General features: G+C 47.2%; 2 protein-coding genes across 2 annotated transcripts; both read left to right on the top strand.

The window, feature by feature from the left end:
• Window positions 1-27430: 27430 nt before the first annotated feature.
• LOC137561995 (phospholipid scramblase 3-like) lies at window positions 27431-68408 on the top strand. Its single transcript, XM_068273338.1, has 8 exons — window positions 27431-27455; window positions 38600-38715; window positions 40480-40507; window positions 41249-41412; window positions 50997-51152; window positions 60577-60717; window positions 61678-61810; window positions 68374-68408. Exons 1-8 carry the CDS (start codon window positions 27446-27448, stop codon window positions 68406-68408), a joined length of 783 nt encoding a protein of 260 aa, XP_068129439.1. The 5' UTR covers window positions 27431-27445.
• A 291-nt stretch (window positions 68409-68699) lies between these two features.
• On the top strand, window positions 68700-107141 carry LOC137560896 (phospholipid scramblase 1-like). Its single transcript, XM_068272056.1, has 8 exons — window positions 68700-68790; window positions 78750-78789; window positions 84157-84266; window positions 91666-91693; window positions 93201-93367; window positions 95698-95853; window positions 99908-100048; window positions 106969-107141. The coding sequence occupies exons 2-8, from the start codon at window positions 78780-78782 to the stop codon at window positions 107137-107139; spliced, it is 783 nt and encodes a 260-aa protein (XP_068128157.1). The 5' UTR covers window positions 68700-68790; window positions 78750-78779; the 3' UTR covers window positions 107140-107141.
• The last annotated feature ends 37038 nt before the right edge of the window (window positions 107142-144179 follow it).

The following is a 144179-nucleotide window of genomic DNA, read 5'->3' as shown; positions in this document are numbered from 1 at the left end:
ACCGGAGTGCCTGAGGAAACCCACACAGACACGGGGAGAACATACAAACTCCTTGCAGATAGTTCCCTGGCTGGGATTCAAACCCAGTGCTGCAAGGCGAGAGTGCTAACCACCACGCTATCCTGCTGTCCAGTGCAACCTTGCTTGGAACAACTTGGGGACACCGGTACTTCCAGAGAGCTGTTTGGGTAAACAGCCTCATCAGCTGATAGCGGAGGATCTACGGGCCGCACAGAGGAACCGGAAGGCTATATACCAGTGATGGCTAACCTTGGCCCGCCAGCTGTGACAAAACTACGAATCCCATCATGCCTCTGCCTCCCCGAGTTATGTTTAGAGCTGTCAGAGTATTGCAATACCTCATGGGACAATCAGAATGGGCAATACTGAACGTATTTTCTGCAAAAACAGTAATTTACCGCACTAGTCGTTAATTTAACTTTTCAGTGAGGTAACCTCCCTAGTAAATTTACACATTGCTAACTGGCCAGTAATATCAGCTTTTTTTGCAATACCAAATGCAGACATGCATTGTGAATACAGGCCTGTGTGATGTCACGGCCATGGCCCTGACAGTGTGCTGTCTGTGAATCTCATTGCATTGTGGGAATCACTGCTTTTTCCAGCTGCCAAGCAAACAATATCTCCCTCTGTGCATAGAACTCTCAGTATCAAACATTCTGCACAGATCACCTGGCAGGACTAAAGATCAGGGAGAGGAAAGATTGTACAATGTGCAAACACTGACCAAAGGTGGCCACACACCATCCATTTTTATTTTAAATTTCTTTTCGGCTAGATTCACAGTAGGACGTTGCGGTTTGAAACGACGTTAAAGTCGCAACGCAAATTGCAACGCCCCAAAAAAGTCACAACGCAACTTCATGCCCCGTTCCGGTCGCATACAGTAGTTACATAGTTACATAGTTATTTTGGTTGAAAAAAGACATACGTCCATCGAGTTCAACCAGTATAAAGTACAACACCAGCCTGCTCCCTCACATATCCCTGTTGATCCAGAGGAAGGCGAAAAAACCCTTACAAGGCATGGTCCAATTAGCCCCTAAAGGGAAAAATTCCTTCCCGACTCCAGATGGCAATCAGATAAAATCCCTGGATCAACATCATTAGGCATTACCTAGTAATTGTAGCCATGGATGTCTTTCAATGCAAGGAAAGCATCTAAGCCCCCTTTAAATGCAGGTATAGAGTTTGCCATAACGACTTCCTGTGGCAATGCATTCCACATCTTAATTACTCTTACTGTAAAGAACCCTTTCCTAAATAAATGGCTAAAACGTTTTTCCTCCATGCGCAGCTCATGTCCTCTAGTCCTTTGAGAAGGCCTAGGGACAAAAAGCTCATCCGCCAAGGTATTATATTGCCCTCTGATGTATTTATACATGTTAATTAGATCCCCTCTAAGGCGTCTTTTCTCTAGAATAAATAAACCCAGTTTATCTAACCTTTCTTGATAAGGGAGACCAGAGCCGGCACAAGGTCCTCCAGTACCCTAGGCTGAGACCCCAAAGTGTGCCCCCGATCCCTCCCACCCCAGCCATCACACACTGATTGCTATTAGAGTAAGAGGCGCCCCAAGGCCCCCAACACCTTACTCTCTAGTTATCTGGTTTACAGCCACTGCCATGTATGCCCTTTTGTTATTTCTCTCTGCTTCAAACACTATAGGGGAATGATAGCTGAGTGTGTTGTGTGCCCCCTCCTACTCTGCGCCCTGAGGCTGGAGCCTCTCTCGCCTCTGCCTCGGCCCTGAGTGAGACCTTCCACCCCACGTATCAATTTTGTTGCTCGTCTCTGCACCTGCTCTAAGTAGTAGAGATGATCGGTCAGCACACCAGCTTCTCAATGAGCATAGTTTATTTCCAGATCACATGTCAACACAAAGTTAACAATTGTTTCGGGGCCACTCAGGGTCCCCTTCCTCAGAACAGTGCAGACAAAAGGATTTGTCTGCACTGTTCTGAGGAAGGGGACCCTGAGTGGCCCCGAAACAATTGTTAACTTTGTGTTGACATGTGATCTGGAAATAAACTATGCTCATTGAGAAGCTGGTGTGCTGACCGATCATCTCTACTACTTTGAATACGTTGGGGTGTTGCTTAGCACCCAAGGTCATGCACCCGGAGGACTACAAGGACAAGTGTGCCGCTCTGTACTCTTCTACTAAAATGCACCTGCTCTAAAACTGCAATATCTTTCCTGTAATGTGGTGCCCAGAACTGAATTCCATATTCCAGATGTGGCCTTACTAGAGAGTTAAACAGGGGCAATATTATGCTAGCATCTCGAGTTTTTATTTCCCTTTTAATGCATCCCAAAATTTTGTTAGCTTTAGCTGCAGCTGCTTGGCATTGAGTACGATTATTTAACTTGTTGTCGATGAGTACTCCTAAGTCCTTCTCCAAGTTTGATGTCCCCAACTGTATCCCATTTATTTTGTATTGTGCTAGACCATTGGTACGTCCAAAATGCATGACTTTACATTTGTCAACATTGAATTTCATCTGCCATGTATGTGCCCATATAGCCATCCTATCCAGATCCTGTTGCAATATGACACTATCTTCCTGAGAGTTGATGATTCTGCACATTTTTGTATCATCTGCAAAAATAGCAACATTGCTCACTACTGCATCTACTAGGTCATTAATAAATAAATTGAAGAGCACTGGACCCAGAACAGACCCCTGTGGGACCCCACTGCTAACAGTCTCCCCAGTGGCGTAGCTAAGGAACTGTGGGCCCCGGTGCAAGTTTTACATGGGGCCCCCCAAGCTCTCTATACATAACAATTGATACGGTGCACCAAAACCTGCCAATGGCAACTACAGTGTCAGAGGAGCAGGAAGGGGATGGGGAAAAGCTTGTTAATGATTACTGCTATTCAAAGCATCTATATAAGTGATTATAACCAGAACAGGACCAATAGAGAGGTAATATTGTGCTTGAGGGAGGGCCCCTCTGGCCCAAGGGCCCCGATGCGGTCGCTACCTCTGCACCCCCTATTGCTACGCCACTGAGTCTCCCATTTTGAGTACGATCCATTGACCACAACTCTTTGTTTTCTGTCCATTAGCCAGTTCCCTATCCATGAACACAGACTCTTTCCCAGTCCTTGCATCCTCAACTTTTGCACCAGACTTTTGTGGGGAACAGTGTCGAAGGCCTTTGCAAAGTCCAAGTATATCACATCTACAGCATTCCCAATATCCATATTAGCATTCACTACCTCATAAAAGCTGAGCATGTTAGTCAAACAGGACCTGTCTTTAGTAAACCCATGTTGATGCTGAGAAATAAGATTATTTTCTACTATGAAGTCATGTATAGTATCCCTCAAATAGTTTGCATACAACTGATGTTAAGCTTACAGGTCTATCATTTCCTGGATCTGATTTTTTGCCCTTCTTAAAGGGATACTGTAAGGGGGTCGGGGGAAAATGAGTTGAACTTACCCAAGGCTTCTAAAGGTCTCCCGCAGACATCCTGTGCCCGTGCAGCCACTCGCCGATGCCCCGGCCCCGCCTCCGGTTCACTTCTGGAATTTCAGACTTTAAAGTCTGAAAACCACTGCATCTGTGCGGCTGTGTCCTCGCTCCCAAAGACGTCACCAGGAGTGTACTGCGTAGGCCCAGTATGGTCTGTGTCTGCGCAGTATGCTCTTGGTGACATCAGTGGGATTGAGGACACGGCTGCACAGGCGCAGTGGTTTTCAGACTTTAAAGTCTGAAATTCCAGAATTGAACCGGAGGCGGGGCCGGAGCATCGGCGAGTGGCTGCGCGGGCACAGGATGTCTGTGGGGGACCGTTAGAAGCCCTGGGTAAGTTCAACTCATTTTCCCCCGACCCCCCTACAGTATCCCTTTAAATAATGGGAAAACGTGGGCTGTACGCCAATCCACTGGGACTCTGCCAGTTGCAAGAGAGTCACAAAAGATAAGATAAAGGGGTTTATCTATAACTGAACTTAATTCCCTTAGGACCCGAGGATGCATGCCATCCGGGCCAGGTGCCTTGTCTATTTTTAATTTATTTAGTCTTGCCTTCACTTCTTCCTGCGTTAAGTATTTAATATTACAGTTAGAAGATTGAAACTCTTCTGCCTCTGTAATTTAGCATACAGGCAATGAAAAGTATGTTTCCAAGTCATTACTGAGCATGTGCAAACAGTCTGACGCAGCTAATAACGTGTATAACGCACTGCATGCAGCACTTTCACTTAACGTGCAGCGTTAGACACCAACGCAACGTGTGCACTGTGAACAGGGCATTGATTTTTCATTGCAGTGAGTTATTCTGCGTTAAATGTTTTAACATGCGACTTTAACGTCCCACTGTGAACTTAGCCTCAGTTCAAGAATTAAAATCAATTTTTCCGATTGGTCAGATTTTTCATATGTTACAATGTAACACACACAGATAAACACGTGTTCAATTTTGCCCCGATTAGGAAATAAAAAAGATTGAAAACTTTGAAAAAATTGCTCTAATGTATATATCAAAGGACACCCGAGGTGAAAATAAACAATTGTATCTATCCTCCTCCTCCTAAAAATGACTTTTTAAGATATTCCAATTTTATATTTAAGTTTTTTTATTTCAGTTTTTATTGTTTTTTGCTCAATGACACATTCATTGAAGTATGCAAGAGCTAAAATCTATGAACTATTGACCCTTTTTATCACTTTCCTGCTCTCAGAAGCCATTTTCTGCTAGGAAAGTGTTTTAAAATAAGTTGTAATCTCTAATCAGTGGGGGTCACACTGTAGCCTGACCCAGTCCTGACTCAGGCCAGAAACCCACTAGGAGCGATTTTCTGAGCGCTTTGCGATTTGAAAGCTCTTGCTAATATAATGCTATGGGTGTGATCCCACTTGAGCGATGTGATTTTATAATAATCCCCATGGTAGCATTGCATTAGCAAGAGCTTTTTCAAATCACTAGCACTTAGAAATCGCTCCTAGTGGGTTTCTGGCCTCAGATAGGAACTGCCACTTACGTATCTAATATTTAACTCTTTCAGGCAGAGAAAGAAAAAAAAAGGAACACAGCATAGTTATTAGTGTGCTTGGCACTGTACATACACATCTCATCATGTCACATGTCACTTCGGGTATCCTTTAAGAAATTGACAATATACCCTTACACCATTAAATTTTCATAAAAATTGATCCGAAAAATTCGCCACTCATGTCCACTCCTGGTCGACTTATATTGGAAAAAAGTTGGAAATCCAATTGGATTTCTTGCTCAGGGGGCTACCTAATACTGTGGGGTACATCTGCTATCTATACTGGGGAGGGGGCTGTCTAATATTGGGGAGGGTACATCTGCTACCTATACTGGGGAGGGAGCTACCTAATACTGTGGCATACATCTGCTATCTATACTGGGGAGGGGGCTGTCTAATATTGGGGAGGGTACATCTGCTACCTATACTGGGGAGGGGGCTACCTAATACTGTGGGGTACATCTGCTATCTATACTGGGGAGGGGGCTGTCTAATATTGGGGAGGGTACATCTGCTACCTATACTGGGGAGGGGGCTACCTAATACTGTGGGGTACATCTGCTATCTATACTGTGGAGGGGGCAACCTAATACTGTGGGGTACATCTGCTATCTATACTGGGAAGGGGGCTGTCTAATATTGGGGAGGGTATGTGACGAACATTACGGAGGTCGTGCGCGTAAACGCCAGCGATTTTCGCAATAGTCGTGCGCAGTCCCTGTCAGTCTTGGGTAAATGCACAATAGATGTCAATTTCCCTCTCTCTTACTGAGTACAGTAACCTCCCCCACATCCTGTGTCAGGAAAGAATTTCACAAGTAGCCAGACCACCTGGGGAGCAGCATTTGGTACATAGCTCATCTTTCCCCAAAAGGAAAACCAGCTCAAACTGGTTGAGATTCAAAATTTCCCTCCAAGCGTATAGCTTCACACAAAGGGAACGTTAACTTATTAATAATTCAAAATAGGTTTGTCACAGCAAGACCAAAATTACATTTCCTGATACCTAGGAAACAGGTCTATAATTCACATGAATTATCCTTCTCTAGCTATCAGGAATCAATTGAGAAACCGCTTTATCCGGCATGCGTAGAGCAAATTCGTTAGACTAGGCGTGTATAGTCTCATTTAATACAGAGTCGCATGCTGCTTATGAATATGGTCTCGGATCTGCGATGCACCCATCTGGGGCGGAATTACACAAATTATTAATAATTGGTACATTCCTTGCTCCAAGTCTGTGGGTGGTAACCTGACTTGCCAGGAGGTAACCCTGCCTCCAACACACCTACTTTCCAGGTAGTGACCGCCCCAAAACTCTGGTCAGTAAAAAGCGTTTGCAAGGAACTCCACCCAGTTCTTCAATTTACATCGACTAGGGAAGTCCAGACATGTGCTCACGGAAGAACCGGGCGCATGTTGTGTACAAAGGACTTTTAAGCTGAATGCCTACGTTTAAACTGGACTATTTTCTTCATGATTCAAATGGACTGCTCAGCTAACTAAGTAAGAACTTTCTGTTTTATTCCTTTTATTTTTAAGCTCTGTGTTTTATATGTTAATAGGTGTATATAACTGTATGTAATGCATTTGTGTTATTAAACGTTTAAAAATCGTTTAGCGGTTATGACCTGTTGCTGAACATACACAATCGTACCTATTCTCCTGAACTCGCTACCCTGTGTTTAATAGAAGTATACATTTATAACCCGTATGCGAGAACCCGGCCCAGACATAACGATCTGGCCCAGATTCTTGCATACTGCTAGGGGTTACTAAAGTGTTCTCGAAGTCCTAGTAAAATTACAGTAGCGGGCTGTGTAACTCGCTTGGTGGCAGATCTTTGAATTGTATATGTGTGTGGAGTGATTCGGTTGGTATCAGAACGCTCCCTTCGCGAGTCAGTTCATCAAATTGCGAATGCGGGTTACCCTTCGTGATGAACAAATGACCGTGTAAGAGGATTTCTGACGCTGATCGATTTACCCCACCCGCAGACCGGCTCGCGGTCTGTGACAGTGTTTGGCAGCTTTTTGGGATTTGTGTATGTTCAGAACATCAACGGCAACGTTATTTGATTAACCTGCTAGAACAGATCAAAAATCTGTGGTCGATAACCGGTGCATTACCATTTATATAGACTAAACGTGTAGCACAGAGTTCCCCCCCAATCTCTTTTCCTATCCTATCTTTTATTTGGCAAAAATGGCTGTAGCAAGATACAAGAAAATGTCAGTGGCAGACCTAGCAAACTTGTGTGAGGAAAAAGGCATTATGACGTATAGAAAAAAGAAAGCGCAATTGATTGACGACTTATTGCGACTGGATACCCAGCCAGAGCAGATGCTGGGAGAGCACACTCCTGGTTCAGACGGTGCTGTAACTGGGGCAGAGGAAAGTGAGCGGTTGGAGCAAAGCAACCCACTTCCAGACCCAGAGGAAAACGGGACCGCGTCTGAACCGGTCGCTGTAACTGCTGAGGAGCATGGTGGCCGGCAGGAGCCCGCCCATGCCAACCTGTTCTGTGTTCCTGATGCTGGAATGCAACCTGGATTACAAAGGCTGTTGGAGACAAATCCTGAGCTGTACATGCAGATTGTCAGAGAAAACGCTGACAGAGCAGAACGAGACGCTGACCGTTTAGAACGCCAGGCTGAACGGGAATCTTCAGAACGCCGGTGGCGAGCTGAGCAAGTAGCGGAAAGAGAGGAGAGAGAAGCCGCACGCAGACATGACCTTGAAATGGCCAAACTGCGAGCGCAAGGCCAAAATTCCTCACAAAGTGCTCCGGAACTCCGGCCCACAGCAGGTCCGTTTGGGACTCCAAAGTTTAAATTCCCAGAAATGGAGAAGGGAACCGACCCGGACACTTATTTACACTCCTTTGAAAAGACTTGTCGTCAGCATCATCTGCCCCAGGAGCAGTGGGCGAGATATCTGACACCCAACTTGCGGGACAAAGCGCTTGAGGCGTTTGTGGACTTACCCGCTGAGAAAGACAATGACTATGCTGCGATAAAAGCTGCAATTATCGCCAAATACCAGTTGACCCCAGAGGTCTATCGCAAAAAGTTTCGCTCCCTGCAGAAAGGCCACACCGACTCTTACACCGACCTGGAGAGTCGCCTGCTGACTGTGTTCAGGCAGTGGTCACGGGGCCTCAAAAAAGACTCTCACCAAGGTCTGGAGGACCTCATCGTACAGGAGCAGTTGCTGAACTGCTGCACTCCAGATGTCCGGCAGTTTGTCTTGGAGCGGAAGCCTGAATCCGCCAAAGCTGCCGCAGAACTTGCAGACACTTTTGTGGCCACCCGTGTTCCGGACAGCCGCAGACCTCCAGCCCAGAGCTGGAAAGGGGGGAGACCTATGCAACCCAGCTCTCCTCCCCCTGCTAACCGTGGGAATCGGGTCCCACAGCCACAGAGGCCGGATGCTGCACCTGCAACTCATCCGCCTGATGCCACATATGTTCCGAAGTGTTACCACTGTGGACAGCGAGGACACCTCAAGTCTGCCTGCCCCGAGGTGAGGACGCCGTCTCCAGAGCCTAGCGCAGAAGTGGCTAGCGCATCCTCTACTGCACACGCCTACCTCGTCATGGGAGCAGCAAATCCTCGACTTTCCGGAAATCATCAAGTCGTGGAAGTTAACGACCAGATCGCTGTTGGTTTCCGCGACACAGGCGCAGAGCTTACCTTGGTTCGCTCTCATCTTGTAGCCAGGGAGAATTTCCTGCCTAATGAGCGTGTCACACTTTTGGGAGTTGGTGGCACACACGCACGCATCGCCAAAGCTCGTGTTGTTCTCGATTGGGGAAGGGGCCGCCAGTCAAAAGTTGTGGGGGTGACAGATGACATCCCAGTGCCTGTGCTGTTGGGCACCGATCTTGGCACCCTACGATCCTTTTATGAGCCTGTGATCAACACCCCGGATTGCCAGTCTGGACCCACTCAGGTACTGTACAAGCTTGGGGTGGGACAGAGGGAGGCAGCCAGGGTAATGGTACCTAGCCCTCCTAGGGAAGGAGGGAAGGAAGCGGTACCTGTTTCTAATGGACAGCTGTCTAGTCACGGTTTGTCTGACTCTAAACCTGTCACTGTTGTTCCAGATACCTGTGTACATGTGAAAAATGAACGTAACTGTGATGTTAATGTTGTACCAGATGTTGCTAATAGCTTTCATGCTGAATCTCACAGTGCTAAAAATGATGTATGTTTAAATGTGACAGTCTCTAATCTAAGAGGTAACAGTCTTGTTTTGCCTGGGTCATATCCGTCCAGGGCAGTGGAAGCAGGCCAGGTGTCAGAGCAGGCAGCTGGGGGCCTAGACCTCCCCTCCTGCTATGACAGCCAGAGTGCTCCACCATTGTCTGCTGTTAACAAACAGCTGGTGGAGACAGGCCGTTCCTTCCCTGTCTCACCCTTGCAGGTCTTCCCCTTGCAGAAGCAACCCAGTGCAAAACTGCCCACAGGTCCACCCTCTATCCTTCCTGGAGAAGGGGCAAGCCTCGCCACCCAGGTAAAGGCTAATTCGTTTTTTAAAATGTACTCTAATGTCCACCTAGGTTGTGCTGACCAAAATGTTGTGCCAAGGTGTAGTCAGTTAGAGCAGGGGTATGCCACGCTGCTTCCAGATTCGCAGGCTGACACCCGAGAGTCAGGAAGTGACCCGGATGTCAGCCAGCGACTCTCTCCCTTACAGGAAGCGCTACGCAAACCCAGCCAGGCCTTTAGCGGTAAGCCTGTTGGTGTGCATCGCACCGTCCGCAAAGCGGACACTGGGACACACCGGACCATGAGGCCTTACGCTTCTGGTGAGTTGTCTAACGGGCAGTCAGATAAGAAGTCGAGAACCCGGTCAGTAGCTAAGCGCCGCGTAGAGCGGGTCATGCAGACCCACTCTGTGCGTCCGGCTGGTAGGAGGGAGATGTGACGAACATTACGGAGGTCGTGCGCGTAAACGCCAGCGATTTTCGCAATAGTCGTGCGCAGTCCCTGTCAGTCTTGGGTAAATGCACAATAGATGTCAATTTCCCTCTCTCTTACTGAGTACAGTAACCTCCCCCACATCCTGTGTCAGGAAAGAATTTCACAAGTAGCCAGACCACCTGGGGAGCAGCATTTGGTACATAGCTCATCTTTCCCCAAAAGGAAAACCAGCTCAAACTGGTTGAGATTCAAAATTTCCCTCCAAGCGTATAGCTTCACACAAAGGGAACGTTAACTTATTAATAATTCAAAATAGGTTTGTCACAGCAAGACCAAAATTACATTTCCTGATACCTAGGAAACAGGTCTATAATTCACATGAATTATCCTTCTCTAGCTATCAGGAATCAATTGAGAAACCGCTTTATCCGGCATGCGTAGAGCAAATTCGTTAGACTAGGCGTGTATAGTCTCATTTAATACAGAGTCGCATGCTGCTTATGAATATGGTCTCGGATCTGCGATGCACCCATCTGGGGCGGAATTACACAAATTATTAATAATTGGTACATTCCTTGCTCCAAGTCTGTGGGTGGTAACCTGACTTGCCAGGAGGTAACCCTGCCTCCAACACACCTACTTTCCAGGTAGTGACCGCCCCAAAACTCTGGTCAGTAAAAAGCGTTTGCAAGGAACTCCACCCAGTTCTTCAATTTACATCGACTAGGGAAGTCCAGACATGTGCTCACGGAAGAACCGGGCGCATGTTGTGTACAAAGGACTTTTAAGCTGAATGCCTACGTTTAAACTGGACTATTTTCTTCATGATTCAAATGGACTGCTCAGCTAACTAAGTAAGAACTTTCTGTTTTATTCCTTTTATTTTTAAGCTCTGTGTTTTATATGTTAATAGGTGTATATAACTGTATGTAATGCATTTGTGTTATTAAACGTTTAAAAATCGTTTAGCGGTTATGACCTGTTGCTGAACATACACAATCGTACCTATTCTCCTGAACTCGCTACCCTGTGTTTAATAGAAGTATACATTTATAACCCGTATGCGAGAACCCGGCCCAGACATAACGATCTGGCCCAGATTCTTGCATACTGCTAGGGGTTACTAAAGTGTTCTCGAAGTCCTAGTAAAATTACAGTAGCGGGCTGTGTAACTCGCTTGGTGGCAGATCTTTGAATTGTATATGTGTGTGGAGTGATTCGGTTGGTATCAGAACGCTCCCTTCGCGAGTCAGTTCATCAAATTGCGAATGCGGGTTACCCTTCGTGATGAACAAATGACCGTGTAAGAGGATTTCTGACGCTGATCGATTTACCCCACCCGCAGACCGGCTCGCGGTCTGTGACAGGGTACATCTGCTACCTATACTGGGGAGGGGGCTACCTAATACTGAGGGGTACATCTACTACCTATACTGTGGAGGGGGCTACCTAATACTGAGGGGTACATCTGCTATCTATACTGGGGAGGGGGCTGTCTAATATTGGGGAGGGTACATCTGCTACCTATACTGGGGAGGGGGCTACCTAATACTGAGGGGTACATCTGCTATCTATACTGGGGAGGGGGCTACCTAATACTGAGGGGTACATCTGCTATCTATACTGGGGAGGGGGCTGCCTAATACTGTGGCATACATCTGCTATCTATACTGTGGAGAGGGCTACCTAATACTGTGGGGTACATCTGCTATCTATACTGGGGAGGGGGGCTGTCTAATATTGGGGGGGGGGGGGTACATCTGCTACCTATACTGAGGAGGGGGCTACCTAATACTGAGGGGGTACATCTGTTATCTATACTGGGGAGGGGGCTGCCTAATACTGAGGGATACATCTGCTATCTATACTGGGGAGGGGGCTGCCTAGTACTGCGGCATACATCTGCTATCTATACTGTGGAGAGGGCTACCTAATACTGAGGGGTACATCTGCTACCTATACTGGGGAGGGGGCAGCCTAATACTGTGGCATACATCTGCTATCTATACTGTGGATAGGGCTGCCTAATACTGAGGGGTACATCTGCTATCTATACTGGGGAGGGGGCTGCCTAATACTGAGGGGTACATCTGCTATCTATACTGGGGAGGGGGCAGCCTAATACTGTGGCATACATCTGCTATCTATACTGTGGAGAGGGCTACCTAATACTGAGGGGTACATCTGCTATCTATACTGGGGAGGGGGCTGCCTAATACTGTGGCATACATCTGCTATCTATCCTGTGGAGAGGGCTACCTAATACTGTGGGGTACATCTGCTATCTATACTGGGGAGGGGGGCTGTCTAATATTGGGGAGGGTACATCTGCTACCTATACTGGGGAGGGGGCTACCTAATACTGAGGGGTACATCTGCTATCTATACTGGGGAGGGGGCTGCCTAATACTGAGGGGTACATCTGCTATCTATACTGGGGAGGGGGCTGCCTAGTACTGCGGCATACATCTGCTATCTATACTGTGGAGAGGGCTACCTAATACTGAGGGGTACATCTGCTATCTATACTGGGGAGGGGGCAGCCTAATACTGTGGCATACGTCTGCTATCTATACTGTGGAGAGGGCTGCCTAATACTGAGGGGTACATCTGCTATCTATACTGGGGAGGGAGCTGCCTAATACTGTGGGGTACATCTGCTATCTATACTGGGGAGGGGGCTGTCTAATATTGGGGAGGGTACATCTGCTATCTATACTGTGGAGGGGGCTACCTAATACTGTGGGGTACATCTGCTATCTATACTGGGAAGGGGGCTGTCTAATATTGGGGAGGGTACATCTGCTACCTATACTGGGGAGGGGGCTACCTAATACTGTGGGGTACATCTGCTATCTATACTGGGGAGGGGGCTACCTAATACTGAGGGGTACATCTGCTATCTATACTGGGGAGGGGGCTGTCTAATATTGGGGAGGGTACATCTGCTACCTGTACTGGGGAGGGGGCTACCTAATACTGAGGGGTACATCTGCTACCTATACTGTGGAGGGGGCTACCTAATACTGAGGGGTACATCTGCTATCTATACTGGGGAGGGGGCTGTCTAATATTGGGGAGGGTACATCTGCTACCTATACTGGGGAGGGGGCTACCTAATACTGAGGGGTACATCTGCTATCTATACTGGGGAGGGGGCTGCCTAATACTGTGGCATACATCTGCTATCTATACTGTGGAAAGAGCTACCTAATACTGAGGGGTACATCTGCTACCTATACTGTGGAGGGGGCTACCTAATACTGAGGGGTACATCTGCTATCTATACTGGGGAGGGGGCTGTCTAATATTGGGGAGGGTACATCTGCTACCTATACTGGGGAGGGGGCTACCTAATACTGAGGGGTACATCTGCTATCTATACTGGGGAGGGGGCTACCTAATACTGTGGCATACATCTGCTATCTATACTGTGGAGAGAGCTACCTAATACTGAGGGGTACATCTGCTATCTATACTGGGGAGGGGGGCTGTCTAATATTGGGGAGGGTACATCTGCTACCTATACTGGGGAGGGGGCTACCTAATACTGAGGGGTACATCTGCTATCTATACTGGGGAGGGGGCTGCCTAATACTGAGGGGTACATCTGCTATCTATACTGGGGAGGGGGCTGCCTAATACTGTGGCATACATCTGCTATCTATACTGTGGAGAGGGCTACCTAATACTGAGGGGTACATCTGCTATCTATACTGGGGAGGGGGCAGCCTAATACTGTGGCATACATCTGCTATCTATACTGTGGAGAGGGCTGCCTAATACTGAGGGGTACATCTGCTATCTATACTGGGGAGGGGGCTGCCTAATACTGTGGGGTACATCTGCTACCTATACTGGGGAGGGGGCTGTCTAATATTGGGGAGGGTACATCTGCTACCTATACTGGGGAGGGGGCTACCTAATACTGAGGGGTACATCTGCTACCTATACTGGGGAGGGGGCTACCTAATACTGAGGGGTACATCTGCTATCTATACTGGGGAGGGGGCAGCCTAATACTGTGGCATACATCTGCTATCTATACTGTGGAGAGGGCTGCCTAATACTGAGGGGTACATCTGCTATCTATACTGGGGAGGGGGCTGCCTAATACTGTGGGGTACATCTGCTATCTATACTGGGGAGGGGGCTGTCTAATATTGGGGAGGGTACATCTGCTACCTATACTGGGGAGGGGGCTACCTAATACTGAGGGGTACATCTGCTACCTATACTGGGGAGGGGGCTGCCTAATACTGAGGGGTACATCTGCTATCTATACTGGGAAGGGGGCTGCCTAATACTGAGGGGTACATCTGCTATCTATACTGGGGAGGGGGCTGCCTAATACTGAGGGGTACATCTGCTATCTATACTGGGGAGGGGGCTACCTAATACTGAGGGGTACATCTTCTATCTATACTGGGGAGGGGGCTGCCTAATACTGTGGCATACATCTGCTATCTATACTGTGGAGAGGGCTACCTAATACTGTGGGGTACATCTGCTATCTATACTGGGGAGGGGGGCTGTCTAATATTGGGGAGGGTACATCTGCTACCTATACTGGGGAGGGGGCTACCTAATACTGCGGGGTACATCTGCTATCTATACTGGGGAGGGGGCTGCCTAATACTGAGGGGTACATCTGCTATCTATACTGGGGAGGGGGCAGCCTAATACTGTGGTAACAGTAAATTCGGGCGCCTGAGGCAAGTGGACAAATCGGGCGCCGCCATTCACTCCCATAATAAATATCGTTTAATGGGCGCCCGACAGGAAAAAAGGGCGCCGGAGAAAAATAACGTTTTATAAGCAGCGCCCGGAGAATTTTACTGTTTTATAACTGCTTCTCATGATTACACATTATTTTATGATTTATAATTTTTTAAACATTATTTTTAAACGAAAAACAGTACAATCTTTTTTAAAACATTATTTTTAAACGAAAAACAGCACAATATTTTTTTCACACGTTATTAATGCTTATCACAGGGGAGTCTTAGGATTAGGCACCATCAGGGGAGTCTTAGGTTTAGGCACCACCAGGGGGGTCTTAGGTTTAGGCACCAACACGGGGGTCTAGGGGTTAGGGGTAGGTACAGGGAGGGTTACTTACTATTTTTTTTTTTAAACGTTATTATACGTTTCACTTTTAAACGGAAGATTAACGTTTTCACAATTGCCAATTTCATGCACATTATTTAATGATTTATAACTTTCTAAAACATTATTTTTAAACGAAATATAGTACATTATATTTTTAAACGTTATCCATGTTTATCGTTTAAAACCCGGCGCCCTTTTTTCCCAGCGCCCCTTTTTAACGTACGCTAATACTGTGGCATACATCTGCTATCTATACTGTGGAGAGGGCTGCCTAATACTGAGGGGTACATCTGCTATCTATACTGTGGAGGGGGCAGCCTAATACTGTGGCATACATCTGCTATCTATACTGGGGAGGGGGCTGTCTAATATTGGGGAGGGTACATCTGCTATCTATACTGGGGAGGGGGCTGTCTAATATTGGGGAGGGTACATCTGCTATCTATACTGGGGAGGGGGCAGCCTAATACTGTGGCATACATCTGCTATCTATACTGGGGAGGGGGCTACCTAATACTGAGGGGTACATCTGCTATCTATACTGGGGAGGGGGCAGCCTAATACTGTGGCATACATCTGCTATCTATACTGTGGAGAGGGCTGCCTAATACTGAGGGGTACATCTGCTATCTATACTGGGGAGGGGGCTGCCTAATACTGTGGGGTACATCTGCTATCTATACTGGGGAGGGGGCTGTCTAATATTGGGGAGGGTACATCTGCTACCTATACTGGGGAGGGGGCTACCTAATACTGAGGGGTACATCTGCTACCTATACTGGGGAGGGGGCTGCCTAATACTGAGGGGTACATCTGCTATCTATACTGGGAAGGGGGCTGCCTAATACTGAGGGGTACATCTGCTATCTATACTGGGGAGGGGGCTGCCTAATACTGAGGGGTACATCTGCTATCTATACTGGGGAGGGGGCTACCTAATACTGAGGGGTACATCTTCTATCTATACTGGGGAGGGGGCTGCCTAATACTGTGGCATACATCTGCTATCTATACTGTGGAGAGGGCTACCTAATACTGTGGGGTACATCTGCTATCTATACTGGGGAGGGGGGCTGTCTAATATTGGGGAGGGTACATCTGCTACCTATACTGGGGAGGGGGCTACCTAATACTGCGGGGTACATCTGCTATCTATACTGGGGAGGGGGCTGCCTAATACTGAGGGTTACATCTGCTATCTATACTGGGGAGGGGGCAGCCTAATACTGTGGCATACATCTGCTATCTATACTGTGGAGAGGGCTACCTAATACTGAGGGGTACATCTGCTATCTATACTGGGGAGGGGGCTGCCTATTACTGTGGCATACATCTGCTATCTATACTGTGGAGAGGGCTACCTAATACTGTGGTGTACATCTGCTATCTATACTGGGGAGGGGGGCTGTCTAATATTGGGGAGGGTACATCTGCTACCTATACTGGGGAGGGGGCTACCTAATACTGAGGGGTACATCTGCTATCTATACTGGGGAGGGGGCTGCCTAATACTGAGGGGTACATCTGCTATCTATACTGGGGAGGGGGCAGCCTAATACTGTGGCATACATCTGCTATCTATACTGTGGAGAGGGCTACCTAATACTGAGGGGTACATCTGCTATCTATACTGGGGAGGGGGCTGCCTAATACTGTGGCATACACCTGCTATCTATACTGTGGAGAGGGCTACCTAATACTGTGGAGTACATCTGCTATCTATACTGGGGAGGGGGCTGCCTAATACTGAGGGGTACATCTGCTTTCTATACTGGGGAGGGGGCTGCCTAGTACTGCGGCATACATCTGCTATCTATACTGGGGAGGGGGCTACCTAATACTGAGGGGTACATCTGCTATCTATACTGGGGAGGGGGCAGCCTAATACTGTGGCATACATCTGCTATCTATACTGTGGAGAGGGCTGCCTAATACTGAGGGGTACATCTGCTATCTATACTGGGGAGGGGGCTGCCTAATACTGAGGGGTACATCTGCTATCTATACTGGGGAGGGGGCAGCCTAATACTGTGGCATACATCTGCTATCTATACTGTGGAGAGGGCTACCTAATACTGAGGGGTACATCTGCTATCTATACTGGGGAGGGGGCTGCCTAATACTGTGGGGTACATCTGCTATCTATACTGGGGAGGGGGGCTGTCTAATATTGGGGAGGGTACATCTGCTACCTATACTGGGGAGGGGGCTACCTAATACTGAGGGGTACATCTGCTACCTATACTGGGGAGGGGGCTGCCTAATACTGAAGGGTACATCTGCTATCTATACTGGGAAGGGGGCTGCCTAATACTGAGGGGTACATCTGCTATCTATACTGGGGAGGGGGCTGTCTAATATTGGGGAGGGTACATCTGCTACCTATACTGGGGAGGGGGCTACCTAATACTGAGGGGTACATCTGCTACCTATACTGGGGAGGGGGCTGCCTAATACTGAGGGGTACATCTGCTATCTATACTGGGAAGGGGGCTGCCTAATACTGAGGGGTACATCTGCTATCTATACTGGGGAGGGGGCTGCCTAATACTGAGGGGTACATCTGCTATCTATACTGGGGAGGGGGCTACCTAATACTGAGGGGTACATCTTCTATCTATACTGGGGAGGGGGCTGCCTAATACTGTGGCATACATCTGCTATCTATACTGTGGAGAGGGCTACCTAATACTGTGGGGTACATCTGCTATCTATACTGGGGAGGGGGGCTGTCTAATATTGGGGAGGGTACATCTGCTACCTATACTGGGGAGGGGGCTACCTAATACTGCGGGGTACATCTGCTATCTATACTGGGGAGGGGGCTGCCTAATACTGAGGGGTACATCTGCTATCTATACTGGGGAGGGGGCTGCCTAATACTGTGGGGTACATCTGCTATCTATACTGGGGAGGGGGCTGTCTAATATTGGGGAGGGTACATCTGCTACCTATACTGGGGAGGGGGCTACCTAATACTGAGGGGTACATCTGCTATCTATACTGGGGAGGGGGCAGCCTAATACTGTGGCATACATCTGCTATCTATACTGTGGAGAGGGCTGCCTAATACTGAGGGGTACATCTGCTATCTATACTGGGGAGGGGGCTGCCTAATACTGTGGGGTACATCTGCTATCTATACTGGGGAGGGGGCTGTCTAATATTGGGGAGGGTACATCTGCTACCTATACTGGGGAGGGGGCTACCTAATACTGAGGGGTACATCTGCTACCTATACTGGGGAGGGGGCTGCCTAATACTGAGGGGTACATCTGCTATCTATACTGGGAAGGGGGCTGCCTAATACTGAGGGGTACATCTGCTATCTATACTGGGGAGGAGGCTGCCTAATACTGAGGGGTACATCTGCTATCTATACTGGGGAGGGGGCTACCTAATACTGAGGGGTACATCTTCTATCTATACTGGGGAGGGGGCTGCCTAATACTGTGGCATACATCTGCTATCTATACTGTGGAGAGGGCTACCTAATACTGTGGGGTACATCTGCTATCTATACTGGGGAGGGGGGCTGTCTAATATTGGGGAGGGTACATCTGCTACCTATACTGGGGAGGGGGCTACCTAATACTGCGGGGTACATCTGCTATCTATACTGGGGAGGGGGCTGCCTAATACTGAGGGGTACATCTGCTATCTATACTGGGGAGGGGGCAGCCTAATACTGTGGCATACATCTGCTATCTATACTGTGGAGAGGGCTACCTAATACTGAGGGGTACATCTGCTATCTATACTGGGGAGGGGGCTGCCTATTACTGTGGCATACATCTGCTATCTATACTGTGGAGAGGGCTACCTAATACTGTGGTGTACATCTGCTATCTATACTGGGGAGGGGGGCTGTCTAATATTGGGGAGGGTACATCTGCTACCTATACTGGGGAGGGGGCTACCTAATACTGAGGGGTACATCTGCTATCTATACTGGGGAGGGGGCTGCCTAATACTGAGGGGTACATCTGCTATCTATACTGGGGAGGGGGCAGCCTAATACTGTGGCATACATCTGCTATCTATACTGTGGAGAGGGCTACCTAATACTGAGGGGTACATCTGCTATCTATACTGGGGAGGGGGCTGCCTAATACTGTGGCATACATCTGCTATCTATACTGTGGAGAGGGCTACCTAATACTGTGGAGTACATCTGCTATCTATACTGGGGAGGGGGCTACCTAATACTGAGGGGTACATCTGCTATCTATACTGGGGAGGGGGCTGCCTAATACTGAGGGGTACATCTGCTTTCTATACTGGGGAGGGGGCTGCCTAGTACTGCGGCATACATCTGCTATCTATACTGGGGAGGGGGCTACCTAATACTGAGGGGTACATCTGCTATCTATACTGGGGAGGGGGCAGCCTAATACTGTGGCATACATCTGCTATCTATACTGTGGAGAGGGCTGCCTAATACTGAGGGGTACATCTGCTATATATACTGGGGAGGGGGCTGCCTAATACTGAGGGGTACATCTGCTATCTATACTGGGGAGGGGGCAGCCTAATACTGTGGCATACATCTGCTATCTATACTGTGGAGAGGGCTACCTAATACTGAGGGGTACATCTGCTATCTATACTGGGGAGGGGGCTGCCTAATACTGTGGGGTACATCTGCTATCTATACTGGGGAGGGGGGCTGTCTAATATTGGGGATAGTACATCTGCTACCTATACTGGGGAGGGGGCTACCTAATACTGAGGGGTACATCTGCTATCTATACTGGGGAGGGGGCTGCCTAATACTGTGGGGTACATCTGCTATCTATACTGGGGAGGGGGGCTGTCTAATATTGGGGAGGGTACATCTGCTATCTATACTGTAGAGGGGGCTACCTAATACTGTGGGGTACATCTGCTATCTATACTGGGGAGGGGGGCTGTCTAATATTGGGGAGGGTACATCTGCTACCTATACTGGGGAGGGGGCTACCTAATACTGAGGGGTACATCTGCTATCTATACTGGGGAGGGGGCTGCCTAATACTGAGGGGTACATCTGCTATCTATACTGGGGAGGGGGCTGCCTAGTACTGCGGCATACATCTGCTATCTATACTGTGGAGAGGGCTACCTAATACTGAGGGGTACATCTGCTATCTATACTGGGGAGGGGGCAGCCTAATACTGTGGCATACGTCTGCTATCTATACTGTGGAGAGGGCTGCCTAATACTGAGGGGTACATCTGCTATCTATACTGGGGAGGGGGCTGCCTAATACTGTGGGGTACATCTGCTATCTATACTGGGGAGGGGGCTGTCTAATATTGGGGAGGGTACATCTGCTACCTATACTGGGGAGGGGGCTACCTAATACTGTGGGGTACATCTGCTATCTATACTGGGGAGGGGGCTGTCTAATATTGGGGAGGGTACATCTGCTACCTATACTGGGGAGGGGGCTACCTAATACTGTGGCGTACATCTGCTATTTATACTGGGGGGGGGGCTGTCTAATATTGGGGAGGGTACATCTGCTACCTATACTGGGGAGGGGGCTACCTAATACTGTGGGGTACATCTGCTATCTATACTGGGGAGGGGGCTGTCTAATATTGGGGAGGGTACATCTGCTACCTATACTGGGGAGCGGGCTACCTAATACTGAGGGGTACATCTGCTATCTATACTGGGGAGGGGGCTGTCTAATATTGGGGAGGGTACATCTGCTACCTATACTGGGGAGGGGGCTACCTAATACTGTGGGGTACATCTGCTATCTATACTGGGTAGGGGGCTGTCTAATATTGGGGAGGGTACATCTGCTATCTATACTGTGGAGGGGGCTACCTAATACTGTGGGGTACATCTGCTATCTATACTGGGAAGGGGGCTGTCTAATATTGGGGAGGGTACATCTGCTACCTATACTGGGGAGGGGGCTACCTAATACTGTGGGGTACATCTGCTATCTATACTGGGGAGGGGGCTGTCTAATATTGGGGAGGGTACATCTGCTATCTATACTGTGGAGGGGGCTACCTAATACTGTGGGGTACATCTGCTATCTATACTGGGAAGGGGGCTGTCTAATATTGGGGAGGGTACATCTGCTACCTATGCTGGGGAGGGGGCTACCTAATACTGAGGGGTACATCTGCTACCTATACTGTGGAGGGGGCTACCTAATACTGAGGGGTACATCTGCTATCTATACTGGGGAGGGGGCTGTCTAATATTGGGGAAGGTACATCTGCTACCTATACTGGGGAGGGGGCTACCTAATACTGAGGGGTACATCTTCTATCTATACTGGGGAGGGGGCTGCCTAATACTGTGGCATACATCTGCTATCTATACTGTGGAGAGAGCTACCTAATACTGAGGGGTACATCTGCTACCTATACTGTGGAGGGGGCTACCTAATACTGAGGGGTACATCTGCTATCTATACTGGGGAGGGGGCTGTCTAATATTGGGGAGGGTACATCTGCTACCTACACTGGGGAGGGGGCTACCTAATACTGAGGGGTACATCTGCTATCTATACTGGGGAGGGGGCTGCCTAATACTGTGGCATACATCTGCTATCTATACTGTGGAGAGAGCTACCTAATACTGAGGGGTACATCTGCTATCTATACTGGGGAGGGGGCTGCCTAATACTGTGGCATACATCTGCTATCTATACTGTGGAGAGGGCTACCTAATACTGTGGGGTACATCTGCTATCTATACTGGGGAGGGGGGCTGTCTAATATTGGGGAGGGTACATCTTTAGATTGTAAGCCTCTGGCAGGGTCCTCCACTCCCTAGTGTAATCTACAGGATCATGTGCTCCTGTCCTATGACAGCCTGTACTTGTATTACTGGGCCTACCTAACCAGCCCATATTGCATGATCATGTATTTTGTACAATTTGTATGTATAACTTTGTTCTATGTGTATAACCCTATGTATGTCATCCTTGTATCATTGTATATATTTATTGACCAGCGCTGCGTAATATGTTGGCGCTTTATAAATACAATAAATAATAATAATAATAATCTTATACCTATACTGGGGAGGGGGCTACCTAATACTGAGGGGCACATCTGCTATCTATCCTGGGGAGGGGGCTGCCTAATACTGAGGGGTACATCTGCTATCTATACTGGGGAGGGGGCTGCCTAATACTGTGGCATACATCTGCTATATATACTGTGGAGAGGGCTACCTAATACTGAGGGGTACATCTGCTATCTATACTGGGGAGGGGGCAGCCTAATACTGTGGCATACATCTGCTTTTTATACTGTGGAGAGGGCTGCCTAATACTGAGGGGTACATCTGCTATCTATACTGGGGAGGGGGCTGCCTAATACTGTGGGGTACATCTGCTATCTATACTGGGGAGGGGGCTGTCTAATATTGGGGAGGGTACATCTGCTACCTATACTGGGGAGGGGGCTACCTAATACTGAGGGGTACATCTGCTATCTATACTGGGGAGGGGGCTACCTAATACTGAGGGGTACATCTGCTACCTATACTGGGGAGGGGGCTACCTAATACTGAGGGGTACATCTGCTATCTATACTGGGGAGGGGGCAGCCTAATACTGTGGCATACATCTGCTATCTATACTGTGGAGAGGGCTGCCTAATACTGAGGGGTACATCTGCTATCTATACTGGGGAGGGGGCTGCCTAATACTGTGGGGTACATCTGCTATCTATACTGGGGAGGGGGCTGTCTAATATTGGGGAGGGTACATCTGCTACCTATACTGGGGAGGGGGCTACCTAATACTGAGGGGTACATCTGCTATCTATACTGGGGAGGGGGCTGCCTAATACTGAGGGGTACATCTGCTATCTATACTGGGGAGGGGGCTGCCTAATACTGTGGCATACATCTGCTATCTATACTGTGGAGAGGGCTACCTAATACTGAGGGGTACATCTGCTATCTATACTGGGGAGGGGGCAGCCTAATACTGTGGCATACATCTGCTTTTTATACTGTGGAGAGGGCTGCCTAATACTGAGGGGTACATCTGCTATCTATACTGGGGAGGGGGCTGCCTAATACTGTGGGGTACATCTGCTATCTATACTGGGGAGGGGGCTGTCTAATATTGGGGAGGGTACATCTGCTACCTATACTGGGGAGGGGGCTACCTAATACTGAGGGGTACATCTGCTACCTATACTGGGGAGGGGGCTACCTAATACTGAGGGGTACATCTGCTATCTATACTGGGGAGGGGGCAGCCTAATACTGTGGCATACATCTGCTATCTATACTGTGGAGAGGGCTGCCTAATACTGAGGGGTACATCTGCTATCTATACTGGGGAGGGGGCTGCCTAATACTGTGGGGTACATCTGCTATCTATACTGGGGAGGGGGCTGTCTAATATTGGGGAGGGTACATCTGCTACCTATACTGGGGAGGGGGCTACCTAATACTGAGGGGTAGATCTGCTACCTATACTGGGGAGGAGGCTGCCTAATACTGAGGGGTACATCTGCTATCTATACTGGGAAGGGGGCTGCCTAATACTGAGGGGTACATCTGCTATCTATACTGGGGAGGGGGGCTGCCTAATACTGAGGGGTACATCTGCTATCTATACTGGGGAGGGGGCTACCTAATACTGAGGGGTACATCTGCTATCTATACTGGGGAGGGGCTACCTAATACTGAGGGGTACATCTGCTATCTATACTGGGGAGGGGCTACCTAATACTGTGGCATACATCTGCTACCTATACTGTGGAGAGGGCTACCTAATACTGTGGCATACATCTGCTATCTATACTGTGGAGAGGGCTACCTAATACTGAGGGGTACATCTGCTACCTATACTGTGGAGAGGGCTACCTAATACTGTGGGGTACATCTGCTATCTATACTGGGGAGGGGGCTGCCTAATACTGAGGGGTACATCTGCTACCTATACTGTGTAGAGGGCTACCTAATACTGTGGGGTACATCTGCTATCTATACTGAGGAGGGGGGTACCTAATACTGAGGGGTACATCTGCTATCTATACTGGGGAGGGGGGCTGCCTAATACTGAGGGGTACATCTGCTATCTATACTGGGGAGGGGGGCTGTCTAATATTGGGGAGGGTACATCTGCTACCTATACTGCGGAGGGGGCTACCTAATACTGAGGGGTACATCTGCTATCTATACTGTGGAGGGGGCTACCTAATACTGAGGGGTACATCTGCTATCTATACTGGGGAGGGGGCTGCCTAATACTGTGGCATACATCTGCTATCTATACTGGGGAGGGGGCTGTCTAATATTGGGGAGGGTACATCTGCTATCTATACTGTGGAGAGGGCTACCTAATACTGTGGGGTACATCTGCTATCTATACTGGGGAGGGAGCAGGGCCGGATTTACCATAAGGCACTGTAGGCACGTGCCTACAGGAGCCTGATGATGGAAAGGCAGGTTACCTAATACTGGGGGCACATCTGCTGCTTATACTGGGGAAGTGACTGCTTAACTGTTTTAGGTTTTAGGATGTAGATTCTACGTCCTAAATGAGTCCCCCTGTGTGTTCCAGGACATAGAATCTACGTCCTACATTAAATACCGCTGCCTGCTGCCGCCATGCACGTGACCATGCCCGGTCACGTCAATGGTTCTGTGAATGATTGTTGCTGTTAGCTAGCAACAATCATTCAATAAAGTTAGAAAAAAATTGTAAAAGTAAAAAAAAAAAAAAAAAAATTGAAAGTGACATGGACCCAATAAAATAAGTATTTTTTTTTTCATTCACCATTAATGTTTAACCCAAACTTAGCCTATTACCCTATTATTAACCCCGGCAATACCTAAGCCTGTTTATAAACCTTTAATGACTGCCGCCAGTAGCGATTGGAGCAATCGCTATGGCGAAATTTTCAGGCCCCAACGCTCTACAGATGTAACGCTCTGCCATTGCCTAGTGATGCATCTGCACAGCACTCTGGCCCCCTGAACAGTCGCCCTAGCGAACGCATTAGATCACCACAGACGCGCAGATTGGGGATAACTGTCCGCCACATGCTCAGCTAGAAGTAGAATGTGGCATATGGGGTATCATTTTAATTGGGAAGGGCCAAATAATTTATATGTAAATGTTTTATAACTGTGGGATGTGCGATGTGAAAATCAGGGAGGGGGAAAAATGAAAAAAAAAATGTTTTCTGCATTTACACCTAATTTTTCCTCAAAAATGGACTATAAAACAAAACAGTTTTGGGAGAAAAAATTACCCAAAGAAAGCCCAGATTGTACTGAAAAAAAAAATAAGACTTGTATCGCTAAGATGGCATAGACACTTAAAAAGTTACAGCTGTTTCAAAACAACACAGCTAAAGTGTCAACAATGTCAGGAACTTTAAAGAGAACCTGAACTGAAAATAAAATGTCAAAATACACATACACACGTCCTACTCACCTCCTGTGTAGTCTACTCCTCAATCTCTTTCTCTTCTCCTGTGTCCCATTTGTCCACTGTGATCAATGGAATTCTCCGTCCGCCATTTTAAAAATGGCCATTACCCCATAACCGCTTCCTGGTCAGCACACTGCTAAACTGTAATATCACCCACTTAGGTGAAACATGGACATTACATAGGGAAACATGGACATTACCTTGCTCATTCAGTTGTAACTGACAGCTGCTGATATATAACTGACAGCAACTGGTATATTTCAGTTCTGACGAAATATTGTCAGAACTGGAAGGGATCACTGTAAGAAGAAAATGGTGAGCTTCTGAGAGGAACTGACGGTGAGGTTAGTATGTAATATTCATTTGCAGGTACGTCATGTGTTTATTTTAAATAATTGTACTCGCTTCAGGTTCCCTTTAAGGTGTAAAAACGGTGGAACGTGAAAGGGTTAATACTGGGGGCACATCTGCTATCTGCGACCATTATAAGTCAGGTCTTGCTTGGTTATGAGGAGATACCCTGTTTCTCTCCTTGCAATAGTAAGATACAAACATAGGTAGGTAGTAATGGTAAGTATGTAAACGTGACAATGACTGATGCATACGTATCAAGCCAAAAATAAGAATTATTGAGATAATCCAGCCTTTGTGAGAAACGTGTCTTCATAACCTGAGGAGCCAGCAGCAGACAATAGAACCTGTTGTGCAACTGATGCAATTCACCATTATAGCAACTATCTTGTCAGAGTCACAGTTCCTGCATCACATCAGGGATTATAGATGACAAGGGGCGGTCACTGACATGCAAATCATTCCAAGGTGATTATGCAAATGCTGCATGCAATTTTAATCCGCTTGAAAATGAACCAATCAAAAACTACCTTGGTGAGAATTGATTGGTCCATTTTCAGGCTGTATACATTTGCATACACAACTTGCATAATCCTATCCTAAGACCTATTTGCATGTTATTGACAAGAGGCATTGTAGTGACATATTGCAAAATGCCTGTAAGTTATTCAGGATACCCACTTTTATGGTAATTTTCAGCATCAGGAACGCTTCCTGTATATTAAATGTAGCCCAGTGATGTTTAGCCATGGCCATACATGTCATACTCCGGCCCGGGGGCCAAATCTGGCCCTCAGAGCCATCAAATTTTGCCCCCAAGTGGTTTCCCCACTTTGCATTATGTCTTGCTTACTTTAGACCACCAGGAAAGCTATACTAAAGGTGAAGCCCTAGATCACCAGGGAAGCCATATGGTGGAGGGAGGGGAAAGCTCTAGACACCAGGAAACTATGTAGGGGAGGGAGGCCACTAGACACCAGGAAACTGTATAGGGGAGGGAAGAGGACCACTAGACACCTGTGAAATGTATAAGGGTTGGAGGGGGCCATTAGACAGGAGGCAACTTTATAAGGGAGGACAGTGACTACTAGACATTGAGGTTGGCCCCCAACTTGGTCCCAGTGTTCAATTTCGGCCCACTTTGTAATTGAGTTTGACACCCCTGACTAGGCCAAGGCCAATTAGCTATGCAGAGCTCTCCAAACAGCCGTTATTGCCCACAATGCAATGAGGTTGACAAGCAGGAAATTGTCAGGACCATAGTCATGACATCACACGGTGGGAGGGGTTTCCCCACATACAAACCCCCGATGATCTATTTAAGAAAAGGTAAAGGTTTCTCATGGGAAAGGGGGTATCAGCTATTGATTGGAATTAAGTTCAATTAAGTTCAATTCTTGGTTACAGTTCTTCTTTTAAACCAGGTGGCCATTTGGGCCAAAGAACTTGGAATGTGTACTGGTGTTTCCTGTGGTTGCTTGGAAATCTAAAACACTTATACTAGATATAAAAATACATAAATGTAAATCTATTTTTTTTTTTTTTACTATTATCTTTCCCTATTTCCATTACAGATTTAGCCTGAGTTCTGTCTGCAGATCAGCATGTCTTCAGGTAAGAGCAATCTCAGTGTACAAATGTTAAAGGGCATCCAAGGCGAAAATAAACTAATGAAATAAACAATTGTATCTATCTTCCTTCTCCTTAACATGACTTTTTAAGGTATTCCACAGTTTTATTTTATGTTTAAATCTACTTTTTAAGTTTTTTAATTGTTTTATTGTTTTTGTTCAATGACGCATTCATTGAAGCATGCCGAAACTAAAATCTATGAACTATTGAACCCTTTTTTGTATCCCTTTCCTGCTCTCAAAAGCCATTTTCTGCTAGGAAAGTGTTTTATAGTTGGAATTTCTTATCGGTGAGGGTCACACTGTAGTCACTGCCTGTCTGCTTCAGGACTGAGTTAGCCTACTGGATCCATCTGGAAATGGCGCCTGCGAATAATGGCGCACGGTGTTGCCGCTAATCCGTTTGTGGCTTATCGCTATTTAACGTTAAAGCCTTCTCGTTATTTAGCTCTGTTTATTTTATTGAAAATTAGTGTTCACACAGAACCCTCTCTGTACATAACCCTAACCCCTAGACCCCCCCCCCTCCCTGGTGGTGCCTCACCATAACCACTTCCCTGGTGGTGCCTAACCCTAACCACCCCCCTGGTGGTGCTTAACCCTAACCAACCCCCCCCCTGGTGGTGCCTAACCCTAACCCCTCCCCCTGGTGGTGCCTAACCCTAACCACCCCCCCTGGTGGTGCCTCACCCTAACCACTTCCCTGGTGGTGCCTAACCCTAACCACCCCCCCTGGTGGTGCCTAACCCTAACCACCCCCCCTGGTGGTGCCTAACCCTAACCACCCTCCCTGGTGGTGCCTAACCCTAACCACCCCCCCCCTGGTGGTGCCTAACCCTAATCACCCCCCCCTGGTGGTGCCTAACTCTAATCACCCCCCCTGGTGGTGCCTAACCCTAATCACCCCCCCCTGGTGGTGCCTAACCCTAATCACCCCCCCTGGTGGTGCCTAACTCTAATCACCCCCCCTGGTGGTGCCTAACCCTAATCACCCCCCCTGGTGGTGCCTAACTCTAATCACCCCCCCTGGTGGTGCCTAACTCTAATCACCCCCCCTGGTGGTGCCTAACCCTAATCACCCCCCCTGGTGGTGCCTAACTCTAATCACCCCCCCTGGTGGTGCCTAACCCTAATCACCCCCCCTGGTGGTGCCTAACTCTAATCACCCCCCCTGGTGGTGCCTAACTCTAATCACCCCCCCTGGTGGTGCCTAACCCTAATCACCCCCCCCTGGTGGTGCCTAACCCTAATCACCCCCCCTGGTGGTGCCTAACTCTAATCACCCCCCCTGGTGGTGCCTAACCCTAATCACCCCCCCCTGGTGGTGCCTAACTCTAATCACCCCCCCTGGTGGTGCCTAACCCTAATCACCCCCCCTGGTGGTGCCTAACTCTAATCACCCCCCCTGGTGGTGCCTAACCTTGACAGTGTTACATTAAATTCATTCACCGTTTTGCAGTTAAATAACGTTTGCTGTTTGGCATATGAGCGCTATTGATAAATAACATTACTGTGGGCCGTTTTTCTTCTTTTTTCCCTGTGCGCCATTATTATGCAGTACTAACGATAAATAGTGATAAGCGTATCTTTTTAATGCGGCGCCATTTTTATGCATAGGCGCTGTGCGCTATTATTCACTGATCCAAGCCTACCTACATACCTGATATTTAACTCTTTCAGGCAGAAAGAAAAAAAAAAAAGGAACACAGCACAGTTATTTGTGTGCTAGGAACTGTACATACCCATGTCTATCTCATCATGTCGCATGTCACCACGGGTATCCTTTAAGGCCCTAAATGACCGCCTCCCCCTGGGATCTTATTGTAAGTAAAGCTGGATAGTGGACTTTGTAAAATGCTGCAGTGCTGACCACAAAACAACAATCTCTTAGCAGCAGCAGCAGCAGGTGGTGGGAGGGGCCAGATGATCGTTGCTTAGTTTCCATATACCAACTCAACCGCAAAATCAGATCTGCACATGACCCTGTTTTGTCATGTGCAGATCTGCAAAATCTTGTATACAAGATTTCTCACATGCCTCAGCCCTCTTCTAGAATGCCTCTCCATGACACATCCGCCACTCTCCAACCTTTGAAATCTTTAACTACCTAAATACCGCCTCACGCCAATTGGGGTGAATGCAGCAGCTCCCCCAGGGCCGCGTAACGCCAATTGGCGTTAAGTTCTGGGGGCAGAAATTGCAGGGGATCGTGCGCGCCGATCCCCCGTTTGAAGGATGGAGTTCCGCTCCATCATCAGTGTCCTAGCGGCAATCTATGAATAATCCACAATTATGTCCAACCGAAGCCTCCCACCTGAGTGCTGCTAAAATTATGCAATTCCTGCTAGATTTGATACGGCAGACAAAGGGTGTATACCATTGCACCTAATTGGCCGGCGTCTGCTGATCAGATACAAGGTAGGAATGTGCTAGCTGGGAGTGTGCATTTGCTTTTCATGTGTTTTGCAGTCAGCATTCTGATTAGAGGCACTAGCAGTGAGGATGATTCTTCTGGTGGTGATAGGTCCAGGGTTCACCTGTATCTCCCTCTAGTTATCGCATGGTAGTTTAGGGGTCCCGGTGTGTGGCAGATTCCGCGACCCCTGACTGTCGTGTGAACCTGTGTTTTGTGGTTTTAAATTTCTCTTTTTGCAGCTTGCAGGATGTGGTTGATAGGTGAGTGGTTAGGGAGGGGATCAAGTGTGTGTGTGGGGGGGAGGGTTACCTGCACGCGGTGTCCCTGCTAAGTGACATTATCTATGATTACATTCGACTGAAGCCTCCGCCTGAATGCTGCTAAATTTATGCAATTCCTGCTAGATTTGATATGGCAGACAAAGGGTGCCTACCATTGCACCTGATTTGCTGGCAGGCGTCTGCTGATCAGATAAAGGTAGGAATGGGCTATCCCTATTGCTGCTCATATATCTTTTGCCATTGATGGCTCTTGCAATCTTCACCGGAAATCTGGCTAGTCGTGCTCTTCTACGCACCCACTCCCTCTTCATGCTCCGGCAGCCAGGGAGTGTTCTGTGCCTGCGCAGTAGTACTGCACAGGGGCAGTGCGCTCCCGGACATGGGAGTGTGCATGGCCGCGCATGTGCAGAAACACTACTGGCCAGATTACCGTGGAAGATTGCAAGAGAACGGAGGGGCCGGAGAGGACGGCGAGGCGGCCCACGTGCCTCATGGGGCTGGAGGAAGCCCCATGTAAGTATAAATTAGGGATGGGACGAATCCACAATTTCTTCGAATCCGAATCCGGATCCGAATCTAAAAAGGTTCTCGAATATCTCGAACCTTTCGAATCCCGAATCTAACGAATCCTGCACATAAGAATTGTGTGATCCGTGGTATAGTTGCCCGCAGTATAGGTACCCAGGCATAGGTGCCCGCAGTATAGGTAGCTAGGTATGGGTGCCTTCAATATTGGTAGCTTTCAGTATAGGTAGCAAGGTATAGGGGCCTGCAGTATAGGTAGCAAGGTATATGGGCCTTCAGTATAGGTAGCAGGGTATATGGGCCTTCAGTATAGGTAGCAGGGTATATGGGCCTTCAGTATAGGTAGGTAGCTAGGTATAGGGGCCTTCAGTATAGGTAGTAAGGTACATGTGGCTTCAGTATAGGTAGGTCGGTAGGTAGGTAGGTAAAGGGACCTTCAGTATAGGTAGCAGGGTATAGTGCCTTAAGTATAGGTAGGTATGTAGGTAGGTAGGTAGGTATAGGGGCCTTTAGGTAGGTATAGGGGCCTTTAGGTAGGTAGATAAAGGGACCTTCAGTATAGGTAGCAGGGTATAGGGCCTTAAGTATAGGTAGGTTTGTAGGTAGGTAGGTATAGGGGCCTTTAGGTAGGTATAGGGGCCTTTAGGTAGGTAGATAAAGGGACCTTCAGTATAGATAGCAGGGTATAGGGCCTTAAGTATAGGTAGGTATGTAGGTAGGTATAGGGGCATTTAGGTAGGTAGGTAAAGGGACCTTCAGTATAGGTAGCAGGGTATAGGGCCTTAAGTATAGGTAGGTATGTAGGTAGGTATGTAGGTAGGTAGGTATAGGGGCCTTTAGGTAGGTAGGTACGTATAGGGGGGCCTTTAGGTAGGTGGGTAGGTAGGTAGAGGGACCTTTAGTATAGGTAGCAGGGTATAGGGCCTTATGTATAGGTAGGTATGTAGGTAGGTAGAGGGGCCTTTAGGTAGGTAGTCTAGTGCCCCCCAGCAGCATAGGTAGGTAGTCTAGTGCCCCCCAGCATAGGTAGGTAGTCTAGTGCCCCCCAGCATAGGTAGGTAATCTAGTGCCCCCCAGCATAGGTAGGTAATCTAGTGCCCCCCAGCATAGGTAGGTAATCTAGTGCCCCCCAGGATAGTTAGTTTAGTGGCCCCCCCACCTGCATAGGTAGTTTAGTGCCCCCCAGCAGCATAGGTAGTTTAGTGCCCCCCAGCATAGGTAGTTTAGTGGCGCATAGGTAGTTCAGTGCCTATGCCCCCCCTGCCCCCATACTGTACCTGTCTGTTGTTCTCTCTCCCTCAGTCCGTCCGTCCGTCTTCAGTCTCAGCCAGGTCTTCTACGCGAGAGCGACGTCCACACCGTCCACACCTCGGGCCTTCACTGAGCTATAGGCGGAGCGGCGTCAACGTCATCACGCGGTGATGGAACGCGAGGTTGTCAGTGGTCGTGATGACGTGGCGGCGCATCACACTGCGATGGAACGCGAGGTCGGCGGAGGTCGCGATGACGTCACAAGCGGCGCAGGTAATGTATACACAGCGATCGCGGCGGCGAAACGTTGCGGCGGATGCGGCGGATTCGTCGGATTCGTATGCCCTAAAATGGCATGGGGATTTGAATCCACGAATCTCGAATCTTTCTTAAGATTCGAGGGATTCGTGGATTCGCCAGATTCGAGGTCCCATCCCTAGTATAAATACACCCATTAATCACACCTCAGGGAACACTTTAACCACTTAAGGACCGCAGTCTTTTCACCCTTAAGGACCAGAGCCTTTTTTCCATTCAGACCACTGCAGCTTAAATGGTTTATTGCTCAGTCATACAAGCTACCATCTAAATGAATTTTACCTCCTTTTCTTGTCACTAATACAGCTTTCTTTTGGTGCTATTTGATTGGTGCTGCGATTTTTACTTTTTATTCTATTCATCAAAAAAGACATGAATTTTGGCAAAAAAATGATTTTTTTAACTTTCTGTGCTGACATTTTTCAAATAAAGTAAAATTTCTGTATACATGCAGCGCGAAAAATGTGGACAAACATGTTTTTGATTAAAAAAAACCCATTCAGTGTATATTTATTGGTTTGGGTAAAAGTTATAGCGTTTACAAACTATGGTGCAAAAATTGAATTTTCCCATTTTGAAGCATCTCTCTCATTTCTGAGCACCTGTCAGGTTTCATGAGGTGCTAGAATTCCAGGATAGTATAAATACCCCCCAAATGACCCCATTTTGGAAAGAAGACACCCCAAAGTATTCACTAAGAGGCATGGTGAGTTCATAGAAGATTTTATCTTTTGTCACAAGTTAGCGGAAAATGACACTTTGTGACAAAAAAAATAAATAAAAAAAAGTTTCCATTTCTGCTATCTGGTGACAAAAAAAAATGAAATCTGCCACGGACTCACCATGCCCCTCTCTGAATACCTTGAAGTGTCTAGTTTCCAAAATGGGGTCATTTGTGGGGTGTGTTTATTGTCCTGGCATTTTGGGGGGTGCTAAATTGTAAGCACCCCTGTAAAGCCTAAAGGTGCTCATAGGACTTTGGGCCCCTTAGCGCACCTAGGCTGCAAAAGAAATGTCACACATGTGGTATCGCCTTACTCAGGAGAAATAGTATAATGTGTTTTGGGGTGTATTTTTACACATACCCATGATGGGTGGGAGAAATATCTCTGTAAATGAGATTTCTTTTGATTTTTTTACACACAATTGTCCATTTACAGAGATATTTCTCCCACCCAGCATGGGTATGTGTAAAAATACACCCCAAAACACATTATACTACTTCTCCTGAGTACGGCGATACCACATGTGTGACACTTTTTTGCACCCTAACTGCGCTAAGGGGCCCAAAGTCCTATGAGTACCTTTAGGATTTCACAGGTCATTTTGAGGCATTTATTTTCTAGACTACTCCTCACGGTTTAGGGCCCCTAAAATGCCAGGACAGTATAGGAACCCTACAAGTGACCCCATTTTAGAAAGAAGACACCCCAAGGTATTCCGTTAGTAGTATGGGGAGTTCATAGAAGATTTCATTTTTTTTTCACAAGTTAGCGGAAATTGATTTTTATTGTTTTTTTCACAAAGTGTCATTTTCCACTAACTTGTGACAAAAAATAAAATCTTCTATGAATTCCCCATACACCTAATTGAATACCTTGGGGTGTCTTTTTTCTAAAATGGGGTCACTTGTGGGGTTCCTATAATGCCCTGGCATTTTAGGGGCCCTAAACCGTGAGGAGTAGTCTAGAAACCAAATGCCTCAAAATGACCTGTGAAATTCTAAAGGTACTCATAGGACGTTGGGCCTCTTAGCGCACCTAGGTTGCAAAAAAGTGTCACACATGTGGTATCGCCGTACTCAGGAGAAGTAGTATAATGTGTTTTGGGGTGTATTTTTACACATACCCATGCTGGGTGGGAGAAATATCTCTGTAAATTAAAATGTTTTGATTTTTTTTACACACAATTGTCCCTTTACAGAGAGATTTCTCCCACCCAGCATGGGTATGTGTAAAAATACACCCCAAAACACATTATACTACTTCTCCTGAGTACGGCGATATCACATGTGTGACACTTTTTTGCAGCCTAGGTGCGCTATGGGGCCCAACGTCCTATTCACAGGTAATTTTGAGGCATTTGGTTTCTAGACTACTCCTCACGGTTTAGGGCCCCTAAAATGCCAGGGCAGTATAGAAACCCCACAAGTGACCCCATTTTAGAAAGAAGACACCCCAAGGTATTCCGTTAGGTGTATGGTGAGTTCATAGAAGATTTTATTTTTTGTCACAAGTTAGTGGAAAATGACACTTTGTGAAAAAAAACAATACAAATCAATTTCCGCTAACTTTTGACAAAAATAAAATCTTCTATGAACTCGTCATACACCTAACGGAATACCTTGGGGTGTCTTCTTTCTAAAATGGGGTCACTTGTGGGGTTCCTATACTGCCCTGGCATTTTAGGGGCCCAAAACCACGAGGAGTAGTCTGGAAACCAAATGCCTCAAAATGACTGTTCAGGGGTATAAGAATCTGCAAATTTTGATGACAGGTGGTCTATGAGGGGCCGAATTTTGTGGAACCGGTCATAAGCAGGGTGGCTTCTTAGATGACAGGTTGTATTGGCACTGAAGTGCAGGAATGTTCTCAAATCATGACCTGGACATGGCAATTAAGTCGTACCAGCAGTGATCAGAAAAAAAATTTCTGTCACTGCGGTGGGGCGGGTGAGGGTTTGGCCGGGTGATCAGAAGCCCGCAGGGGGCATATTAGGGCCTGATCTGATGGGTAGCAGTGACAGGTGGTGACAGGGGGTGACGGGGTGGTTGATAGGTGATCAGTAGGTGATTACAGAGGAGAATATATGCAAGCAATGCACTGGCGAGTTGATCAGAGGGGGTCTGGGGGGCTAATTTAGGGTGTGGGCAGGTGATTGGGTGCCCGCAAGGGGCAGATTAGTGTCTGATCTGATGGGTAGCAGTGACAGGTGGTGACGGGGTGATTGATGGGTGATCAGTGGATGATTAGAGGGGAGAACAGATGTAAACAATGCACTTTCAGAGGTGATCTGAGGGTGGGTCTGCACGCAATCTGAGGGTGTGGGTGGGTGATCAGGTGCCCACAAAAGGCAGGTTAGGGTCTGATCTGATGGGTGGCAGTGACAGGTGGTGACAGGGGGTGATTGATGGGTGATTGACAGGTGATCAGTGGGTGATTATAGGGAAGAATAGATGTATACAGTACACAGGGGGGAGGGTCTAGGGAGGATCTAAGGGTGTGGGGGGGTGTGTTCAGGAGCCCCCAGGGGGCAGTTTAGGACCTAATCTAAAAAATAGCGTTGAGATAGTGACAGGGAGTGATTAATGGGTGATTAGGGGGGTGATTGGGTGCAAACAGGTGTCCCAGGGGTGGGCAGGGGGGGTCTGATGGGTGCAGTGGGCGATCAGGGGGCAGGATCAGTGTGCTTGGGTACTTACTAGGAGGGCTGCAACCTGCCCTGGTGGTCCCTCAATCACTGGGACCACCAGGGCAGGAGGCAGCCTGTATAATACGCTTTGTATACATTACAAAGCGTATTATCCGCTTTACATGCGGAAGATCGGGGGTTAACAACCCGCCGCCGCTGCTAATTGGCTGGCGGGTTGACGTCGCGGGTGGGCACATCCAGCGTGCGATCCCCGGCAGCTAGTCCGCAACGAGCCGCCGCCGATCGGCGTATTGCGCGGTCGTTGCGGGCTCCACTTTGCCGCCGCCCCTAGGTAGGGGCGGCCGGCAAGTGTTTAAAATCACAATCCAGTAATATATATATATATATATATATATATATATATATATATATCTATATATAGATCTATCTATATATAGATCTATCTATATATAGATCTATCTATATATAGATCTATATATATATAGATCTATATATATATAGATCTATATATATATAGATCTATATATATATATAGATCTATATATATATATATATAGATCTATATATATATATAGATCTATATATATATAGATCTATATATATATATAGATCTATATATATATAGATCTATATATCTATATATATATAGATCTATATATATATAGATCTATATATATATAGATCTATATATATATAGATCTATATATATAGATCTATATATATATAGATCTATATATATATAGATCTATATATATATAGATCTATATATATATATATATATATAGATCTATATATATATATATATAGATCTATATATAGGTGGTTGGGAGGGGATCAAGGGATACATGGGGGGGGGAGAGCTGGAAAAAAGTTTATTTTTACACTAAAATCGCACAGCCTGTCACGGCTGCAGGCTGTGCGTCTCTCCCTGTCACACAAGATCCACAGTGACAGGGAGAGGGAGGCGGAGAGGGAGGCGGAACGGCAACTATGTTGCCTTTCGGAGGGTGATCGCTGTGATTGGCTCACAGCGATCACACGGCAGGGAGCCAATCAGTGACGGCTCCTGCCGATACCCGGAAGCCTTAGCTGTCATAAGACAGCTAAGTGCAGCCGGTTCGGTGCGCGCGATCGCGGCGGGGAGCGGCGGCGCCGGTGATAGAGATCTACGCCTTGCCAGCCAGGAGCCCATCAAAACAGGGCGTAGATCTCTATCACTGCGGTCCGGAAATGGTTAAGTTGCCCAAATACAACCCGGTGCTGCCTATTTTAGGTAACTGCAATTACTTTTGCAGCCAGATCAGGCAAGATGGCCGACCACTGCTAATACAAAGAGGACATGGATGATGTCGTGGAAAAGCAGAACCTCTAAGATTTTTGAAGAGGGCCAAAGCTCAATACTTTGAAATAATGGACTCTGTTCGCAAAACTTCCCATAAATGACTCATTTATCACTTAATTGATATAAATAACCTTTCAGCCCATTTACAAACAATCACTCAAAGTAAGTTGTTCCTGATTAACTTCATTTCAATGTTAGACATGTCACGAACACAGAATTTTCTGTTCGCGAATGCGAACTTCTAAAAACTGTTCGTGAACAGGCAAATCTTTTGTTTCTGGCCACAAAAGTGATGAAAGGTTGTTTGAAGGGACCTGGACTGTGGCATGCCAGAGGGGGATCCATGCCAAAAGTCTCACCAAAAATTACAGAGTAGACGCAAAGTTAGGTTTTAATCCCTAAAGGGCAGGAATCGCATGATGCACAGCTCTGGGTGTCAGTGGGCTGTGGAGTGTCACACACAGACAGATACAATAGTATTATCCGAATACAGTGAAATAATAATGCACAGGAGTGGTTCTGTGCCTGCAACAATGAGGCAACAGCAGTTTTGTGCACACAGCTCTGGGTGTCAGGTGGCTGTGGAGTGTCACACACAAAAAAACACAGGGGACCGATCTGCTAGCCCTCAATAAGGCTGTTTGGGATGCTTTCACAGCAAGTGAGGAACAAGAACACAGGCCTAGCTAATGCTTTCCCTACCTATCTGCAGCAAGTCTGACCCTGCTCTCACTAACAGTCAGCAGCCAGCAAAGGAGGAATGCAATATGGCCACCGCAACTGCTTTTTCATAGGGGAGTGGGGGGTCCAGGAGGGGGTGCTAGCTGATTGGCTGCCATGTGTCTGCTGACTGTGAGGTAAAGGGTCAAAGTTTAGCTCAATGATAACATATAGGGGGCAAAATGGTACATGCCAAATGTTCGCCGTGAATGCGAAAACAGCCGATGTTCACAGAATACTGCTCGCCGGCGTACTGTTCGGACCATCTCTATCCAATATTACTTTTCTTACCTTAAAGGAGTCATCAAGCTAATTAACCTACCCCCGATCTACTTACTTGGGGCTTCCTCCAGCCCCTTGCAACCGACACGTCCCACGCCGCAGCTCGACTCTCACCCACTGGCCCGGGGTCCCCGACGGTGTCTCACCAGGCCGCCCTCTACTGCGTCTGCGCGAGTGCTGCTGTCAATTAAGTCCATGTTCTCCGGACTGTACTGCGCAGGTGCAGTAATTCAGTGCCTGCGCAGTACACTGCAGACAATGTGGACTTGATTGACAGTGACGCAGGCACAGTAGAGGACGACCTTGAGGTCCCCCTCTGCAGCGGCGGGAACCCCGGGCTGGCGGCTGAGAGCAGAGCTGAAGCGTGGGACATGTCAGGAAACCCCAGGTAAGTAGATAAGGGGGGTTGGTTAATTAGCTTGATGACTTGTTTAATTACATTATATTCCTGCTCTTTGGAAGCTTAAAGTAACATAGATAAGGTGAAAAAGCTTTGTGAATCATGTCCAATGATTGGTTTTGGAAGGTAATCTAATACTTGGTGTGGTTTTTCAGTAGAGGAGCTATTGGATTGTTTTCCTACTTGTTTAACACATTTTTATATTTCATCTTTTTTGTAGGCGACCCAGCCCCCGTCCAGACACAGCCGCAGTGGGCGATTGGCAGCACCATATACCATAGCCAGTTGTCCAAACCCACCCCGGTGGTGCCTCCAGGTCTGGAGTCTCTTGTAGAGGTTAGTATAACTCAGGGGTAAGGGAACCTATGGCTCGGGAGCCAGATGTGACTCTTTTGATGGCTACATCTGCCTCACCAGCCTTGCTCAAATCACGAATTCGGGTGAAGTCCGATTAGGTGTTATTTAGGTTTCATCCACTTAATTGCAGCAGCTGTGCGGGTGGCAGAGGAGGGGGGGTTAACCTTACCCATCAGACATCTTCTTTGCTCGTCCCTCTGCGCCTCCCACGCTGCTTTCAAATCCGGCGTCACGTGACTATACACTTCCTCCATCAACCCGGAAGGAGGAAGTGTATGTAATCACTTGACACCGGATTGGAACACAGCGTGGGAGGCGCCGAGGGACGAGCAAAGAAGACGTCTGAAGGATAAGGTTAACCCCCCCCCTCCTCGGCCACCCGCACAGCTGCTGCAATTAAGTGGATGAAATCCGAATAACACCTAATAGGATTTCATCCGAACTCGTGATTTGAGTATCCCTGTGGCTCGCAGACAAATCAGTAAAGGCTGATTCATTAAGCTACATTGCTCAAGCAGCGCAGCTTAGTGTGGCAGCGCAAGTAACTTTTTTTCAAAGTAGGCACGCTACTGCTGTAGCATGCACTACTAACTTACGCGCGTTCCCCCAAAACTAACGGCCACTCCAATGGCATTTGTATTTAGTTTGAAACCTATTTTATGGCTCTCACGGAATGACATATTAAAAATGTGTTCATGGCTCTCTCAGACACCAAGGTTCCTGACCTCTGGGATAACTGATTATAGGGGAAACGGCCTGCCTCCTTGGTCCTTTTGTATTTTTTATCTCCCCCCCCCCCCTCAATGATGCCTCTTGTGCATTGTCTTGTTATCTTTTGGGAGACGCCTGTCGGGAGCACGAGACGGCTGCTTAACTTGAAATTGTAGACACCAAAATCGAATCCACTCCCCAATCAACATAAAAGTCCAATCTTTATTGTAGAACTCGGACGATGGACAATCCGCAATACAACAAACAGCCCATGCATATCAGCGCAAACATGTCTTTATATGTATTGTCTCTTTAAAGGGAATCTAAACTGAGAGGGATATGGATGTTTTCTTTTAATCAATACCAGTTGCCTGGCAGTCCTGATCCCTTTGGCTGCAGTAGTGTCTGAATCACACACCTGAAACAAGCATGCAGCTAATCCAGTCTGACTTCAGTCAGAGCACCTGATCTGCATGCTTGTTCAGGGGCTGTGGCTGAAAGTATTACAGACACAGGATCAGCAGGAGAGTCAGGCAACTGGTATTATGTTAAAAGGAAAAATCCACATCCTCCTCAGTTTAGGTTCCCTTTAAAGGAAAACTAAAGTGAGAGGTATATGGAGGCTGCCATATTTATTTCCATGTAAACAATACAAGTTGCCTGTGAGGTGGAGCACACCTGCCCTATAAATTAGCATTGAGCACACTTTGTTTTTCGCTATGACTAAGGTACATGTTTGCTCCGATATGCATGAGCTGTTGTATTGCTGATTGTCCATTGTCCAAGTTCTACAATAAAGATTGGACATTTATGCTGATTGGTGAGCAGGCAATGTGCATTGTTTAAAAGGAAATAAATATGGCAGCGTCCACATCCCTCTCAGGTCAGTTGTCCTTTAATCAGACGCACTGTCCGCATACTTGCTTTGCCTGTAATCGCTCTTCTATAATATCTGTACAATTAGAGAATGACACACAAAAATGAATCATAAAGTGAATGCATTGTCCTATGACCTATTTCTGTTTATTTCAGGAGGAAGAAGTTATATTTAAGGATAAAGGTGAGTGCATCCTCTGTGTTATCAGCCAATAAACCTGCTAAACCGGTGAAGATTAGACACTTTTTATTTTTATTTTTTTTTACTGGTAACCTGAGCATAACTATTTAGTAAGATCAGGGCCGGATTTAGGCCAAGGCCACGGCCTAGGGCACCACAGTAGCAAGGGCACCAAAGCAGTAGGCTAAACTGGTGCATCATTTGCAAGCTTGCAAATGCTGCAATGAAGGGAGATCAGGCGAGCACCTGACCGCGGTACTCTGCTGCTAGCCGCCTGTGCAGCAGCCACCTAGCTCTCTGTGCACATTTGCATTGTGGCCGGCTGCTCTGGACTTGGGCAGCATTGGAGACGGAAAGTAAAAGGAAGATTCTGCACTGGAGACGAGCATATAAATGAGTGACACTGATGGCTGCTGCGGTGTGAAGGCCAGCTGGCTGCCTATACTGAAAGGGGGAGTGGGAAAAAGAGGGATTATGAGTCGTCTGGCTACCTATACTGGAGGAAAAGGGGGAGGGATCATCTGGCTACCTATAATGGGGGGGGGTATAGTTATCAGGATACCTATACTGGGGGGAGGGGTAATCTCGCTACCTTTACTGAAGGGGGCGGCTGGTGACAGACAGTGGACTTGGGTGGTAAAAAGTACAAATCCGGCCCTGAGTAAGATAGACTTGTGAAGCTTTTCTGCAGTCTGTGCTCCAGCCAGCAGAGGGCGCTGTGATTAACCGATTCACCCTGTTCAGCTTTTCAGAACAAAGATGGACACACACTGTTCTCTGTACGTCAGGAGTCGGAATGCTGCGGACCATCACTCAGCCTGCGCCTCCAAGACCCTCATAAGAGGGATGTGGTCTCCCTGCGCCTGGACTCCAGTGGTTGCTGCTGCGGAGGAGGAGGGGAGTCCCGTGTAAGTCTTTTTTCCTTACTGTACAACTGTCTACCATTAGTAATGGCCCGAACTGTTTGCCGTACTAGGCAGAGTAGGGAGAGCTGTGCTGCTGACAGGCATAGCTTCAGGGACGTAGCAATAGGGGGTGCAGAGGTTGCGACCGCATCGGGGCCCTTGAGCCAGAGGGGCCCCAAAGGGCTCTCCCTCAACTACAGTATTAGCTCTCTATTGGTCCTGTGCTCATAATAATCACTTCTATAGATGGTTTGAATGGGGTCCGTTAAAAATGGCGCCAGTTATCGTAGTTAAAAAACGGCGCCCCATAGAGAACCACTATCGCTAGTTATTTTTCGTTTTTGACAGCTAAAAAACGGCGCCGGCTTTAAAAACGATATTTATCGTTTATATTTGTATTGCTCCCAAACGATAATTTTCGTTTTAACCCTTGCTTTGCTGCCGTTTTGAAAATATCTGCCCGCCGGCTTTAATGTTTAATAGCAAAGCCCCCTTAAAAGCTAAAAACACCAAATTTGCAGGGAATGTTAAGAAGAAAATTGTGAACAAGAGGAAAATTTTTTTTTTCAAAAAGACCTTATAGTTTTTGAGAAAATCGATTTTGAATATTCTTCTTCTGACCGTGGGAAAATGAAACGCCCGCCGACTTTAGCGGTTAATAGCAAAGCCCCTTTAAATGCCAGAAACACCAAAACGTGTAGGGAATGTTAAGAAAAATAGTGGGAACACGAAGAAAAAAAAAATGTTCAAAAAGACCTTATAGTTTTTGAGAAAATAGATTTTAAATCTTCAAAGGAAATGTAACTATTTAAATCGCGTACTGACATTCCCGTGGAAACTTTTTCCGCCGACTTTAGCAGTTAATAGCAAAGTCCCCTTAAATCCTAGCAACACCAAATTTGCAGGATATGTTAAAAAGATACTGGGAAACAATATTTTTAAAAAAAAATTGAAAAATTTTTTTTTTTTTTTTTTTAAATTAAAATTTTTGGGTTATGTTCAGAGTGTGGGAAAAGTTTTGAAAAAAATGACGTGGGGTCCCCCCTCCCGAGCCTCTGTAACCCCTTGTCTCCCATGCAGGCTGGGATAGCCAGAATGCGGAGCCCCGGCCGACTGGGGCTTCGCACCCTGAGCTATACCAGCCCGCATGGTCCATGGTATGGGGGGGCTTCGGGGGGGAGGGGCGGCCAAGCCTTCCCCTCCCCCCCGGAGCCCTTGTCCAATCCATGGACAAGGGGCTCTTCCCCACTTCCGGTGCCCTAGGAGGAGGTGGGGGCGACGACTCCCTGGGGGGGGGGGGGGTTCATGGTGGCATCTGGGAGTCCCCTTTAAGAAGGGGAACCCAGATGCCTGCCCCCCTCCCAGGAGAAATGAGTATAGGGCTACTTTGTACCCCTTACCCATTTCCACAAAGGGTTAAATGAAATAAAAACACAACAACGAGAAAAGTCTTTTAATGTTCAAAATTAACCAGAAATACTTACCTGTACCTTTAAGAAAAAAATCCCACGTCAATTAGGTCCCACGACAGTATCCTCCATCTTGCGACCTTCAGTTACATGTTGATTGAAGATCTCCGCCGCCCCGACGCCACACACGCCGCCTCCGCCGCACTCACTGCTCTTAGCTATACTTAGTATAGCTAAGAGCAAAAAGCATCTTTAAATTTTAGCTCCAATGGTCCCCATTGGTTCCTTAACAGACCAATGGGGATCAGGAGGATCCCCATTGGTCGATAAGGAACCAATGGGGAGCCTTGGAGCCAAAATTTAAAGATGCTTTTTGTTCTCAGCTATACTTAGTATAGCTGAGAGGTGCGTCTATGCATCTATATAGACGCATTAGCGCTAGCTGCCGCTGCCCTCCCTGCCTCCCCCCACCTGTCACCCTCACCCATGCTGGCACCCATGGGTGCATTGGGTGCCAGCATGGGTGAGGGTGACAGGTGGGGGGAGGCAGGGAGGGCAGCGGCAGCTAGCGCTAATGCGTCTATATAGACGCATAGACGCAACTCTCAGCTATACTAAGTATAGCTGAGAGCAGTGCGGCGGAGGCGGCGTGTGTGGCGTCGGGGCGGCGGAGATCTTCAATCAACATGTATCAGAAGATCGCAAGATGGAGGATACTGTCGTGGGACCTGATTGGCGTGGGATTTTTTTCTTAAAGGTACAGGTAAGTATTTCTGGTTAATTTAGAACATTAAAGGACTTTTCTCGTGGTTGTGTTTTTATTTCATTTAACCCTTTATGGAAATGGGTAAGGGGTACTCCTGCACCCCTATACTCATTTCTCCTGGGAGGGGGGTGGGCATCTGGGGGTCCCCTTCTTAAAGGGGACTCCCAGATGCCACCATGAACCCCCCCCGGGAGTCGTCGCCCCCGCCTCCACCTGGGGCAAGGGAGGCGGGGAAGAGCCCCTTGTCCATGGATTGGACAAGGGGCTCCGGGGGGGAGGGGGAGGCTTGGCCGCCCCTCCCCCCCGGAGCCCCCCCATACCATGGACCATGCGGGCTGGTATAGCTCAGGGTGCGAAGCCCCAGTCGGCCGGGGCTCCGCATTCTGGCTATCCCAGCCTGCATGGGAGACAAGGGGTTACAGAGGCTCGGGAGGGGGGACCCCACGTCATTTTTAAAAAAAAAAATTGCTATCAATTTTTTTTTAATCTTCTGAGTGTGGGAAATAAATTTTAAAAAAAAACGACGTGGGGTCCCCCCCTCCCGAGCCTCTGTAACCCCTTGTCTCCCATGCAGGCTGGGATAGCCAGAATGCGGAGCCCCGGCCGACTGGGGCTTCGCACCCTGAGCTATACCAGCCCGCATGGTCCATGGTATGGGGGGGCTCTGGGGGGGAGGGGCGGCCAAGCCTCCCCCTCCCCCCCGGAGCCCTTGTCCAATCCATGGACAAGGGGCTCTTCCCGACCTCCAGTGCCCCAGGAGGAGGTGGGGGCGACGACTCCCTGGGGGGGGGGGGGTTCATGGTGGCATCTGGGAGTCCCCTTTAAGAAGGGGACCCCCAGATGCCCACCCCCCTCCCAGGAGAAATGAGTATAGGGGTGCAGGAGTACCCCTTACCCATTTCCATAAAGGGTTAAATGAAATAAAAACACAACCACGAGAAAAGTATTTTAATAATCTTAATTAACCACAAATACTTACCTGTACCTTTAAAAAAATGTTCCCACGACAATATATCCTCGGAAATGATCCAACGAATAACAATATCCTCTTATCTTGCGATCTTCAATTAACTTGATTGAAGATCTCCCACGCCAATTAAAATACTATACCTTACAATGCGTCCTGCGTAGGGACGCATAGCACGGCTCCCGCTGTCCTCCCCGCCTCCTCACCTGTCACCCTCACCTAGCCTGGCACCTGGTGCACCCATGGGTGCACCGGGTGCCACCCTAGGTGAGGGTGACAGGTGCAGGCAGGTGGGGAGAGATCGCGGGAGCCAGCGCTATACGTCCTGCACAGGACGCATCCTAAGGTATAGTAACCGGCTCATAAATGAGCCGGTTCTTTTTGTATTGAATCAAATGAATCGATTCATTTGATTCAATCCATGGACAAGGGGCTCTTCCCCGCCTCCCTTGCCCCAGGTGGAGGCGGGGGCGACGACTCCCGGGGGGGGGGGGGGGGGTTCATGGTGGCATCTGGGAGTCCCCTTTAAGAAGGGGACCCCCAGATGCCCACCCCCCTCCCAGGAGAAATGAGTATAGGGGTGCAGGAGTACCCCTTACCCATTTCCATAAAGGGTTAAATGAAATAAAAACACAACCACGAGAAAAGTCCTTTAATGTTCTAAATTAACCAGAAATACTTACCTGTACCTTTAAGAAAAAAATCCCACGCCAATCAGGTCCCACGACAGTATCCTCCATCTTGCGATCTTCTGATACATGTTGATTGAAGATCTCCGCCGCCCCGACGCCACACACGCCGCCTCCGCCGCACTGCTCTCAGCTATACTTAGTATAGCTGAAAGTGCATCTATATAGACGCATTAGCGCTAGCTGCCGCTGCCCTCCCTGCCTCCCCCCACCTGTCACCCTCACCCATGCTGGCACCCAATGCACCCATGGGTGCCAGCATGGGTGAGGGTGACAGGTGGGGGGAGGCAGGGAGGGCAGCGGCAGCTAGCGCTAATGCGTCTATATAGATGCATAGACGCACCTCTCAGCTATACTAAGTATAGCTGAGAACAAAAAGCATCTTTAAATTTTGGCTCCAAGGCTCCCCATTGGTTCCTTATCGACCAATGGGGATCCTCCTGATCCCCATTGGTCTGTTAAGGAACCAATGGGGACCATTGGAGCTAAAATTTAAAGATGCTTTTTGCTCTTAGCTATACTAAGTATAGCTAAGAGCAGTGAGTGCGGCGGAGGCGGCGTGTGTGGCGTCGGGGCGGCGGAGATCTTCAATCAACATGTAACAGAAGGTCGCAAGATGGAGGATACTGTCGTGGGACCTAATTGACGTGGGATTTTTTTCTTAAAGGTACAGGTAAGTATTTCTGGTTAATTTTGAACATTAAAGGACTTTTCTCGTTGTTGTGTTTTTATTTCATTTAACCCTTTGTGGAAATGGGTAAGGGGTACAAAGTAGCCCTATACTCATTTCTCCTGGGAGGGGGGCAGGCATCTGGGTTCCCCTTCTTAAAGGGGACTCCCAGATGCCACCATGAACCCCCCCCCCCCCAGGGAGTCGTCGCCCCCACCTCCTCCTGGGGCACCGGAGGTGGGGAAGAGCCCCTTGTCCATGGATTGGACAAGGGCTCCGGGGGGGGAGGGGAAGGCTTGGCCGCCCCTCCCCCCCGAAGCCCCCCCATACCATGGACCATGCGGGCTGGTATAGCTCAGGGTGCGAAGCCTGAGTCGGCCGGGGCTCCGCATTCTGGCTATCCCAGCCTGCATGGGAGACAAGGGGTTACAGAGGCTCGGGAGGGGGGACCCCACGTCATTTTTTTCAAAACTTTTCCCACACTCTGAACATAACCCAAAAATTTTAATTTAAAAAAAAAAAAAAAAAAATGTTTCAATTTTTTTTAAAAAAATATTGTTTCCCAGTATCTTTTTAACATATCCTGCAAATTTGGTGTTGCTAGGATTTAAGGGGACTTTGCTATTAACTGCTAAAGTCGGCGGAAAAAGTTTCCACGGGAATGTCAGTACGCGATTTAAATAGTTACATTTCCTTTGAAGATTTAAAATCTATTTTCTCAAAAACTATAAGGTCTTTTTGAACAATTTTTTGTTCTTCGTGTTCCCACTATTTTTCTTAACATTCCCTACACATTTTGGTGTTTGTGGCATTTAAAGGGGCTTTGCTATTAACCGCTAAAGTCGGCGGGCGTTTCATTTTCCCACGGTCAGAAGAAGAATATTCAAAATCGATTTTCTCAAAAACTATAAGGTCTTTTTGAAAAAAAATTTTTTCCTCTTGTTCACAATTTTCTTCTTAACATTCCCTGCAAATTTGGTGTTTTTAGCTTTTAAGGGGGCTTTGCTATTAAACATTAAAGCCGGCGGGCAGATATTTTCAAAACGGCAGCAAAGCAGGGGTTAAAACGATAAATATCGTTCAGGCAGGACCAAAAAAAAAAAAAAAAAACAGTTTTAAATTTCGTTCTGCACTATTTTAACCTTTAAAACGATAAATATCGTTTTAAACATATATCGGGCAGAAGGGGGCGCCATTTTTTTGCCGGCGCCATTTTTCACTAGACGCGGTTTGAATAGTGGTAATCATTAACAAACTGCTCCCCATCCCCTTCTTGTACCTCTGACACTGTAGTTGCCATTGGCAGATTTTGGTGAGCCGTATCAATTGTTATGTATAGAGTGCTTGGGGGGCCCTAATGTAAAACTTGCATCGGGGCCCACAGCTCCTTAGCTACGTCACTGCATAGCTTTATTAACCACTTAACCTCCCTGGCGGCAGGATTATTTCCAGATTTTAGGAACATTTCAGACCCTAAAATCAGGAAACAATCATACTGCCAGGAAGCCAGCAGCAGCCCCTGCACTCACTCACCTGCAATTTTCCCTCCATCCACCGGGTGGCGCTGTAACACTTTGGTGAGATCAGTGACAGTGATCTCACCAGAGTAACTCAGAGCCTTCGAGGATAGGAAGAACGGCTACAGATGTCTGGATTGCAGAGGGAGGTATGTGGTGGCTGGATAGTGTAATGGTTAAGGGCTCTGCCTTTGACACAAGAGACCGGGGTTTAATCACTTAACGACCGCCTAACGACGATAGGCGTTGGCAGGTCGCAAGTGGTTTTGCATGGAAACAGCTGCTCGTTCGAGCGGCCTTTCCATGTCAGCTCACGGAGGGTGTCTCCGTGAGCAACCTGCGAGCTGCCGATCGCTGCTCGCAGGCGAAATGTAAACACGCGGGGAAAAAAATCCCCGCTGTTTACATCATACGGCTCTGCTGCGGAGCAGCGCCGCAAAGCAGATCGGCAATCCCCGGCCTCTAATTGGCCGGGGATCGCTGCAGTCTGATAGGCAGAAGCCTATCCTAGGCGGCGCAGGACGGATCGCCGTCCTTTGCCGCCCACAGCAAGGAGGGGAGTGAGGGAAAGGGAGCGAGGGCGAAAAACGTTGCGGAGGGGGGCTTTGAGGAGCCCCCGCAAGGCAGAGATAGCCGGCGGTGATCAGACCCCCCCAGCAGGACATCCCCCTAGTGGGGAAAAAAGGTTGAGGAAGTCTAATCGCCCTGGCTGAAATACGATCTGTGCTGTGGGCTGGAGAGCCCACGCAGCACAGATCTAAGGAAAATAGGCTGGTCCTAATCTCGGCTCTGCCTGTTCAGTAAGCCAGCACCTATTTAGTAGGAGACCTTGGGCAAGTTTCCCTAACACTGCTACTGCCTATAGAGTGTACCATAGTGGCTTCAGCTCTAGTGCTTTGAGTCCGCCAGGAGAAAAGCGCAATATAAATGTTATTTGTCTTGTCTTTGTCTAAAAGCTCCAATTGCGGAAATCGCGGAAATTCCACCCCGACTTTAACATCGATTTTCTCAAAAACTATAAGGTCTTTTTGAAAACTTTTTTTTGCATCTTGTTCAGAAGATTCTGTTTAATAAACCCTGAAATTTGGTGTTTCTAGGACTTACGGGGGCTTTGCTATTAACCACTAAAGTCGGCGGATTTTTACTGTAATGTAAAATGCAGAAAATAGGCAGATGCAGATTTCTGCATTTTACATTACAGTAAAAATCTGCCGACTTTAGCGGTTAATAGCAAAGCCCCCTTAAGTCCTAGAAACACCAAATTTGCAGGGCTTATTAAACTGAATCTTGTGAACATGATGCAAAAAATGTTTTCAAAAAGATCTTATAGTTTTTGAGAAAATTGATGTTAAAGTCAGGTGGAATTTCCGCGATTTCTGGCGGAAATCCGCCTACCGCACTTGCATTACCGATTTCCGCATTTCGATGCGGAAGTGCAATTTCCGATCGGAATTTCGGAAATTGCATTTCCGCGGAATCCGAATGAGCATCCCTAATCAAACTTGTGAAAGTTTTAGCAAAACTACAAGAGACATGTGGTAACATTTTAGTTGTGATAAGTAGTAGAAAAGAGAGAGATTTAGGGTTGTGGCCCATATTGTGTGTTTTTTTTTTTTTTTGCTTGTTTGTTTGTTTTTGTCACAAACTGAATTGAAAGCAATTACATTTTCAAATATTTTGTATCAAAATAAAAGACTTGTAAAATGGCAACAAAGTGACAGAATATAAAAGAACATATATGGAAACAAAGTGACAGAATATAAAAGAACATATATGGAAACAAAGTGACAGAATATAAAAGAACATATACAGTACATTGGGGTTGATTCACTAAGCTGCGCTGCTACATCAGTGCAACTTGATGACAGCAGCGAGTGGTAATAATTCTCAGCTAGTCAGCCATAGCGTGTGCAGCTAAATTACGCTTTGCTCCAGTCAGGGCCGGCGCTACCATAGAGGCAAAGGGGGCAATTGCCCCAGAGCCTGTAGGGGCCCCCAAGGTGTCTCCCCCCAAATTAACTGTTGTTCCCTGGTGCCCCTGTAGAGTTATTAGCTGAGCCAGGTGGTGTCAGCCCCTGCCTCCAGGGCCTTGGGTGGCAATTTGGCTACAACAAAGGGTCCCTACTGCCGATTTTTGGTTGGGGGGTGTCTATTAAGGGTCCCCGGGGTTAATTTTGCCCGGGGCCCCATTGTTACTACAACGGCCCTGGCTCCAGTATTTTAGAGAGGAACTCCAGTGAAAATAATATAATAAAAAAGTGCTTCATTTATACAATAATTATGTATAAATGATTTAGTCAGTGTTTGCCCATTGTAAAATCTTTTAAATCCCTGATTCACAATTTGACATTTATCACATCATGGTGACATTTTTACTGTTGGCAGGTGATGTCAGTAGATGTAGCTGTTGCATACTTTTTTTGGCAGTTGGAAACCGCTGTAAACCGCTATTTCCCACAATGCAACAGGGTTCACAGACAGGAAACTGCCAGGAGTACCACGGTCCTCAGAGTTTCTTGTGGGAGGGGTTTCACCACAATATCAGTCATACAGCGCCCCCTGATGGTCTGTTTGTGAAAAGGAATAGATTTCTCATGTAAAAGGGGGTATCCGCTACTGATTGGGATGAAGTTCAAATCTTGGTCATTGTTTCTCTTTAATGAGCGCTTCATTAAACTCCACTGAACCTGCCTGGAGCCCCAGTGGGTCCAGTGGCTTAAAAGAACAAAATTCTCTCGTTCTTTAAAACCTCTGGACCCACTGGAGCTCCAGGCAGGTTCAGTGGAGCACTCGTTAAGTGTAACTAAGCGCTCGTTAGACTATCAGAGCAGAATGTAATTTAGCAGCGCACACTATGGCTGCATAGCATGCGCTGAGAATTATTACCACTTGCTGCTGTAATTAAGCTGCATTGCTGTAGCAGCGCAGCTTAGTGAATAAACCCCATTGTTAACTTAGGAACTTTTTTTTCCAATATGTATGCCATGGGGGTATATTACTATTATTTTTGCAAATAAGGTCTTGCAATCTTCAATAGTGTGCAATGAGAAAGCAAAAACAGAAACCGGACACCGTTATTTCTAAATACAATATTGTCACTGTGCATTGTACTAGGAACATTATCTAAATGTTGTAATAACCAGGATGGATAAGCACATAAAGTTTGTTGGTTTAACTTATAGTCAGCACTGTTTATTATACAGCTATAATGGATGTAAATTGAGAAATAGAGTGATTCCCCTCACCCCCCCCCCCCTTATTTTCCCTTCAAAATGCATAGAAAATAAGGTAATTACTAAACAAAATGATCACACACTAAAAGCCTAGTTTGTCTTGGGGAAAAAAAAGAATTGGGTGTGATAAGTAGTAATAAAGTTATTGGCTAATGATTGTTAATAGCGCTGATATGTGAACATTGTTCTCATCCTGAAGTGGTTTAATATTAATCTTTACATTGCTAACAGTTTAAACCTTTTCATTATTGTTAGAAATCAATAAATATTATTATAATAGCAATATTTGTAATACAGGTAATTTGTATGGTAATGCTGTGTCTTTGCCCTCCACAGCTAATGGTCCAAGCTCCGTCCGTTAGCCACATTGGGTTCGTTGAAGTCACCCGCTCTTCCACCTGCCTACACGTCACCATCGAGATGGGGGACAGGAAGCCGGTGTTTTGCGCCATTGTGCCTGTAAACAGGACTGCCCATAGCAGCATCATTCATGTGAGTCACTCCTCTTACCAGCTGCTGAACTTTTGTGCCGGTCCTATGTCCTCGGCAATGTCACACATGGGACACCTGATCTGCCCATTACCTTTCATACTTAAGCAGCTCCCGATCGCCTCGGTGGCAGGAGCGTGGCTCTCCTGGGACCGGTGCGTAGTGCAGGGTCTTGCAAGAGGCGAAATTAGCAGGGAACCAGGGGCATAACAATAAGGGATGTAACCCCTGCACCCACGGGGGGCCCGCTCAGGGCCATTTCGGGAGGAAGGAGAGGTCACAGCATGAGGGGAGAGCTTGGCCACACATCGGCCCCCTCACCTCAGGCTCTCCCCTCTGCACTCACCTCCAGCATCTATCAGCAGTAGCAGGCAGTGGGCAGGAACACATACCTGCCTGCATTCCAATGCCGAAGCTTCCTCTCTCTAAGTGTCTGACGCTACTTCCTGTTTAAACAGGAAGTAGCGTGAGGCACTTAGTGATCGGACCTCGGTGGTGGAACACGGTGTTATGTGTTCGTGCCCACTCGCCTGCTGCCATTAATTAATGCTGGAGGGGAGCGCTGAGGGTTGAGCCCGAGGTGAAGGGGGGACTGTCCCCCTCCCTCCCTCCTGATGTGTGGCTAAGCCCTCCCCTCATGCTGTGACCCCCTCCAGCCCCCAAAACGGCCCTGAGGAGGTGTGTGTGGGGGGGGGGGGGAGGGGAGCCCCTCCAAATTTCTGCAGGGGGACTTTGTGATCTCTAGTTACGCCCCTGCAGGGAACAAGCATTTGCATGTGCACGTGTTCCCTGCACAACGCAGAGGGGGTCGCTGTGACAGCCTGCCAGCCAGTGAGCTGCAGTCTAGCACAGCGCTGTACAAAGAGAGCCCCTATCACTTAAGGTGGACAGTGTAATGGTTAACCTCCTGGGCGATAATCGGGGTATATCGCGCAGGAGGATTTCTCAGGCCCTGGTGGGCCGATTTGCATAATTTTTTTTTAGTTACACGAAGCTAGCACTTTGCTAGCTGCGTGTAACTTCCGATTGCCGCCGCTCGCCGCCGATCCGCCGCTACCCACCGTGCTGCGCAGCCCTCCCCCCAGACCCCTTGCGCAGCCTGGCCAATCAGTGCCAGGCAGCGCTGAGGGGTGGATCGTGACTCCCTCTGACAAATTGTAATCTGATCTCTTCCCTGTGTCACATGACTGCCATGGCAGACATTGCAGATAATCCCATTTGAAAGCACTGGATGTTACCAATATGTCTGCTTCCATGATTCAGGAAGTAGACACACTGCAGGTTTATTTTAGGATTTGGATCGGCTGTAACAAATGTTTTTTTTGTTTTGTTTAAAGGTTATCATGCTGTTGTGTAGCTTTTACAGCAGAGAGGAGTTCTGAGTTCAGGTCCACTTTAACTGTCCCTAGTAACAGCTCACAATCTAATCCCTATCATAGGCTGATGCCTATGTATGTGTAGTGTAGCGTATGGATCGCAGTCTAGGGCCAATTTAAGGGGGAAGGGAGGGATTAAAAGAAATAGGGTGTGTTTTGTTTTGTTTTCAAAAAGAGATCCTCCTTTAGTGGGAAGAAAAGATTCCTTTGGGTGCTAAGTTGTATGACTGAGCAATAAACCATTAAAGCTGCACAGTGCAGGAATTGTAAAAAATCGCCTGGCCACCAGGGGGGTATAAACCTGTGGTCCTCAAGAGGTTAATGCATATGGCGCAACAAAAGTACTTAAAGAGAACCAGAGACGTTGGGAAAAAGCTTTTATACATACCTGGGGCTTCCTCCAGCTCCATAAGCACGCATCGTTCCCACGCCGCCATCCTCCGCTGCCTGGATCCGCCGGTACCGGGTCCCGTACTTTCGGCCAGTCGACGCAAGCGCAGTGCGTCACTGCCGGCGGACGCGGCCAATTTTCCGCATGCACAGGGGCTCCCTCCATATTCTTACACATGTGCCTCCATACTGCGCAGGCGCATGCGTAAGGATATGGAGGGAGCCCCTGTGCATGCGGAAAATTGGCCGCGTCCGCCGGAAGTGACGGGACCCGGCAGCGGTGATAGAGGCAGCGGAGGATGGCGGCGTGGAAGCGATCCAGGCTTGAGGAAGCCCCAGGTATGTATAAAATCTTTTTCATTTTTTTTCATTAGCTTCGTCTCAGGTTCCCTTTAAATTGCTGCAAGTCAAGAGTGAGTTACCGCATGATCTGTGCCTTCCGCAATGCAAGTCTATGTCGACACAGTAAGTGTAAACAACGGAGTGTGACGCATACGGGGATCGACGGGAATCCCAGTGACATACTTCCTGTCCAGCAGGGAGTACGTCACTGAGCGGGGGGCGGGCCTATGCATATAACCCTGTTGGCGAGAATCTCCTGCGGCAGCCTCTCCCACTTTGGGAGAATTACAATGCACAACTAAAACCAGCCTAAAGTATACATGAAGCTAGGCAAAAACGAAACAATAAATATTTGCCTTGCTAGAGGCTTCCTGAAACATCCTGTGGCCCACCATTCCAGCACAGGGTCCTCAACGTATTCGACGAGGGATTGTCGACTGTGTGGAAAGCTGCAGACTTTTATGCACGGCCAGGCATTCACTCAGCTGCAAACAAACTGAAGTTTGTGTACAGGTAAATGCTATGTAACACGGTGTCCACAAGAACCTGAACATACACTAAAGTAAGAAATTTAAAGGGACTCCGAGCAGTGCAGAAACTATGGAAAGATGCATATCATTTTAAAGCGCTCTTTCTCCTCTTTCCAATGATATATAAACCACCACCCTACGTCTTTTAGTTTTCGCTATTTTCGCGATTGAAATTGCCGCGGCCGCGATTTCGATCGCGAAAATAGAGAAAACTAAAAGGCGTAGGGCAACGATTTAGGTGTCGTCAGAAAGAGAGCTTTAAAATGATATCCATCAAGCCATAGTTATATTGTATTACACAGGACGACACTTTCCCCAGTGTCAGCAGCTCCATTTTGCTGAATGCAGCTGCTGACTTTGACAAAAAGTCGCCCTGTGTAATACAATATAACTATGGCTTGATGGATATCATTTTAAAGCTCTCTTTCTTCTCTTTCTGACGACACCTAAATCGTTGCCCTACGCCTTTTAGGGTGGTAGTTAGAGGAACTCCAGTGAAAATAACGTAATTAAAAAAGTGCTTCATTTTTGCAATAATTACCGTATGTATAAATGATTTAGTCAGTGTTTGCCCATTGTAAAATATATTAAATCCCTGATTTATATTCTGACATTGATCACATGGTGACATTTTTACTGCTGGCAGGTGATGTAGCTGCTGCATGCTGTTTTGGCAGTTGGAAACAGCTGTAAACAGCTATTTCCCACAATGCAACAGGGTACACAGACAGGAAACTGACAGGAGTACGTACTCTTGTGGGAAGGGTTTCACCACAATATCAGCCATACAGCGCCCCCTGATGGTCTGTTTGCAAAAAGAAATAGATTTCTCATGTAAAAGGGGGTATCAGCTACTGATTGGGATAAAGTTCAATTCGTGGTCGGAGTTTCTCTTTAAGTCACCCGTATAACATAGATTATCAGTATTTGTTTGTCTATTTGTCTGCCTAACGCTGTATAGGTAGTCCATGTCAAGGCTTAGTGCAACATGTATAAAGGATCTTAGGTGTATAGTCCAGAAGAGCTCTTTGCTGATCCCCGCCACACACACACACTAGCGGAGGGGTGTAGCTATTTATCTGGTAGCAGGAAAAAAGGGCGCCGGCTGAGGGTGGCCGAAAAGGGCGCCATCATAGACTCTAATGCAATTAAAGTTTATACAGTGGAAAAAGCAGCAAAAAGGGCGCCGCGATAAATATCGTTAACATTAGAACATTACCGTTTTTGAAGTATGTTATCGTTTTGGAAGCTTGCAACATTATAGTTTTTGTCCTATTTCGTTTGTATGTACAGGTTTTACGTTATTCAAGATATTATGGTTTCTATGTGTAAAAGGGTGTTTCTGCAGAGGGAGTGGTTTAGGCAACACCGGAGGGTGGTAGTTAGGGTTAGGCACCACCTAGGGGGTGGTTAGGGTTAGGCAGCACCTGGGGGGTGGTTAGGGTTAGGCACCAGCTGGGGGTGGTTAGGGTTAGGCAGCACCTGGGGGTGGTTAGGGTTAGGCACCACCTGGGGGGTGGTTAGGGTTAGGCACCACCTGGGGGGTGGTTAGGGTTAGGCACCACCAGGAGGTGGTTAGGGTTATCCACCACCATGCGGGTGGTTAGGGTTAGGCACCACCAGGGGGGTGGTTAGGGTTAGGCACCACCAGGAGGTGGTTAGGGTTATCCACCACCATGCGGGTGGTTAGGGTTAAGTACCACTAGGGGGTGGTTAGGGTTATCCACCACCATGTGGGTGGTTAGGGTTAGGCACCACCAGGGGGGTGGTTAGGGTTAGGCACCACCAGGGGGGTGGTTAGGGTTAGGCACCACCATGTGGGTGGTTAGGATTAGGCACCACCAGGGGGGTGGTTAGGGTTAGGCACCACCAGGGGGGCGGTTAGGGTTAGGCACCACCAGGGGAGTGGTTAGGGTTAGGCACCACCAGGGGGGTGGTTAGGGTTAGGCACCACCTGGGGGGTGGTTAGGGTTAGGCACCACCTGGGGGGTGGTTAGGGTTAGGCACCACCAGGGGGGTGGTTAGGGTTAGGCACCACCTGGGGGGTGGTTAGGGTTAGGCACCACCAGGGGAGTGGTTAGGGTTAGGCACCACCAGGGGGGTGGTTAGGGTTAGGCACCACCAGGAGGGTGGTTAGGGTTAGGCACCACCTGGGGGGTGGTTAGGGTTAGCTTTAGGCATCACCAGGGGTGGATTCTTTGTGAGAGTAGGTTTGGATTAATTTGTTGAATTACGTAACGATTTTTAACATTCATGTTTTCGGTATTATTTATTATTATTTCCCGTCTGTTTTTACAACATTATTTATCGTTAACCAAGTTTGAGAACTAGGTTTATCGTTCTCAGATTTTGTTATCCTCCAACACCATTTTATTATCCAACCGGACCCTTTTTTCACTGCGCCTTTTGTCATGCACACATTCATTTGGACAATCCTTTACAAGTGTTTTGTCCTTTAAAGTGACACTGAAGCAAAAAAAACTCCCAAAAAACAAAACCTCATGATATAATGAATTGTATGCATAGTATGGCTAATTACAGTATAGTCTCACTATAGTAAACTCCAAGGGACCAGGAAAAGTGGTTTATTACATAAGAGTTTACTATATCAGAAATTGTCCTAGAAATATCCCAGCCTGCCCTGGTACATTCTCTGCTGCACAGGACCAGCTCTGTCCTCCCATTGGAGATACAGTACAAGCACTTGTCCTAGAAATATCCCAGCATGCCCTGGTACATTCTCTGCTGCACAGGAGCAGCTCTGTCCTCCTATTGGAGGTACAGTACAAGCACTTGTCCTAGAAATGGCCCAGCATGCCCTGGTACATTCCCTGCTGCACAGGAGCAGGTCTGTCCTCCCATTGGAGGTACAGTACAAGCACTTGTCCTAGAGATGGCCCAGCATGCCCTGGTACATTCTCTGCTGCATAGCCATAGTTATATTGTATTACACAGGACGACACTTTCCCCAGTGTCAGCAGCTCCATTTTGCTGAATGCAGCTGCTGACTTTGACAAAAAGTCGCCCTGTGTAATACAATATAACTATGGCTTGATGGATATCATTTTAAAGCTCTCTTTCTTCTCTTTCTGACGACACCTAAATCGTTGCCCTACGCCTTTTAGTTTTCTCTATTTTTGCGATCGAAATCGCGGCCGCAGCAATTTCAATCGCGAAAATAGCGAAAACTAAAAGGCGTAGGGTGGCGGTTTATATATCGTTGGAAAGAGGAGAAAGAGAGCTTTAAAATGATGTGCATCTTTCCATAGTTTCTGCACTGCTCGGAGTCCCTTTAAAGAGGAACTCCAGTGAAAATAACGTAATTAAAAAAGTGCTTCATTTTTGCAATAATTACCGTATGTATAAATGATTTAGTCAGTGTTTGCCCATTGTAAAATATATTAAATCCCTGATTTATATTCTGACATTGATCACATGGTGACATTTTTACTGCTGGCAGGTGATGTAGCTGCTGCATGCTGTTTTGGCAGTTGGAAACAGCTGTAAACAGCTATTTCCCACAATGCAACAGGGTACACAGACAGGAAACTGACAGGAGTACGTACTCTTGTGGGAAGGGTTTCACCACAATATCAGCCATACAGCGCCCCCTGATGGTCTGTTTGCAAAAAGAAATAGATTTCTCATGTAAAAGGGGGTATCAGCTACTGATTGGGATAAAGTTCAATTCGTGGTCGGAGTTTCTCTTTAAGTCACCCGTATAACATAGATTATCAGTATTTGTTTGTCTATTTGTCTGCCTAACGCTGTATAGGTAGTCCATGTCAAGGCTTAGTGCAACATGTATAAAGGATCTTAGGTGTATAGTCCAGAAGAGCTCTTTGCTGATCCCCGCCACACACACACACTAGCGGAGGGGTGTAGCTATTTATCTGGTAGCAGGAAAAAAGGGCGCCGGCTGAGGGTGGCCGAAAAGGGCGCCATCATAGACTCTAATGCAATTAAAGTTTATACAGTGGAAAAAGCAGCAAAAAGGGCGCCGCGATAAATATCGTTAACATTAGAACATTACCGTTTTTGAAGTATGTTATCGTTTTGGAAGCTTGCAACATTATAGTTTTTGTCCTATTTCGTTTGTATGTACAGGTTTTACGTTATTCAAGATATTATGGTTTCTATGTGTAAAAGGGTGTTTCTGCAGAGGGAGTGGTTTAGGCAACACCGGAGGGTGGTAGTTAGGGTTAGGCACCACCTAGGGGGTGGTTAGGGTTAGGCAGCACCTGGGGGGTGGTTAGGGTTAGGCACCAGCTGGGGGTGGTTAAGGTTAGGCAGCACCTGGGGGTGGTTAGGGTTAGGCACCACCTGGGGGGTGGTTAGGGTTAGGCACCAACAGAGGGGATTGGTTAGGGTTAGGCACCACCTGGGGGGTGGTTAGGGTTAGGCACCACCTGGGGGGTGGTTAGGCAACACCGGAGGGTGGTAGTTAGGGTTAGGCACCACCTGGGGGGTGGTAAGAGTTAGGCACCACCAGGGGGGTGGTTAGGGTTAGGCACCACCAGGGGGGTGGTTAGGGTTAGGCACCACCAGGAGGTGGTTAGGGTTATCCACCACCATGCGGGTGGTTAGGGTTAAGTACCACTAGGGGGTGGTTAGGGTTATCCACCACCATGTGGGTGGTTAGGGTTAGGCACCACCAGGGGGGTGGTTAGGGTTAGGCACCACCAGGGGGGTGGTTAGGGTTAGGCACCACCATGTGGGTGGTTAGGATTAGGCACCACCAGGGGGGTGGTTAGGGTTAGGCACCACCAGGGGGGCGGTTAGGGTTAGGCACCACCAGGGGAGTGGTTAGGGTTAGGCACCACCAGGGGGGTGGTTAGGGTTAGGCACCACCTGGGGGGTGGTTAGGGTTAGGCACCACCTGGGGGGTGGTTAGGGTTAGGCACCACCAGGGGGGTGGTTAGGGTTAGGCACCACCTGGGGGGTGGTTAGGGTTAGGCACCACCAGGGGAGTGGTTAGGGTTAGGCACCACCAGGGGGGTGGTTAGGGTTAGGCACCACCAGGAGGGTGGTTAGGGTTAGGCACCACCTGGGGGGTGGTTAGGGTTAGCTTTAGGCATCACCAGGGGTGGATTCTTTGTGAGAGTAGGTTTGGATTAATTTGTTGAATTACGTAACGATTTTTAACATTCATGTTTTCGGTATTATTTATTATTATTTCCCGTCTGTTTTTACAACATTATTTATCGTTAACCAAGTTTGAGAACTAGGTTTATCGTTCTCAGATTTTGTTATCCTCCAACACCATTTTATTATCCAACCGGACCCTTTTTTCACTGCGCCTTTTGTCATGCACACATTCATTTGGACAATCCTTTACAAGTGTTTTGTCCTTTAAAGTGACACTGAAGCAAAAAAAACTCCCAAAAAAACAAAACCTCATGATATAATGAATTGTATGCATAGTATGGATAATTACAGTATAGTCTTACTATAGTAAACTCCAAGGGACCAGGAAAAGTGGTTTATTACATAAGAGTTTACTATATCAGAAATTGTCCTAGAAATATCCCAGCCTGCCCTGGTACATTCTCTGCTGCACAGGACCAGCTCTGTCCTCCCATTGGAGATACAGTACAAGCACTTGTCCTAGAAATATCCCAGCATGCCCTGGTACATTCTCTGCTGCACAGGAGCAGCTCTGTCCTCCTATTGGAGGTACAGTACAAGCACTTGTCCTAGAAATGGCCCAGCATGCCCTGGTACATTCCCTGCTGCACAGGAGCAGGTCTGTCCTCCCATTGGAGGTACAGTACAAGCACTTGTCCTAGAGATGGCCCAGCATGCCCTGGTTCATCCTCTGCTGCACAGGAGCAGCTCTGTCCTCCCATTGGAGGTACAGTGCAAAGCACTTGTCCTAGAAATGGCCCAGCATGCCCTGGTACATTCTCTGCTGCACAGGAGCAGCTCTGTCCTCCCATTGGAGGTACAGTACAAACACTTGTCCTAGAAATGGTCCAGCATGCCCTGGTTCATCCTCTGCTGCACAGGAGCAGCTCTGTCCTCCCATTGGAGGTACAGTGCAAAGCACTTGTCCTAGAAATGGTCCAGCATGCCCTGGTACATTCTCTGCAGCAAAAGACCAACTCTATCCTCCCATTGGAGGTACAGGACAAGCACTTGCACATTTAGTGGACTACAAGGTTAAGTATACCTTAGGGCTGCATAGCCAATCTGGGCAAATTGCTGGTTCAGTACAGCTGTCACTGAATAGAGGCAGCCAGTAGCTTCCTGTGAGTGGCTCTGATACCACTTGAGCCAATCATGAAGCCTCTCTTCAAAATGCAGCCAATCATGGATCTCTATTGCAAGTGGCTCCAAAACCTTTGCAGGCGGGACTTGGCACTCTCCTCTCTCCTTAGTTTTGCAGGGAGTATGCCTGTTCTGATCTGCGACAACAAGGGGGAAGCTGATACTGTGTCTCTGCTGGATCTCATAGATAAATATGGCCGTATGCTGCAGACGACGCTACGGCATCTGCGCACCTCCGCCACTTGTTGGTGGATTTTTGGGGGTACCAGCGGTGGATCAGGGCTACACAGGAGAACGGGGGAAGCCTCAGTAGGATACAGAGCCTTCTTCCTCCTGAGGTAAGTACCCCACAGGGGCCATCTTTTTTCCTTGCCGGTTCTCCTTACATGACATTTAGTACAGGACAATGTCAGCCTTCAAATTATATCACCTCGCTTAGGTGTCATTTATGCAACAATTGACTGTATTTTGAGATCTCCTGTTCTATGGAATAATGGAATGTTCTGTCACCCCTCTCAGATCCTCAGCATAGACGGGTCCCACCCTGTGGCTTCCATCACTAAGGAGAAGGTAGAGAAGTCTTCCCAAGTCATCTTCCGCTTCCCGATGGACATGGCGGCCACTCTGAAAACCGTCATCCTGGCTGCCTTCCTCTTTATGGTGAGTGGGGAGTAACTGAGGTTATAGGTCACCAGCCTAGAACAGTGAAACTTTTGAGCAACCAGTGCCACCTGGTGGTAAGCTGGAAACATAACATGCAGGTACAGATGCCTTCAAATAATGTTTTTTTAATTACACTGTAGATAAGCGTGGGGTCACCTTAAGACAAATGCTTACTAATCTTGTCCCCAATATCACATGACTACAGAGGGCGACGGGTGACCAATGGGAGTAGCTCAGTGAGGCAGGAAGAGGCAGCATGGTTTACGACTCAAGCCTGAGTCTCAATCCAAACAGCATATGAAAAGGATACTTTAAAAGGACAGCTGAACTGAGAGGAATATGAAGGCTGCCATATTTATTTCCTTTTAAACAATGTCAGTTACCCGACTGTCCTGCTGATCATTCTGGCATCAGCAGTGTCTGAATTGCCCACCTGAAACAAGCATGGAGGTAATCTTGTCGATATTTGTCAGAAATATTTGATCTGCATGCTTGTTTGGGCAAATGACTGAGAGTATTAGAGGCAGAGGATCGGCATGACTGCCAGACAACCGGTATTGTTTAAAATTCATATTTCCATATCTCTATCACTTCAGGTTCCATTGCAAAAACAAACAAAAAGTAACAATGAACTGAGACATGGTTTGAAAAAGGGCAAGAGTCTGAAACATTGTAGCTGCCAGACATTTTTTGGGGTCTTTTTTAAGCTTTTTTTGTGGGGGGGGGGGGGGGGGGGATCATCAATAAAGCAGTTGAGATATCATGGAAGTGGTGCAGATTTCAAAATCTGTCATTGCACTGTGAAGATCCTATCTGGGAGGGGCTCTCTGCACACCCCACCTGATCAAGGGTTTAGCCAAAGCGTGTGGCTCCACAATCCACTTTATTGTTTGAAAACAAAGCATGAGTAAGCCAACATTCAGCTGACCCTAGTTGTGTATTTCTTTACTTTTATAGACTTACTGGATGCAGCAAGTATCGACCAGCAACCGTTCCAGCGATGATGGCTGGGCCTTGTCAGGAGTTCACTGGGGAGGAGGCGGAGATTTTGGTGGAGGAGGAGATGGTGGTTGGGAAGGAGGAGATGGAGGTTGGGGAGGAGGAGATGGTGGAGGAGGACATGGTGGTGGAGGACATGGTGGTGGTGGAGGAGATGGTGGAGGAGGACATGGTGGTTGTGGAGGAGACGGTGGTTGTGGAGCAGGACACTAATTTTACCACACTGATCCTTAAGTTTTGGTCTGTATATCTCTTTCTCTCATTTTCTGAAGTTCCGTTCTCTTCAGTGATTTTAATTCATAATGTCTTGGAATTTGTTAAACATTTTATTCATCATTATTTTTGTTACTGTAATTAGCAATTTCGTACCAATTCTGTATTTTGTATATTGGTGTATACCATTGTCTGTATTATTACGTGCCCCGTGTTTGCTTCTTACTTTGTACAGCGTCCTTCCCCTCCCTGCTTCCTCCTCTCCTCCCTCCCCCTCTTTGCTTCCTTCTCTCCTCCCTCTCTGCTCCCTCCTATTCCCCCTCTCTGCTCCCCCCCTCTCCTCCCTCTCTGCTCCCTCCTATTCCCCCTCTCTGCTCCCCCCCTCTCCTCCCTCTCTGTTCCCTCCCTCTTTCTTTCTGCTTCCTCCCTCCCCCTCTAACCTCCCTCTCTGCTTCCTCCTTTCCTCCCTCTCTGCTTCCTCCCCTCCTCCCTCTCTGCTTCCTCCTTTCCTCCCTCTTTGCTTCCTCCCTCCCCCTCTAACCTCCCTCTCTGCCTCCTCCCCTCTTCCCTCTCTGCTTCCTCCTTTCCTCCCTCTCTGCCTCCTCCCCTCCTCCCTCTCTGCTTCCTCCTTTCGCTCCCTCTCTGCTTCCTCCTTTCCTCCCTCTCTGCTCCTCTTTTCCTCCCTCTTTGCTTCCTCCCTCTTCCTCTCTGCTTCCTTCGCATCCCCCCTCTCTGCTTCCTACTCTTCTTCCTCTCTGCTTTTTCCCTCCTTCTCCTCTTGCCCCCCCCCCCCCCCCCCCTTCTTTTTCTCTCCTTCTGCCCACACTCACTCCCCTTTCCTACTTTGTCTCTTCAATTGTTTTTCCACCATTTTAACAGCTTTTAGATGGAATATTTTTCTACATATTTACATATACGTAACTCTCTATATACAAATTTGCTTTTTGTAAAAATATTTTGGTATAAAAAGAAATAATTAAAAAATTTAATGTGTGTGTGTTTATATATTAGAGTGCATGTGTGTGTGTGTATATATATATATATTAGGGTGTGGATGGTGTATGTGTGTATTGGGTGTGTGTGTGTGGTATAGGGATGTGTGTATGCGTGTTGGGGGGTTACTATACAGGTTTTTTTTCCAGAGATGAAAGTTCAAATATTGTTTTAGAATTGTTATACCTCGGGATACACTCTGTGTGTCCAATCTGTTTTATTATTGGCAGCATTGACAGGTACTCTCCCTCCTCAAACCTGCAGTCCGTTGTGCAGAACTAACCAAGCGGATCCGTTTCGAATGTAGCAATGTGATGGGATCCATTGGTTAACATTGGATCCGTTTGCATCTGTAAGGATTCGTTCAGGTACAGTCCTCTAAAACCAGAGGACTTCCCCAACCCTGTCCTCAAGACCCACCAACACTACATGTTTTGCAGAAAACCACAAACATGCACAGGTGAGGTAATTAGTATCTCAGCAGAGCTGATGATCTACCTCTGTGGATTTCCACAAAACATGCACTGTAGGTGGGCCTTGAGGACAGGGTTGGGGAACACTAGGACTGTTTTAACTGCCAATGTGAACCAGGCCTTATGGTGCAAGTATGTATGGGTTCTCTGTGTACTATTGTAAGTAAGGCCTTGTTCACATCATAAATTGCCGGCGCTTTTTCAAGTGCTGAGCAATTTTTTTTTTATTTTTTTTTTCACTTCCTGACGTCAGTCAGGAAGTGAAATCTTGTACCCGGAAATGAATAAATACAATGTATTTATTCATTAAAGCACTTGGGAAATCACTATGCAAAGTGCTTTTTCAAGCGTTTTGCGATTTCCCTATACCGGCCATTATAGGCAAATCGCCCAGTAAATGATACAGGCAGCGCTTTGGTGAGTGGATCTGAATTGAATCCTTCAGATGTCAACATTCTCATAGGGAATCATTGCACAAGGGCTTTTAAGGCGATTTCTGAAATCGCCTGCTCTTAAAAAAACACGAAAACACCCTAGGGGCTTGATTCACAAAGCGGTGCAAAGTGTTTGCACGCCAGTGAAAAGCCCCTTATCACGCCTAAACTCACTTTAGGCATGATAAGAAGCAACTCGCGCGAATTTTCCGCGCGCAAAGTTTTGCGCGCAGCAACCGCGCACCGCGCAGCGTCCCCGCTTCGCGCGAAGCTCCCATTAAGCCCTATGGGACTTTGCGCGCGCACGTACGCACGTACGCGCGGAAACTTCGCGCGAGTTAGAGCAAAAATCGGTGATAACTCAGTGGTGCAAAGGTTATCACGCCTAAAGTCTTTTAGGCGTGATAACTGAGTTATCACCGCTTTGTGAATCAAGCCCTTGGTGTGAACAAGCCCTTAAAGTACATTTAAACTAGGAGAAGTATGCTGCCTTACCTCTCCTGTAGAACAGAAGAAACCAGATAAACTGGAAAGTATTTTTATTAATGGCACACACACAAAAAATGTTTTTCGGGTTTTTGCCTGCTTCCTCGGGTCTGTTCCAAAACAGTGCCTGTGAGTCTGTGGCCAGCAAATGTGAGCACTTCTATGTGCCTAGAGCACTGTTTTTGTGCAGACCTGATGAAGCGGACAGAGACCTGCAAAACGCGTTGTCCTTTTAGTGCTATTAATAAAATTACTTTCCACTTAACCTGGTTTCTTCCATTCTTCAGGAGATGTAAGACAGCATACCTGTCCTATTATAAATGTACTTTTACACATACAATTTATTGAGTGCCTCTGAACTAGCTAGTTTCATGTAATCTGCATGCTCACTCCTATGTGGCTGGGTAGTGTACTGGTTAAGGGCTCTGCCTTTGAGATGGGAGCTCAGGGTTTAAATCCTGGCTATGGTCAGTACCTATTCAGTAAGGAGTTCAAGGCAAGACTCCCTAACATTGCAAGGTGGCCTCTTGAGCATGTCCCAGTGGCTGCAGCTCTTGAGCACTTTCAGTCTGACAGGAGAAAAGCGCGATATACCGTATTTTTCGGACTATAAGACGCTCCTGACCAATAAGGCGCAAATAGGTTTAGAGTACAAAAACCAGGGGAAAAAAAATGTACTAAACCGGGTGCATCCATAGTGAAGGGGCATCTTGTGGATTATGCCCTCTTTGTACTTCGTGCCCTCTTGTACCTCTTGTCTCACGGTGTCCTCCTCTCTCCTACTTGTGTACTCCTCTATTCCTCTTTTGTGTCCCCCTTGTACCTCTTGTGTCCCCCTCTATGCCCCTTTGCTTCCCCTGTGTCCTCAGTTTGTCCCCCTGTCCTCCTCTGCATGGGCACAGAACAGGGAGTCCCTGACATTGCGGCGGGTTGGAGGTTCGTGGCAAGCGTTCACAAGTCAGGAACTCTCTGCATTTGGATTATAGGATGCAGTGACTTTCTTCCCCTACTTTTGGTGGAGAAAAAGTGAGCCTTATAGTCCAAAAAATACAGTAAATGTTCGGATCAGATTATACTATTAGAGGCGGAGCATCAGCACAGAAGTTGGACAGCTGGCATTGCCTATTAGAGGATAAACATGGCAGCCTCCATATTCCACTCACTTCAGGCTCCCTTTAAGAGATCCTAACAGTTTTCTACACAGACGAAATTGCTTTCATTTATTGCTGCATTTGTCTTTGTTTGAGATAGTAATGGTTAATGAGATACTAATAACTTTGTTTATACAAATTTTATGGTAATTTATGCAAAGAAATGCAGCCTGGAAATGGACCTAACCACCAGTATTGTGAAAATCATAAAATGTAAAATACATGTAAGCACACACAAATAAGAAGTACGTTTCCTCCAGAGTAAAATGAGCTGTACATTACTTTTCTCCTATGTTGCTGTCACTTACACTAAACATCTGACAGAATCAGCAACCACCGACTCCGACAGATACCCAAAATTGCTCCAACTCCTTAACTCTGACTCCGCAGCCCTTACAGGACTATGAAGTGGGTACAAACCTCATCCGATGACTCAGCTTATGAAAACTCCGACTCCAGGTACCCAAAATTTGCTTTGACTCTGACTCCGACTCCACAGCCCTGATGCCTTGTTGATGGCAAGACAACAGGAATAATCACCTATTATTTATTATTATCTTTTATTGTGTTATTATAAAGCGTCAATCTATTGCACAGCAATGCACAATACAGTAGATAAATGGGGTTAATACACAAGGTAGGAACAAGATACAAGATCATACGGCGGGGGTAAATCTTAGGTTACAACAGATCAAGTCCATTCTAGCCCGTGAGAGAGATACCCGACAATGAGGGTGCTTGATCAAGCTGGAAACACTGGGGGGAGGGCTCTGCCACAGAGGCTTACAATCTAAAGGATGGGAGTAGAGTCCCATTTGGTGCATCTGTAGAGCAGAACATATTATGGTACAGAATGGGGGGGGGGGGCAAGCTAAGCATGAAGAGGTGAGTTTTGAGGGCTTGTTTGAAGGAATAATTGGAGGGGACGAGTCTGATGACTGGTGGGAGTGATTTCCAGAGAGTGGAAGCAGCCCTAGTTAAGTCCTGCAGTTGCGTGTGGGCTGACGTGCACAGGTTGTTGGAGGATCAGAGGGGGTGGGCTGGTATGTGCCTGAGAAGGAGATCAGAAATGTAGGTCGGGCAGGTCATGTACAAATCGGTATTTGTAGGCCAAGCACAGAAGGATATATGATATGGAAAGACAGTGAAGTTGCATGTGAGGAGTCTTAAAGGACAACTGAAGTGAGGAGAATATGGAGGCTGCCATATTTATTTCCTGTTAAACAATTCCAGTTGCCTGGCAGCCCTATAGATCTATTTGGCCAAGGTAGTGTCTGAATCACACCAGAAACAAGCATGCAGCTAATCTAGTCAGGTCTGACAATGATGTCAGGAACACCTGATTATTATTAGTGATTTATAAAGCTCCAACATATTCCGTGGCGCTGTACAAAGTAAGAAACTAACATGGGGTACATAATAGTACAGACAATGGTGTACACTAATATACATAATTAGTGACAAAACAGCCAGGCAACTGGTATTGCTTATAAGAAAATAAATATGGCAGCCTCCACATACCTTTCACTTCAGTTGTCCTTTAATGTTATTCCTTTCTGCTGCCACTCGCATTCCTTCCATGGGCATCTAAGTTCTTCTAGTCTTCTGATGGTTCCCCTCAATGGGCATGTGCGTGCTCCAAGGCAACCAGGCTATAGGTAGCTGCTGAGGAAATCAAAGGGCGTGGTATGTGTGGTGGGTGTGGCCTGAGAGCACTCAGGGGAGGGCAGGAGGTAGGGCCAGCTCGGACTTCAGCTATGGCAATTCTGTGGCATCAGCACTCAGGGACAAGGGCCATATTTTGAATTTTTAAAATTTAAAATATGTACAAATACATACAAATAAGAAGTACGTTTCTTCCAGAGTAAAATAAGCCATCAATTACTTTTTCTCCTATGTGGCTGTCACTTACAGTAGGTAGTAGAAATCTGACAGAAGTGACAGGTTTTGGACTAGTCCATTTCTTCATAGGGGATTCTCAGCAAGGCTTTAATTCTTTATAAAGATATTCCCTAAAAGGCATTTAAACTATGATGCTGGACAGTGGCGTAGCTAAGGAGCTGTGGGCCCGGATGCAAGTTTTAAATTGTGGCCCCCCCAAGCACTCTATACATAACAATTGATGCGGCGCACCAAAACCTGCCAATGGCAACTACAGTGTCAGAGGTGCAAGAAGGGGATGGGGAACAGCGTGTTACTGATTACCACTATTCAAAGTCTCTATAAAATGATTATTATGAGCACAGGACCAATAGAGAGCTAATACTGTGGTTGAGGGAGGGCCCCCCGATGCGGTCGCTACCTCTACACCCCCTATTGCTACGCCCCTGATGCTGGATAGCTACCCTGCTTTCTACACAGGTTTTGGCAGTTGGACAGAGCAACTGCCATTCACTAAGTGCTTTTGAAAATAAATAAATCCCTGAGAATCCCCCCCCCATGAAGAAATGGACTAGTCCAAAACCTGTCACTTCTGTCAGATTTCTACTACCTACTGTAAGTGACAGCACACAAAGTGATTTATGGCTCATTTTACTCTGGAAAAAACATACTTCTTATTTGTGTATGTTTGCACATATTTTAAATGTTACAATTTTTCACCATAGTGCCCCTTTAAATAAAATGCATAGAAAACGCGAAAGCGTACAACGCACGCAATACGCATGAAAAACGCATCCTATCACAAACACACCTGCGTAAAACGCCAGGAAAAACGTTGTTATATGTGAACCTAGCCTATACGTTTTTTGCTTGTACATCAAGATGTTGTCTGTATTGCAAAGCACTCTCAGACCAAATTACTGTATGTGTATATATATATATATATATATATATATACACACACACACCTATACTGTATATTATCCCTCTGCCTTGTGTCCTGTAACCTTCTTTCTTCTGTAGGTATGATCTGGTCCATTCTTGAAGCTGCGATGTAATCAGGCCCATAGGGTGAGAATAATGTTATGACAACAAATATAGAGGGACACAGCCTCAGAGCTGTTTAGGAAACAGGTCATTCTGCTGCAGTCGCACTTCCTCTTTAAATGCCACACCTCTGTCTGGCATCTGCCTGTGCTGGATTGTCCCCCATACCCGATGCTGGCATCATACAGGTCCTCTTGTCAGGATGACGTCACCTCTTGCTGCAGAGGAGGGGAGGAGATGAAAGGGTTACTGATATGGGGAGTGGTCAGAGGAGAAGAGAGAAAACGCAGAGGAGAGGAGATCACAGTCATTTTCCATCTCTCCTCCTGTGTGTGTGCAGACTGACCGCTGAGACCCAGGAGCTGACACTCTACAGGCCAGCACGTCATACAGGTATGTCTCTCCAGCTTTGATTGATGGCAGTGCTCTGACAATCTACATACACATGCTTCAATTTGGCCAAGGCGGCCAATAACGCATACATGTCATGTAAAAACGGCGCCACAAATTTGGGCGCAGGATGAAGACGATAAACGACTCACCCTGCTGCTGCAAAAGTCCCGGTGGTGCTAATCACTATTCCCCCTCCAGGCCACCATGAATAGAGGGGGAAAGACGTAATTCGGCTGCCAGCTATTGCTGGAGGACAAATTACAGTGTTTTTAAAGGACCACAAAAAGTAGGCAGTTAACATCAGACAGAACTGACAGGTTTTGGGCCAGTCCATCTCCTCATGTGGGATTCTCAGGGTTTTCTTTGTTTTCAACAGCATTTCCTGAACAGCAGCTTAACTGCCAAAATAGTAAGATAGCAGCCAGCCTCCCTACTCACTTGCACACTATTTTGTCAGATATATACTTTGCAACTGCTGTTCAGGAAATGCTCTTGAAATCAAATAAAACTCTGAGAGTCCCCCATGAGGAGATGGATTGGCCCAAAACCTGTCGGTTCTGTCAGACTTTAAAGGGACACTTAAGTCAAACAAAAAAAAAATGAGTTTTACTCACCTAGGGCTTCCAATAGCCCCCTGCAGCTGTCCGGTACCCTCGCCGTCTCCCTCCGATCCTCCTGGCCCCGCCGGCAGCCACGGCAGCCACTTCCTGTTTTGGTGACAGGAGCTGACAGGCTGGGGACGCGAGTGATTCTTCGCGTTCCTGGCCACAATAGCGCCATCTATGCTGCTATAGCATATATCATATACCATATAGCAGCATAGAGGGTGCTAATGTGTCTGGGAACGCGAAGAATCACTCGCGTCCCCAGCCTGTCAGCTCCTGTCACCGAAACAGGAAGTGGCTGCCGGCGGGGCCAGGAGGATCGGAGGGAGACGGCGAGGGTACCAGACAGCTGCAGGGGGCTATTGGAAGCCCCAGGTGAGTAAAACTCATTTTTTTTGTTTGACTTAAGTGTCCCTTTAACTGCTTACTTTATTGACGATAGTGGTCCTTTAAGTAATTTGAGCCCGTCTTTTTTTACCGGCACACAAATTAGCTTCTGAGTGCTGCTATGGCCATAATACACATTATGGCCTATGGAGGCACATGGTGCGCCCAGGTGTGCAGGTGCCTATCTCTTCTGCTTCGCCAATACCTACCCCTCTGCCGAGAGTTTATAGTGTGTGTACGGCAGGGCCTCGATATGCTGAGGGCATTAATCCACCCATCTTACTCTGCCCCCCCCCCCCAATGTGATGTTCCTCATGTGCTGCTACATCACCCTCACCTACCCCGTATAGTAACAGATCATGTCCCTAGCAATGTATCTATGCAGCTTCGATCCTGCACTGTTACCCAGGATCAGGACCCGACCCCAGCCATGCGACTTACCTCATATGTGTACATTGCGGCTTCATACTGCACCATAGGATGATACGATCGGGTACGGTTATTTCCGCCTTACGCCTGAGCTGGATCCCGGCAAGGTAAATAAATCAGCGCTTGTCGGGGGAGGATTGTGGGACGCTTCGGGGGAGCCAGCGCTGGATTGCCTGCAGCTATTGGGATGGGCGGTGCCTCATTGGGACCCTGTGGCTTCCCCCTCCCAAGGTAAGTACCCCCAGGGATGTTTTTTTTTAGTACAGGTTTTCTTTAAAGCGGAACTCTGAGCAAAACTGTTTTCTTATTAAGTTTTGTTTTCCTTTTAGATAGATTAAATCCATAACCTAGCTTCAGAACATTGTTTCAAGTATGATTGATGTCTGGACACTTCATATTTCACACAGTATCAGCCTCCCTTTCCTGCGAAAACCTGGATAGTTTTTATCACTTATTACTTTATTACTGTAAGTGACGGCGACCAGTGGCCTAGTAATAGGGGATGCAGAGGTTGGGACCGCACTAAAGAGGGCCCCACTAAGTGCCCTTCTTCATCCATCTTATTAGCTTTGCATTGGTGCTATCCTGATAATGAACACCCTCTATGGGCTTGTTCACCTCTAAGGGGCCTGTACACACTGCTGCGCTTGCGCTGCATTTTTAAAATCGCAAAGTCTTTTGAAAAAGAATGAAAATCATGATGACTTGTACACACTGGTGTGATGCGTTTTTAGAAAAACGCAATCGCAGTGCCTGCTGTGCTTTTTTAAGCACAGCGATTGAAAAAACTCATTCAAAGCGCATGCGCTTGCGTTTTTGCCTGCGCTTTTCAGAAGTCAGTATCAAAGAAGTCTCTGCAATTTCCTGATTCCTGTTGAAGTGTAAACTAGAAAAAAAAAACAAAGGATTCTTTAGCCAATCAGCAATTACAAGAAAAACGCAAACGCATCAAAAACGCAGGCAAAAGCGCATGCGTTTTTAAAAATGCATATGATGCATTTTTAAAACTACATGCACTTGCGATTTTAAAAACTACATGCGCTTGCGATTTTGCTTGCGTTTTTCAGTGTGTACAGGCCCTAGGGCATTTTTTTTTTTTAAACACCAGCGATTTTCAAAATCGCCCTAAAAGCGCTTGTGGAATGATTCCCTATGAGAGAGTTCACATCTGAGCGGTTCGTTTCCGATACGCTCAGAAAAGCAGTGCCTGGGTCATTTTTAAATCGATTTGCCTCAATGTAAGATATAGGGATAATGCAAAGAGCTTGAAAAAACGCTTTGTAGCGATTTCATGTATAAATACATTGTATTTATTCATTTCCAGCTGAAAGAGTTCACTGACTGATGTCAGGAAGTGGAAAAAAAAAAAGAATCGCTCTGCAAAATTGCTTAGAAAAGCTCTTTATAAAAATCGCAGCGCGTAAGTAAGCAAAAAAATATTGCACAAAAAATCTAGAAATGCTGGTGTTTTAGATGTGAGCAATGCCTCTATGTGCATTGAATGGTGATAATCCTGTTTTATTATTTAATGTTTTATAGTAGTGGTCTTTAATCACTGTACTTAACGACCACATCACGCCAACGAGCGTGACCGCGGCGGCAGCCCCAGGACCGCCTAACGCCGATTGGCGTCAAGTCCTGATGGAGCTGCAGTTTAGCAGGGAACGTGCATGCGCGATCATTCCCTGCCGGATCATGGAGGTCGATTCACGCGACCACGGCTGAGCCGACAGGCGAAAGAAATCCCCTGTGTTTACAATTGTACAGCGTTGCTATCTCCTGCAGCGCTGTACGAGGGACACTCGGCTGTCCCTCATAGCGGCTCTAATTTGTGTCCCTCTCATAGGCTGATGCACAGAGGGGAGGGGGGAGGGAGGGGGCGGGAGGGAGGGAAAATCCTCCCTCTTGTTTATATATATATATATATATATATATATATATATATATATATATATATATATATACTAGCCGTCCCGCGTCTTAGCATACGCCGCATCTTCTATCTATCTAATAGAGTACGTGCCTCAACCTTGAAGCAAGAAGAATAAAGGTGGGTACACACATCAGATAAAAGTCTTTGGAAAAATGAAAGATCACAGACCAATTTTACCCCCTTCCATGTAGTATCAGAGCCACACCTACGCAGTCTATTCTATTGAGCTGCACTCCCCATTAGATAGAAATCTTTGCAAGATGCTGCACACAAAGTTGCTGTACACATTCAAAAGATCATTATCTGCAAAAGATCCGTTCCTGCAAAAGATCAGTACCTACAAAATACATTCATAGTCTATATTTCCATGCGGATTATTGTGGACATTTTTCCGCATAAGGGCATAAGCATCCGCATACAATGAATTTTCGATGCTGGTCGAAAACACAAATATTTCTGAAGATTTTCGTGAAAATTCGCCAAAAAACGAAAACAGGATTTTCGATGCGAAAATGACTTAGGCGAAAATTCGCAAGCAACACTGCTACATGCTACATTAGCACTATCCAGGAGCGCCACAGGGAGGATTCCCAATGCCCCCTTTTTATACAACCGGAGGGACTGCGGGAACCACAGCGGCACCCCGGAGGGGGAGGCTAGGTGCCGCAGGCGACCCCCCCCCCCCCCCAAGCGTGGCCAGCGCCAGGGAGAGCCGTCTGCACCCACCTCCCAATATTAAAAACAGGCACTTACCTTAACGTCCATTGCGTTCTGCTACATGCGCATTAATTTTCTCATGGAAAGTATTTTTTGCAGTTTGTATCCTTTGGAGGCAGGTGGTGGATGGCTTGCTCCGGTGGTGTGAGCCCTGGAGTGAGTTGTCTGCACCTGTCCCCCCCCCCCCCCTCTGGAGTGCTGTATGTGAGCCAGCCCTGAGCTCTAAAGCTCGGGGTGACCCATGCTTCACTCCTTTCTCATGTGGTGCCCCCAAGTTAATGCGCATGTAGCAGAACGCAATGGACGTTAAGGTAAATGCCTGTTTTTAATATTGGGAGGTGGGTGTGGACGGCTCTCCCCGACGCTGGCCACGCTTGGGGGGGGGGGTCGCCTGCGCCTCCCCCTCCGGGGTGTCGCTGTGGTTCCCAGGCAGTGAGAGAGCCTGGGACCCTGTGGTCCCCCCGGTTGTATTAAAGGGGGGCATTGGGAATCCTCCCCGTGGCGCTCCTGGATAGTGCTAATGTAGCATGTAGCAGTGTTGCTTGCGAATTTTCGCCTCAAAAATCCCGTTTTCGTTTTTTGGCGAATTTTCACGAAAATCTTCAGAAATATTTGCGTTTTCGACCAGCATCGAAAATTCATTGTATGCGGATGCTTATGCCCTTATGCGGAAAAATGTCCACAATAATCCGCATGGAAATTCAATCTATGCGGACGTTTATACGGAAAAATGCCCGCAATAATGCGCAAGAAACTTCTTTGAATGCGGGCGCTAATGCCCTTATGTGGAAAATGTCCGCAATCATACGCAAGTAATGCGAAAATGACTGGCCTTAGGCGAAAATTAACGTGAAAAAAGATTTGCAAAGCTAGACTTGCTAGGGTAGGCCTCTTTTCCACGGACAGTTGATAGGCAGTAACATGCCTCTCAAACTCTTACAACTGCTCACTACTGCCTGGAAACTGCTTGTTGCTGCCTGGTATCTGCTCACTGCTGCCTGGTAACTGCTTGCTGCTGCCTGGTAACTGCTTGCTGCTGCCTGGTAACTGCTTGCTGCTGCCTGGTAACTGCTTGCTGCTGCCTGGTAACTGCTTGCTGCTGCCTGGTAACTGCTTACTGCTGCCTGGTAACTGCTTGCTGAGCACACAGCTCAACAGTCCGTGGAAAAGAAGCCTAAAACTTGGTGATTGAGCACGCATTCATTTTCTCATGCAAAGTACTTCTTCTTCTTGCTCGAAGGTTGAGGCACTTACTCTATTATATATATAGATATATAAAGATTGCAGCAGCGATCATAGACTTCCGTCCGACAGAGTGTCCTATTAAGGACACTAAAAGGAGGTGAAAATAATTTGTGTGTTGAGTTGTAGGGCGGTGCAGCACCGTAACAAAGCTGCACAGCCCTGTGCAGGGCCGTTTCTACCACCGTGCGGGCAGTGCGACTGCACTGAGCGCAGGCCAGCAGGTGAAGGAAGGTGGGCGCAGGATGGAGGACACTGCTAGGGAGCCGCTCAGTTTTTACGCTATTTTCTGTGCACACGTGTGTACAGCAGATATAAGCAGCCAGGTCCCCGGCGGCTGCACTGTGTGAGAAGCATAAGGCTTCTTTTTTTTCTCCCTTCCCTCCCGCCCTCCAATCACTAACTCTCATTTTTGAGCTGGTGCCTTTCTCCAGCCAATGAGAGTAAGGCAGCCAGCCGACCGAGCCCGCCCCTCTGTCTCCGTTAAGAAGACCAGGCAGAAGCAGCAACAGGACAAAAAGCTGCGTTCTGCTCTGTCCAGGATGTCCGCATTATTTTTCTTTTCAAGCCAGCCAGCCAGGTATAAATCTCCAGTGTAATCCTGTGAGACTGTGTCGTCTGCTCCGGAGGTATATGACCTCTGCAGCCAGGAGCAGATGGCACAGAATTCCTCTGCTTACTGTGTGTGACATTATGCAGAGCCCTGACAGCCAAGGCAGGGATGCATGTCTCACACAAACAATGCTGTACACAATAATGGATGGAAATCTTACCTAAAGTAATGCTCTGCAATTTAGTGTATTGTCTAGCATTGCACACAAAACTTTTGTTTCATTGTGAGCTGCATGTATTTTCTATTTAAGTTTCATAAATTATGTCAGTCATGCTGGTTTCTCAGTGAATTGAATAATATAAATCTGGAGGACCTGTATGGGCCATTTGGGGGATTCTAAGGTGGCTGTGACACAATTACTTGGGGGGTTCTCTCTGGCTGAGGGGGTTTGGGAGGACTTGCATGTGCCACTGGGGGTGGGGTGCTTACCAACTAAGGTAGGTTTGTTGTCCTGTCAGTGCCAACCCAAGACCTCCATTATGTGGGGGTGGGGGACACCTACCTATCTATCTAACCTATATTGGGAGTACCTACCTATATAATCTATACTAGGGGCAGCTACCTATCTAACCTGTACTGGGGGCACCTACCTATCTAGCTTATACTGGGGGCACCTACCTATCTAGCTTATACTGGGGGCACCTACCTATGTAACCTATACTGGGGGCACCTATCTATCTAACCTGTACTGGGGGCTTCTACCTATCTAAGCTTTACTGGGGGCACCTACCTATCTAACCTGTACTGGGGGCACCTACCTATCTAGCTTATACTGGGGGCACCTACCTATCTAGCTTATACTGGGGCACCTACCTATGTAACCTACACTGGGGGCAGCTACCTATCTAGCCTATACTGGGGCACCTACCTATCTAACCTGTACTGGAGGCTCCTACCTATCTAGCCTATACTGGGGGCACCTACCTATCTAACCTATACCTGGGGCTTCTACCTATCTAGCTTATACTGGGGTCACCTACTCATCTAACCTATACTGGGGCACCTACCCATCTAACCTATACTGGGGGCACCTACCTATGTAACCTATGCTGCGGGCAACTATACTTGCTACCTATACTGGAGGCACCTACCTGGCTAACCTATACTGGGGCACCTATGCGAGGCTACCTATACCAGGGGGACCTATAGCTGGCTACCTATACTGAGTGCAACTGAACCTGGCTAACCTATATTGCGGGCACCTATACCTGGCTCCGCGTGGGGGCGCAATTTTTACATCCTCGCCCTGGGTGCATTTTAGCCTAGAAACTGCCCTGGCCCTGTGTAATGAAAAATGGCCTGGTCACTAGGGGGGTGTAAGCCTGCCTTAGGTCCTGAAGTGGTTAAAGGACACCAGAAGTCAGAGGGATGTGGACACCATATGTCATTCCATAGACTGCTCAATCTATGCTACGTTTAGTTTTTTCCGTAAATCTCAGCTCGTCTGTTACATAATTTTTGACCTTGTTGTGTAATATTTGATGCATAATTTTGTTTTAAAATAATAATAATAATAATCCGAACATTTGTATAGCACTTTTCTCCTGTCGGACTCAAAGCTCTCAAGAGCTGCAGCCACTGGGACGTGCTCAGGAGGCCACCCTGCAGTGTTAGGGAGTCTTGCCTTGAACTCTCTACTGAATAGGTACTTGACCTAGCCAGGATTCAAACCCTGGTCTCCCATGTCAAAGGCAGAGCCCTTAACCAGTACACTATCCAGCCACGTAAACAATTATAGTTTCACTCTAGCGTTTGTTCTGAATATCCTCTGCAGAGAATCCTGCCTTTCAGATAGTGTTACCATAATTGTTTTATTATTATATTGTTATGCCCAGTTAGGTTGTTGAAATAACCTTTTTCCTACAGAACTAGCTAGAATTAGAATCACATCTTCTCACGATCTTGAGAAGTGGTGGCAGCTTACCCGATCTCTGAACGAGATTGTAGATTGTATTGATTGTACATACAATCAAAATCGCCAACCAGTATAAAAGGTTACTTTGCACTCTACTCACAAAACTTCTCATAAATAACTTATTTGTCACCTATTTGATAAAAATAACCTTTCAGCGCATTCACAAGCAAAATAATCACTCAAAGTAAGTTGTTCCTGATTAACCTCATTTCAATATTACTTTTCTTACCTTAATTATATTATATTTTTGCTCATTGGAAGCTTAAAAAAATAACATAGACAAAGTGAAAACAGAGGAAAACAGGTAAAAAAGCTTTGTGAATGATGCCCTTTGTCTGCAGTGCTGAATGCCTTCAGAATCAAATCAAAGATAGCTTTATTGGCATGACCAAGATTCATTACAGGTATTGCCAAAGCAAGGGGAAATAGGGGACATGGGAGGGGGTGGGGTAGGGGGACAATGGCTAAGCAGTCTGTGGACATGTTTTAGGTTTACATTTCCGTTATGCTCCTCTCACTCTGTGGCATGCTGTGACAAGTGTGCAGCGATTGTCACTGTGGATTCCTCTTCTCCCAGTAAGATATATGTTTTTCTCTCATCTTCCAATGTAAGAAAGTCTGGGAAAAGTTCCAACAATTTCTTAAAGTAAGTGTCCCTGGTTGCAGTATATTTAGGGCAGTGCAGCAGGAAGTGGCTTTCATCCTCAAGGGTCTTCTGGTCACAGTATTGGCATAGTCTCTCCTCCCTGGGTTTGTACGTCTGTCTGTGTCTCCTAGACTCTATTTCGAGGTTGTGAGCACTCAATCTGTAGACACTCAGGATTTTCCTCTCTTGAGAGTTTTGCAGCTCCTCAGTAAGAGCTCGTTCACACGAAAGGCGGTTTTCTAATTTTTTAAGTGCTGGTGATTTTTCAAAACAAAATCGCCCTGAAAGCGCTTACACTATGATTCTCTTTGAGACAGTTCAAATCTGAGTGGTTCGTTTCCGATCCGCTCAGAAAAGCGGTGCATGGGCCATTTTTGAGGCGATTTTGCCTCAATTGAAGGTATAGGAAAAACGCAAATGCTCACAAAATGGCTTTGTGCAGAGATTGCGTTTTAATTTTTAAGAATAAATACATTGTATTTATTATTTTCCGGATCAAGGAGTTCACTTCCTGACTAACGTCAGGAAGTGAAAAAATGCAATCGCGCGACAAATCCGCTTAGAAAAGCGGTTCACAAAAAAAACCAGCATGCAGGTAATCGCCGGGAATCAGAAAGAAAAATTACTTCAAAAAACGCCCAACGTGGAAGGAACGCAATGTGAACAAGGTCTCACTGAGGTGCTGAATAGCTAGCTGTGTCAAAGGAAACAGGAATTGAAGGGTGAGGTCACACTTCCCATATATGTAATTCAGCAAACGCTACCTCCAAAAATATGAAATGCAGCAAACATTACCCCAGATATGAAATGCAGCAAACCACGCCTCCCAGATATGAAATGCAGAAAACGTTACCCCAGATATGAAATGCAGCAAATGTCTCCCAAATAAGGAATGCAGCAAACATTACCTCCACATATGAAATGCAACAAATGGCACCTCAGCATATGAAATGCAGCAAATTTTACCCCAGAAATGAAATGTAGCAGTCAATACCTCCCAGACATGAAATACAGAAAACATTACCCCACATATGAAACGCAGCAGTCATTACCCCAGACATAAAATGCAGAAAATGTTAACCCACACATGAAATGCAACAAATGTGGTCCCTACACATGCAATGCAGCAAACAGCACCCCACACACATGAAATGCATCAAACATTAGCACCTTGTGGAGTGAATATTTACATTTTATTCGCACCAGTACTGTATATCGATGTCGATCTGCAGCAGTAGTCTGATCAGGATCACCAACTGCAAAAGCTCCTCCTTGGCCAGGCCATGTGGCTGGGGACACACCTGAGTCTATAAAATGTGGAGGATTCAGCTGTAGAATGTTACTGAAGGCCACCTCTCCTATTTACCAGAAAGCGTTAAATACAGTTAACAAAAAAAAACACATATTTTATAATAAGTTCACATTTAAATATTTTATTACATTTTTTACTGTTATCCCTATTTCCATTACAGATGTAGCCTGAGTCCTGTCTGCAGATCAGCATGTCTTCAGGTAAGGACCGGGTTATTAAGTATCCATCACAGTGAACTAATGTTAAAACTCTGGCTCACCCTCCAGAGTTCTTATTATAAGTAGAGATGTAGCGAACGGTTCCAGGCGAACTTTGGTGGTTCGCGTTCGCCTACACCAGGCGAACTTTTGCGGAAGTTCGATTCACCCCATAATGCACTATGAGGGTCAACTTTGACCCTCTGCATCACAGTCAGCAGGCACATTGTAGCCAGTCAGGCTACACTGAGCTCTGGAGCCCCACCCCCCTTATATAAGGCAGCCTCGGGCGGCCATTACACTCACTCGTCTGCCTGCTATTAGACAGACTAGGGCGAGCTGCTGCAGATTGTTCTCCTAGGGACAAATTAGTTAGGTTCTTGACTGCTTAGCTTGCTCCTGGCTGATTATTATTGCTTTTATAGCACCCCTTTTTAGAGCTAATCCTGTACTTTTTATTTTTTTCTGTGTGTCAAACTGACACTTTTGTTGCATGCACAGCCTTGCTAATTCATAGTGTGTGTGCCACTGCCAGCAGCCCAGCACATTCAGTGACTACCTGTGTTTGTGACAGGGAGCTGCACATTGTACTACCCAGCCAGTACTGCATATACCCAGTACCTGTTGTGTTTACTTAACCCACCTCATCACTGCATATACCTAGCTTTCTGTTGAGTGAACCCAGGTCACTGCATCTAACTACCTGTTGTGTTGAGTGAACCCAGGTCACAAACCAGGTAGAGGAAGAGGTAGAGGCAGACCCAGAGTAAGGCCACCTGGCACCGGCAGGTCTGTGCATGGTGATGGTGGTGAAATCACTGATTCACAGCCACTACTGCAACAACAAGAAGAAGGCGCAGGTACACCACCTCATACGTCTGAGTTAGGTGGCGATAGTATGGACGTAACGTGTGAGGAGGGGGATGATGAACCACCTGATGTTGGTGCAGTTGTGGAGGTGTCTGAGGAAAGCGAAGCTGCGCAGGAGGATTATGATGCCGATTATATGGATGTGACGTATGTTCCCAATAGAGGAGATGACCAAGGGGCATAGTTCAGAGGGGGAGACAGAGAGGAGTAGGAGGAGACGAGTCCATGATAGAAGCAGAGGGAGCTCGTCCTCCGAAATAGCTGGGGGCAGTGTCCGGCGCCATGTAACGCCAGCTATGGACACCCAGCCAACATACTCTTCAACGTCAGCTGCTGATGCCACCATAGCGCCATCACCCCAGGGGGGCTCAGCGGTTTGGAAATTTTTTAACATGTGTGTCTCAGATCGGAGGAAAACCATCTGTTGTCTCTGCCAGCAAAAATTGAGTCGTGGAAAGGCCAACTCTCACGTAGGGGCAAGTGCCTTACGAAGGCACCTGGAGAAAAGGCACAAACAGCTATGGCAAGAACACCTGAGGAAAAGCAGCACCCAAAAGAAAAGCCACCCTCCTTCTCCTTTTCCTCCTTCAGGTGCATTGTCTTCATCCACTTTCTCCCTTGCACCTTCACAGTCACCCTCCTCCACACCGACTCTGCCCTTGAGCGGTTCCTTCTCCTCCGCCCACAGCAGTAGCCAGCTGTCCGTAAAGGAAGTATTTGAGCGTAATAAGCAAATGTCTGCCAGTCACCCTCTTGCCCGGCGTCTGACAGCTGGCGTGGCGGAACTATTAGCTCGCCAGCAATTACCATACAAGCTGGTGGAGTCAGAGGCTTTACATAAATTTGTGGCCATTGGGACACCGCAGCGGAAGATACCAGGCCGCAATTATTTTCACAAAAGGCCATACCCAAACTGTACCGTGCAGTTGAGAGGCAAGTGGTGTCATCTATTGCAAAGAGCGTTGGGTCAAGGCTCCACCTGACCACGGATGCCTGGTCTGCCAAGCATGGGCAGGGCCGCTACATTATGTACACAGCCCATTGGGTCAACCTGGTGACCGATGGCAGCAAGCAGGGAGTACGTGGCTGCGCAGCGGACCGACTTGTGACACCTCCATGGCTTGCAGGCAGGCCTCCTGCCACCTCCTCTATGCCTGCTACATCCTCTTCGCTGTCGTCATCTTCCTACTCCTCCTTGGCTGGTGCCACTGTCTCCTCTCCAGCTACACAGCCCCTGCACCCCAGGGCCTATGCTGCATGCCAGGTACGACGGTGTCACGCCGTCTTAGACATGTCTTGCCTCAAAGCGGAGAGTCACACTGGAGCAGCTCTCCTGGCTGCTCTTAACGAACAGGTGGAGCAATGGCTGACCCTGCACAAGCTGGAGATCGGCAGCGTGGTTTGTGACAACGGCAGCAATCTCATTTCCGCGTTGAATTTGGGAAAGCTGACACATGTACCCTGCATGGCACATGTGCTGAATCTGGTTGTGCAAAGATTTGTGTCCAAGTACCCAGGCTTAGAGGACGTCCTGAAGCAGGCCAGGAAGTTGTGTGGGCATTTCAGGCGGTCTTACACGGCCATGGCACGCTTTGCGGACATTCAGCGTAGAAACAACTTGCCGGTGAGACGCCTGATTTGCGATAGCCTGACTCGCTGGAATTCCACCCTGCTCCTGTTCTTTCGCCTGCTAGACCAGGAGAAAGCCGTCACCCAGTACCTGTATAATTACAGTAGAAGGACACAATCTGGGAAGATGGGGATGTTGTGGCCCAACAACTAGACACTGATGCGAAATGCATGCAGGATCATGCAGCCCTTTGAGGAGGTGACCAAACTGGTGAGTCGCGCTGAGGGCACCATCAGCGACTTGATCCCCTACGCTTACTTCATGGAGCGTGCCATGCGTAGAGTGGTGTATACAGCTGTGGAGGAGCATGAACGAGAACAGTTACAGCAGGAGGAGTAGTGGGAGCAATTTTCATCCGAACCAGATGTTTCCTCAACACCTGCGGCAGCACAGAGGGTGTAGGAGGAGGAAGAAGAGGAGTCGTGTGGGGAAGGAGAGGAGTCAGACTCGGATGATGATGATGATGAGGAAGGTGTTTCTGTGGAGGAGGAAGAGGCGGCGGAAGAAGAACAACCGCAGCAGCCGTCACAGGGGGCTTCTGCTGCTCCACGTTCCCGTGGTATTGTTCGTGGCTGGGGGGAGGAAGAGGAGTTGCGTGCCGTCACTCAGGAAGAGCAAGAGGAGATGGAGAGTACGTCTGCATCCAGCTTTGTGCAGATGGCCTCTTTCATGTTGTCCAGCCTGTTGAGGGACCCCCGTATCAAAAAACTCAAGGCGAATGACCTGTACTGGGTGGCCACGCTACTAGACCCTCGGTACAGGCACAAAGTGGTGGACTTGTTAACAACTCAACAGAAGGTGGAAAGGATGCAGCACTTGCAGAACAAGCTGTCAATGATGCTTTACAATGCGTTTAAGGGTGATGTGACAGCACAATGCAATCAAGGTACCACTGGCAGTAATCCTCCTCCTCCCAAGTCCACGCAGGCAAGGACAGGACGCTCCAGCGATCACAGGGTGATGTCGGACATGCGGACATTCTTTAGTCCAACGCCTCGCCATAGTCCTTCCGGATCCACCCTCCACCAACGCCTGGATTGGCAGGCCGCAGGTAGCCAACTACCTGGCCTTGAGTGTGGATGTAGACACTGCGAGCAGCGACGATGTACCCTTGGACTACTGGTTGCGCAGGCTTGACCTGTGGCCAGAGCTGTCCCAATTTGCCATACAACTTCTCTCTTGCCATGCCGCAAGCGTCCTGTCAGAAAGGACCTTCAGTGCAGCTGGAGGCATTGTCACTGAGAAGAGAAGTTGCCTAAGTCACGACAGTGTTCAATACCTGACCTTTATCAAAATGAATGAGGCATGGATCCCGGAGGGCTACTGCACGACCAAAGACTAAGTCAGTCCCCACACACAGCATCTCTGCCTGCAGGCCGCTTGACTACCTTCTCCGCCACCACCATCAGGGTCCAGGACTCTAGGCGGATTCCTGAATTTTTAAGGCCGCTGCTAGCAGCGGCTGCTATACTAATTTTTCTGGTGCGTGTACATGCCTGCCTAATTTTTCTGGCTGCACTGCGGGCGGCTGCAACAAAAAAACAAAAGGCATGTACATGTGCCCATCCCCCTTCGTGATCATTACCTTGCCGCGGTGAAGGGGCTTGCGTATCACAATGAAGCAATGACTGCCGGCTATTTGAGTGTCTCGGGTGGGGGTGGCACACAAAAGATAATAAGGTCGTTGCTTCATTGTGGTCAGACCAAATTTGATCAGCTGGACAGTCACTGTTGTTCTATCATTTAGCTACCACAGCCCGGCGACCATATGGGCTTGAAAACAGCCACGGCCTACACTCTTGCCATGGTGCGCACCAGTCCAGCACGGCCGTCACTACGCAAACAGCTGTTTGTGGTGCGTTACACAGTGAGTTTGGTGTGTCAGTGTGAAGCAGTACTCTAATTACACTCCCTGATTGATGTATACACATGCAAAATGTTCGAAAGCACTTTAGGCCTGCAATTTATCATTGAATGTGATTTTGGCCCTTAAAACGCTGCTTTGCGTCAAATCCAGATTTTACCCCGCGACTTTGGACATGTATCCCACTCTGCCATGCCCCCCTCCAGGTGTTAGACCCCTTGAAACATGTTTTCCATCACTTTTGTGGCCAGCATAATTTGTTCTATTTTTCAAAGTTCGCCTCCCCATTGAAGTCTATTGCGGTTCGCAAACTTTTCCGCAAACCAAACCTTCCGCGGAAGTTCGCGAACCGAAAATCGGAGGTTCGCGACATCACTAATTACAAGTAAAGCTAAAAATGACAAAAAAAAAATATAAAAAATGTCAAAAACTATAATGTTGTATTTTTGAAAACGATAATTATTGCATGCCCAAATTTCTGCTTTGGGTGCCTAATTGCCCATATTTGCATTAGTGCCTATGGGACACTCATATAGTCCATTAAGCACACAGGCTTACTGGAATATCAAGTGAATGTTATTGTCCCATCACACACATGTACAATACATAAGACTGTTTAATCGACAATCGTTTCGAGGCCTGTATGGTACTCTTTGTCAAGGCATGGGGCAGACAAACGTGTACATGTTTGTCTACCCCATGCCTTGATAGAGGGTACCATACAGGCCCTGAAACGTCCATCGGTTATAAAGTCAGATGTATTGCTAACATGTGTGATGGGACAATAAAGTTTTCTTGAAGTTCCAGCAAGTCTTTGTGCGGATTCCTCCTTTGAATTGTGGGTTTACATTTACCTAGGAATCCTGCACCAGCCTCTACCAACTATAGGTGTTTGGGTTGTTTCGAATGCAAATAGTCCATTAGGCACTAGAGGTCAAATTTCTTGCTTCTTTTTTTCCTCCGTTTTCCTATCTGTTTAATATTTGTATTTATTTATTTTTTACAGAAAGTCCAGCCCCTGTCCAGACACAGCCTCAGTGGGAGAATGGCACCAAATTCTTTGATAGCCAACACTCCAAACCCATAGTGCCTCCAGGCCTGGAATGGCTTGCAGGGGTTGGTATTATTGATTACATGCAAATTCCTGCTGCATTGCAAAAAGGGATGTTTTTTCTTTCCTTGGTCCAGGGCCCCTCATAGGGGGAGGTCAATGTGGGTCGCCGCCCAGGGTGAAGTGGTGGAGAAGGGAGGAAATGGCCCATGCAGAGTGACCAGCTGATTGGAGGGGTGAAGCGACTCACCTCTCTGGGAACTAGTGACGCACGCAATCTCTCTTCCTCCTAGGCATTCCAGTTTCCATGGCTGCAGCGGTGTCTTTCATCATGTAACTGCGTGGTGCAGGTAGTTCTGTAGGAGGAGGATGGATTGCATATGTGGCTGGATCCTAGATCCACTCCACCCCTCTGCTCACCACTATCCATAGTGGAGGGGAAGCTTTGGCTACCTAACACTGGGGACTACTCTGACTACCTACATTGGTGGCCACCTCTGGCTACCTATATTGTTGGACAGGGCCATTTCTGGCTATTTTGGTGTTCCAGACAAGACACTTTTTTAACACAAGGGAAGACCGTCACCTATATTCATTAGTATTGACAACACCAATAACAAACTGATAGGTTATATACAGAACTTATATTCTTTCTCAAAATAAATCTATAAAAGGTACACACAAATTATTACCAGGCCAGACACACCTCACCAGTCCAAACTCACGGAATCCAACATAACAAACCCTTTCTATAATTGTTCTGAGAGTTAGGTAGCCAGCCACTTCATAGAAAGTTAGACTAGATGTGTACAGCCTGGGTCTCTGCACATCTAAATATTGTTCTGGAGATCCAGCATTGCTGCAACTACTACGTTCAGTAAAGATCATTTAATGTAGTATAACACTCATATTTAACAGATAAAAATTGGCACGAACCTGCAGCGTGTCTGACTGAATGTTAAGCTTGGAGGTGTAATCTCCACAGTCAGCATACAACACATAAGCTGACGTGAAGGAGGTACACACACCAGCACAAGGGATCAGGATATCCCCAGTTTAGTGGAGGAGAGGACTGACTCCAATAGGAGATTGTGGTGCACAGAGCCGGTGCAGATCTGAACAGCCACAAACACTTTCGTAATAACGTCTCAGCGCAAAGTAGCGCTGAGCGCATAAACCAGGACTGAGGAGATCAGGACAGGTAGACAGAATGAACGCTTGCTAGCTAGCGATTACTTAGCGACAGCAAGCGTCCAAAACCAGACAGACTGGAATGAGGCAGCCAATGCGTTGCGGCGATGGCGTGCCTCACAAAGACAGGACAGGAGAGACAGGAAATAGCAGGATCGAGATAGATGAACGTAACACAGATAAATATACAATAAGTATGTTTTCCTAGCGTATTACAATTACAGCTATCAATGAAACTATTCGTAACGTCTGACTAACATATGTATATATTGGCAATGAACCGATATATGACATAAGCAGGAACTCTGACTAAGACTGAAGTAATACAGGGAACAGGACTCAGAAGGATTCGCTATCTCTTCGCAGAGATGAACGCAATCCACAAACAGGACCAGGAACAGGATTCAGAAGGATTCGTTATCTCTTCGCAGAGATGAACGCAATCCACAAACAGGACCAGGAACAGGATAACTAGCTCAGCACGGGTGTTCACGATACGCGCAAACTACCAAAACGTGCTGGAAAACTGACTAACTGAACACAGGAAATAAACAGTTCGTGTACGTATATATCAGCGACACTGATATATTAACGTAACACGAATACAAGGAAAATAACAAAATGCGCAAGTATGCGTATATATTGGCGATGAACCAATATATGACACAAGACAAGCAAGTAGCAACTTCTAGAACAAGAGCAGAACTAGGAGGACTCGCTGACCCCTTCGCAGGAGTCAGCGCAGTCCACATGGACCAGGAACGAGGTGGGGCACGAGCAGAGTAACAGATAGAGTCTGAAACTATGATAGCCCATGAGACATTGCAGGAAGCAGTTCTTTATACTGAGGTCATCCAATGGGAGCAGACCTGCAGATTCCCACACAAGTGAATGGTAATTAATCACAGGCTGATAGCAGGAAAAGGCAGACAATGATATGCAGCCTGCAGGAAAGGGACCGCCCCTCCACTGCAGCAGACAATGTTTGTTTACACAAAAGCATATTAAACTGTCATTAACTTCAGAGCGACTGCAGATGGAATCAGCAACTAGTTTAAGTGCAAACCAAACTATGCAAGCAAATGCATGTAATGACATTAGAACTGTTTGGTTTGCAATACCACTGCAGTCAGCAGTAAACGCTGCAGAAGCGATCATAACAGTACCCCCTCCCTTAAACGCGGCCTCTGGACGCCTATGAAAACTGACATATTTCTCCTGAACCACCCAAACCAAAAAATCAGAAGTGGGAAATCCAGCAAACTGATCTGACTGAAAATTCATGAAGGTCGGATCCGTCCGACAAAACCAAATTCCCAAATCAGTCTCACCAAAACTAGACCAATTGGAACCAGAACCTACCGAACCATGCCCGTCAGCACTACAAGCCTCAGTGTGATACCCATCAAAACCACGACTTCCAGAGAAAAGCCCCCAGAAACTCTCTGAGCGATACCCACCGCCTTCCCGGGACTGTCCAAAAACGCCAAAGCCTTTGCAATGCCCACCGGAACTGTCCCCACCAACACAAAACCCACCGTTGAACCAGTCCAAGGTACCAGGACAAGTTTCCTCAGAGATCTCCCAGAACACTTGGAAGCTCCAAAGAGATCCCCACAGGTCAGAACGCCCCTTAGGCTCACATGGAGAACCATCAAGAACCCCTATGGAACCCAGGGCAACTCTAGAGTCAGGGTCACAAGGACAAACATCAAGATCAGGGTTTTTAGGGACCAGAACCATCTCCGGGCATGCAGGCCAACCGGCAACATCAGAACATGTCTCCACTAGGGAAGCGTGTGAGCACGCCAACACAGACACACTTGGGCATTCTGGCATACGAAGCACATCTGGGCACACTGGCACAAGAGAGACTTCTGGGCATGTCAAGGAACTGCAAACCTCAAAGTCAGTCAAGGTAGGACCGAAACCAGGACTGGGCAAAAAAAAATCATCATGACTAGACTTCACAGTTACTGGATTGTCACTAAAAAATGCAGGATTAGACTTAGATGTCTCTGATTCCAGCAAAGTTATTAACAAATCATGTTCAGGGGCATTTACAAGACAGGACAAATCTTCTGATGTATGCACCGAACTAGACAGGGTTCCCATAACTTCTTCTGGACTAGACAGAGACTCATCAAATACACTGGATTGGAGCTCATGAAGGGCTGCAAAACAAGTCAGTAGTGCAGCAATCCCCACTGAACTAGGCAAAACTGAGTAACTCACTGGACAGGAAGGGGACTCAGGAATTTCTGCCACACCGGCCAGAGAACCAGAATTTTCCAGGATACAGGGCTGGGTTTCAGAAACACTCATTAACCCGGACTGAAATTCTGAGATTTCTATTATTTTTTCCAGCGAGTCAGAATTATCCATGTTACAGGGCAAGACTTTTGAAACATTCAGAGGACAGGGCTGGAGTTCCTCGGCTGTTACAACACTGGAGAGGGACTCAACAACATTGGTTAAATCAGACTGTGTACAGGGCAAGGTATCTGACACACTTGCTGACGAGGACAATATTTCAATGGCTTCTGCTTCGCTGGGCAGAAATTCATCAAGTTTTATTAGAGCAGACTGTAATTCCAAAACAGCTGCTAGACAAGTGAATATTACTGTAACACCAACTGAGGTAAGCAGTGCCTCAGACTGTTCTGCTAGAGGGTTTGAAGTATCCCAAGTACTGGGTGAAGCATAAGACTCTGTGACCACAGCTTCACTGGACAGGATCACCGAACAGTCCACATTGCAGGGCAAAACCATGGAAGCACCTGCTGGACAGCATAATGATTCTGTGACCTGAGTTTCATTGGAGAGATCTACTGCACAATTCATGGTACAGGGCAAGTTCACTGGAACATTTTCTGAACACGGTAATAATTCTGCGATTTCGGACTCACATAGCAGACGCTGTGAGTTATTCATGAGACTAGAGTGAGGTGTAGAAACAGGAAGATCAAAACACAATGTTTGCGCATCTAAATCACCATTCAATTGTGAAATTGGAAAATTCAGATGTTGGGGTTCTGAGATTTCTGGACAGGATTGCTGGGACTCAGAAACTGATGTAGTGCATCTATTGGCATCTGCTGGATCAGACAGGAGTTGAACTTTATTAACACAGGTAATTTCTGCAGAAGTATTTGCAGAGACAGGCAAGATTTTTCTGGTGTCTGTTTCACTGAACAAAGACTCATGAGTACTGGCTAAGCTAGACTCAGAAGTCAGCAGGACCTCTGGGTCCTCTGCTGAGAAATTTGTGCATGGCAAGATTAAGGAAGTATTAGTAATTTCTGTCTTACTGGGAAGTAACACTGAGTTATCCATGGTACAGGGTGGAATTACAGGAACTTCAATTTCACACAAAAGGAGCTCTGAATCACTCGCTGAATCAGCCAAAGGTGCTGAAGCAGGCGAGTCCTCAGGAACTGAGGAAGTGGAACAATCTCCACTAGACAGTGTGTCTTCCCTGGTATCAACTGATTGAATCGCATAAAAATCGTCCAGAATCATTCTCCACACATCGATCAATGGAGCCACAAAGTCATACCCACACACACCGGTTTTTATTAGGTTATAGGCAGACTTAATGCATGCATTCAATACTAATTCACTCTTTGCACTGTAAAACTGACAAAATGAACTTGCATCTTTCTTCCATTCATAGACCAGGGCTTCCATCTCTCCTTTCTCAAATGGAGGATCCCATGCATATTTAACAGCTGAGCATTCCGGCTGATCATAGTTTGCAAATGTGTTAGTGGCAGAAACATACATTGGGTTATTTAGCAGGTAATTGGCCGATTTCTTATTCCTAAGGATTTCCAATACCTGTAGCAAGTGTTGAACTGTAGTGTATGCAAATTTCCCTTGCTGCACGAATAAATTGATCTGTTCAATACTCTGTAATATATCTTCATAATCATATTCAGATAATTCATTTAAACAAGAACTTTTATTTTCCCTGGCTAGCAATGAAAGTTCATTAGTAGTTTCATAGGTCCATTTGACTCCCCTGAATGGTGACTGAATTTCATTATCTGCTACTGGCGGAGTCTCATTACAGATCTGATGCGCAGTCGCCAAGGGCAACGACTCCGCTGATTGTAACGCTTTTCTTTTGGAGCGTTTACGTTTGGCTTTAGACCCTGCTGCCTTAGCAGAAGAAAAGTTATCAGAACAATTATCTGCTTGCTGATTATTTTTGTAGGCAGTAGAAGGAGCAGCTGATTGACAAGCTGCCAGGAGCTTATCAAAAGGGCTAGGCAAATCGGTTTTGCGCAGCCAGTTATGGATCACAAACACTAGAAATTCCAGTGGTCTTTCTTTTAAATTGGTATGATCCAAGACATCGTAGGCCCACTGAAACAATCTTCCCTTAAATAAAACATAAACTAGCTGGGGGGCCCACGTTGAAACAGGAGTAGCCTGGAGCTCAGGATTGGCCAGGAACCTGGCACATTCAGAAAAAAACTCATTTTCTGTTTCAGAATTGAGCTTCTCAAATTTCTTAAAGGAACAGGAACCATAACAAACAGTGTCATTTTTGCTGGGAACCCCCCCCACAATGGGGATTGGTAATGGGGCTATCATAATGTTAAGCTTGGAGGTGTAATCTCCACAGTCAGCATACAACACATAAGCTGACGTGAAGGAGGTACACACACCAGCACAAGGGATCAGGATATCCCCAGTTTAGTGGAGGAGAGGACTGACTCCAATAGGAGATTGTGGTGCACAGAGCCGGTGCAGATCTGAACAGCCACAAACACTTTCGTAATAACGTCTCAGCGCAAAGTAGCGCTGAGCGCATAAACCAGGACTGAGGAGATCAGGACAGGTAGACAGAATGAACGCTTGCTAGCTAGCGATTACTTAGCGACAGCAAGCGTCCAAAACCAGACAGACTGGAATGAGGCAGCCAATGCGTTGCGGCGATGGCGTGCCTCACAAAGACAGGACAGGAGAGACAGGAAATAGCAGGATCGAGATAGATGAACGTAACACAGATAAATATACAATAAGTATGTTTTCCTAGCGTATTACAATTACAGCTATCAATGAAACTATTCGTAACGTCTGACTAACATATGTATATATTGGCAATGAACCGATATATGACATAAGCAGGAACTCTGACTAAGACTGAAGTAATACAGGGAACAGGACTCAGAAGGATTCGCTATCTCTTCGCAGAGATGAACGCAATCCACAAACAGGACCAGGAACAGGATTCAGAAGGATTCGTTATCTCTTCGCAGAGATGAACGCAATCCACAAACAGGACCAGGAACAGGATAACTAGCTCAGCACGGGTGTTCACGATACGCGCAAACTACCAAAACGTGCTGGAAAACTGACTAACTGAACACAGGAAATAAACAGTTCGTGTACGTATATATCAGCGACACTGATATATTAACGTAACACGAATACAAGGAAAATAACAAAATGCGCAAGTATGCGTATATATTGGCGATGAACCAATATATGACACAAGACAAGCAAGTAGCAACTTCTAGAACAAGAGCAGAACTAGGAGGACTCGCTGACCCCTTCGCAGGAGTCAGCGCAGTCCACATGGACCAGGAACGAGGTGGGGCACGAGCAGAGTAACAGATAGAGTCTGAAACTATGATAGCCCATGAGACATTGCAGGAAGCAGTTCTTTATACTGAGGTCATCCAATGGGAGCAGACCTGCAGATTCCCACACAAGTGAATGGTAATTAATCACAGGCTGATAGCAGGAAAAGGCAGACAATGATATGCAGCCTGCAGGAAAGGGACCGCCCCTCCACTGCAGCAGACAATGTTTGTTTACACAAAAGCATATTAAACTGTCATTAACTTCAGAGCGACTGCAGATGGAATCAGCAACTAGTTTAAGTGCAAACCAAACTATGCAAGCAAATGCATGTAATGACATTAGAACTGTTTGGTTTGCAATACCACTGCAGTCAGCAGTAAACGCTGCAGAAGCGATCATAACACTGATTAATGCAACCAGTCGTCGGGCATGCACTTGGCGGCACCGATTTTCATCCGATTCTGATTATAATAATCAATTCAGATGGTTAATCGGCTGCCAAGTCGCCAGATGTATGGTCATCTTTATGCTTCATATTCTGTTGTATAGCTAATGCCATGGAATATGTATAAATCAATAACAATAACACAGCGAGATAATTATGCAGTAAAAAAATAAAACAAATGAATCCTAAAGGAAATAAATTGTCATTTGACCTATTTCTGTTTATTTCAGGAGAAAGTAGTGGTATTGAAGGATAAAGGTGAGTGCATCCTCTGTGTTATCAGCCAATAATACTGCTAAGCCGGCGACATTTAGGTGTGTATGAAAAAAAGGGCACCCGGAAACTTAGACGCTTAGAAATAACCGATAGAAGAATATAGTAAATTTACCCTTATTCTACTCTTGCAGTGCTAATGACGGTAGTAAAATATCAGTGATACATCAGTGATATTTTTCTAAAGGTAATCTATTCTCACCAGTGGCATAATAATAATGACTTATTGGGGCCCCCCCTGCAAAAATGTCTGCCTGTCATGGGGCCACCTTGGTCCCCAAGCCCGGATTTACATCACAGGAGCCTATAGGCACAGATGTCCTGGCACCCTAGACTTCACCCTCCACGAACTTACAAACCCTACGCCAAACTGCACCGCAAGTGTGCTGGCTGTCCTTCGTTACTTCCCTTGCCCATCATAGGAAGCTACAGGTGCCCCTTAGTATTAGGGAGCCAGAATTGCCCTCAATATTAAGTGGCTAGAGGAGCCCCTGAGTGAAGGGAGATCTCGTCAGTGGAATACTGAGACCTGGGTGAGTAACCTCTCATTTACTCTCTCATCAGGACTTTGCATATGGAAGGAGGGAGGTGCTCAGGGAGGGGAGTGAGCCGCCTTTCCATCATCAGACGCCTGTAGGCACGTGTCTGCAGTGCTTTATGGTAAATCCGGCCCTGTTGGTCCCCGATCCCCATGCGGGTCACATGATCGGGAGCCGGCGAATGGCAGCAGAAAGTGTTCTGCTCTGAAGCAGCATCTGGAAGCAGCAAAAAAACTGCAGACCCTCCTGCTACTCTGCATGGAGGGAGGAGCTGGCAGGGAAGGTTTTTGTGAGCAAACAGGGAGGTATTTTTGCTAGTTGGCTGCACTTGCGGTTGGGGAGAGGGAGGAGGAGGGGTCCCCAAAGCCCCTGGGCCCCCTGTGATGGCAGAAGTCGCAGGGGTGATTATTACACCTATGATTTTCACAATGAACTCTAACAATGCCTAACCTTAATCACTCCCCCCACACCCATGTGTAACCTTAACCACCCCCCAACCATGCCTAACCTAAATTACACCCCTTTTACGCCTAGCCTTAATAACCCCCCTCCCCTCCCATCAATCCATAGAAAAAGTGCTAATTTTTGGAAGCCGCCATAGGTGCCAATTTAAATACCGGAAATGCGAGAAAAATAGGGCACCCGCGGTAAACACTCGCTATTTATAGCTGTATTTTGCATTGCGGGCGGCCCCAGCACAGGTTACCTATCTGGCACTGCGGGAGCCCAAATTTACCCACGATAAAGGTATTTCATAAGACGCCTATGGTGGCACACATACTTCTGCCAATCGCAGGGACCCAAGTTTCCTTTTTCAAAAATTTAGACACCTTTTAATGGCAACTATGTGACTATACTTATGTAGTAAAATAGACCTGTGGAGCTTTTTTGTGCAATCTTTGCTCTGGCCAGCAGGCGGAGCTGTGTGACACTCACTAATCTGACCTGTTCAGTTTTTCAGACCAGCAATGGGCACACTCTGTTCTCTGTACGTCGGAAGTCAGAGTGCTGCGGACCATCACTGAACCTTCGCCTCCGAGACCCTCATAGGAGGGATGTGGTCTCCTTGCGCTTGGACTCTGGTGGTGGCTGCTGCGGAGGAGGAGGAGGGGAGTCCTATGTAAGTCTGTTATTGCTGTAAAACTGTCTACCATCAAAAATTTAGAGCAATCGTGAAGTGCTTTAAAATATAAAAATTACCTCAATATTGATATCTATCCTCATAGAAAACCCATATATAGCAAATCTTAAGCTATTTAGTTCACAATTGCGGAACTGTATTCTACACACCTTACTTCTGCACCTTTTTCTGTCCTTGACTAAAGGTGACCATTAACGATACAAACCCGCGGCCGATCGATTGATTCCATTAGTCTAATCGATTTAGCTAGTGGGAATCCGGCCATTAATGAGCATGACCGAGTGTTTCAATTCTGATATATTTTGTACAGCAGGACACATTGGCAGCCCTTCCAGACAGAAGCTGCACCTGAATTAACTACCTGCATAGATGTGCAGAGCTCCAGAATATGGACACTATTACAGAACTTGCATTCAAAACAGGCACAGCAAAGGAGGGTGTTGGCTTCAGCACAAAATAATATGTGCACAAATTATTCCCTACTAGACTTCCCTACGACGATGACGGGTCCGCGGGGGAAGACCTACGGCTAGTCTAACAATAAAAACATAATTTTTACCTAGTGCTGCTAGTCATATATGGTATACACATTTTTTTTTTCAAAAAGACATTAAATAATTGACAGCGCTCATAGGCTGCAAATGAAATGAAAACCAATAGAGCCATGTACAGCCCTCTCGGGCTAAATGCATGCTTCTGATATACATGTTTCTGACATATTACTGTGCAATTAGGAACAACTGGTTAGCCGCGGGATCGTATCGTTAATGGCCACCTTTAGGGCCTCGTTCGCACTGCAATAGAAAATTGTTCATTTCCAGACCACAAAAAATGCAAAATTAGACGGTGAAGGCATCTTATGTTATTAAAAGAATGCGTTTATACTGTGAACTTTGAACTGGAATGTCAACACAATGTGCACGTACTGTACCACAAACGCAGAATCCCGGCCTCATTTTCCCTCAGCCAAACTGCGTTCACGCCGCACGTGCTGTAAATCAGACGTAATTCAAGCTTATGGGAACAGACTGTGTCCAATTCCACTGGGCGTATCACCACATGCACAACGCTAACTCACCTGTCTGGTGGATTCAGTTCCTCCGGCGCTGTTTGGTCTGAAGCAAACCAAAGCTCAGCAGAAGCATGAGGCAACCTATTGCTTTGCAAAAAATAAAAAAAAAACAGAGAAAATTCTCATTGGTTTTTGCAATGCAACAGGATGCCCAATGCTTCTGCCGGGGTCCGATCAGCTACCTAACCATAACTACTCGTAATTATGTGCAATTTTACATAATAACATGAAAACTGGGCAGAATTATGCAAAATGTTGGGGTTTTTTAATGCATAATTTTTTGACAATATGAATTAGTTATTATGATCATAATTACCAAAATTTACATGAAATTACAATCATCATTAATTACTATTCCTAGCGCTTTCGGAATTGCTGGCAATTCTGAAGCGCAGGTATCCTCTTGTGAGTCCAAGGCCTTAAAGAGAACCCGAGGTGTGTTTAAAGAATGTTATCTGCATACAGAGGCTGGATCTGCCTATACAGCCCAGCCTCTGTTGCTATCCCAAACCCCACTAAGGTCCCCCTGCACTCTGCAATCCCTCATAAATCACAGCCGTGCTGTGAGGCTGTGTTTACATCTGTAGTGTCAGTCTCAACTGCTCCCCCGCCTCCTGCAGAGCTCCGGTCCCTGCCCCCGTCCCTTCCCTCCAATCAGCAGGGAGGGAAGGGATGCAGGTGGGGACAGGAGTTCTGCAGGAGGTGGGGAGAGCAGCAGACTGACACTATAGAGATAAACACAGCCAGTTCTGACAGGCTGTTTGTCAGCAGCGTGGCTGTGATTTATGAGGGATTGCAGAGTGCAGGGGGACCTTAGGGGGGTTTGGGATAGCAACAGAGTCTGGGCTGTATAGGCAGATCCAGCCTCTGTATGCAGATAATATTCTTCAAACCCACCTCGGGTTCTCTTTAAAGTGTACAGCAACTTCACTGATGTACTCACGTTTTTTAACATCTGCAATATGTTCTCGATTAGAATCCTTGTTTTAAATGATATATATGTTTTACTTATACTGTATATAATAAACAGGCAGGGGCATCTTAGCTGGTAAATTATATTTTCTGATGAGCCATTCATAAAGTCTCTGATCTGAAACACTGTATCTTGTTCCTGATAAATCGAGAAATGTATTTTACCACAGAAGTGGTAAAATTAGCCAATCAAAATTGGATGTGTGTATGCACCGTTACACAGCAGATAATTTGTATGGTAATACTGTGTATATGCCCCCCACAGCTGAGGGTCAGCGCTCCATCCGCTCACCCCATTGGGTTCGTTATAATCGCCAGCTCTTCCACCAGCCTGAACGTCTCCATCCAGATGGGGAACAGGGAGCCGGTGTTTTACGCCAAGATGCCTGTAACCACGGATGCCGACAGCAGCAGCATTCAGGTGAGTCACTCATATTACCAGCTGCTTGGCTGTCATGCTGCTGCTTAGCCTTCAGTTGTGTGTGAGTCATACCGTATTACCTGGCTCAATGCTTCTTAAAGGTGACCTGAACTCTTGCACAAGACAGAAGGAAAACATAGAGAAATCCGCCCTTTATGTATTTACAGAGTTTAGCCTCTCTAATCACAAGTGTAATTTGATCTCTCAGCTGTGTCAGCTCAGGAATCTCGGCAGTGCTTGGCAGAGCGCTAATTGGTAAACACAGGATGATAACCCTTTGTCTGCTTCCATGAAAGCAGGAAGTAGATACATTGCAGATTTATTGCAGGAGCTGTAACAAAGACTTGTTTTTCCTTAAAGAGAACCCGAGGCAGATTTTCTAAATCTCAATAGGACACAGAGGCATGTTCTCTGCACAGTCACATCCCTCTGTGTCCTTCTGGTGCCGCCACCAGTCCCCCCGGGCTCTGCTGTCCGCCCTGAAAAATACAGACAGGCTAGCAACAATATGCTTGTCGCAAGCCTTCTGTTTACCTGCAGCTTGTCAATCAATGTTCCTCCGCATTGCCTCCCCTGCCCCCTTACATGGCTCCCCCCGCCCAGGGCCGGCCCTAGACTTTTTGCCGCCTGAGGCAAACTTAGAAAAAAATCCCTCGCCTGGGTCCCCCGATCTGCGCTCCCCCTCCAGCTTTTAAAAGTTAAGCAGCCGCTACTTGTCAGAGGCAGCGGGCGGGGATGACTCACCTCTTGCGCATTCCAGCGTGCGTTCCACTGTTGTCACTTCCTGCAATGCCGCCCACTGTATTGTAAGTGGACGGCATTGCAGGAAGTGACGACAGTGGAACGCACGCTGGAATGCGCAAGACGTGACTCATCCCCGCCCGATGCCTCTTACTAGTAGACGCTGCTACTTAACTTTTTAAAGCTGGAGGGGGAGCGCAGATCGGGGGACCCAGGCGAGGGAGGGGAGGGTCCGACCCCCTCCCCACCACTTTGCCACCCCCTTCCTGCCTGCTACCCCCTCCAGGTCAGTGGCCCCCCACACCCATGGACAGGCGGGTGGCGCACCCCCAGAATTTCTGCCTGAGGCATTTGTTTCACCCCGCCTCATGGGCGGACCGGCCCTGCCCCGCCACTCCCCGCCTCTGCTAGCTTCCTCCAATCGGAAGCTAAGCCACAACCCGGAAGTCCTTCTGGGGTACTTTTCAGCGGGGACAGCAGAGCCGGGGGGGGGGGGGGATTGGCAGTGGCACCAGAAGGACACAGAGGGATGTGATTGTGCAGAGAACATGCCTTTGTGTCCTATTAAGATGTAGAAAACCCGCCTCAGGTTCTCTTTAACCACCTGAAGACCACAAGCTTACACCCCCTAGTGCCCAGGCTATTTTTTACAATTTAGTGCTCTGCAGTTTTAATAGCTCACTGCAGAGCCATAACACTAAGGACACAAGTGAATCCGACCAACAGAGCTCTCTGTTGGTGGGCTCTGATCGCTTGTGGCATGTTAATATATATATTTTTGTTATCCCCCTGACAGCCAATCACGGTGACCCTCTCTCATAGGCATTAGCCTATGAGAGGGGATCACTCCTGAGCCTCCCCAGGGGACAGCCAAGTGACACGGCTGTCCCCGGTACAGTGCTGACGTAGATCGCAGCTCTGTACTATGTAAATAGACGGCGGTTTTGCCGCCTAACAGTCTCCTAGCGGTGATCCCTGCTGGCAGACTGTTGACAGAGTGGACCACCGACACTCAAGCGGGGATGTGCGCAAGTATCGGCACGCGTGACTCCCACTAATCTCCGCCCACCGCTCCTGACACCTTTTGGCATTAGGCGGTCCTGGGGCTGCTGCCTTCCAGGCGCCTATCCACGTTAGGCGGTCGGGAAGGGGTTAAAGGTTATTATGCTGTTGCTTATCTTTTAGAGGAGAAAGGAAGTTCTGAGTTCAGGTTCGCTGTAAGACACTTTCAAAGTAAACTGTATCCTCCAGATTCTTCCCCAGTCCTCCTCCCCTGCCAGGCTGTACCGGTGCTGAGACCCCTGGAGCTCTCGGGCCTTCGCAGTAGCACAGACCCTCTCGGCCTTCAGCGGTAGCCCGATTGGGTCCATGCTCCTGTGCAGGCATGAGCCATCGACAAGCCCTTGTTGGTGGTTTTGTGGAGAAGACAGCACTGGAGAGGCCCGGCAGAGGAGGAGGATTGTAAATTGAATAAACTTTAATGAAAAATCAATCAAAATTGTTGATCGGCCCGTAGTGTCGCACTGCATGGCACAGATCTTCAATAGATTCCCCTGCTATTTGCTATGCATGGAAAAAAAATCAATGCCTTTCAGATCGGAGAGGGTTTGATCGTTTTTCCCACATCAGCTGGCCATCTGCTAGTGTGTGGAAGGGTTTCGGTGTTTTCTGTAGTGGGCTCGTTCTCTCGGAACACCTAGGTGGCAAGCCAGGAGCCTAATGGTGCAGTATGGTTATTAAAGAGGGTAAATTGTAAGTCTAAAAGTTTATGCCCACAAGATTGGGATGCAGATCCCAAACCACCGCATAGGCTTACAGGAAATAAACCATCCCCGCTCGGTTCAGGTCCTTCAGGATGCTGGGTGGTCGCTCTCACTGAAGGGAAATTTAAAAGAAAAAACAGGCACTTACCTAAGGAGAGGGAAGGCTCTGGGTCCTATAGAGCCTTCCCATTCTCCTCCCGGGCTCCTCGTTCCCCCGCAGACTTCTCAATTTAAATCTCCAGCTACGGAAGACTTCGGCAGTCTTCAGAAGCACTTGAGCTTCCAGAGACGGGAGGTTCTTTACTGCGAGTGCGCAGTACGGAGCGGCCATCCTTCTGAATCCTGAGTGCTTCCAAATACTGCCGAAGTGGAAGAGAGCAGTCTATGACCAATGGGTTGTAGACTGCTAACAGGGGAGCATGCGAAGGATTGTGGGGACCAGTATGAGAACGGGAAGGTTCTATAGGACCAAGAGCCTTCCTTCTCCTTAGGTAAGCTTCTGTTTTTTTATTTTAAATTTCCCTTCAGACTCCCTTTAAAGAACAAGCGACACCCATGCTAACCTAGAAATAAAAAACACATATATAAGTAGATAAATACTACTTCTACTTACATGACAGATGTAGTGCACTATCCACTTAATGATTCCTGTGAATTTTACAAAGGAAAAGCAGAAAATCCTAATCTAGGCAGTGGCCATTTTGCCAAGCTAATGCTGACATCATATCCTCCCTGACTCTTGCTTTCCCCCCTCCTTTCTCTTGCTCATTGTGTATTCATTAGCTGCCCTCCTCCCAGAGTCTTTTTTTTAATGTACACATCCAATCACTGAGTCACCTCAGCCTTGCTTGTAAACACAAGTGATCAGCTAGGCAGGGAAATAAATGGAAGAGGAGGAATATATTATAGATAAAAAGAACTCCCAGCATTCAACTTTTTGGCACTGTTTGGCACTAGGGCCAGTGCTCCTAAAGTATGTGATAACTCCACACCATAATAGCAGAAAAAGTTTTGAATGCAGGAATAGCATCTTTATCACTTAATACACTCAGACTAGTTGCTGTTGAAATTTGATTTTTATGGTGACAATACCGCTTTAAGGTCCAGCAGCTTCCTAAAGCAAACCATTGGATCCGTTTGCATCTATTAGGATCCGTTGCAGTATGGTCCACTGAATAGGCCTTCGATGATCTACAGCTGCTGGTTGGGATTGGCTCAATTTCTTTCCCTGCCTGCTCATCACCATTGCCCTGGTTGACAGGACATATAAAAGGCAAAGGATGTTAGTTAAAGAATGCTATTTGTCTGACTTTGATGCTGATCCTCCAGAATCACTGTCCCAGAAGCAGTATGCAGATTAGGTGTCCTTAGTCTGCTGCCTGCATGCTTGCTCCATGTGTGACAAAACTGGAATGGCATTCTATCCAGCAGAACAGCAGTCTTCAGTTTCCTCTTGTTTAGATGTCATTTATTAGTGCCACAAACAAAGAGATGGTATTTTGAGATCCCCTGTTCTATGGAATAATGGAATGTTCTGTCACCCCTCTCAGATCCTCAGCATAGACGGGTCCCACCCTGTGGCTTCCATCACTAAGGAGAAGGTAGAGAAGTCTTCCCAAGTCATCTTCCGCTTCCCGATGGACATGGAGGCCACACTGAAAGCTGTGATCCTGGCTGCCTTCCTCTATATGGTGAGTGGGCAACCATGGAGCTGTCCCAAGACTATAGGTAGCCAGCTTTCTCACCATTATAGGCATACCTCCCAGCTTTTTGAGATGAGAAAGAGGGACACTTAAGCCACGCCCCTGCCAGACCCCTCACCACGCCCCGTCACAACCCTAGTCACGCATACCATAAAGATTTCATAAGAAAAATATGTTGTTTTATAATTTATACCACACTGGTCCTTTCTATCCCGGTTCATTTTCCTTCATAGTAACATTTTTAACATTAGTAATATATCAATTTAACCACTTTCCCCTCCACTACAGTATATCTACGTCAGCTGTGGCACCCTCCAAGCCACAGCCACGTAGATATACTGACCTGCTTGCAGCGCTGTTGTGCAGGGACAGGTGCGCTTCAGAGCGCACCCCCCGGCACTGTCAGCTGCCTTACTAATTGGCAAAAGGGAACATGTTCCCTTGTAGCCAATTAGTGACCCCCCCGCGGATGAATGATCACCGCTGTAGCAAACAGCGTGATCATTCATCTTTCCCCCTCCGTGGCCAGATCGGAAAAAAAAACACCCCTGCAAGATGAATATCTTACCTGAACTGGTTCCTGCGATCATCCTGCAGCTCCAGCCTCCATTCTCCGCGGTGCACTCAGCCCTGTGACGCTGAATATCCGGGTCCCGGCTTGATGACGTCATCAAGCCGGGACTCGGATATTCAGCGTCACAGGGCTGAGTGAAGAGCGGAGAATGGAGGCTGGAGCTGCAGGATGATCGCAGGAACCAGGTAAGGTGAGATATTCATCTTGCAGGGGCGTTTTTTTTACGATCTGGGGGGGGGGGGGCATCGTGATAAGGGAGGGGGGCACATCAGGCTGCCCATAACAGAGGGTGGGGGTTTAAAATCTGAAGGGGGGGGTTTGAAATTATTATTGGGGCCCATCAGGGTAATGGGGTGGGGATGGGGCACATCTGATGGTCCTGAGGGACATAACTTAATGCTGGGGGGCACATATGCAATAATGGGGTGGGGGCGCTAATCCTGGGGACACATCTGGCTATAATGGGGAACACTGATCCTGGGGACACATCTGGCTATAATGAGGTTTGCTTATTTGTGATACGCAGCTGTATAAATATATGTGGGGGGGGTCGCAAATGCAGGGGCATATCTGGCTATACTGGGGGGCTGATATTGGGGGCACATCTGGCTATACTGGGGGGGGTCTGATACTGGGCACACATCTGGCTATCTATCCTTGGGGGACTTAATACTGATGGCATGTCTTTTACCTACTGTAGCACTTTGTATTTTTTACTAGAATTGAAGAAAACCTGAGAAATAATGCAATTTTAACATTTTCTCCTCTTTTTTCCCGCTAAAATGCGCAGAAAAAAAAAATTATCGGGACAAAATACCCGCCAATGAAAGTCTAGTTTGTCCTGAAAAAAACGATACCTAGATCATTTAGGTGTCGTGAGTAGGGATAAAGTTATGGCAGATTAAAAAGGGACACCGCTAAAGCGTCAAAACTGCTCTGGTCAATAAGGGGAAAACAAGGTCTGGGTGCGAAGTGGTTAAAGGATGGGAATACAGTTTAGAGTCAATCAAACACATTTTTTAGTAGATAAATATATATTTAGTCCTGAAAGTCCTGAAAGAGGGACAAATGAGGAGGAAAGAGGGACAAGTCTCCCAAAGAGGGACTGTCTCTCCAAAAGAGAGACAGTTGGGAGCTATGATTATAGGTAGCCTGATGCAATCCCCAATATGTTTTGCCTGACACCCCCTCTCCCCCCCCCCCCACTATAGCTATCCATCTTCCTCCCCAGTATGGCTAGCCTGATGCAACCCTAAGCATAGGTGGCCTGATCAGCCCCCCGCCCCCCACGGCAGTGTAGGTAGCCTAGCCATCTTCCCCTTCAGTATAGATAGCTAATTTGCCCCCCCCCCTCCCCCCGTATACATAGCCAGCTTCTTCACCAGTATAGGTGGTCAGATTAACCCCCAGTATAGATAGCCTGATTCCTCACTAGTATAGTTAACCATCTGCCCCTCCAGTATAGGTTATGTAATTTTTCCAGTATTGCCAGCCAGCTTCCTCCCCAGTATACGTAGCCAGATGCACCCATAAGTATAGGTAGCCTAATCAGCCACCTCCCCAAGTCTAGGTAGCCAGCTTCCCCTGCAGTATAGGTAGCCTGATGCCCCTTTAATATAGGTAGTCAGCTCCCCCTCCCCCAGTATAGGTAGCCAGATCTACACCCAGTATAGATAGTCAGCTCCACCCTCTCCAAGCCCGATTCCTCTCTGACCCCCTCCCCCACCCCCATAGCTAGTATAGGTACCCAGAAATCCCAACATAGGTAGCCAGCTTTCCCCTCAGTATAGGTAGCCTTATGCCCCTCCCCCTCATAGATAGTCAGCCTTTCTCCCTCATTAAAGGTAGCCTGAGTTGCAAGCTGAGGGGAGAACTCTCACCTCTCCAGGTTCCTGCGCCACATCTTCATCGTTTTCTCAACGTTGCTTAGCATCTGGTCTTCATGGCTGCAGCTGACATCTCTCATCATGTGACTCGTCAGCACATACTGTTGATTCACCAGCTGCATGCACAAAGCTAAGCAGTGCTTTGCAGGAGAAGCTGGAGATGCGGCGAGGGAACCCGAAGAGGTGAGAGCAGTGGCTACCATTGGGCGCAGGGGGGCGTGGCGCCCCGGGTGACTGACACCCAAGGGGGTGTCGCCACGACCCCCCATGAAAGGGGAAGACCAGCGCTAGAAAGAGGGGTGGAAGACAGCGGCGGGGAGGGGGGACAGATCCCCCCCTCCCTCACCTGAGTCCCCTCCTTCTGCCTCTCTCCCCCGCCGCTGCCCACCTGCGCCCGGTTCATCTCCCCGCAGCCCACTGCAGGGACTGCCTCCCGGAGGCAAAGCAGGGCTATGGGAAGATGGCTGCCGAAGCCCTGCACTGGAGACTATTTGTGTCTCCAGTACAGGGCTTCGGGCGCCATCTTCCCGTAGCCCTGCCTGTCAGCGCGGGAGATTTACACTCACTGGCTGCAGGAGGATCGTCGGGGAGCTCCCCGTGTCAGAGGCTGGCCAGGTGAGTAAATTTCTTTTTTTTTTACAGGATTATTTTCTGGTGACTGTTGCCCACATAATGATTTTTTTCTGGTGAATGCTGCCCACATAACGATTATTTTCTGGTGAATGCTGCGGACATAACTATTATTTTCTGGGAATGCTACGCACATAGTGATTATTTTCTGGTGAATACTGCCCACATAACGATTATTTGTTGGTGAAATGCTGCCCACTTTACGATTTCTGGTGAAATGCTGCCCACTTTACGATTTCTGGTGAAATGCTGCTCTCTTTACGATTATTTTATGGTGAAATGCTGCTCTCGTTACGATTATTTTATGGTGAAATGCTGCCCACTTTGCGATTTCAGGTGAAATGCTGCTCTCTTTATGATTATTTTATGGTGAAATGCTGCCCACTTTACAATTATTTTCGGGTGAAATGCTGCTCTCTTTACAATTATTTTCTGGTGAAATGCTGCTCTCTTTACAATTATTTTATGGTGAAATGCTGCTCTCTTTACAATTATTTTATGGTGAAATGCTGCCCACTTTACGTTTATTTTCTGGTGAAATGCTGCCCACTTTACGATTATTTTATGGCGAAATGCTGCTCTCTTTACAATTATTTTCTGGTGAAATGCTGCTCTCTTTACAATTATTTTCTGGTGAAATGCTGCTCTCTTTACAATTATTTTATGGTGAAATGCTGCCCACTTTACGTTTATTTTCTGGTGAAATGCTGCCCACTTTACGATTTCTGGTGAAATGCTGCTCTCTTTACGATTATTTTATGGCGAAATGCTGCTCTCTTTACGTTAATTACTGGTGAAATGCTGCCCGCTTTACAATTTCTGGTGAAATGCTGCCCACTTTACGATTTCTGGTGAAATGCTGCCCACTTTACGATTCCTGGTGAAATGCTGCCCACTTTACTATACAGGGAGCACCCATACCTGGCTTTACCCACCGTGGTGCGCTTAGTATGCCACACTCGCTCCTTTTGGGGGGGGGGGGGAGATGGGAGGGGGTGGTGGTGGTGGGGGGGTGTCTTATAATAACCAGCACTGGGTGTCAAACGCCCTAGGTACGCCACTGGGTGAGAGTTCTGTGCTGCTGGGAGAATGCACCCTCGCTGCTCTGCGCCCACACCCTCAGTGCTCTGCACTCAGACGCCAGCGCCTCTCAAGCCTATGCCTACAGTTGACTTTGGATGGAGCAGCAGTGTGTGTACAGAGCATGGAGCAACTCTGGAGAACTTAACAGAGTCAGGTATGAGAACAGCCCTGTGCCCAAACTGTGTGAATGCTTCACTTTCCCCATTCATTAGCAATGTCGGCTGTCCTCATTATTATCTGTATCCAAACTGCTCCTGATTGATCCCGTTGTCCATCGTGAGCAGATCGGACATGTACCCAGCATGATGTCCTACCATATTATTATACTGTATTGTGTGTGGCTGAGGAAGACCTTTCAGGAATCTCCCTCTTCAAAATCCTGGGCCACAGTCCACCGGGGATCCACACAACCTGCAGTCCCTCAATCAAAGTGGATATAGAAAGCAGAAGGTTAATGTGAAAAACAGCAAACAGCAACTCTAAATGTAAACCATTGATTTTAAAAACCATATATGTAAACCAAAAAAGGATATGAATTTGCGCGTATGTGCTGGTCAACAGCTAAAGAGACAATTATGGTGCCTCCTGTCTCCTTCCCGACTGGTTTCGCAATCTTGTGTCATCAAGGAGGCACCTTTATAGTTGAACTGTCATTTTATGTAATATGTGTGTAATTTTTTGCCGAATTTAGTGGTTAATAGCAATGCCCCCATACTTATGTAGGTTAAGTGGAAAAGTGGGAATAAGTCAAAAAAATAACTTTTGCAAAATGCCTTGTAGTTTTTGAGATAATCGATTTTGAAAATGCAAAAAAAAAAAGTTTTTTAAAATGTAAATTTTTTTTTTTCAAAAGTACCTTGTAGTTATTGAGGTAACTGATTTTGAAAATGCAAAGAAAAATGGTCTTTAAACTGTAATTTTCCTGAGTTTAAAAACAATTTTCCTTTGCATTTTGAAAATCAATATTCTCAAAAACTATTTTTTTTACTTATTCCCACTATTCCCCTTAACATACATAACAATTTTGGTTAGGATAGCCTTTATGGAGGCTTTGCTATTGACCACTAGATTGGCATGGAATTACGGAAAAATTACAAGAAAATTACGCCAAATTACAAATTACAAATGGGTTACACAAAATTAATCGGATTTTCAAATCTTAATTACATATGATGTAATTGGGAAAAATGACACAAAAAATTACAAATCATTACTAATAACAGGCAAACTTTGTTTCTCCTCCCAGCCTCCTACACAGCATTATTAGGCAGCCATTGCTGAAGCAGGTGGTTTTGACGCACGGCGCTCAGCGGACATATGACAGTGCCCAAAATACCCCGCTGCAGTGGGTGCTGCTGGGGAAAGGGGTGAAAGAGAAACTGTAACCAAGGAATTGAACTTCATCCCAATCAGCAGCTGAGTAATACCCCCTTTCCCATGAGAAATCTATTCCTTTTCACAAACGGATCATCAGGGACATCTGTATGGCTGATATTGTGGTGAAACCCCTCCCACAGTGTGATGTCAGCGCCTCACAGCACTGAGGTACTGACATCACACTGTGGGAGCCTTGTTGCATTGTGGGAAATAACAACTGTTTACAGCTATTTCCAACTGCCAAAAAAGCAAGCAGCATCTCCTTACACTGACATCACCTGCCAGCAGTATAGATGTCACCATGTGATAAATGTTAGAATGTAAATCAGGGAGAGGAAAGATTTTACAATGAGCAAACTAAATCATTTATACATAATTATTGTAAATATTAAGCACTTTTTTTTATTACATTATTTTCACTGGAGTTCCTCTTTAAAGGGATACTGTAGGGTGGTCGGGGAAAAATGAGTTGAAGTTGCCCGGGGCTTCTAATGGTCCCCTGCAGACATCCTGTGCCTGCGCAGCCACTCCCCAATGCTCCGGCCCCGCCTCCAATTAACTTCTGGAATTTCAGACTTTAAAGTCTGAAAACCACTGTGCCTGCGTTTCCGTGTCCTCGATTCCCCTGATGTCACCAGGAGCGTACGGCGCAGGCACAGACCATACTGGGCTTGCACAGTATGCTCCTGGTGACATCAGCGGGATCGAGGACATGGCAACGCAGGCACAGTGGATTTCAGACTTTAAAGTCTTAAATTGGGGAGTGGCTGCGCGGGCACAGGATGTCTGTGGGGGACCATTAGAAGCCCCGGGTAACTTCAACTCATTTTCCCCCGACCCCCCTACAGTATCCCTTTTAGTGAGGAAGGCCCAATACAATCTTATAGGCTCCCAGGTGGTGGGCGGAGCTTCCTCCTGGCAGAGGGTAGAACCTACCTCAGCCAGCCTTGCTACTCCATTATTTCTGCAACAGCCCTCTTCTCCACCCTCTTACATAGCCCTGCTCTGTACTCACGGCTTAATCTGTGCATCATGCTCCCTGCTCCAGCTCACCTCCCCTTTCCGAGTGTCTGGAGGGTTTGGGGGGGGGGGGGGGCAGGGCTTCCTCATGACAGGGGGTGGGGCTACTTTTGGGTGGAGGGGGGGGACTTCCAGGGGCGGAGCATTCCTTTGCACAGTTGCAGGGGCACATGTATTGAAAATAGAAAAAGGCCTGAGCACCCAGAACCCCTTTCTCTGCGTGTGACTGTACAAACATATACTAGATAAAATAGACTTGGTGTACTAACTTGTTTGAAAACAAAAATGGGTAAGACAACAATCAGCTGACCCTAGTTGTGTGTTTCTCTACTTTACAGACTTACTGCTTACAGAAAGTATCGTCCAGCTACAGTTCCAGTGATGATGGCTGGGCCTTCGCAGGAGGATTATTCTGGGCAGTAGGAGGAGATTTTGATGGAGGAGGCGGAGATTATGGAGGAGGAGGCGATGGTGGTGATTGTGGAGGAGGAGATGGCGGTGGTGAATGATTCTAAGACAAATTTTACCACTGATCTTAAAGATCTATCTATCTATCTATCTATCTATCTATCTATCTATCTATCTATCTATCTATCTATCTATCTATCTATCTATCTATCTATCCATCATCATCCATCTATCTATCCATCATCATCCATCTATCTATCTATCTATCTATCTACTTCACTCACCCTATTTCCTCCAGTTCGGTTCACTTCAGTGAATTTATTTCCGTTAGGCTGTATTGGCAGCCCTGAATACATTTCACTAATGAAAAAACGAAAACAAAACAAAAACAAAAGTAAAGCTTGGTCCTCCCCTCCTCCCTGATTCCTTTCCCTCCTCCCTGCCCCCCTCCCCATCTCCCCATCCCTCCCACTGTCTTCTCTCCTTTCCTCTTCCCTCAACTCAACTGTTTTTCACAATTTTTACAGCTTTTAGTTGAAAGCTCTTTATACATGTATACATATTCGGATCAGTGAATAATGGCGCACAGCACCTATGCATAAAAATGGTGCCGCATTAAAAAGATACGCTTATCGCTATTTATAGTTAGTACTGCATAATAATGGCGCACAGGGAAAAAAGACAAAAACGGCACACACTAACGTTATTTATCAATAGTGACACACACTAACGTTATTTATCAATAGTGCCATTCATTTGCCAAACAGCAGACGTTATTGCACACAGTAACGTTATTTATCAATAGCGCCCTACATAAACCAAACTGCAGACGTTATTTAACTGCAAAACGGTGAATGGATTTAATGTAACACTGTCAAGGTTAGGGTTAGGCACCACTGGGGGAGATTTAGGGTTAGGCACCACCAGGGAGGTCTTAGGGTTAGGCACCACCAGGGGGGTGGTTAGGGTTAGGCACCACCAGGGGGGTCTTAGGGTTAGGCACCAACCGGGGGGGTCTTAGGGTTAGGTACCACCAGGGGGGTCTTAGGGTTAGGCACCACCAGGGGGGTCTTAGGGTTAGGCACCACCAGGGGGGTCTTAGGGTTAGGCACCACCAGGGGGGTCTTAGGGTTAGGCACCACCAGGGGGGTCTTAGGGTTAGGCACCACCAGGGGGGTCTTAGGGTTAGGCACCACCAGGGGGGTGGTTAGGGTTGGGCACCACCAGGGGGGTGGTTAGGGTTAGCCACCACCAGGGGGGTTTAGGGGTTAGAGATGGGTACAGAGAGGGTTCTGTGTGTTAACGCTAAATAACAATAAGGCTTTAACGTTAAATAACAATAAGGCTTTAACGTTAAATAGCGATAAGTGGCAAACGGATTAGCGGCAACACCGTGCGCCATTATTCGCAGGCGCCATTTTCAGATGGATCCATACATATTATACGTATCTCTCCATGTAAGGATATGCTTATTTTTTTAAATACATTATCTTCTTTGTTTATAAGACTTTTGCAATTTATTAACGTGTGTGTAAGAGAGTGTTAATGTGTGCGTGTAGTGTATATGGGTGTTTGTGTGTGTGTGAGCGTAAGTGTGTGTGTGTGTGTGTGTGTGTGTGTGTGTGTGTAGGTGTGTGTATGGGGGTATATGTATATTTCTGTGTATATTCATGCAACAGTCTCCCCTACTTTTCTCTGCTTTGTTTGCTATAGAACTACTTAAAGAGACACTGAAGCGAAAATAAAAATGATGATATTATGATTTGTATGTGTAGTACAGCTAAGAAAAAATACATTAAGATCAGATACATCAGTCTAATTGTTTCCAGTGCAGGAAGAGTTGAGAAACTCCAGTTGTTATCTCTATGCAAAAAAGCTATTAAGCTCTCTGACCAACTTGGTCGTGGAGAGGGCTGTTATCTGACTTTTATTATCTCAACTGTAATTGAACTGTTTACTTTTCCTCTAGCAGAGGAGAGTTTATTACTTCACAGACTGCTCTGAAAGACTTATTTTGAATGCTGAGTGTTGTGTAATCTGGACATATTATAGAGTGATGCAATGTTAGAAAAAACACTATATACCTGAAAATAAAAATATGAGAATATTTTCTTTGCTGCTAATCTTCTAGTAATTATTCATAGTACACAACCAATTCATTATATCATATATTTTTTTCGCTTTAGTGTCTCTTTAAAGGGAAACTGTAGGGGTCGGGGGAAAATGAGTTGAAGTTACCCGGGGCTTCTAATGGTCCCCTGCAGGCATCCTGTGCCCGTGCAGCCACTCACCGATACTCTGGCCCCGCCCCCGGTTCACTTCTGGAATTTCAGACTTTAAAGTCTGAAAACCACTGCGCCTGAGTTGCCGGGTCCTCGCTTCCCCTGATGTCACCAGGAGCGCACGGCGCAGGCACAGACCATACTGGACATGCGCAGTATGCTCCTGGTGCCATAAGCGGGAGTGAGGACACGGCAACGCAGGCGCAGTGGTAATCAGACTTTAAAGTCTGAAATTCCAGAAGTGAACCGGAGGCGGGGCCGGAGCATTGGGGAGTAGCTGCGCGGGCACAGGACGTCTGCGGGGGACCATTAGAAGCCCCGGGTAACTTCAATTCATTTTCCCCCGACCCGCCACAGTATCCCTTTAAAGAGGAGCTGTCAGCCATACTATCTCAGGAAAAAAAAAACAAATATATAAGTAGATAAATACTTGCTCTTCTTACATAACATATGTATGTGCAATACGTATGTTATGTAAGTAGAGCAAGTATTTATCTACTTATATATTTGTTTTGTTTTTTGTCCACATTATGATTCCTGTGAATTTTATAAAGGAACAGTAGAGAATCCTATTCTAGACAGTTTCCATATTTATTGTGGCTATTTTGAAGCCAGTCGTGATGTAATATCCGCCCTTAGTCTCCTCTGCCTGATTTGCCCGCCCTTCACTATAGAAAGTGCGTTGTTTCAGCCTGAGATATTTTGGCCAGAGAGGAACAGAGGTGTGGGACGGGAAAACTGGAGAGAAAGAGGCTTCAGCCAATCAGGCTGCATTAATTAAGTCTGAGGGGAAGTAGAGAAGCAAAAAAAGACAACCCAGCATGCCCTGCAACTTCTCTTTTGTGTACCAAATTTTCTGTGTACCAAATAAGTCATGTAAACTGGGGAATGATAATTTATCAACAAGAAAAGTAATAGTGATTTTAACTTTTGGATTGCCTGATTAGCATCCTTATTACTTGTTAACCAGATAAAAATAAAGAATTGATTTTTTATTTTATGCCCGACAGTTACTCTTTAAAGAGTAACTGTTAGCCCCCAAAGTGAAATTTAAATCTCTATAGCAATGTTTTATTTAGTATTTAAGTGAGCCAAAAAGCCAATGCAGAACTTAAAAATCAATCTAATTTTTTTACTATGTAGCCTTTTGCCCAAGCTCCGGATGCAAAGCCGCATATCAGATACTGCTTCAGCATGCAGAGCATGCCTATGTCTGCCTGACCCCCCTCTCCCCCCCAGGACCAGGTGCCGATATATTCTCACATCAAACAGCTGACCGCTCTGACACGGAGAGAGAGCGGGAGCACTTCCAGCGCCGCCACTGCAGAGCAGCCGCCGCCGTGCATCTCTCTCACATGTGATTCTCTCACATGTGACTCGGCGGCGGCTGCTCTGCACAATATAAGTGTTATTTGACTTGTCTTCTCTTATTATTGGCTACCTTTGCCGAGTTTAATCTAGCGTTTGTACGTAGCTTACGGTAATTGTCCTTTCCATTGACTTTTGTACCAAAGACTCGGAGCTCAGGCTCGGAGCATCTGAAAGGCCCTCCTAGTCCCTTGCCCTCATTCCATGCTTCTCCACTCAGCAGCAGTGCCCTTCTGAAAGCTGGCCGGCTGGGCTAGTCGTGGGCTTATGCACATGTGTGGTAGGGATGGTCGCTGGATCTGGCCGGAATTTGGTGATTCCGGTTCTGTTATGACGGAACGGAATTGCTATAGGGCTAAAACGGAATTCCGCGCAAAATTTTAAAATTCACGGAATTTAAATTTGTTTCCCCACCAAACAAATTTCTGCCTGATAACAACTATTTCTACTCCTTTTCTCCTTCCCCTCCACCTCCCAGAGGGAGGAGGGTCTCGTCTTCCAGGGAATTGTTGTATTTCAAAAGCCAGCTTACATACCTTGGCTGGGAATTGAACCCAGGTCTGAGTGCATGGTAGGTAGCTCTCTTCACCACTATACCACCACCAACACTACATGCTGAAGCCAGCCTAGCATGTACCATTATGATATATCCAAGAGAAAAATGAGCTTGCTTAAGGATTTGTAGCATGTCAAAAGCCAACTCACATTGGCCGGGAATAGAACCCAGGCCTACCGCTCTGTAGGCTGCTATGCTAACCATTATACCACCAACAGAGATGGGCCGAACGGTTCGCCGGCGAACGGTTCCAGGCGAACATCGGGTGGTTAGCCTTCGCCGGCGAAGGCGAACTTTCCCGGAAGTTCGATTCGCCCCATAATGCTCTATGAGGGTCAACTTTGACCCTCTGCATCACAGTCAGCAGGCGCATTGTAGCCAATCCGGCTATACTAAGCCCTGGAGCCCCACCCCCCCTTATATAAGGCATGCTCTGGCGGCCATTAGCCTCACTCGTGTGCCTGCTAGAGACAGAATAGGGACAGCTGCTGCAGACTTGTTCTCCTAGGGACAGATTAATCAGGCTCTTGCCTTCTTAGCTTGCTTAGCTGAATATTATTGCTATAATAGCGCCCCAGAAAAGCTCTTTTCAGAGCTCATCCTGCTCGTGTGATCAATTTTTTTTTCTGTGTTTGAAACTGACACTTGTGTTTTTTAGACAGCATTGCTAATTCATACTGTGCATCCCACTGCCAGCAGCAGCAGCAGCACATTCAGTGACTACTACCTGTGTGTGTGAGACACTTGTGTTGCTTAGACAGCATTGCTAATTCATAATGTGTGTGTCCCATTGCCAGCAGCCCACCAGCATTCAACAGCACATTTAGTGACACCTGTGTGTGTGACAGGGAGCTGCACATTGTACTACCTACCCAGTATTGCATTTACCTACTACTAGTACCTGTTGTGTTTAGTTAACCCACCTCATCACTGCATACACCTATGTTTGTGTTGAGTGAACCCACCTCGCTGCACATAACTACCTTTTGTGTTGAGTGAACTTGCGTCACTGCATATAACTACCTTTTGTGTTGAGTGAACTCACCTCACTGCAATTATACCTTTTCTGTAGAGTGAACTCACCTCACTGCATATAACTACTTTTGTGTTGAGTGAACTCACCTCACTGCACATAGCTACCTTTTGTGTTCAGTGAACTTACCTCACTGCATATATAACTACCTTTGGGTTGAGTGAACTTACCTCACTGCACATAGCTACCTGTTGTGTTCAGTGAACTCGCCTCACCGCAGCAGCCGTCACAGGGGGCTTCTGCTGCTCCACGTTCCCGTGGTATTGTTCGTGGCTGGGGGGAGGAAGAGGAGTTGCGTGACATCACTGTGGAAGAGCAAGAGGAGATGGAGAGTACGTCTGGATCCGACTTTGTGCAGATGTCCTCTTTCATGTTGTCCAGCCTGTTGAGGGACCCCCATATCAAAAAACTCAAGGCGAATGACCTGTACTGGGTGGCCACGCTACTAGACCCTCGGTACAGGCACAAAGTGGCAGACCTGTTAGCAACTCAACACAAGGCGGAAAAGGATGCAGCACTTGTAGAACAAGCTGTCAGCCTGTCAATGATGCTTTACAATGCATTTAAGGGTGATGTGACAGTACAACGCAATAAAGGTTTCACTGGCAGTATTCCTCCTCCTCCTCACCAGTCCACGCAGGCAAGGACAGGACGCTCCAGCGATCTCGGGGTGATGTCGGACATGTGGACATTCTTTAGTCCAACGCCTCGCAGTAGCCCTTCGGGGTCCACCCTCCACCAACGCCTGGACCGGCAGGTAGCCGACTACCTGGCCTTAAGTGTGGATGTACACACTGCGACTGCGAGCAGCGACGATGAACCCTTGCTCTACTGGTTGCGCATGCTTGACCTGTGGCCAGAGCTGTCCCAATTTGCCATACAACTTCTCTCTTGCCCTGCCGCAAGCGTCCTGTCAGAAAGGACCTTCAGTGCTGCTGGAGCCATTGTCACTAAGAAGAGAAGTCGCCTAAGTCATGACAGTGTTCAGTACCTGACCTTTATCAAAATGAACGAGGCATGGATCCCTGAGGGCTATTGCATGACCGAAGACTAAGTCAGTCCCCACACACAGCATCTCTGCCTGCAGGCCGCTTGACTGCCTTCTCCGCCACCACCACCAGGGTCCAGGACTCTAGGCGGATTCCAGAATGTTTAAGGCTATACTAATTTTTCTGGGGCGTGTACATGTCTGCCTAATTTTTCTGGCTGAACTGCAGGCGGCTGCAACAAAAAAACAAAAGGCATGTACATGTGCCCATCCCCCTTCGTGATCATTACCTTGCCGCGGTGAAGGGGCTTGCGTATCACAATGAAGCAATGACCGCCGGCTATATGAGTGTCTCGGGTGGGGGTGGCACACCAAAGATAATAAGGTCGTTGTTTCATTGTGGTCAGACCAAATTTGATCAGGTGGACAGTCACTGTTCTGTCATTCAGCTACATCAGCCGGGCGACCATATGGGCTGAAAAGCCACCATCACCTGCACTCTCGTCATGGTGCGCACCAGTCCAGCACGCCCGTTACTACACAAACGGCTGTTTGCAGTCACTGCATACCTTACACTGCATCTGTGACTGCACATTATACCTGGCAGTCAGTGCATAACTTGCACTTGAATGGATACAGTTTTAAACAATTTAAAAATACAACCATCTACATTTTCAAACAATTTAAAAATACAACCATCTACATTTTCAAACAATTTAAAAATACAACCATCTACATTTTCAAACAATTTAAAAATACAACCATCTACATTTTCAAACAATTTAAAAATACAACCATCTACAAATTCAAACAATTGAAAAAAAAGGCAAAAGACTTGCCCTCCGTAAAACATTCTTGGCAAATGCTTTCGACTTGGTTTGTCTTCCGCTGGGTCAAGGGTCCATCTGATCACACAGATGCCTGGTCTGCAAAGCACGGTCAGGGCAGCTACAGCATGGGTCTCAGCAGGCTCCCACTTCGGGCCAGAATCCAACCTTCATTCCCCGCCCATTACCCGTGGTGACAATGTCAGACTTGCCCGCCTCCATATGATTCTCGTGAAAGGAATGTGGTGTCATCTTTGCCCACCATAACGGGTTCTCATTAAAGGATTTAAAGTACATTCGTTTCAAATACAGCAAGCCCTCGATAGTCCTCCTGTATTGTTATTTTTGGTCACTACCTTGGGGCGGGCGTGCCTGCCTGCTGCCCTCCTTGCATGGATGTGTGGTGGGAGACGTTTATTAGGCTACAACTCCGGACCGGAATCACACCAGGAAGGGTTCCCCCACCATTAGCCATGGTCAGTGGTCACGATGGCAGACTTGACCTCCATAACAGATTCTCGCCGGAGACCAACCTGGTGAATCGCAGTGAAGGCACCATCAGACTTGCCCTCCATAACGGATTACGGTTAAAGGATTTAAAGTTGATTCATTACAATTAGGGCCTCAAAAGGTCCTCCTGAGTCCTGTATTGTTATTTTTGGTCATTACCTCAGGGCGGGCGTGCATGCCTGCCTGCTGCCCTCCTTGCCTGGATGTGTGGTGGTAGCCGTTTCTCAGGCTCCAACTCCGGAACGCAATACAACTATCTACATTTTAAAACAATTGAAAAATACAACCATCTACATTTTAAAACAATTTAAAAATACAACCATCTACATTTTAAAACAATTTAAAAATACAACCATCTACATTTTCAAACAATTTAAAAATACAACCATCTACAGTTTCAAACAATTGAAAAAAAAGGCAAAAAACTTGCCCATTCTTGGCAAATGCTTTCGACTTGGTTTGTCTTCCGCTGGGTCAAGGGTCCATCTGATCACAGATGCCTGGTCTGCAAAGCACGGTCAGGACAGCTACAGCATGGGTCTCAGCAGGCTCCCACTTCGGGCCGGAATCCAACCTTCATTCCCCGCCCATTACCCGTGGTGACAATGTCAGACTTGCCCGCCTCCATATGATTCTCGTGAAAGGAATGTGGTGTCATCTTTGCCCGCCATAACTGGTTCTCGTTAAAGGATTTAAAGTACATTCATTTCAAATACAGCAAGCCCTCGATAGTCCTCCTGTATTGTTATTTTTGGTCACTACCTCGGGGCGGGCGAGCATGCCTGACTGCTGCCCTCCTTGGATGTGTAGTGGTAGTCGTTGCTCAGGCTCCACACCGGATTCCATCCCTCGTTCCCCAACCATTACACGGTGTCACAATGCTAGACTTGCCCGCCTCCATAGGATTCTCATTGTAGCGGTACTGAACAAGTACCGCTACAAGTAGAAAATGTATTTCTGAAATATTGCAAAGCCCACACAGTTGCTAATAATGCCTTCTCGCAATTATTAAATTTGACTTCAACTGGTGATAATGATTTGCTGGCATAAGCAATTATTTTATTCAGTCTTTCTTGCTTTTGGAAAAGAACTGCACTTATACTCTTGTCGGTAAAACCTGTTTCAACATATAAGGGTTTACCACCTTCTGGATAAGCAAGGCATGGGGCCTGTATGAGTTTTGTTTTAAGCTCAGATACAGCTTGTTCATGGCACTCATTTCATTCCCATTGTACTCCTTTCTTTAGCAGCTGCAATAGCAGTTTTGTAATCTCAGCATAGTTATCTATGAACTTGCGAGAATAATTCATCATCCCCAGGAATGATTTCAGTTCCTTGAGATTTGTGGGGGACTTCATGTTTTTGATTGCTTCCATCTAGTGTTGGGCGAACACCTAGATGTTCGGGTTCGCGAACGTTCGCCGAACATCGCCGCGATGTTCGGGTGTTCGCGCCGAACTCCGAACATAATGGAAGTCAATGGGGACCCGAACTTTCGTGCTTTGTAAAGCTTCCTTACATGCTACATACCCCAAATTAGCAGCGTATGTGCACCTTGGGAGTGGGTACAAGAGGAAAAAAAAATATTTGAAAAAGTGCTTATAGTTTTTGAGAAAATTGATTGTAAAGTTTCAAAGGAAAAACTGTCTTTTAAATGTGGAAAATGTCATGTTTCTTTGCACAGGTAACATGTTTTTTTCGACATGCAGTCATAAATGTAATACAGAGAAGAGGTTCCAGGAAAAGGGACCGGTAACGCTAACCCAGCACCAGCAGCAGCAGACGTGATGGAACAGGAGGAGGCGCAGGAGGAGAAGGCCACACTTTGTGAGACACAACAACCCAGGCCTTGCATGAGGACAAGAAGCGTGCGGATAGCATGCTTTGTACTGCCATGCAGTCATAAATGTAATAAAGATAAGAGGTTCCATAAACAGGGACCGGCAACGCTAACCCAGCAGCAGCAGCAGCACACGTGATGGAACAGGAGCAGGCGCAGGAGGAGAAGGCCATGCTTTTTGAGACACAACAACCCAGGCCTTGCATGAGGACAAAAGCGTGCGGATATAGCAGCAATGCTTTTTGCCGCCATGCTGTCATAAATGTAATACAGATGAGAGGTTCAATAAACAGGGACCGGAAACGCTAAACCATCCCAGATGTTCATTGGTCATGTTATTTGGTTGGGGTCCTGGAGTGTTGCGTAGTCGTTTCCAATCCAGGATTGATTCATTTTAATTTGAGTCAGACGGTCTGCATTTTCTGTGGAGAGGCGGATACGCCGATCTGTGACGATGCCTCCGGCAGCACTGAAACAGCGTTCCGACATAACGCTGGCTGCCGGGCAAGCCAGCACCTCTATTGCGTACATTGCCAGTTCGTGCCAGGTGTCTAGCTTCGATACCCAATAGTTGAAGGGTGCAGATGGATTGTTCGACACAGCTACGTCATCTGACATGTAGTCCTTGACCATCTTCTCCAGGCGATCGGTGTTGGAGGTGGATCTGCACGCTTGCTGTTCAGTGGGCTGCTGCTGCATGGGTGTCAGAAAATTTTCCCACTCCAAGGACACTGCCGATACCATTCCCTTTTGGGCACTAGCTGCGGCTTGCGTTGTTTGCTGCCCTCCTGGTCGTCCTGGGTTTGCGGAAGTCAGTCTGTCGGCGTACAACTGGCTAGAGGAGGGGGAGGATGTCAATCTCCTCTCTAAAGTCTCCACAAGGGCCTGCTGTTATTCTTCCATTTTGACCTGTCTGACTCTTTCTTCAAGCAGTTTTGGAACATTGTGTTTGTACCGTGGATCCAGAAGGGTATAAACCCAGTAATTGGTGTTGTCCAGAATGCGCACAATGCGTGGGTCGCGTTCAATGCAGTCTAGCATGAATTGAGCCATGTGTGCCAGAGTCCTACCAGAATCCTCATCATCCTCTTGTGAGTGTTGTGATAGTTGTTGTGATGCATCATAGTCGTCACCTTCCTCCTGGTCTGCTTCTGCTGACCATTCGCGCTGAATTGTGGAAGTCCAACGTGCACCGCTCTGGCCCTCGTCAGTGGTGGCATGAAATTCCTGCTCCAACTCCAGCTGTTCCTCCTCCTCTTCTTTGTCATAGCTGCTGGGGCCAGCGTTCCCTGAGGCGGATGGCCTGATGTTGGTACCATCACGCTGATCGTTTTCTCCTTCAGATTCCCCCAGTTGCATCATGACAGCTGTTTCCTTGATTTTCAACATTGACCTCTTCAGTAAACACAGCAGTGGTATGGTAATGCTGACTGAAGAGTTGTCACTGCTCACAAGCAATGTGGATTGCTCAAAATTTTGGAGGACTTGGCAGAGGTCCAACATGTTGGCCCAATCGGATCCACAGAAGCTTGGCAGCTGTCCGGATGCGCCTCGGTACTGCGCCGTCATGTACTGGACCACTGCACTCTTCTGCTCACAAAAGCGGGCTAGCATGTGCAGCGTAGAATTCCAGCGCGTAGGGACATCACACAGCAAGCGATGGTGGGGGAGATTGAAGCGCTCCTGCATCTTGGCGAGTGCCCCCGAAGCAGTACTGGAATTTCTACAATGTTTGGCCACTCGACGCACCTTCAACAGAAGATCGGCCACGCCTGGGTATGTCCTCAGGAACCGCTGAACTACTAGGTTCATCACGTGCGCCAGGCAAGGGATGTGTGTCAGCTTAGCCAACCTTAAAGCGCGAATGAGATTACTCCTATTATCACACACAACCATGCCCGGTTTCAGGTCCAGCGGTGCCAGCCACAAATCCGTCTGTTCCTTTATTCCCTTCCAAATTTCCTCCCCTGTGTGCTGCTTATCCCCAAGGCAGATCAGCTTCAGCAACGCTTGCTGACGCATGCCAACAGCTGTGCTGCACTGCTTCCACGATCCTACTGCTGCTGGTGCTGGGTTAGTGTTTCCGGATGAGGTACAGCTTTGAGATGCGTTGTAGGAGGAGGAGTCAGAGAGGTAGGTGCTGCTGTTGTTATCCAGTGGGAGGGACGGCGGTGCAGCTGTTTGCGGCGTGGGCAACACCCGCGCCGTAGCAGGTGAGGAATCGCTGCCAGGCTCCACAAGGTTCACCCAGTGCGCGGTAAGGGAGATGTATCAACCCTGTCCGAACGCACTCGTCCAGGTCCAGGTGTCAGTGGTGAGGTGAACCTTGCAGGCAACGGCATTCTTCAAGCTTCGGGTTATTTTGCTGACCACGTGCTCATGCAACTCAGGCACTGCAGAGCGCACAAAGTGGTAGCGGCTGGGAACCACGTAACGTGGGATGGCCACTGACACCATGCCCTTGAAGCTGTTTGTCTCCACCACTCGATATGGCAGCATTTCGCAGGCCAGAAGCTTGGCTATGCTGGCTGTTACTGCCACGGCCCGGGGGTCATTTACTGGCAATTTCCTCTTGCGCTCAAACATCTCCGACACAGACAACTGAACCGTAGCGCTGCACACGGAAGGGCTGTTGGTTGTTGTGTTTGATGAACACTGGGAGACCTCAAGAGCACTTCTCCGGAAAGTGACAGTGTCAGCGTCGTCTGATGTTTGTGAATGTTGTGAACCACGCAATGGCTGGGCTACTGCTGCTGCTGAGGCGGGTCTGGTGGTGAGTCTGGTGAACCCAAGGGAGGCAGTGTTGCTGGTGTTATAATTTAAGTAGGCCTCAGTTATTTGGACTGAGTTTTAGGTAAAAGGCTTGTTCGCAGAATATACCTTTAAATAGAGGTTTTCGTGATGCAGGCAGAAGCATCTCAGTGTCTGCTTGAAGCAAATGATACAAGCAGATACTGAGAAGATGTTCCTAGTCCAAGGTCTTAGGCCTACACTGCCCCAGACAAATGGACTACGGGAACAATCAACATGGGCCATATTTATAAAACATAACCTTCTTGCAACTACGGCATAATATCTTATTGAATATTAATCGAGTAGGTGTGTGTCCTGACATCACAAGGGATCTGAACCAATCATAGATGGCTCAGTGAGGTCACATTTAACTCTTTCTGGTTCATATAAAGAGGGAGCACGGAGGGAAAAGGGGGGCACTCTACTTTCCAGCTCTCTACGCTTCCTAGTTAGAATACTAGCTTCCTGTATGTATGCTGTAAATATATGTGATGTACATAGGACATAGGAAAGACTATTTATACTTTGAAGAAATCAAACTGTAACACAAGATGCTTAATAAACCCCTTTGAAAGGTGAAGAAGGCTGTCTCCGCTCTATCTCCTGTATGCTGTCGCTGTGAGTTGCAGCTCTGATGAGTTGCTGGTGCCGGAGCTAAAGGTGATTTATTACAGCTGGTACCCTGTCCTGCCGTGTTTGCCCACAGAGTGGGATGTTTGGATAGCATGTGGCGGCTCATGCTGGTGGTGGAGAGGTTGTTAATACTTTTCCCCCTGCTCAGGCGGGTCTTGCACACCTTGCAAATCGCCATGGTAACATCCTCAGTGCAGTCTTCAAAGAAAGCCCAGACTTTGGAGCACCTGCCTTGCTGGCGATTTCTGTTTGCTCCTCTTTTGCCTCTCACTTGAACTTCCACGCTTGTGGTGCCTGAAATTGCGTGCCGCCTACCTTGTGGCACAAGGCGAACTCGTGCAGCAGTGGGTTCTTCAACAGACTCATCTGTGCTGCTGCTACGACGGCGATGTTCTCGTTCACAAACAAAATCTGGGTCTATGTCCACATTGTCCATACCCTCCTCTTCCATCTCTTGAAACTCGTCATATGTCATTGTGGGGGGCCGCCGCCGTGGAGTAGAGCTCCCCAGAACAACCTCTGCGCAGCTCACTCCAACGTCGTCTTCCAGATCTTGTCGGCCGACCTCCTGCAATTGCAACCCCTCCTGCCCAACTTGCTCTGGGATTTGGGTTTCCGAGTCCTCCTCGGACTCGCCTTGCATTTCAGTGCGCGGTGCATTTCCCACAGTTAATGGTTGTGAATCCGGGCACAACATTTCTGGCGTTCCTCCATTGACCTTTGAAAGGTGGAAGTTTGTTGAGCTGGGAATAGCTCCTGCGAATACCCCATTGTGTCCTGAGGTAATTCATCGGACTGGTTATCTGGCAGTTGTGTGCGTGGTGTCGCTGCCGGTCAGAGCAGGGACAAGGTCCTCCAGCTCCCAAGGCTGAGACACCAAAGTGCGCCCCTCCATCCCTCCCACCCCAGCTATCACACACTGATTGCTATTAGACTAAGAGGGCCACAGGGCCCACAACCTCCCCAACACCTTAATATCTAGTTATCTGGCTTGCAATCACTGCTATGTATCCCCTTTTCTTATTTATTTCTGCTTCAAACACAATTAGGAATGACAGCTGAATGAATTGTGCGCCCCCTCCTACACTGCGCCCTGAGGCTGGAGCCTCTCCAGCCTATGCCTCGGCCCGGCCCTGCTGCCGGTTGTGTCAGCTTTGTGCCCACTGGCTCCTTGTAACTGGCTGAGGACTCGGACCTCGTGCGTGATGTGCTGGTGCTGCTTAACCCACTGCTGGACGGTTGAGAGGTCATCCAAGTAATTATCTGGTCCTGTTCTTTTGGATCTGTGAGGGTTGTTGTCCTGGACAACATGGGCGGTATTGAGTGGGTTTTCTTGGGTGCTCCCCTGTGGCCTGTACGTGAACCGTCAGGGGAAACACCTCTTCCCTTGCCCCTCCCTCTTTTACCGGATTTTTTCCTCATTTCACTTATCCTTAAAGTACACGCTGACTGGCAGCAGTACAGTGGCAGTACAGAAATGCTATACAGTGGTGGGTGAGCGGTGTACCACTATTGCCAGCAGCGACACAGAGCACAATGATATACAGTGGCGGGTGAGCGGTGTACTACTGTTCCCAGCAGACACAGAGTGGCAGTAAACAATGCTATATAGTCTGGCTGAGCGGTGTACACAGAGTGGCAGTACACACAATGCTATATAGTCTGGCTGAGCGGTGTACACAGAGTGGCAGTAAACAATGCTATATAGTCTGGCTGAGCCGTGTACACAGAGTGGCAGTACACACAATGCTATATAGTCTGGCTGAGCCGTGTACACAGAGTGGCAGTAAACAATGCTATATAGTGTGGCTGAGCGGTGTACACAGAGTGGCAGTACACACAATGCTGTATAGTCTGGCTGAGCGGTGTACACAGAGTGGCAGTACACACAATGCTATATAGTCTGGCTGAGCCGTGTACACAGAGTGGCAGTAAACAATGCTATATAGTCTGGCTGAGCCGTGTACACAGAGTGGCAGTAAACAATGCTATATAGTGTGGCTGAGCGGTGTACACAGAGTGGCAGTACACACAATGCTATATAGTCTGGCTGAGCGGTGTACACAGAGTGGCAGTACACACAATGCTATATAGTCTGGCTGAGCGGTGTACACAGAGTGGCAGTACACACAATGCTATATAGTCTGGCTGAGCGGTGTACACAGAGTGGCAGTAAACCATGCTATATAGTCTGGCTGAGCGGTGTACACAGAGTGGCAGTACACACAATGCTATATAGTCTGGCTGAGCGGTGTACACAGAGTGGCAGTACACACAATGCTATATAGTCTGGCTGAGCGATGTACACAGAGTGGCAGTACACACAATGCTATATAGTCTGGCTGAGCGGTGTACACAGAGTGGCAGTACACACAATGCTATATAGTGTGGCTGAGCGGTGTACACAGAGTGGCAGTACACACAATGCTATATAGTCTGGCTGAGCGGTGTACACAGAGTGGCAGTACACACAATGCTATATAGTCTGGCTGAGCGGTGTACACAGAGTGGCAGTACACACAATGCTATATAGTCTGGCTGAGCGGTGTACACAGAGTGGCAGTACACACAATGCTATATAGTCTGGCTGAGCCGTGTACACAGAGTGGCAGTAAACAATGCTATATAGTCTGGCTGAGCGGTGTACACAGAGTGGCAGTACACACAATGCTATATAGTCTGGCTGAGTCGTGTACACAGAGTGGCAGTACACACAATGCTATATAGTGTAGCTGAGCGGTCTACACAGAGTGGCAGTACACACAATGCTATATAGTCTGGCTGAGCGGTGTACACAGAGTGGCAGTACACACAATGCTATATAGTCTGGCTGAGCGGTGTACACAGAGTGGCAGTAAACAATGCTATATAGTCTGGCTGAGCGGTGTACACAGAGTGGCAGTAAACAATGCTATATAGTGTGGCTGAGCGGTGTACACAGAGTGGCAGTACACACAATGCTATATAGTCTGGCTGAGCGGTGTACACAGAGTGGCAGTACACACAATGCTATATAGTCTGGCTGAGCGGTGTACACAGAGTGGCAGTACACACAATGCTATATAGTCTGGCTGAGCGGTGTACACAGAGTGGCAGTAAACAATGCTATATAGTCTGGCTGAGCGGTGTACACAGAGTGGCAGTACACACAATGCTATATAGTCTGGCTGAGCCGTGTACACAGAGTGGCAGTACACACAATGCTATATAGTCTGGCTGAGCGGTGTACACAGAGTGGCAGTACACACAATGCTATATAGTCTGGCTGAGCGGTGTACACAGAGTGGCAGTACACACAATGCTATATAGTCTGGCTGAGCGATGTACACAGAGTGGCAGTACACACAATGCTATATAGTCTGGCTGAGCCGTGTACACAGAGTGGCAGTAAACAATGCTATATAGTCTGGCTGAGCGGTGTACACAGAGTGGCAGTACACACAATGCTATATAGTGTGGCTGAGCGGTGTACACAGAGTGGCAGTACACACAATGCTATATAGTCTGGCTGAGCCGTGTACACAGAGTGGCAGTAAACAATGCTATATAGTCTGGCTGAGCGGTGTACACAGAGTGGCAGTACACACAATGCTATATAGTCTGGCTGAGTCGTGTACACAGAGTGGCAGTACACACAATGCTATATAGTGTGGCTGAGCGGTGTACACAGAGTGGCAGTACACATAATGCTATATAGTCTGGCTGAGCGGTGTACACAGAGTGGCAGTACACACAATGCTATATAGTCTGGCTGAGCGGTGTACACAGAGTGGCAGTAAACAATGCTATATAGTCTGGCTGAGCGGTGTACACAGAGTGGCAGTACACACAATGCTATATAGTCTGGCTGAGCGGTGTACACAGAGTGGCAGTACACACAATGCTATATAGTCTGGCTGAGCGGTGTACACAGAGTGGCAGTACACACAATGCTAAATAGTCTGGCTGAGCCGTGTACACAGAGTGGCAGTAAACCATGCTATATAGTCTGGCTGAGCGGTGTACACAGAGTGGCAGTACACACAATGCTATATAGTCTGGCTGAGCCGTGTACACAGAGTGGCAGTACACACAATGCTATATAGTGTGGCTGAGCGGTGTACACAGAGTGGCAGTACACACAATGCTATATAGTCTGGCTGAGCGGTGTACACAGAGTGGCAGTACACACAATGCTATATAGTCTGGCTGAGCGGTGTACACAGAGTGGCAGTACACACAATGCTATATAGTCTGGCTGAGCGGTGTACACAGAGTGGCAGTACACACAATGCTATATAGTCTGGCTGAGCGGTGTACACAGAGTGGCAGTACACACAATGCTATATAGTCTGGCTGAGCGGTGTACACAGAGTGGCAGTAAACAATGCAATATAGTCTGGCTGAGCGGTGTACACAGAGTGGCAGTACACACAATGCTATATAGTCTGGCTGAGCCGTGTACACAGAGTGGCAGTACACACAATGCTATATAGTCTGGCTGAGCGGTATACACAGAGTGGCAGTAAACACAATGCTATATATAGCGTGGCTGAGCGAGGTACACAGTGGCAGTACACACAATGCTATATAGTCTGGCTGAGCGGTGTACACAGAGTGGCAGTAAACAATGCTATATATATTGTGGCTGAGCGAGCTACACAGTGGCAGTAAACAATGCTATATATAGTGTGGCTGAGCGAGCGGTGTACTACTGTTCCCAGCAGCGACACGCAATGACTGGGGGGGACCCTGGCTAGCGTGGCTGGAGAGCGAACTACCCTGCCTGCCTACCCAAAGCTAAACCCACAGAGAAATGGCGGAGATATGACGTGGTTCGGGTATTTATTTACCCGAACCACGTGACCCGTTCGGCCAATCAGAGCGCGTTCGGGTCCGAACCACGTGACCCGTTCGGCCAATCACAGCGCTAGCCGAACGTTCGGGGAACGTTCGGCCATGCGCTCTTAGTTCGGCCATGCGGCCGAACGGTTTGGCCGAGCACCATCAGGTGTTCGGCCAAACTCGAACATCACCCGAACAGGGTGATGTTCTGCAGAACCCGAACAGTGCACTACTTCCATCTTCTTTTTCTGTGGATTAATTCCTTCTGCAGTAATTTCATGTCAGAGGAAATTTACCTTAGATCGGCACCATTGAGCTTTCTGTAGGGAAAGTTTAACACCTGCTTTTCTTAGTTGTTTTAATACATATCTCAAATCTGAAATATGTTCCTCAAAGATTGTACTTTTTATCAATATATCATCGATGTAGGCTAGGGTACCTCATTCTGCTGCATCAGGCATTGCTTTGTGCATAAACACAGCAAATTCATGGCCTGCGTTGATGTACCCGGAAGGCATACGGGTCCATGCATATTGTTGCTTACTGAATGAAAAAGCCAGTTTGTATTGATCCCTTTCATCCACCTTAATTGTCCAATATCCTTGTGCGCAGTGAAGGGCTGTGAATATTTTAGATCCCTGGATTTGTGCCATGCATTGGTCAATGTATGGTACAGGCCAACCAGACATGTAGACTCGTTTGTTTAATTGTCTCAAGTCTGAGCATAGACGGAATTGACCATTAGGTTTGAGAACTCAAAGTACTGGGTGATTGAAGGAACTGTGTACCGGTCGGATAATACCTTTCTTTTCCAGGTTCTTAATGATTTCCGATAGTGACTCATAGGCTGCTAGCAGAAGTCGATATCTTTTGATAAACACAGAGGGTGCATCGGGATCGGTCAGGATTCTTGTAACATGCAAGTTAGTTTCCCCGCAGTCATAAGAGTCCTTGGCAAACATGTCCTGGAAATCCCAGAATAGTTGCCTTAGCTGCTGTCGTTCTGATTCATTACAACATCCATCAGCTATAGAGAGCTGTTCTTTCACCCGTTCCTGAAATTCTGGGAAAATCTCAGGCTGACCTACCTCATAAGCTTCTTGTAACGATTTGTGTCGGCAAAAGGCAGAATTCTGATTATTAGGTGATCTGCTGTATCACCAATAATGCAGAAGTATACCTGATTATAAGATGATCTGCAGAATCAGCTATAATGCTGGTATATCAGAAGTTGCCGTGACAACAAATACAAAATGTGTAACAGGTGTAACGGGCTTGGTGCAACAGTAATGCAGATAGCTCACCAGACGAGCTGGTGAGTACTATCAGTAAGGTAAGCCTCACCAGAGGAGCTGGTGAGCACTTATCAGTGCAGGAGCTATTTCCAGAGGAGCTGGTGTATGATACAATGTAATAGTTCTCACCAGAGGAGCTGGTGGAGACTATCAAAACAGAGGAGCTGGTGGGCGCTTATAGAAGAAACCTCACCAGTGACAAGGGCTCACTGGTGAGTAGAGTAGTCAGACAGATCGGGTTGGCAACAGACAGGAAGATACAGTACAGAATCGGCAGACAAGAGGATCAAGGTAATACAGGCAGAGTTAGCAACAGGATCAGATGGCTATAGTACAAAGGCGTTCAGCGAAAGGGAAGTCAGAAGAGAGAGACAGTCATACACAGGTATCAAGCAATATATATCAAATAACAATAATAATTCTTTTCCTAGTCTGTGTGAAATTCCCGGTTTCCTCCCGGATCAAAGCTCACTGGATCTATCTAAAGGTCTGAGTGCTAACACGTAGCATTTGCAACAGCAGACACTTTGCAAGTGACAGCAAGCCGCTTAAGAGGCGGAGTAGACCCCTCGGCCATGCCTCTGCTCATCAGCCAATCGGAGACTCCGAAAGTCTTCCGCTGACGTCAGCCGACTAGCCGGTCAGCTTACGCGCCTCCTTCCCGCATAAAGATCTCGTCTGTGTGTGCGTGCGCGACAAAGCTACTCTGTGAGCCACTGACAGTCCCCTCCTCGGCGTGCTAGACGCCAGAGGGATGGTACACCTGCCTGATAGTGAAACCGAAGCAGCTGCGGAGTTATCCAGACTGCCCGCAGCTGCTTCTCCAGGGATTGTTACACTTCTTCAAGCCTATTAGTTAGGTCGTTTGGGGCGTAACATGCTTGATCCTTACCCTGCTGGAGTGATTGATACTCACTTTCATTGATCTCATGGTTGAAAATCAATGATGTTCCCTCAACATGACATGTACCTTCCTCAGGACTGAAAGGATAAACAGAGTGTATGCTGAACAATCCTTCAGGTGTTGAGAAATATTGTTGGTCCACTATCTGTTCTTCTGTCAAATATTCATCAGGTAATAATCCAATGACTTCATTTTGGAATCCAAAAGTATAATATTCTGAGTCAATGGCTAAGCCGATCATTGTATCCTCCTGTAATGTGATACTATGAGGGCTCATATTTTGCGTGACCATGTATAATGGTTCCTGATGAATATTTATTAGGGGAATTGGTTTTACCTTCAACCCCAATTGTTGCATCCGATTGGATAAACAAATCAATGCATCTGCATTTCTCATCTTTTGCCCCTTCTTTACTCGAATGGGTTAAAGAAATGATCTGCAACCTTCAGGGATCTTTACTTTTTCAGCGACAGTGGTATCTACTGCATATGGTATTCGCTGTCCCCATCTCAGGGCTTGTTCTCTATCCTGGAATTCCTCTGGGTTTCCGGATAATTTGGACCACAGAACATTATTGATCAGATCAACCTGTATGGCAAATCGATGAATAATGTCGTTTCCTAAGTACATTTGGTACTGTGGTTCCTTTAACACACTGAAGACATGTTTTGCAGATTTGTTTCCTAGAGACACAGATAAGATGCATTTTGCAATCACATTATGACTCTGATTATCGTTATCCAGATCATGGATCCATTCCTGTGAGGAAATAAATTTGATTACCGGAGGATCTGTAACCTGCTTCAGCACTCCTAGGCTTATGTAGCTGGCTTCGGATTTGAAATCCAACTTGGCATATTTTACCCGACCAATATTATTTACCCGCACAGGAACCAGCACATTGTCATTGGTTTTCTCGATTTTGACCAATGCTTGTGTATGCTTGTTTATGCCTGCCACTTCCTGAGTTCCCCCTTTAAGGGAAATAGTTAATACATCATCCTCCAGAATTATTTTGTTAATTTTATCCTTTTGGATATTTATGATGTAAAAAGATGTATCAATATTTTGTTCGGGATTACCGTTTTTCAGGATTGTGATTTCTGGTACCTGACTGTTCCGGAAATGGATTTCGACAGAATTAGGCCTTTCCTCAATCATATGGCAGCTGCGTTGTGGCTGTGCATTGCTGGAGCGCTCAAAAGCAATTGGATCATTGACTTGAGTCCATATTGCTTCATTTATAAAGTCAATTATGGAATTTAGTCGTTTGAGCAGATCAATTCCAATGATCAATCTATCATATGGAAGATCAACAATCAAAGTTGGATGTTTAAAGGACTTACGAGGCCTAGAAAAAAAAAAGTTAGCTACCTGCATCAGCTTATAAGGCACGGAGGACGCCGTCCGCGCCCTCCGTGCCATTCCGCCGGGTCCCCACAGCTCAACAGCCCCCTGAACAGTCCCCGACCGCACGGCCCTGGTCGGATTCTCCAGCCTGTACAAAGATGGCCGCCGGAGCTGGTAGCGGCTGCGCAGTCCGCATAGCCACGAGTGCGGCTATGCAGCTCTAAGGCCAACCCCCTGATCCACGTAACAGTAGCGTGGATTGGGGGTTGGCCTTAGAGCTGCGCAGCCGCACTCGCAGCTATGCGGACTGCGCAACCGTGGCCAGCTCCGGTGGCCATCTTTGTACAGGCTGGAGAGCCCGACCCACACCGCACGGTCAGGGACCGTTCGGAGGGCTGTTGAGCGGCGGGGACCCGGCGGAACGGCACAGAGGGCGCGGACGGCGTCCTCCGTGCCTTACAAGCTGATGCAGGTAGCTAACTTTTTTTTTTCTATTGGCCTCGTAAGTCCTTTAATGACCTTTTTACCAATCTTATATGTCAGCCAGGATGTGCCTTTCACTTGTAAACTATTACCACCAACGCTTATTAGCGCACCGTCAAAGGCTTTTAATCTTGGCTTCCTTTTTGATGAATCCAAGATAGTTACATAGTTATTTTGGTTGAAAAAAGACATACGTCCAACAAGTTCAACCAGTACAAAGTACAACTCCAGCCTGCTCCCTTACATATCCCTGTTGATCCAGAGGAAGGCAAAAAAAACCCTTATAAGAGATGGTCCAATTAGCCCCAAAAGGGAAAAATTCCTTCCCGACTCCAGATGGCAATCAGATAAAATCCCTGGATCAACATTATTAGGCATTACCTAGTAATTGTAGCCATGGATGTCTTTCAACGCAAGGAAAGCATCTAAGCCCCCTTTAAATGCAGGTATAGAGTTTGCCATAACGACTTCCTGTGGCAATGCATTCCACATCTTCATCACTCTTACTGTAAAGAACCCTTTCCTAAATAAATGGCTAAAACGTTTTTCCTCCATGCGCAGATCATGTCCTCTAGTCCTTTGAGAAGGCCTAGGGACAAAAAGCTCATCTGCCAAGCTATTATATTGCCCTCTGATGTATTTATACATGTTAATTAGATCTCCTCTAAGGCATCTTTTCTCTAGACTAAATAAACCCAGTTTATCTAACCTTTCTTGGTAAGCAAGACTTTCCATCCCACGTATCAATTTTGTTGCTCGTCTCTGCACCTGCTCTAAAACTGCAATATCTTTTTTGTAATGTGGTGCCCAGAACTGAATTCCATATTCCAGATGTGGCCTTACTAGAGAGTTAAACAGGGGCAATATTATGCTAGGATCTCGAGTTTTTATTTCCCTTTTAATGCATCCCAAAATTTTGTTAGCTTTAGCTGCAGCTGCTTGGCATTGAGTATGATTATTTAACTTGTTGTCGATGAGTACTCCTAAGTCCTTCTCCAAGTTTGATGTCCCCAACTGTATCCCATTTATTTTGTATGGTGCTAGACCATTGGTACAACCAAAATGCATGACTTTACATTTTTCAACATTGAATTTGATCTGCCATTTATGTGCCCATATAGCCATCCTATCCAGATCCTGTTGCAATATGACACTATCTTCCTGAGAGTTGATGATTCTGCACAATTTTGTATCATCTGCAAAAATAGCAACATTGCTCACTAATGCATCTACTAGGTCATTAATAAATAAATTGAAGAGCACTGGACACAGTACAGACCCCTGTGGGACCCCACTGCTAACAGTATCCCATTTTGAGTACGATCCATTGACCACAACTCTTTGTTTTCTGTCCATTAGCCAGTTCCCTATCCATGCACACAGACTCTTCTCCAGTCCTTGCATCCTCAACTTTTGCACCAGACTTTTGTGGGGAACAGTGTTGAAGGCCTTTGCAAAGTCCAAGTATATCACATCTACAGCATTCCCAATATCCATATTAGCATTCACTACCTCATAAAAGCTGAGCATGTTAGTCAAACAGGACCTGCCTTTAGTAAACCCATGTTGATGCTGAGAAATAAGATTATTTTCTACTATGAAGTCAAGTATAGGGATGCTCATTCGGATTCCGCGGAAATGCAATTTCCGAAATTCCGATCGGAAATTGCATTTCCACATCGGAATGCGGAAATCGGAAAGGCAAGTGCCGTAGGCGGATTTCCGCCGGAAATTGCAGAAATTCCACCCGATTTTAACATCGATTTTCTCAAAAACTATAAGGTCTTTTTGAAAACTTTTTTTTGCATCTTGTTCACAAGATTCGGTTTAATAAACCCTGAAGGGGGCTTTGCTATTAACCGCTAAAGTCGGCAGATTTTTACTGTCATGCAACAAGCAGAAAATCTGCATCTGCCTATTTTCTGCATTTTACATTACAGTAAAAATCCGCCGACTTTAGCAGTTAATAGCAACGCCCCCTTAAGTCCTAGAAACGCCAAATTTTCAGGGTTTATTAAACAGAGTCATCTGAACAAGATGCAAATAAGTTTTCAAAAAGACCTTCTAGTTTTTGAGAAAATCGATGTTAAAGTCGGGCGGGATTTCCGCGATTTCCGGCGGAAATTCCGCCTTGGAATGCGGAAATTGGTAGCGGAAAGCTGAATCGGTAATCGGTACATGGCGGAATGCAGATTTACCGCGGAATCGGAAATTGGCATTCCGACCACCCCTAGTCATGTGTAGTATCTCTTAGTAACCCTTCAAATAGTTTGCATACAACTGATGTTAAGCTTACAGGTCTATAACTTCCTGGATCTGATTTTTTGCCCTTCTTAAATAATGGGAAAATGTGGGCTGTACGTAGAGTTGGGCCGAACGGTTCGCCTGCGAACTTCCGTGGTTCGCGTTCGCGTCCCACAGGCGAACCTTTGCGGAAGTTCGGTTCGCCCCATAATGCACATGGAGGGTCAACTTTGACCCTCTACATCACAGTCAGCAGGCCCAGTGTAGCCAATTAGGCTACACTAGCCCCTGGAGCCCCACCCCCCCTTATATAAGGCAGGCAGCGGCGGCCATTACGGTCACTCGTGTGCTGCCTGCGTTAGTGAGAGTAGGGCGAGCTGCTGCAGACTGTCTCTCAGGGAAAGATTAGTTAGGCTTAACTTGTTCCTGTCTGGCTGCATACCTGTGCTGTGAACCCACCACTGCATACCTGTGCTGTGAACCCACCACTGCATACCTGTGCTGTGAACCCACCACTGCATACCTGTTCTGTGAACCCACCACTGCATACCTGTTCAGTGAACCCGCCACTGCATACCTGTTCTGTTCAGTGGACCCGCCACTGCATACCTGTGCTGTGAACCCACCACTGCATACCTGTGCTGTGAACCCACCACTGCATACCTGTGCTGTGAACCCACCACTGCATACCTGTGCTGTGAACCCACCACTGCATACCTGTGCTGTGAACCCACCACTGCATCCCTGTTCAGTGAACCTGCCACTGCATACCTGTTCTGTTCAGTGGACCCGCCACTGTATACCTGTTCATTGAACCCACCACTGCATACCTGTGCTGTGAACCCACCACTGCATACCTGTTCTGTGAACCCACCACTGCATACCTGTTCAGTGAACCCGCCACTGCATACCTGTTCTGTTCAGTGGACCCGCCACTGTATACCTGTTCAGTGAATCCGCCACTGCATACCCGTTGTGTTCAGTGAACCTGCCACTGCATACCTGTTCAGTGAACCCGCCACTGTATACCTGTTCTGTTTAGTGAACCCGCCACTGCATACCTGTTCTGTTCAGTGGACCCGCCACTGTATACCTGTTCAGTGAAGCCGCCACTGCATACCTGTTGTGTTCAGTGAACCTGCCACTGCATACCTGTTCAGTGAACCCGCCACTGTATACCTGTTCTGTTTAGTGAACCCGCCACTGCATACCTGTTCTGTTCAGTGGACCCGCCACTGCATACATGTTCTGTGAACCCGCCACTGTATACCTGTTCTGTTCAGTGAACCCGCCACTGTATACCTGTTCTGTTTAGTGAACCCGCCACTGCATACCTGTTCTGTTCAGTGGACCCGCCACTGTATACCTGTTCAGTGAACCCGCCACTGCATACCTGTTGTGTTCAGTGAACCTGCCACTGCATACCTGTTCTGTGAACCCGCCACTGTATACCTGTTCTGTTTAGTGAACCCGCCACTGTATACCTGTTCTGTTTAGTGAACCCGCCACTGCATACCTGTTCTGTTAAGTGGACCCGCCACTGTATACCTGTTCAGTGAACCCGCCACTGCATACCTGTTCTGTTCAGTGGACCCGCCACTGCATACCTGTTCTGTGAACCCGCCACTGTATACCTGTTCTGTTTAGTGAACCCGCCACTGTATACCTGTTCTGTTTAGTGAACCCGCCACTGCATACCTGTTCTGTTCAGTGGACCCACCACTGTATACCTGTTCAGTGAACCCGCCACTGCATACCTGTTCTGTTCAGTGGACCCGCCACTGCATACCTGTTCTGTTCAGTGGACCCGCCACTGCATACCTGTTCTGTGAACCCGCCACTGTATACCTGTTCTGTTCAGTGAACCCACCGCATCAGTGCGCATACCTGTGCAGTTAAGTGAACCCTCCTACCTACGTGAGTGCACGCAGTGTGATATACCACTCCGTGCATACCCGATATGGACAAAACAGGTAGAGGAAGAGGTAGTGCCAGAGCCAGAGGAAGGCCACCCGGCAGGTCTGCGCGAGGTCGTGTAAATGTAATTTCGTGTGGACCTGGCCCACAGTACAGTGCTCGGAAGAAGGCACGTCCCATCACCTCCCAAGATTGTCAGGACGTGGTTGAGTATTTAGCGACACAGAACACCTCATCTTGCTCAGCCACCAGCGCTACTACTAGCACCACTTCCGCTGCATTTGACACTTCGCAAGAATTATTTAGTGTTGAAATCACTGATGCACAGCCATTGTTGTTACAGCCAGATGAATTTTCACCAGCTCATATGTCTGAGTTACGCGGCAACACTATGGATGTAACGTGTAAGGAGGATGAAGGACCTACTGATGGTGCATGTTTGGATTTGTCTGAGGCAAGCGAAGCTGGGCAGGATGATTACAATGATGATCCTCTGTATGTTCCCAATAGAGGAGATGAAGAGGGGGACAGTTCAGAGGGGGAGTCAGAGAGTAGTAGGAGGAGAGAAGTTGCTGAAAGAAGCTGGGGCAGCTCTTCATCAGAAACAGCTGGTGGCAGAGTCCGGCACCATGTATCGCCACCTATGTACAGCCAGCCAACTTGCCCTTCAGCATCAGCTGCTGAGGTCCCCATAGTGCTCACATCCCAGGGTGGCTCAGCGGTGTGGAAATTTTTTAATGTGTGTGCCTCAGATCGGACCAAAGCCATCTGTTCGCTCTGCCAACAAAAATTGAGCCGTGGAAAGGCCAACACTCACGTAGGGACAAGTGCCTTACGAAGGCACCTGGAGAAAAGGCACAAACAGCAATGGGATGGCCACCTGAGCAAAAGCAGCAGCAGCACACAAAAGCAAAGCCACCCTCCTTCTCCTCTTCCTCCTCCATCAGGAGCATTATCTGCTTCTGCCGCTTTCTCCCTTCCACCTTCACAGGCACCCTCCTCCACTCCGCCTCTGCCCTTGAGAGGTTCCTGCTCCTCTGCCCACAGCAGCAGTCAGGTGTCCGTGAAGGAAATGTTTGAGCGGAAGAAGCCAATTTCGGCCAGTCACCCCCTTGCCCGGCGTCTGACAGCTGGCGTGGCGGAACTGTTAGCTCGGCAGCTGTTACCATACCGGCTGGTGGACTCTGAGGCCTTCCGTAAATTTGTGGCCATCGGAACACCGCAGTGGAAGATGCCAGGCCGCACTTATTTTTCGAGAAAGGCCATACCCCAACTGCACCGTGAAGTTGAGAGGCAAGTGGTGTCATCTCTTGCGAAGAGCGTTGGGTCAAGGGTACACCTGACCACGGATGCCTGGTCTGCCAAGCACGGGCAGGGCCGCTACATTACCTACACAGCCCATTGGGTGAACCTGGTGGTGAACGATGGCAAGCAGGGCGCAGAGGACCAAATTGTGACACCTCCACGGCTTGCAGGCAGGCCTCCTGCCACCTCCTCTCCTCCTGCTACATGCTCTTCGCTGTCCTCCTCCTCCTTGGCTGAGTGGCAGTTCTCCTCTCCAGCTACACAGCCCCAGCTCCGCAGGGCCTATGCTGCATGCCAGGTACGACGCTGTCACGCCATCTTAGACATGTCTTGTCTCAAAGCGGAGAGTCACACTGGAGCAGCTCTCCTGGCTGCTCTTAAGAAACAGGTGGATGAGTGGCTGACCCCGCACCACCTGGAGATAGGCAACGTGGTGTGCGACAACGGCAGCAATCTGCTTGCCGCTTTGCATATGGGGAAGCTGACACACATACCCTGCATGGCACATGTCATGAACCTAGTGGTTCAAAGATTTGTGGCAAAGTACCCTGGCTTAGCGAATGTCCTGAAGCAGGCCAGGAAGTTCTGTGAGCATTTGAGGCGGTCTTACACAGCCATGGCACGCTTTGCGGAAATTCAGCGCAAAAACAACATGCCGGTGAGACGCCTCATTTGCGATAGCCCGACTCGCTGGAACTCGACCCTGCTCATGTTCTCCCGCCTGCTAGAACAGAAGAAAGACGTGACCCACTACCTCTACAACTACAGTAGAATGAAACAGTCTGGGAAGATGGGGATGTTCTGGCCCGACAACTGGACACTGATGGAAAATGCATGCAGGCTCATGCGGCCGTTTGAGGAGGTGACCAACCTGGTGAGCCGCAGTGAGGGCACCATCAGCGACTTAATTCCCTACGCTTACTTCTTGGAGCGTGCTGTGCGTAGAGTGGCGGATGAAGCTGCGAATGAGTGTGACCAGGAACCGTTTCGGCAGGAACAGGCATGGGACCAATTTTCATCAGACCCAGCTGTTTCCTCACCACCTGCGGCAGCACAGAGGGGGGAGGAGGAGGAAGAAGAGAAGTCGTGTGCAGAAGACGAGTCAGACTCAGAGGATGATGAGCAAGGTGTTTCTTTGGGGGAGGAGGAGGAGGAGGAGGGGACAGCGGCAGGAGAACAACCTCAGCAGGCATCGCAAGGGGCTTGTGCTGCTCAACCTTCCCGTGGTATTGTTCGCGGCTGGGGGGAGGAGGTTGACTTACCTGACGTCACTGAGGAAGAGCAAGAGGAGATGGAGGGTACTGGATCCGACTTTGTGCAGATGTCGTCTTTTATGCTGTCCTGCCTGTTGAGGGACCCCCGTATAAAAAACCTCAAGGGGAATGAGCTGTACTGGGTGGCCACACTACTAGACCCTCGGTACAGGCACAAAGTGGCGGACCTGTTACCAACTCACCGGAAGGTGGAAAGGATGCAGCACATGCAGAACCAGCTGTCAACTATGCTTTACAATGCCTTTAAGGGTGATGTGACGGCACTACGCCAGCAAGGTACCACTGCCACTAATCCTCCTCCCGTGTCCACGCAGTCAAAGACAGGACGCTCCAGCGATCTCATGGTGATGTCGGACATGCGGACGTTCTTTAGTCCAACGCCTCGCCGTAGCCCTTCCGGATCCACCCTCCACCAACGCCTGGAACGGCAGGTAGCCGACTACCTGGCCTTAAGTGTGGATGTAGACACTGCTGTGAACAGCGATGAGGAACCCTTGAACTACTGGGTGCGCAGGCTTGACCTGTGGCCAGAGCTGTCCCAATTTGCCATCCAACTTCTCTCCTGCCCTGCCGCAAGGGTCCTGTCAGAAAGGACCTTCAGCGCAGCTGGAGGCATTGTCACAGAGAAGAGAAGTCGCCTAAGTCACAAAAGTGTTAAGTACCTCACCTTTATCAAAATGAATGAGGCATGGATCCCGGAGGGCTGCTGCCCGCCCCAAGACTAGTCAGTCCCCGCACACACAGCATCTCTGCCTGCACGCCGTGTGACTGGCTGCCTGGCCTGCCCCAAGAAGACTAAGTCGCTCCCTGTCCCTCCACACAGCATGTCTGCCTGCAGGCCGCTTGACTACCTTCTCCGCCACCACCAACAGGGTCCGGGACTCCAGGCGGATTGCTGAATTTTTTAGGCCGCTGCTAGCAGCGGCCGCTGTAATAATTTTTCTGGTGCGTGTACATGACTGCCTAATTTTTCTGGCTGCACTGCGGGCAGCTGCAACAACAAAAGAAAAGGCATGTACATGCGCCCATTCCCCTTCGTGATCATTACCTTGCCGTGGTGAAGGGGCTTGCGTATCACAATGAAGCAATGACCGGCGCCTAGATGAGTGTCTCGGGGGGCACACCCACGATAATAAGGTCGTTGCCTCATTGTGGTCAGACCAAATTTGATCAGCTGGACAGTCACTGTTCTGTCATTCAGCTACATCAGCCAGGCGACCATATGGGCTGTAAAGCCACCAAAACCTGCACTCTCGCCATGGTGCGCACCAGTCCAGCACGGCCGTCACTACACAAACAGCTGTTTGCGGTGCGTTACACGGTGAGTTTGGTGTGTCAGTGTGAAGCAATACCTTAATTACACTACCTGATTGATGTATACACATGCAAGATGTTTGAAAGCACTTTAGGCCTGTCATTTAGCATTCAATGTGATTTCTGCCCTTAAAACGCTGCTTTGCGTCAAATCCAGATTTTTCCCAGGGACTTTTGGCATGTATCCCACTCCGCCATGCCCCCCTCCAGGTGTTAGACCCCTTGAAACATCTTTTCCATCACTTTTGTGGCCAGCATAATTATTTTTTTTTTCAAAGTTCGCATCCCCATTGAAGTCTATTGCGGTTCGCGAACTTTAACGCGAACCGAACCTTCCGCGGAAGTTCGCGAACCAGGTTCGCGAACCTAAAATTGGAGGTTCGGCCCAACTCTAGCTGTACGTAGAGTTGAGCCGAAATTTTCGTAATTTCGCATTACTATAATTACGCATGCGAAATTTGCGATTACGATGCGAAATTAGCGTAGCGAAATTGCCATTAAAATCGTAATTGAAAATACCGTAAGCGTAATTTTCAACGCGAAATTTCGCGTTTCGTTCATGCCGTAATTTCGCATTAAACGCTACCGTAATTTTGCGTTAAACCGTAACGCTCCGTATAATATAAAAAAGCCGCCGACTTTAAGGGTTAATAGCAAAGCCCTCTTAAATGCTAAGAGCCTCAAATTTGGAGAATATATTAAGGAGATCAGGAGGAATAAGAGGAAAAATTTTTTTTTCAAAAAGACCTTATAGTTTTTGAGAAAATCGATGTTAAAGTTTCAAAGTAAAAATGTATACATTTAAAAACCCGCCGACTTTAACGGTTAATAGCAAAGCCTGCTTAAAGTTTAGGAACACCAAATTCCTAGGGTATATTAAGGGGATCAGTGGGAATAAGAGGAAAAATTTTTTTTTCAAAAAGACCTTATAGTTTTTGAGAAAATCGATTTTTAAGTTTCAAGGGCAAAAATGTCTTTTAAATGCGGAAAATGTCAGTTTTTTTTGCACAGGTAACAATAGTGTATTATTTTCATAGATTCCCCCAAGTGGGAAGAGTTTTACTTACTTCGTTCTGAGTGTGGGAAATATAAAAAAAAAACGACGTGGGGTCCCCCCTCCCAGACCTCTTTAACCCCTTGTCCCCCATGCAGGCTGGGATAGCCAGAATGCGGAGCACCGGCCGCGTGGGGCTCCGCACCCTGACTATACCAGCCCGCATGGTCCATGGATTGGGGGGTCTCTGAAGGGGAGGGGCAGCCAAGCTTTCCCCTCCCCCTCCGAGCCCTTGTCCAATCCAAGGACAAGGGGCTCTTCTCCACCTCCGATGGGCGGTGGAGGTGGAGGCCGTGATTTCCTGGGTGGGGGGTTCATGGTGGAATCTGGGAGTCCCCTTTAAAAAGGGGTCCCCCAGATGCCCACCCCCCCTCCCAGGAGAAATGAGTATAGAGGTACTTGTACCCCTTACCCATTTCCTTTAAGAGTTAAAAGTAAATAAACACACAAACACATAGAAAAAGTATTTTAATTGAACAAAAAACATAACCACGAAAAAAGTCCTTTAATATTCTTAATTAACCATTAATACTTACCTGTCCCTTTAAATAAATGATCCCACGCAATATCCTCGGAAATGTTCTATCAGTTACAATGTAACAAAGTTATTACAATGTAACAACTTTGTTACATTGTAACTACGCCGCACCCGACGTCACTCGCCGCTCACCCGCCGCACGGACCCGACAGAGCTCTGAGCTATATAGCTCAGAGCTCTCTTAAGCATCTTTGTATTTGGGCTCCAAGGAGCCCCATTGGTCCTTAGCAGACCAATGGGGTTCCTTCTGATTTGAAGGAACCCCATTGGTCTGCTAAGGACCAATGGGGCTCCTTGGAGCCCAAATACAAAGATGCTTAGAAGAGCTCTGAGCTATATAGCAGGTACAGGTATAGGTATACAGGTATAGCAGCAAATACAGGTAAGTATTAATGGTTAATTAAGAATATTAAAGGACTTTTTTCGTGGTTATGTTTTTTGTTCAATTAAAATACTTTTTCTATGCGTTTGTGTGTTTATTTACTTTTAACTCTTAAAGGAAATGGGTAAGGGGTACAAGTACCTCTATACTCATTTCTCCTGGGAGGGGGGGTGGGCATCTGGGGGACCCCTTTTTAAAGGGGACTCCCAGATTCCACCATGAACTCCCCACCCAGGAAATCACGGCCTCCACCTCCACCGCCCATCAGAGGTGGAGAAGAGCCCCTTGTCCTTGGATTGGACAAGGGCTCGGAGGGGGAGGGGAAAGCTTGGCTGCCCCTCCCCTTCCGAGACCCCCCAATCCATGGACCATGCGGGCTGGTATAGTCAGGGTGCGGAGCCCCACGCGGCCGGTGCTCCGCATTCTGGCTATCCCAGCCTGCATGGGGGACAAGGGGTTAAAGAGGTCTGGGAGGGGGGACCCCACATCGTTTTTTTTTTATATTTCCCACACTCAGAACGAAGTAAGTAAAACTCTTCCCACTTGGGGGAATCTATGAAAATAATACACTATTGTTACCTGTGCAAAAAAAACTGACATTTTCCGCATTTAAAAGACATTTTTGCCCTTGAAACTTAAAAATCGATTTTCTCAAAAACTATAAGGTCTTTTTGAAAAAAAATTTTTCCCTCTTATTCCCACTGATCCCCTTAATATACCCTAGGAATTTGGTGTTCCTAAACTTTAAGCAGGCTTTGCTATTAACCGTTAAAGTCGGCGGGTTTTTAAATGTATACATTTTTACTTTGAAACTTTAACATCGATTTTCTCAAAAACTATAAGGTCTTTTTGAAAAAAAAATTTTTCCTCTTATTCCTCCTGATCTCCTTAATATATTCTCCAAATTTGAGGCTCTTAGCATTTAAGGGGGCTATGCTATTAACCCTTAAAGTCGGCGGCTTTTTTATATTATACGGAGCGTGACGGTTTAATGCGAAATTACGGTAGCGTTTAATGCGAAATTACGGCATGAACAAATACCCATTGTAATGCGAAAATTACGCAAAAATTACGCTTACGCGAAATTTCGCGAAATCCTTCTTCATTACGATTATGTACTTACGGCCATAATCGTAATTACACTAATTACGCAAAATTTCGTGAAATCGTAATTAGGTCATTACGCTCATCTCTAGCTGTACGCCAATCCACTGGGACTCTGCCAGTTGAAAGAGTGTCACAAAAGATAAGATAAAGAGGTTTATCTATAACTGAACTTAATTACCTTAGGACCCGAGGATGCATGCCAGCCGGGCCAGGTGCCTTGTCTATTTTTAACCACTTCGCCATATCTGGACGCATATATCCGTCCAGATAGGCAGTGGTGCTGCAGCCGTGTGGTGCGCGCGATCGGGCGCGCGCCCGCGCGCGCCCCCGCTGCCTCCCGCTGCCCCCCCGATCAGTGAATGGGAATATAATTCCCATTCACCGATCCAAGTCCCCGGCAGAAATACCGACGCTTTCTCATCAGAGAGCGTGGTATTTCTGCCCCCAGGAAACAACTTCTCTTCATTTTAGTTCCTAGATGCGACATCGTTCGCATCTAGGAACTTTTTGAATGTGGCCATCTTGTGGCCAAATAGTAAACTGCACCCACATACCTGTATTGAATAAAAAATACATTATTTTACATCTAAAATTGGCTATTTACCTCCCAAACTAAATTGACCCAAATACATTTTTGTATTAAAAAAAATAATAAAAAAAATTACAATTAAAAAAAAAAAACTACATAAATAGTTACCTAAGGGTCTGAACTTTTTAAATATACATGTCAAGAGAGTATCTTATTAAATTTTTTAAAATTATAAGCTTGTAAATAGTGATCGACGCAAATTGAAAAAATGCACCTTTATTTCTAAATAAAATATCGGCGCCATAAATTGTGATAGGGACGTAATTTAAATGGTGTAATAAGCGGGACAAATGGGCACATAAAATGCATGGGTTTTAATTACTGTAGCATGTATTAATTTTAAACTATAATGGCCAAAAACTGAGAAATAATGTTTTTTTTCCATTTCTATCTTAATCTTCCTGTTAAAATGTATTTACAGTAAAGTGGCTCTTAGCAAAATGTACTACCTAAAGAAAGCCTAATTAGTGGCGGAAAAAACTAGATATAGATCAATTAATTTTGATAAGTAGCGATAAAGTTATTAGCGAATGAATGGGAGGTGAACATTGCTCGGATGCATAAGATTTTCGAAGCTGTAGGCTGAAGTGGTTAATTTATTTAGTCTTGCCTTCACTTCTTCCTGCGTTAAGTATTTAATATTACAGTTTAGAAGATTGAGACTCTTCCGCCTCTGTAATTTGCAACAGTGCTGTTTCCTTTGTGAAGACAGAAGCAAAGAAAGTATTAAATAACTCTGCCTTACCTTGGTAATCCACCATTGAGTTCCTATACAGTCATCCTTTCTTTTTTTAGAGTTGATGTACTTGTAAAACTTTTTTAGGTTAGATTTGATATCCCTAGCGATTTGATTTTCAGCTTCAATCTTTGCCTGCCTAATTTCTTTTTTATAATTTTTATTGCACTCCTTATAATTGCTTAGTGCAGCCTCGGTCCCCTCCTGTTTTAGGACTTTATAGGCATTCTTTTTCCTCTTCATTTTATCCCTATCCGAGCATTGGTTACCATGCACTTTATATTTTTACCACCACATTTACCAATTTTGTTTACATGAAATGGGCTACTTGAAGTTTTACCAACTTCCTTAATCTTTACCCTGTCCCCACCCCCCTCTCCACCCCCCATAATGTTAGGCTCCCACTGTCTTTTTACCTTATCTTGTTTACATATTGAGACTTTATCCTCCCGGCTCCCCCCAGATCCTGCTGGTAATAGTTAAAAGACAGAATAGTGACCTGGGAACCGGTATCCAGTAAACTTGCGTTCGGTCCGAAACATCCATCTTGTAGATGGGTATCGATAAAATAACGGCCATCTACCTGTTCAAGATTGCAAAGAAAATTGGAATGTTTTTCCATTTGTCGCTTCAAAGAATGATCTCTCTGCAGTGTCAGGGTATTAGGAACTTGTTCCTCCTGATTCTGCCTACAAGGCATTTGTGTTCCCATGGATTCTACCCATGGGACAATCTGAACAGAGGGTACTTCACGCTCTAGCTCAAATGAAACATTATCACACATTTGTGGTGAAATATCAAGAACATTAGACTTCCCTTCTGGGATGGGTCGGTACAATGGAAATCATTTTCATTAACTGTATTTAGTACTGCCACATCTATTTCCGTACAGTGATCTATCTTGGTTTCCTCTAGTTGGCAGAGCTGGGCCCTGCCTCCCCAGCTAAAAAATCCTCAGGCTGTCTTCTTGCAGATACCTGAGCCAACTTACCCATCATGTCACTTAGTTTATTCAATTGATCGACAAGCAGATCTGGTTCTGGGGATCATTTCTGTTCCCTGCGGGTGATCCACTCCTAGGTGAGTTAGGTGGTGATCTACCCCTAGGTGAATTAGGTGGGTCCTTTCTCCTTTCCCACTGCTGCCTGGGTCGGTTATCCCACCGTCTATATCCTTGGGGACGTCTGTACCCCTGGGGTTCTCTATATCCCTGGTAACCTCTATACCCCTGGCTACCTTGGTTTCCTTGGTAACCCCAGTATCCTTGATACCTTCAATTGAACCGAGGACGGTAGTCCTGGTTCCCAGAGCCTGCGCTATTCCTATCTGACCCTTTAGGATTTTGTTTCTGTCTTTGGCCCTTCTTGGTAGGTACGTTTGCAGGAGGTATTTTCTTCTGCTGGGATTCTAATTTTAGGTACGCCTTCACCTCAATATCAGCAAAGGAATCGTGACGTTTATGGGAATCATTATACACAGGGGCCCTCATTTGCATATCTCTCTGGAGAGGAATTCAAATGTCAATCTTTAGGGACCCTAGTACTATTATTCAGGAAAGCATTCATCGTTTTACATGTCTCATCCATACGATCCAACATGCCTTGCATTTTTGGGTCATAAAGAGTGAGTTTTGGCGGGCAAGGGCTGGATGCTCTATCGAGTCTACCTGCCTGTCGGTCTTTGAAGTATTGTTCTTGCAATGCTTCAAAATCCTTTTTAAGTTTGTGATACATTTTAAGACTATTTTCAGCTTCAATTTCCATGCCTTTAATTGCTGCTTCTTTGTCTGAAATGTCTGCTATCAATTTGAAATTATTGCTAAACATTATCTGCTAAACAATTTGAAAACTCCATTGTTTTAACTAGGGATGGGACGGCGAATCCACGAATCCCTCGAATATTAGGAAATATTCGAGATTCGTGGATTCGAATCCCGACGCCATTTTCCGCTCGCCAAATCCGCCGAATCCCGACGCTGCATCGCCGCGCATCCGCCACTTCACCGGCTCGCAAGTGTCCTCCTCCCGCTCCCCGCAGCCTCCTCCGCTCGCCCCCTGCATAAATAAGAAGCAGCAGCCTCTCACCTCCAGCGTGGAGCCCGGAGTGACAGACCTCCTGCAGACTTCCTTATTCCCCTAGTGACTGGCTCTTACTACGTCATCAGTAAGAGACGGTCAGGCGGCCACTAGGGGGAACTAGGAAGTGAAGTCTGCCGCACTGCACTCCACGCTGCCTGGAGGTGAGAGGCTGCTTCTGCTTATTTATGCAGGGGGGCGAGTGGAGGAGGCTGCGGGGAGCGGGAGGAAGATATGACCCAGCTACCTACTGCAGTGTAGGTAAGGTAGCCCACCCAGCCTGCTACCTATACTGAACCCCCCAGCCTGCTACCTATACTGATCCCCCCAGCCTGCTACCTATACTGATCCCCCCAGCCTGCTACCTATACTGAGCCCCCCCAGCCTGCTACCTATACTGATCCCCCCAGCCTGCTACCTATACTGAGCCCCCCAGCCTGCTACCTATACTGATCCCCCCAGCCTGCTACCTATACTGAGCCCCCCAGCCTGCTACCTATACCGATCCTCCAGCCTGCTACCTATACCGATCCCCCCCAGCCTGCTACCTATACCGATCCCCCCAGCTTGCTACCTATACCGATCCCCCCAGCCTGCTACCTATACTGATCCCCCCCAGCCTGCTACTTATACTGATCCCCCCAGCCTGCTACCTATACTGATCCCCCCAGCCTGCTACCTATACTGATCCCCCCCAGCCTGCTACCTATACTGAGCCCCCCAGCCTGCTACCTATACTGAGCCCCCCAGCCTGCTACCTATACTGATCCCCCAGCCTGCTACCTATACTGATCCCCCCAGCCTGCTACCTATACTGAGCCCCCCAGCCTGCTACCTATACTGAGCCCCCCAGCCTGCTACCTATACTGATCCCCCCAGCCTGCTACCTATACTGAGCCCCCCAGCCTGCTACCTATAC

This window comes from Hyperolius riggenbachi, chromosome 3 (assembly GCF_040937935.1).
Source record: "Hyperolius riggenbachi isolate aHypRig1 chromosome 3, aHypRig1.pri, whole genome shotgun sequence".
Lineage (NCBI taxonomy): Eukaryota > Metazoa > Chordata > Amphibia > Anura > Hyperoliidae > Hyperolius > Hyperolius riggenbachi.
Note: the sequence above shows the minus strand (reverse complement) of the source record. Positions and strands in the feature narration are given on the sequence as shown.

Coding starts and splice junctions, on each gene's coding strand:
- LOC137561995 (XM_068273338.1), top strand. Junction 38,716..40,479: donor GTCTGGAGTCTCTTGTAGAG/GTTAGTATAACT, acceptor TGTTTATTTCAG/GAGGAAGAAGTTATATTTAA. Junction 60,718..61,677: donor TGGCTGCCTTCCTCTTTATG/GTGAGTGGGGAG, acceptor TTACTTTTATAG/ACTTACTGGATGCAGCAAGT.
- LOC137560896 (XM_068272056.1), top strand. Junction 91,694..93,200: donor AGTGGTATTGAAGGATAAAG/GTGAGTGCATCC, acceptor TGACCTGTTCAG/TTTTTCAGACCAGCAATGGG. Junction 93,368..95,697: donor GAGGAGGAGGGGAGTCCTAT/GTAAGTCTGTTA, acceptor TGCCCCCCACAG/CTGAGGGTCAGCGCTCCATC.